At 42.5% G+C, this 144,179-nt stretch overlaps 1 protein-coding gene across 1 annotated transcript; it reads left to right on the top strand.

The window, feature by feature from the left end:
• Positions 1-1,249: 1,249 nt before the first annotated feature.
• On the top strand, positions 1,250-84,062 carry LOC132397631 (uncharacterized). Its single transcript, XM_059976405.1, has 2 exons — positions 1,250-3,932; positions 84,016-84,062. Exons 1-2 carry the CDS (start codon positions 1,295-1,297, stop codon positions 84,060-84,062), a joined length of 2,685 nt encoding a protein of 894 aa, XP_059832388.1. The 5' UTR covers positions 1,250-1,294.
• The last annotated feature ends 60,117 nt before the right edge of the window (positions 84,063-144,179 follow it).

Here is a 144,179-nt window from a genome sequence, read left to right on the forward strand (position 1 = left end):
CAATTTTATTGACTGGAAGTTTTAAAACATGGAACCCGTTTTGCGTCCGGACCGGTTGGATTTGGACCCTCAAGACCCTGACGCAGCTCTCGCTTTTGAACACTGGCTTGCATGCTTCCAATCGTACTTGGCGGAGCTTCGTGCGACTGAACCCGCCGTTATGCACAGAATCCTACTCTCGAGGGTCTCCTCCAAAGTTTACTCCTTTATCCGGGACCTGCCGACCTATGAAGGGGCACTGGACGCCCTCAAACGACAGTACCTGCGGCCGGTGAACACCGTCTACGCAAGACATCGCTTAGCTACCCGGCAACAGCGGCCTGGCGAATCGTGCGCTGAGTTTCTCCGAGCACTACAGACACTCGTCCGAGCTTGTGACTGCAAGACGCTCACGGCAGAACAGCATGCGGAGCTGCTGGTGCGAGACGCCTTTGTGACGGGACTGAGGTCAGTGTACATGCGCCAGCGGCTGCTGGAGAACTCGGATCTTACCTTAAGCTCGGCGATAGAGAAGGCCAACGCTCTAGAAGCTGCGCGGCATAACGCCGACGCTGTCCAGTCGCGCGATTCCCCGCCGGTTTCGTGGACGCCTCAGACCCCGCCACCGCCGGCTCCCGGGAGCGAATTCGCCAACGCCGCCGCCAGTCGCCATTCCACGAGCTCCCCGACCCAGACCACGGCTGTGGCCCGTAAGCAACTCGTGCTTTGTTATTTCTGTGGCCAAAAGAAACATCCTCGACGACGCTGTCCAGCGCGAGAAGCGACCTGCTCCAGCTGCGGAAAGCGGGGCCACTTCGCCAAGGTCTGTAAGTCTCAACCTCGAGCGGAGTGCAGCGCTGCGGGTGAAACGTGGGGGCCGCCATCTTGCATGCCGGGATGTGGGCGGCCATCTTTGTCGACGTCAGCACGCCCCGCCCCCGATCCTCGGATGCTGACCGGGTACCCCGGATGTGAGCGGCCATCTTTGTTGACGTCAGTACGCCCCGCCCCCGGCCCTCCGATGCTGACCGGGTCTCTGGCCACTGTAACTCTCGACCAAAGCGCCCCACACCAGCTTGCAAGATCCATGATGGACATCCAGGTAGAGGGCCACTGGACTGGATGCCTGTTTGACACGGGCAGCACTGGGAGTTTTATTCACCCGGACACAGTGCAACGCTGCGGACTTGCAACGCGGCCGGTCAGTCGGAGGTTCCATTTGGCCTCTGGGTCGCAGTCCGCAGACATCCGGGCGGGTTGTGTAGCGACTTTGGTGGTGCAAGGCACAGAATATCGGGACTTTGAACTGCTGGTCATGCCTAATCTGTGTGCACCTGTGCTATTGGGGCTGGACTTCCAGAGCCATCTCGAAAGTGTGACTATGGTATACGACGGGCCCCTCCCACCACTCACTGTCAAGAATCCTCAGTTTTGTGGGACTTCTTCACATACCCCGCTACTGACCACACACACACACGGACACACACATCCCATCCAGAACCAGGCCAACAGCTGCGCTACCGACACTTGCAGCCTCTCCACTCTCAAGATCCCTCCCCCACCGCTGTTCGCCAACCTGACCCCCGACTGTAAACCTGTGGCAACCAAAAGCAGGAGGTACAGCGCGGGGGACCGGGCCTTCATTCGGTCGGAGGTGCAGCGGCTGCTCAGGGAGGGGATCATTGAGCCGAGCACAAGCCCTTGGAGGGCCCAGGTGGTTGTTGTTCGGACTGGGCAGAAAAATAGGATGGTGGTGGACTATAGTCAAACCATCAATAGGTTTACGCAGCTTGACGCATACCCCCTACCCCGCATCGCGGATATGGTCAACCAGATTGCTCAGTATAAGGTGTACTCGACAATAGATCTGAAATCCGCTTATCACCAGCTCCCCATCTGCCCAGAGGACCGCCCCTACACCGCCTTCGAGGCGGGCGGCCGGCTCTATCACTTCCTGCGCGTCCCTTTCGGTGTCACGAATGGTGTCTCTGTCTTCCAGAGGGAAATGGACCGGATGGTGGACCAGTACCAACTGCAGGCCACATTTCCCTATCTGGATAACATCACCATCTGTGGTCATGACAGGCCAGATCACGACGCCAACCTCCAACGGTTTCTCCAAGTGGCCGCAGCTCTGAACCTTACTTATAACAGGGACAAGTGTGTTTTTGGTACCACCCGCCTTGCTATACTTGGGTATGTCGTGGAAAACGGGGTTATTGGGCCTGATCCCGAACGTATGCGCCCCCTGTTAGAGCTCCCTCTTCCCACCACTCTCAAGGCCCTCAGACGGTGCCTGGGTTTTTTTTCCTATTACGCCCAATGGGTCCCCCATTACGCAGACAAGGCTCGCCCCCTGGTCAAGTCTACCTTGTTTCCCCTCTCTGCTGAGGCCTGCGCGGCCTTCAACTGCATTAAAGCGGACATTGCCAAAGCTACGATGCATGCAGTGGACGAGACCGCTCCCTTCCAAGTGGAGTGTGATGCCTCCGATTTCGCTCTGGCTGCTACCCTTAATCAGGAAGGCAGACCAGTAGCATTCTTTTCTCGCACCCTCCAAGGCTCTGAAATTCGGCACTCCGCGGTGGAGAAAGAAGGCCAGGCCATAGTGGAGGCTGTTAGGCACTGGAGGCACTATCTTGCTGGCAAAAGATTCACTGTGCTGACCGACCAGCGCTCGGTTGCGTTCCTGTTCAGCAACCAACAGCGGGGCAAGATCAAAAATGATAAGATTTTGCGGTGGAGGATAGAACTCTCCACCTACACCTATGATATCCTGTACCGGCCTGGCAGACTCAATGAGCCCCCTGATGCCCTATCCCGGGGAACATGTGCTAGCACACAGCTCGACCAGCTGTACGCCCTTCATGCACAACTTTGCCATCCGGGGGTCACCCGATTTTACCATTTTGTGAAAGCTCGGAACCTGCCGTACTCCCTGGAGGACATCAGGACGATGACCAGGGACTGCCAAATTTGTGCCGAGTGCAAACCGCACTTCTACTGTCCTGACACGGCACAACTTGTCAAGGCCACCCGCCCTTTTGAACGCCTGAGTGTTGACTTTAAGGGCCCCCTTCCCTCCACTGACCGCAATGTCTATTTTCTCAGTGTTATTGACGAGTTCTCACGGTTCCCCTTTGCCATCCCCTGCCCCGACACCACTACCACGTCCGTCATCAAAGCCCTGCGCCAGCTCTTCACTCTGTTCGGGTATCCCTGCTATATCCACAGTGATAGAGGGTCCTCCTTTATGAGTGAGGAGCTGCGCCAGTACTTGCTAGCTAGGGGCATTGCTACCAGTCGGACCACGAGTTATAATCCCCGGGGTAATGGCCAGGTAGAGCGGGAGAATGCCACAGTGTGGAAGGCCACACTTTTAGCCCTCAAGTCCAAAGGGTTGCCGGTCTCTCGATGGCAGGAGGTCCTCCCTGAGGCACTGCACTCTATCCGCTCTCTGTTATGTACGTCCACCAATGCCACCCCTCACGAACGCCTATTCTCTTTTCCCAGGAAGTCTGTCACTGGGACCACCCTACCAGTTTGGCTGACGTCCCCGGGGCCAGTGCTGCTCCGGAAACATGTGAGGAGCAATAAATACTCCCCGCTGGTGGAGAGGGTTCACCTTCTCCATGCGAACCCCCAGTATGCTTACGTGGTCTTACCTGATGGGCGGGAGGACACGGTCTCCATCCGCGACCTGGCACCCGCAGGTGCAGCAGACCACTACCCTGAAGGCTCTCCGGTAACTGTGAACCCTGCACCAGAGGTGACACCGTACTCACCAGGCCCTACACAGACTCCTCACGACACTTGTATACCAGGCGTTTCGTACGCATTTATACCAGGCGCCTCGCACATGCATGAGGGATCACCGGCGCCTAGTGGGCAAGAACACGCGCAACCCCCGTCCCCTGTGCAATCGCCAATGTTGCCGGCACCTATGCGGTCACAGCCGGTGCTACGTAGATCGCAGCGACAGATTCGACCACCTGATCCGGGGTGAATGTGGTGAACTATGTGCCTGTCGGGACACGCCCCTGCTGACTGCTCCTGTGGCTCCTCCCACAGGCCCCTGTATAAAGGAGACCTGCGGCCTGAAGATCGGCCTCAGTCTCCAGGACCTTGTATGATAGACACTCACTCCTGGTTCCTTCTTCCAGTCAATAAAAGCCGATATCTCGCCTACGTCTCAGTGTGAGTTATTGATGGTGCATCAGCCTTTACTGATTCAAAATCGCGCACTTCAATCTCCCCTCCCATGGGCCTCTGCAACCCGCAGGGCTGACGTGACGACAGACTGTCCCTGGTAGGTCTGCCCCGAGCTGGTAGTTCCAAACACGTTACCGTGTGTCTGCCCACGGCTCCCAATGGCTGTTCGAGTCCCGAGAGTGTGAACCGCCACAAGGGAAGAATGACAAGAAAAAATAGTCTGTACATGCTCAAGTGTCGCGTGCTGGAGAGAGAACTTCTGGGTTTTCCCGATCCACGGTTGGTTGAATCGCACATGCGGAATCTACAGATAAGGAGGGCCGACTGTATATTTAAAAAAGCTTTTAGGACCTTCTTTGATATTAGCCACCAGCTTCCTCTCATAATTCATCTTTTCCTTCTGAATTATATTCTTAATTTCCTTCTGCAAGTTTTTAAAAGCTCCCCGATCCTCTACCTTCCCACTAGCTCTGGCTTCCTTCTGTGCCTTCACTTATGCTTTTGCTTTTACTTTGGTTCTGACTTCACTTTTCAGCCACGGTAGTATCCATCTTCCCTTTGAAAATTTCTTTTTATTTGGAATATATCTGTCTTGCACTTCCCTCATTTTTCGCAGAAACTCCAGCCATTGCTGCTCTGCTGTCTTTCCTGCAAATGTCCCTTTCCAGTAAACTTCGGCCAGTTCCCCTCTCATACCATTGTAATTTCCCTTATTTCACTGAAATACTGACACATTGGATTTTATTTTCTCCCCCTCAAATTTCAATGTGAATTCAATCATATTGTGATCACTGTTCTCTAAGGGTTCCTTAGCCTTAAGCTCTCTTATCACTTCCAGATTATTGCACAACACCCAATCCAGCACAGCCGATCCCCTAGTGGGCCCAGCAACAAGCTGTTCTGAAAAGCCATCCATTAGACATTCTATAACTTCTCTCTCTTGATGTCCAGTACTGACCTGGTTTTCCCAATCCACTTTCATGTTAAAATCCCCAACGATTATTATGACATTGCCTTTCCGATATGCCTTTTCTATCCCCGCTGTAATTTGTAATCCACATCCTTGCTGCTGTTTGGAGGCCTGTATACAACTGTCATTAGGGTTCTTTTACCCTTGCCATTTCTTAACTCAACCATAGAGATTCTACAACTTCCAATCCTATGTCATCTCTTTCAAATGATTTAGTATTATGTCTTACAAACAGAGCCACACCACCCCCTCTTGCCTCCTAACTTATCTTTCCCATAAGCAATATATCCTTGGACGTTCAGCTCCCAATGGTAGTCATCCTTTAGCGAAGTTTCAGAGATGGCCACCACGTCATAGTTGCCAATCTGTAGCTGAATTTCAAGATTGTCCATTTCTATAGACCTCCTTCTTTGTCACCATTAACCAGTCACAAAAGTCAACTAGCCGTCAATGCAGATGAGAAGCTGTCTCGGATTTCCTCTCTGTACAGCCAAAAGCCTTTTCCAACGTCAGTTAAGCAGAGATCAGGAACACTCAGATCTACTCTCTGGATGAATGCAGGGCTAAGAATGATCAAGAAAAATGACACCATTTTGCATGTTGGGAGGACAAGCAAGGGTAGGATTTACACAGTGAGCATGGATCTCTGAGGAATGTGGTGGAAAAGAGTTATCTGGGAATACAGATCACTGAGCAGGATTCATTAGAACGGGTAAATAAAAATGCCATGAGTGGAGTGGTCTTTGTTAAGAGTGGGTCAGTGTTCGGAGTGGATTTGGCTCATCAGGCTTAGGCGAGGAAAAGTAGCTAGTAAGTTTCTCTTTTAGTTTTTAGTTGTTCATTCCTCATGTGTTAGGGCATAGAATGGCTCCAGAGGTAGCATTTTGCGCTGTGTGTGAGATTTAGGAATTCTGGGAGATCTCCAGCCTCCCAGATAACTACATCCTCTGCACCAGGTGCACCAAGCTGCAGTTCCTCAGGGGATGCATTAAGAAATTGGATCTTCTGGCTCATACGGAAGAACAAGGAAGTGATAGATAGGAACTACAGCGAGGTAGTCACCCCTAGGTTACAGGTGATGGGTAACTGGATGACTTTCAGGAGAAGGAAAGGATATATACAGCCAGTGCAGAGTTGCCCTGTGGCCATTCCACTCAATAATAAGTATACCTCTTTAGATATTACTGAGGGGGACAACCTACTGGCGGAGCTGCAATGACCGGGTCTCTGACACTGAGTCTGGTGCTATGGCTCAGAAGAGGAGAGAGGTGAAGAGAATTGAAGAAGTGATAGGAGATTCCACAGTCAAAGAAAAAGGGATGAGATTCTGTGGCACAATAGACACACCCGGATGGTATGTTGGCCTCCCTGGTGCCAGGATCAGGGATAGAAACATAGAAAACCTACAGCACAATAAAGGCCCTTCGACCCACAATGCTGTGCCAAACATGAATTTACTTTAAAAATTACCTAGGGTTACCAATAGCCCTCTATTTTTCTAAGCTCCATGTACCTCTTCAGGACTCTCTTAAAAGACCCTATCATATCCACTTCCACTATCGTCGCCAGCAGCCCATTCTACACACTCACCACTCTCTGCATAAAAAAACGTACCCCTGACATCTTCTCCATACCTACGTACTTCCAAGCATCTTAAAACTGTGCCATCTCATGTTAGCCATCTCAGCCCTGGGAAAAAGCCATTGACTATCCACACAATCAATGCCTCTCATCACTTCATACACCTCTGTCAGGTTAACTCTCATCCTCCATTGCTCCAAGGAAAAAAGGCTGAATTCACTCAACCTACTCTCATAAGGCATGCTCCCCAATCCAGGCAACTTCCTTGTAAATCTCCTCTGCACCCTTTCTGTAGTTTCCACATCATTCCTGTAGTGAGGCGACCAGAACTAGGTGAACTCCACGTGGGGTCTGACCAGGGTCCGACAGAGCTGCAACATTACTTCTCAGCTGTTAAACTCAATCCCACGATTAATGAAGGCCAATGCACCATATGTCTTCTTAACCACAGAATAAACCTGTGCAGCAGCTTTGAGTGTCCTATGGACTCAGACCCCAAGATCACCCTAATCCTCCACACTGCCAACAGTTTTACCATTAATACAATATTTTGACATCATATTTGACCTACCAAAATGAACCACCTCACACTTATCTGGGTTGAACTCCATCTGCCACTATCAATGTCCCGTTGTAACTCTGACAGCCCTTCACTCTATCCACAACACCCTCCAACCTTTGTGTCATCAGCAAATTTACTAACCTCCACTTCCTCATCCAGGTCATTTATAAAAATCACAAAGAAGAAGTGGTCCCAGAATAGACCTCTGAGGCACTCCACTGGTCACAGACCTCCATGCAGGATATGACCCGTCTATAACCACTCTTTGCCTTCTGTGGGCAAGCCATTTCTGGATCCAAAAAGCAAGGTCTCCTTGGATCCCATGCCTCCTTACTTTCTCAATAAGTCTGGCATGGGGTACCTTATCAAATGCCTTGCAGAAATCCATATACACTACACCTACCGCTCTATCTTCATCAATATGTTTAGTCACATCCTCCAAAAATTCTTTCAGCCTCATAAGGCACAACCTGCCTTTGACAAAGCCATGCTGACTATTCTTAATCATATTATGCCTCTCCAAATGTTCATAAATCCTGCCTCTCTTTTCCATCAACTTACCAACCATTGAAGTAAGACTCACTGGTCTAAAATTTCCTGGGCTACCACTACTCCCTTTCTTGAATAAAGGAACAACATCCACAACCCTCCAGAACATCAACCGTCCCCATTGATGAATCAAAGATCATTGCCAGAGGCTCCATAAACTTATCCCTCGCATCGCACAGTAGCCTGTGGTACATCTTGTCCAGTCCCGGTTACTTATCCAACTTGATGCTTTCCAAAAGCTCCAGCACATACTCTTTTTTAATGTCCGTATGCTCAAGCTTTTCAGTCTGCTGTAAATCATCCCTACAATTGCTAAGATCCTTTTCCATAGTGAACACTGAAGCAAAAATTTCATCAAATATTTCGGCTATATCCTCTGGTTCCATATATACTTTTGCACTGTCACAATTGATTGATCATATTCTCTTAGGTCTTATCCTCTTGCTCTTCAGATACTTGTAGAATGCCTTGGGGTTTTCCTTAATCCTGCTCGCCAAGGCCTTCTCATGGCCCCTTCTGGCTCTCCTAATTTCATTCTTAAACTCCTTCCTGCTAGCCTTATAATCTTCTAGATCTCTATCATTACCTAGTTTTTTAAACCTTCTGTAAGTTTTTCTTTTCTTCTTGACTAGATTTTCAACAGCCTTTGTACACCACAGTCCCTATACCCTACCATCCTTTCCTTGTCTCATTGGAAGGTATCTATGCAGAATGCCACACAAACATCCCCTGAATGTTTGCCACATTTCTGCCATACATTTCCCTGAGAACATCTGTTCTCAATTTATGCTTCCAAGTTCCTGCATGATAGCTTCATATTTTCCTTTACTCCAATTAAACGCTGTACCTATCTCTCTCCAATGCTATGGTAAAGGAGATAGAATTGTGATCACTATCTCCAAAATGCTCTCCCACTGAGAGACCTGACACCTGACCAGGTTCATTTCCTGGTTTCCAGGATGTTTTGGGTCCACTGCATTCTAAAGGGGGAGGAAGCCTTGGTACATATTGGCACCAATGACATAGGTGAGGATGTCCTAAAGAGCATTTTTAGGGAGTTCGGTAGAAAGCTGAAATGCAGAAGCACCAGGGTAGTAATCCCTGGATTGCATGCCCGTGCCACCTGCCAGTGAGGATAAGAATAGGATCATTTGGCAGGTGAATGCATGGCCGAGAAACTAGTACAGGGGCAGGGGTTCAGATTCATGGATCATTGGAATCTTTTCTGGGGAAGGGACAAGCTGTACAAATGGGCTGGATTACACCCCAACCCCATGGGGACAAATATCCTTGTGGGCCATTTTTCTAGTGCTGTTTGGGAGTGTTTAAACTAATTTGGCAGAGGGATGGGAACCAGAGTAATAGTGCTGGGGATGAGATAGTTGGTTTACAAACAGAGGCAGCGTGCAGTGACACAGCTAGCAAGGAGACGTTGATAGGGCAAAACTGCAGTCAACAGGATGAGTTGCAATGTAAAATGCAGACAAAATTGAAAAAGGTGAATGGAGGACAGAAAGTGCTATATCTGAATGCGCACAGTGTATGGAATATGATAGATGAACTTGTAGCATAATTACAGATTGGCATGTACGATGTTGTGGGTGTCCCAATGTAGCTGAGAGTTTAAAGTCAAAGGATACACATTGTTTTGAAAGGACAGGCAGGTAGGCAGAAAGAGAGGCATGGCTCTGTCGGTAGAAAATGAAATCAAATCATTAGAAAGAGGTGAAATAGGGTTGGAGGGTGTTGAGTTGTTGTGGGTAGAGCTAAGGAACTACAAAGGTAAAAAGAACCCTGATAGGAATCATACACAGACCCCCAAGCAGTAGTAAAGATGTGGTCTGTAAATCATAATGGAAGACAGAAAACACTTGCCAAAAAGGCAGAATTATGATAGTCAGGCGGGATTTCAATATGCAGGTAGAATGTCCATCATTGCAGTGGCTGTCAGTGGAGAGGACAGAGTTAGAGTAGAGATTTTGAGACTTCAGTTCTTCGAGGCTTCAGTCAGAGAAGGCAAAAAGGAAAAGCTGCAGGTAGATTTTTTCCCCTTCTTTACACTTGCTCAGTTTGAACAGTAGAGATGCCAGGCAGGATAGTGGAGTGCTCCTCTTGTGGGACATGGGAAGGCAGATAGACCTCCAGTGTCCTTGAGGACTACAACTGCGAGAAGTGCATCCAGTTGCAGCTTCTAACAATCCACATTAAGGAGTTGGAACTGGAACTGGATGAACTCCGGTTCATTCGGGAGGCTGAAGAGGTGATAGGTAGGACATATAGAGAGGCAGTTTCATCCAGGGTGCAGGACACAGCAAACTGGGTAACAGTCAGGAAGGGGAAAGGTGTTAAGGAGCCAGTGCAGAGTACCCATGTAGCCATCCACTTCAAGAACAGGTATATCACTTTGGATACTGTTGTGGCGATGGCCTTGCAGAGGAAAGTTACAGTGGTACAGTCTCTTACACTATGTCTGGTTCTGTGACTCAGAAAGGAAGAGAGAAAGAGGCAAACTTGGTGATAGGGGATTTGTTAATTAGTGGAATGGATAGGAGGTTCTGTGGGTGAGAACGAGATTCCTTGATAGTATGTTGCCTCCTGGGTCCCAAGCTTCGGGACATCTTGGATCAAGTTCTCAGCATTCTTAAGTGGGAGTGTGAACCGCCAGGGTCGTAATCCATGTGGGTGCCAATGACATGGGTAGGACAGGTGATGAGGTTCTGCGTAGGGAGTTCAGGGATTTAGGTGCTAAGTTAAAGGGCAGGACTTCCAGGGTTGTGATCTCAGGATTGCTACCTGCGCCATGTGCAGTCGGACCAGAAATAGGAAGATTATACATTTTTATATGTGGTTAAGGGGTTGGTGTAGGAGGGAGGGCATAAGATTTTTTGAACTTTGGGATCATTGGGACCTGTCCAGAAGAGATGGTTTGCATGAGAACTGGAGGGGACTAATATCCTAGGGGAAGATTTGCTAATGCTGCCAAGTGGGGTTTAACCTGGAGTTGCAGGGATGTGGGAACCAGGGTGCTAGAACAGTTAGTAGAGAGGTTGTGGAGACAGATATTGGTAAGACCTCAGACAAAGTCAGGAATCAAAAGTTTGAGCATGCTGCGACTGGTGTCCTGAGCTGCATGTATTTCAATGTAAGAAGTATCATTGGAAAGGTGGATATGCTCAGGGCATGGATCAACAACTGGAATTATGACATTGTAGCCAATAGTGAGACTTGGTTGCAGGAAGGTCAGAACTGGCAATTCAGTATTCTGGGGTTCTGTTGTTTTAGACGTGACAGAGCAGGGAGGATTAAAGGAGGTGGGGTGGCGTTATTAGTCAGGGAAACTGTCCTGGCAGTACTCAGTCAGCACAGACTGGAGGACTTGTCTAGTGAGGAATTATGAGTGGAATTGAGGAATAAGAAAGGTATGATCATGTTAATGGGGCTACATTACAGATTACCCAACAGTCCTTGGGGTTTAGAGAGAGATCGTATACTGTTGCAAGAAACATAAGGTTGTTATAGTAGGTGACTTTAACTTACCACATAATGACTGAGAATCCTGCACTGTGAAAGGACTAGATGGGATAAAGTTTGTCAAATGTGTTCAGGAAAGTCAACCAATCTTATAGAGTTTTTTGAAGAAGTTAGCAGGAAAGTGGATGAAGGCAAAGCAGAGGATGCTGTCTACATGGACTTTAGCAAGACAGTTGACAAGGTCCTGCAAGGGAGGTTGGTGAAGAAGGTTCAGTCGCTTGGCATTCAATGATCTGGATGATAATGTAGTTAACTGGATCAGCAATAATGAGGGTGTAGGGGACAGGAAGGAAGGCTGTCATGGTTTGCAGTTAGATCTGCATTAGCTGGAAATATGGGCTGAACAATGGCAGATGGAAGTTACTACAGGCAAATGCAAAGTATTGTATTTCAGTAGGACCAACCAAGGTAGGTCTTGCACAGTGAACGGTAAGGCACTGAGGAGTGTGATAAAACAAAGGGATTTGGGAATACAGGTCCATAATTCTTTGTAAGTGACATTATAGGTAGACAGGGTTGTAAAGAAAGCTATTGGGACATTGACCTTCATAAATCAATGTACTGAGTACAGGAAATGTTATGTTGACGTTGTAGAAGATGTTGATGAAGCCTAATTTAGAGTATTGTGTGCAGTTTTGGTCACCTACCTACAGGAAAGATGGAAATAAGGATGAAAGAACACAGGGAAAATTTACAAGATGTTGCCAGGTCTGGGAGACCTGAGTTATAAGAGGATGTTGAATAGGTTAGGACTGTATTCCTTAGAATGTAGAAGATTGGTATAGATTTGATAGAGGTATACAAAACTATAAGGGGTGTAGATAGGGTAAATGCAAGCATGCTTTTGTCTACTGAGGATGGGTAAGACTTCAACTAGAGGTCAAGGGCGAAAGGTGAAAAGTTCAAGAGGAAATGAAGGGAAACTTCTTCACTCAGAGAGTCCTGAGAGTGTGGAATGAGCTGCCAGTGCAAGTGATGTATGCAAGCTCAATTTCAACCTTTAGGAGAAGTTTGGATAGATATGTGGACAGTAGGGCTATGGAAGTCTATGAGAGTAGGCAGTATAAATGGTTTAAGAATGGACTAGATGGACCAAAAGGCTTTTTTCATTGCTGTGCTTCTCTATGACTTGATGGCTTTTTAGATCAGTTCATGGTTAAGCCCATTAGGGGATGAGCTGCTCTCGACTGGATGTTGTGAAATGAACCGGAATTGATTAGAGAACTCAAGGTAAAGGAACCCTTGGGGGTAAATGATCATAGTATATTAGAATTCACCCTGCAATTTGAGAAGGAGAAGCTAAAGTCAGATGTATCAGTGTTACAGTAGAATAAAAGGGTTTACTAAAGGATGAGAGAGGAGTGGGCCAAAATTGATTGGAAAAGAACACCAGCAGGGATGATGGCAGAGCAGCAATGCCTGGAGATTCTGGAAGCAATTTGGAAGGTGCAGTATATATACATCCCAAAGAGGAAGAAGGATTCTAAAGGCAAGATAACACAACCTTGGCCAACAAGAGAAATCAAAGCTAAAATGCGAGCAAAAGAGAAGGTATATAATAGACACCAAAAATTAGTGGGAATTTAGATGTTTGGGAAGCTTTTAAAATCCAACAGAAAGCAACTAACAAAGTCATAAAGGAGGGAAAAAATGGAATACAAAGTTAAGCTAGCCTATAATATTAAAGAAGATAATAAAAGTTTCTTCAGATACATAAAGTATCTGGGAAACTGAAAGGTTTGAAGGTAGATGAGTCACCTGGATCAGATGGTGTACACCTCAGGGTTCTGAAAGAGATGGCCGAAGACATTGTGGCGGCATCAATAATAATTTAAAGAATCACTAGATTCTGACATGGAAAATTGCATTATCATTCCACTCTTCAAGAAGGGAGAGAGCCAGGACCTGTTAGTCTATCTCTGTGGCTGGGAAGATGCTGGAGTTGATTGTTAAGGATGTGGCTTCAGCATACTTGGAGACACATGATACAATAGGCCATAATCAACAAGGTTTTCAAAATGAAAAATCTTGCCTGACAGAAATGACAAGCAAGATAGGCAAGGAGTATGGTGGATGTTGTATACTAGGATTTTCCAAAGGCCTTTGACAAGATGTTACACATGAGGCTGCTTAACAAGTTAAGGGTACATGGCATTACAGGAAAGATACTAGCATGGATAGGAGCACTGGCTGATAGGCAAGAGGCAAAGAGTGGGAATAAAGGGAACCATTTCTGGTTGGTTGCTGGTGTCTAGGGCTCCACAAGGCTTTGCGTTGGGACAACCTTTTACAATATATTTCAGTGACTTGGGTGGCAGAATTGATAGCTTATTTTGTAAAGTCTGTGGATGAGACAAAAATAAGTGGAGGGCCATGCAGTTTTGTGAAAGTACGTAGGCTACAGAAGGACTTAAAAGATTAGGAGAATGAACAAAGAAGTGGCAGATGGAATACAGTGTTGGGGAGTGAATGATCATGCACTTTGGTAGAAAAATTAAAAGGTAAACTGTTTTCTGAATAGAGAAAAAAATACAAAAATCTGAAGTATAAAGGGATTTGGGTGTCCTTGTGCAGGATTCCCTTAAGGTTCACTTGCAGGTTGAGCTGGTGGTGAGACGGGCAAATCCAATGTTAGCACTCATTTAAAGACTACTAAAATATAAAAGCAAGCATGAAATGTTAAGGTTTTATAAAGCACTGGTGAGGCCTCACTTGGAGTATTGTGAGCAGTTTTGGACTACTTTTTTTAGGAAGGATGTACTGACTTTAGAGAGGGTTCAAATGAGGTTCACAAAAATGATTCTGAGATTGAAAGGCTTAACATATGAAGAGCATTTGATCGATCTGGGTCTGTACTCACCGGAGTTCAGAAGAAAGAAGGGCGTCCTCATTGAAACCTATCGAATATTGAAAGGCTTCGATAGAGTGGATATGGAGAGGATATTTCCTGTGGGGGGAGAGTCTACAATCAGAGGTCATAGCCTCAGATATAGAGATGTCCATTTAGAACAGAGATGAAGAGGAATTCCTTTAGCCAGAGAGGGGTGAATCTTTGGAATTCATTGCCACAATTAGCTATGGAGGCCAAGAGACTGGGTATATTTAAAGCAGAGTTTGGTAGAGTCTTGATTAGTTTGGATATGAAGGGATATGGAAAGAGAACAGTAGAATGGGCCTGAGAGGGAAAATGGATCAGCCATGGACTAATTCTGTTCCTATATCTTATAGTCTTATGGTCTTTTAATTCCTTGAAAGGGGCATCACAGGAAGGTGGGGGTCGTAAAGGAGCTTATGGCACATTGGCCTTCATAAATCAAAGTATTGAGTCAAGGAGATGAAGTAATTTAAGACATTGGTGAGGCCTAATTGGGAATATTGTGTGCAGTTTTGGTCACCTACCACAGGAAAGATGTCAATAAGATTGAAAGAGTGCAGAGAAAATTTAGAAATATGTTGCTAGGACTGAGGACCTGAGTTCGAGGGAAAGGTTGAATATGGTAGGACTTTACTTCCTGAAGCATGAGAGTTTGAGGGTAGATTTGATAGAGGTATACAAAATTATGAGAGGTATAAATAAGATTAACGAATGTAGGCTTTTCCCATCAATGCTGGATAAGACTAGAACACGGGGTCATAGGGTGAAAAATGAAATATTAAAGGGGAACATGAGGGGTAACATCTTCACTTTGAAGGTGGTGAAATGTTGGAATGAGTGGCCAGTTGAAATGGCAGATATAGGTTTGATTTCAACATTTAAGAGAAATTTGGATAAGTACTTAAATAGGAGAGCTTGTGGCGACCCACTTCCCAACGCACTTGAACCGGCTCACAAATCGGTGCACGCCGGCATTGAGGCCAGTCCCAAAAAGGGTGCCAAGTCTGCGTCACCAGCAAGGGGAAAAGCCCGCGCGCAGGACGGGACTGAGAATACGCGCCCCCTACAGCATTCCTGCCCAGGGAGGGCGGGATTAGGAAGGCTTTAAAGCGAGGCCGTGAAGTTTGAATAAATCTCTTTTGCAACTGCAGCTCATCGACTCCGTGTCGTTTATTGCAGCGCTGTGTGTAGCACATTGCTACAGGGTATGAATATTTATGTTTCAGATGCTGTTTGAGGGGGCTAGGTATAATAACAGTTCAGCATGGAATATATGGGTTGAAGAGCCTGCTTTTGTGCTGTAGTGCTCTATGACAATATGACCATCCAGGACAACGTAGTCCATTTGATTGGTATCCAATCTACCACTTTAACTATGCATTTCTTCTATCACAGGTGCCCTACATCTACAATGTGTGCCATTAATAGGTGTATAGCAGTTATCTTGATAGCTCTGCGAGCATTTCCCAAAACTACAACTTACCGTCAAAATGGTATCACCTGCATGTTTCCCTGCAAATCATACACCCTGCATTATTACATTGTTGCTAGGTCCAAATCATATTGAAAAAGGCCAAATTGAAATGGTTGGGGTGTTAGGGTCAGGGGCAAGAGACGAACCAATTCATCTTGATGCTTGACTGTGCTGGACTGAGGTCATCTCTACTGGCTTCTGTGGACTTCTGAATTGGCTGCAGTGATGCCTGGCATTATGAATATGGGTTCTGAATGCTGGTTGCTTGCTTTTATTGTCTGCACGATCTGATTTTTTTGCTCTCTCTCTGCACATTGGATGTTCACCAGCCTTCTTTTGTTTTTAAAGGATTTTATTAGCATTCTTTGTTTCATGGCCACCTGTAAGAAGACGAATGTCAAGGTGTATAAAATATACATACTTTAAAAATATGTACTTTGAACTTATCCATTGGCAATGTTCTATTACCTTCATTGGAAAACTCCACAATGGAACTTTATGCACACATTCTTAAGAAAATTTAATGAAAGGCAAAAAATGCAGACACCCAGTTTCCAATAAATGAAACAAAATTGCATTGCAATTTGACTGTAAAAGTTGCATATTTAAATACCAAAGTAAATGTAACTATCAATTCATATAACAAACAAAATTAAGAAAGGTGTATAAGCAAGAGTTTAAAGTGTTTCAATGTTTTCATCTTTTCAGTAAATAGAGTTCAGATAACATTGCAATTTTTACGTTTGGTTAATCCACAGTCATTGTCACTGCAATAATGAATACCTACTACCTGGCCCTATTACTATAAGAGATGCATTTATTAATAGATTTGATTAGTTAATTGGCTGATCTTATTTACAAAGTAATTACAATGTAATTACAAAGTAAATGTGAGTGACTTTTAACTTTAAGTATGCTTTTTGGTATAATTCCTAATCTTTTTTTTTAATTGAGATTTGTATGTTTAGAGAAATAGAAATTTTTGGGGGGAGGAAATGGGCAAAATATATAGTTTGGATTGATTGAGAATTAATTTAGAGTGAAACAATTAATTTTCTTTTTTTAGGTAATAGCTCTTGAGTTTTCTATTTTATAGTTTTTTTGTTTCCATGAAATATATACGTTTTGATGCCACAGTTTAAAATATTAACTTTTAAACATACACAAGAGAGTGTGTTCCTCCTCTTTCACTAAGGCATATTTTATGAAAACATTTCATACTTGAAGTGGGAGCTTTGAATAACTCCATTGATTTATTTGTTGGGATGTTCAACAAATCCTATCTCAATTTGATGAAAGAGTCTCAACGGAATTTGATGGATGTTGCAGAAAAAAAAATTGTAGTATTGATTCAATGTAAAATTGTGGAAGTTTGCTTAAGTTAGTACTTAAATTATAATCTAAAAACAATAAGTTGTAGTATTAAATCACAGAGTACAATTTTATGGCACTAACTGCCAACTGATTTGATTGATCTCAAAACAATTTGCTGTGTAATGTCATTAGTTTAGTTTACTTTTATGTCTACTAAAATCTGATATTGGGTCATTGTAACAAAATGCAGAAATCTGAACTGCACACATATAAACAGCAGATTAATGGTATTTCACCCACATTCCAATGTACTAATTCATGTAAACAAGACAATTTATTTCTTCATTATTCATGAACTACCTGATTTTAGAGTCCCACCATTAAATTCTTCAACCCTTTCACACCAAAAACACTTCAGGTGCCCTTGAACCCTTACTCAGAATAACAGAAATTTCTCAAAAATCTGTATGAGAAGGAGAAGCTCCTAAGTGGTGTGGTTGTTGCAAATGTAAAATCGCATTTTCTCTCCAGATTTCTTTCTGTACCATAGTATGTTTGTGTGGTAATTCCATTGCAGTAACACATCAGTGCCAAATGGGGACAAGTTGTTTGCTTCCTTCCATATCTCTGGAATAAAGTCTATATATTTTGGTCTGATAAATATTGAGCAATAGTTTTCATAGATCTTTATTCACAAAGATAATTCTTTCCACTATGTAACAGTTAAGTTGGGAAATTCCTTATCACTAAGCAATTTCCCTGACGGAAGCGAAAAAACAGACTGCTGGAGGGACTGAGTGAGTGAAGCAGCATTTGTGGTTACCTTTTCTGGTTGAAACACTGCTTCCAAGTTCTGATGCAGGGCCTCTAAAAATTTTGGCCAGCCCTCTGCCTCCACAGATACTGCTTGACCCACTGTGCAGTTTGATTTTTCCTCCAGGTTCCAGGATCTGTAATCACTTGTGTCCCCACTTTTAGTGGAAACATTTCCCAGGAACATTAGCAAGTAAAATTTGACATTGCAGCCTGTGGCCAAAGCACTAACTAGACATAAATTTCTCCCTTTGGGCTTGAAATTACAGAATCTAACCTCTTGAGACATTCATTTTCAAATACTGCGGAAATTCAGGAACATTCACCATTCAATGCACTCCAATGATAAGGAAGCCAGTCAGATTTTTTTTTTCATGAAGCTGAAAGTAGAAGTTACAAATTATGTTGCATTTTCTGGATTTTCATATCTCACTGAATATGCTACAAAATTGCTGCAGTATTTGTGATACATGAACTATTACTTTACCTTTATTCTACAGAAAAGTCGGCTTTGTTCATTCAAATATTTAAATGGAGGTGATCTTAGCAAAACAAAGTTTGTGACAAGTGACAGAATGTGAAGAAGTTCAGAGGTATGCGAGAGCTGGTTGCTGTCTGTTTTAATGTGGAAACTGTTATATTTTAAGATGATAACATTAACGAACAGTTCGTAACTGAGTAACTTGAGGGTGCCACGTATAGGGGATCTCCATTTCTTTTATTTTAACTGGTCTCGAGAAATGGATGATGTTTTTCACTTTACATAGCAATGCAGTAACAAACTGCCTCTTTGATAACATTGACGTTTCTACTTCCAGCTGTTCAATGAAGGACTAAAAGTCCAATTCTACATGTTTTACTTAACAATTTTAAAAATCTATGTGTTTGATTCTTCTATTGATATTCAATGTTGACTTCTATTGTAACAGGCTGTGAGATAGGGAGGTCAGGATGAGTGTGTTTCTCGCAATTTGTTTTCTAGTTTCAGCACGTGTTTTTTTATAAACAAATTACTCGTGTGCATCTCTGGCAGGAGTTGCACTTATTGTCCACCCTGACTGTTCTGATGTATATTACTTCTTCTCTCCCTACAGATGCTGACTGACCTGCTGGGTTTCCTCTGCACGCTTCTGTATTTCAGAGTCTCAGTATGTTTCTTCTTCACGTGGCTTTGATGTTTCCTTGATTGTTTCACTTTCCTCAGTTATTGTAAAGTGAGTAGAGCGGGGGTGAAGCACACGGCCTTGTGGTGCACCTGTGCTAATGTAGATCATGGAGGAGATGTTGTTGCCAATCTAAATTTACTGGGATCTGCAAGTGAGGAAATCGACGATCTGATTGCACAAGGAGATATTGAGGCCACAGACATGGACCTTAAGGATTTACCTTGAGGAGATAATGGCACTGAATGCTGAACAGTAGTCAATAACAAGCATCCTAATGTATGCATCTTTGCTGTCCAGACATTCTAAGTTTGAGTGAAGAGCCAATGAAATTCAGATTCAGAGTCAGATTCAGATTCAGTTTATTGTCATTTATAAACCACAAATACAATGCAGTTAAAAAATGAGACAATGTTATCACAAAAAAGCACAAAACAGACCACATAAGAAAAAACACATAATGTTTGGTAATCCCCAATCCAGAGTCCGGAGAGGCTGCTGCGTATCGATATCGCGCTACCGTCTTAGCACGTTCCCTGGAAAGGAACTACAAACCCATCAGACAAACCTAAAGCTACAAGACCTAGACAAAACCACATAGTTACATATAGTTATAGTTAACATATAGTTTCAACAGTGCAGACAATACCATAATTGATAAAAGACTAACTGACAAAGACCACATAATTATAACACATAATTTCAACAGTGCAAAGCAATACCGTAATCTGATAAAGAGCAGTCCATGGCACGGTTTAAAAGAAAGTCTCAAAGTCCCGACAGCCCGTCATCTCACGCAGATGGTAGAAGGAAGAAAAACTCTTCCTGCCATGAACCTCCAGCGCCACAGCTTACCGATACGGCACTTTGGGAGCTCCGACCACAGTCAACTCCGAGTCCGTCCGAAAACTTCGATCCTCCAACCAGCCCCCCGACACCGAGCACCATCTCTGCCGAGCCTACAACCACCTCCCTGTTTTCCTAATCTCTGGACCTACACTCTTTAGCTTCTGCCTGTACACAGGCAGGAAGAAGTCCAACCTGCAAGGAATAAAGACTTCTTTCTTTCTTTTTTTTTTTCAATCTTTTTATTAAATTTCATATATAAAAAAAACAACACAAAATAATGAATAGATTACAGATTCAATAGACTTGAGATTACATTAGTAATAGGATAATAATATCCTATTAAAACATCCATCAACAAAAGGTACATAAATCAATCAAGTCTATATAAATATATATGAAAAACAAAAATAATCGTCGAAAAAAGAAAAAAAAATTGAAATTATATATGAGAAAAAATATATAATGAACAAAAATACTAAACTAAAACTAACATGGGCAATAATAGCACTTTATAAATATATAAAGGTGTCAAGAAAAACTCCAGAACTCCATACCTGAACAAGTATAAGTAGAGAAAAGGATCTGAAATAAGCCAAATTAATTCAAATGAAAGTGTCGAATAAATGGTCCCCAGGTTTCTTCAAATTTAATTGAAGAATCAAAGATAGTGCTTCTGATTTTTTCCAAACTCAGATAAGAAATAGTTTGGGAGAACCACTGAAATGTAGTAGGAGGATTTACTTCTTTCCAGTTTTGTAATATAGACCTTCTGGCAATTAATGTTACAAAAGCAATCATTCGTCTGATTGAAGGGGAAAGCTGATTGCCATCTTCATTTGGTATACCGAAAATTGCAGTAATAAAATGGGGTTGTAAATCGATATTCCATACTGAGGAAATGACATCAAAAATGTCCTTCCAATAGTTATGTAAAGTGGGACATGTCCAAAACATGTGAGTCAATGAAGCCACTTCTAAGTGACATCTGTCACATTGAGGATTGATATGCGAATAAAATCGGGCAAGTTTATCTTTAGACATATAAGCTCTATGTACAATTTTAAATTGTATTAAAGCATGTTTAGCACAAATAGAGGAGGAATTAACCATTTGTAAAATTTTTTCCCATTTATCTGTTGATATATTACATCGAAGTTCTTTTTCCCATTCTTGTCTAATTCTATCCGATATTTCTGGCTGTATCTTCATAATCATGTTATAAATAAAAGCTACTAATCCCTTCTGACAAGGATTAAAAGTAAAAATCAAATCTGAAAAATCCGATGGAGTTGAATTAGGAAAAGATGGAAGAATTTTATGTAAGAAATTTCTAATTTGTAAGTATCTAAAAAAATTAGATTTAGGTAATTCAAATTTGTTGGATAGTTGATCAAAAGACATCAAAGTACCTTCAAAAAAAAGATCACGAAAACATTTTATACCTTTCCTTTTCCATATACTAAAAGCTTGATCTGTCAATGAAGGTTTAAAAAAAAAATTACATAAAATAGGGCTGTCCAAAGCAAAGTTTTTCAGATTAAAGAATTTGCGAAATTGAAACCAAATTCGTAGTGTATGTTTAACAACAGGGTTAGATATCTGTTTATTGAATTTGGCTAAATCAATAGGAAGAAAAGAACCAAGAACGGAAAATATAGAATATCCCTTAACCTCACTACATTCCAAATTTACCCACTGTGGGCACACAGGTGAATCCAAATCTAGTTTCCAGTACATTAGGTTACGAATATTATTCGCCCAATAATAAAATCTAAAGTTAGGTAAAGCTAGACCACCATCTTTTTTAGACTTTTGTAATTGCCTTTTGCTTAACCTAGGATTTTTATTTTGCCAAACAAATGAGGAAATCTTTGAATCAATATTATCAAAAAAAGATTTAGGAATAAAAATTGGTAAAGCTTGGAATAAATATAAAAATTTCGGTAAAATCATCATTTTAATAGCATTAATCCGACCAACTAATGATAAAAATAAGGGAGACCATCTAGTAGTAAGTTGCTGAATTTGATGAAGCATAGGTAAAAAATTCAGTCCAAATAAATCTTTATATTTCTTGGTGATTTTTATACCTAAATAGATAAAGTTATCAGTAACAACTTTAAATGGCATCCTATCACTCAATAAAGTTTGCGCGTTTAAAGGGAATAACTCACTCTTATCTAAGTTTAACTTATAACCAGAAAAACTACCAAATTGAGCCAACAAGGATAAAATAGCAGGAATAGACCTACTAGGATTAGAAATATATAACAACAAATCATCAGCATAAAGCGATAATTTGTATAACTTCTCATTACGGGTAATACCAAAAATATTAGGAGACTCACGAATAGCAATAGCTAAAGGTTCTAATGCAATATTAAATAATAAAGGACTTAAAGGACAACCTTGTCTCGTACCACGAGATAATTGAAAAAAAGAGGATCTATAATTATTTGTAAGAACAGAAGCAACAGGTTTATAATATATTAATTTAATCCATGATATAAAATTAGGACTAAAATTAAAGTTTCTCAATGCATTAAATAAATATGTCCATTCAACTCTATCAAAGGCTTTTTCAGCATCTAATGAGATAACACATTCTGGGGTTGTAGGTGATGAAGTATAAATTATGTTAATCAATTTTCTAATATTAAAAAAGGAATATCGATTCCTAATAAAACCAGTTTGATCTTCTGAAATAATCTGTGGTAATACCTTTTCTAATCTAATGGCTAAAATTTTTGTAAGAATCTTAGAGTCTACATTTAATAATGATATAGGGCGATAAGATGCACATAAGGTAGGATCTTTATCTTTTTTAAGAATTAAAGAGATAGTAGCTTCATAAAACGATTGAGGTAATCTCTTCTTAACAAACGCATCATTAAAGATTTCACATAGCCAAGGAGAAAGCAATAAAGAAAAAGTTTTAAAAAATTCTACAATAAAACCATCAGGACCAGGAGCTTTCCCTGAATTCATTGATGAGATAGCCTCTCTTATTTCATCCATAGAAATAGGAGCATCAAGCAAGCTACAATCTTCATCTATCAGTTTAGAAATATTCAAATTATTAAAAAAATTATCCATCGTAAACCGGTCACCGTCAAATTCTGATTGATATAAAGATTTATAAAAATCTTGAAAAGTGTTATTGATTTCTTTATAATCAGTAGTTAAATTACCGTCTTGTTTACGAATTTTAATAATTTGTCGCTTAGTCGAAATAGCTTTTAATTGATTAGCTAACAATTTACCAGTTCGATCACTATGAATATAAAATTGAGCCCTAGTCTTAATTAATTGATTCTCAATTGAAGAAGATAATAATAAACTATGTTCCATTTGAAGCTCAACTCTCTTCTTATAAAGTTCTTTGGTAGGAGTAACGGAATAAATCTTATCAATTTCTTTAATTTTATCCACCAATAAAGCTATATCTGAATATCTTTGTTTTCTTTTACCAGCGGAATATGAAATAATTTGTCCACGAATAAAAGCCTTGAAAGAGTCCCAAAGTATTCCTTTATCAATCTCTTCATTATAGTTTGTTGAAAAAAATAAGTCAATTTGTTGTTTTATGAAGGTAATAAATTCTGGATCTTGAAGTAAAGTAGCATTAAGTCTCCAAGATCTAGTATTGATAGAAGAATCCGAAATCTTGATAGATAACTTCAAAGGCGCATGATCCGAAATAGCAATAGAATCGTATTTACAATCAATAACATCTGTTAATAAACGATGATCAATAAGAAAGTAATCAATTCTAGAATAACTATGATATACATGTGAAAAAAATGAAAATTCTTTACCTTTAGGATTCAAAAACCGCCATATTTCAGTAATTCCAGAATCAACCATAAAAGAATTAATAAGTAAAGCTGATCTATTCGGAAGAGTTCGAATAGGTTTAGATCTATCCATCGAAGGATTCAAACAACAATTAAAGTCTCCACCCATAATCAACATATATTCATTCAAATTAGGAAGAGAAGTAAATAAACGTTTAAAAAATTCAGGACAATCAAAGTTTGGAGCATAAATATTAACTAAAACAACTTTCCGATTAAAAAGTGAACCAGTTATCAACAAAAATCTACCCTGTGGATCAGAAATAATTTCATAATGTGTAAACGAAATTGAGGCGTCTATAAAAATAGACACACCCCTAATTTTAGCGGTACAATTTGAGTGAAATTGTTGACCTTTCCAGAACCTAAAAAAACGTTGATTATCCTCCCTCCTAATGTGGGTCTCCTGTGCAAAAATAATATTAGCGTTCAATCTATGGAATACTTTAAATATTTTTTTACGTTTAATCGGATGATTTAAACCATTAGTATTCCACGAGATAAAGTTAATAGATTTATCCATCATACCAATATTAATTGTGTGTAACATAAAAGGTTAAAAAGACACATAACCCACAATTTAGGAAGAAGGAAAATTGATTCAGGAGCAACCGGAGATCCTGACACCTCAACAATATTAACAATTTAAAGTCAGCCCATAAACTAAAAGCAAAAAAATAAAAAGCAAAAGCATGAAAAAAGATCCCTCCCCCCTCCCCCCACCCTTTGAAAGAAAGCCAAGCGGCAGGCGCATAAACTAATACTAATATTACCCCCATTTCAAGATGGCAGCTCCATAAGAAAATTTTTTAAGAAAAAACTATATAACACCCCAATTAAAATATAGAGTTGCAAAAAAAAATATATATATATATATATATACCTACATATATATATATATATATATATACACATACACATACACACCCATATCAGACAAATCAAAAAAAAAACTAAAATAGTAAAACCAGAAAGATCATTAATAAAAAAAAAATGCACATTAAAGTTTAAAAATGTGATACACCTTTAAAAAAGAAATTCCATATTCAGATACAAAGATGACGTTTCACAAGCCAAGACTTATGGGAAGAAGAAACGACATTTTGAGAAAGCCATATTACAAAATATGAATATAAATTCAGCAATCTAATAAGAAAATATAGTAAAAAAGTTATCAAAATAGAATATTTTTATAAAAAAAAAGATTTAATAGACACTACAACATATTTTAAAAAAAAAACTAAAGAAAAAGAATTCAAAACCTTTGTTCCATTTCTAAATACAGGCAAGCAAATAAACGCTTATAAAAAGTAAAGACTTATGGGAAGAAGAAACGACATTTTGAAAAAAAATAATTCATTATTACAAAATACAAACGTATATAAAAAAAGGATATTATAAAAATTAAAACAGCATCTATAAGCAATAATAATAGTAGTAAAAAAAAAAGACCCAGACCCATAGTTCAAAATAAGAAGTTATAACCCAACTTCCAGGGTTAAAACTTAAAATGAAATAACATCCTCTCTCCAAAAAAAAATCTTCAATGTAACTCATAGTTCAAGTTGCACTAGAGGATCGATATTCTTCAACAAATTTCTTCGCTTCTTCAGGAGTGATAAAAAAGTGTAGACTGTTGTCGGGCAGCACCATTCTAAGCTTCGCTGGATACATTAAAGCTTGTTTAAAACCAAACGAATGAATCTCTGCCATCACTGGTTTAAAAGCGATCCTGGCTTTCATAACTTCATACGAATAGTCTTCAACTATTCGAAATGAATAATTTCTGTAGGAGATCATACCTTTTTTACGAGCTAATCGAATTAGAAGCTCTTTCTCACGAGGATAATGAAGGCGAACAATCACCGCTCGTGGTTTATCAGACACAGACGAAAGCCTCGCAACTCTATGAGCGCGGTCAATAACAGGTTCATTTTTCAAACCTTCACCACCGAAAATTTCCCACAGTAATTTAGAGAAAAATTCAGTTAAATCACCGGACTCAACTTTTTCGGGAATTCCGATGATGCGCAAATTCTGTCTGCGAGAACGATTTTCAAGATCAGTAATTTTAAACTTGTACTGATCTAAAGTTTTAGCAGTCGACTCTATCTTCTTCTCTAACACTTCAATTGTACGTGCTTTTTCACAAATTGATTGTTCAAGAGTCGTGATCTTATTTCCATGCTGTTGAACCTCTAACGCCTGCGACTGAAACTTAGTTTCAAGCGATTTAACAACTCCTTCAAGATCGGATATTTTCGAAGTAATTCTCCTTTCAAAACTTAACAGTTTACTGTCCAATTTACCTTCTAGTCTGCCTTCCAGAGCCGCAAATTTAGCATCCAGTTTATTGTCCAATTTACTTTCCATAGCCGCAAATTTAACATCCAGTTTAGTGTCCAAAAGACCAACAATTGCGTCGATGGATACAGGATCCTTAGCCGATTTCTTACTTGTAGCCATTTTAGGTTTGACAAGATTAGATCAACTATTATTTTAGGAAAAAAGGGTCAATCAAAGGTAGCAACTCATATGATTAAGTTCGAAAAGGTCTAATTAAAGGGTGATTATAGTTAAAAAAAATAAAGAGCGCCTAAAAGGCAGATGCTTACGCCGCCATCTTGAAACTCCACCCCCCAGGAATAAAGACTTCGAATGCATTTTTAATCGATTTCTCTTAATTCAGAATTGTGTTTTAGCAGCCATCCAAAATTGCATTCAGACATAAAAGTATAAGAAGGTTTGCAAATAAAAAATATATAGATTGTGTTCTCTCAGTTGTGTACCCTTTATTTTATTAGTTTTTTTGATATTTACTTATGCGCAAGGATGCTGCTGATGATACAATATTATGCAAATTATTTCTGTTTGCATTTCATTGATACACAATAGAGTGATAACTCAATTACATGTTTCATTCAAATGTCTTCCAAAAGTGTAACTGATGACTGATTCGGAGCACAATATGTTCAACAGTATTTGAATCTGACATCCATTAAAAGAGAAAAAAAAATCCATGTTTCTGCCATTAGTAGAGAACAAAATAAGCTAGGCCAAAAAATTCATTGGGGAACTAAAATGATTCAGCTGGCTAAAATGTTAACCTAATTCATTGTTTTACCTCTGGGACCCGGGGTTTGCAAATGGTTCAGTGGAATAGGGTTACAAGTGAGTAGACTGCAGGGAATTTTAGCCTGAGTCTCCAGTGAGACTGAGGCCACAGAATGAACTGCCTCTAAATTCCTAGACTAATTTTCAGCGTGTTAAGAGGATTGAGATATAAAATTGAATCATCATCCTGTCATTCCAGAAAGGAATAGTGCCTTACCAGGCGAGAGTTGTGGTATGTTATAATCCCTTAGGCATTTTGACAAGACATTTGGAATTGTAAGTATAGTGGGTACGTTGTCAGTAAAGTGATACAAGTGAAGTAAAGTCAAGGAGGAACTAACCATGTGACTGACACCTCAACAGATATTAAGAAGGGAAAAAACACGATGCATTTTGCTATATTCATTGTTGAGGTTAAATAAAACATACTGAATAATTGACTTTTCACTGGATACATATTTGAAGTCCCAAAATCTGAGGGCTCAAGTAGGTATCCTAGCAACATCCTTGAACAGACAGGCTTTGACACTTTTGTGCAAAGATCTGTACCAATAGGACGGTGTAAATGGGAACTCCGCATTTAATGTTTGGATGTTTGCTTTGTTAGAACCGCTATAAATCAGCACCATAGACTAATGCTCAAGGTAGAGGTGATCTGAAGACATTTCATAAGGCGAATGATGAGATCCAGGGAGAAAATATAGAGAAGTGTAAGAATTTGGCTAGATCTTTAAAGAAACATGAAATACAGATAGTAGGAGCCAAAACTGGATTCCTCTGGATTTCACAGTACCACAAGCAGCAAAATTATTCTAATTTACAGGGAAATTTCAACAGAATATTCTTAGTGCAATTTGGGAGTTCTGGCAAATTGCGACATGGTTATTTGTACAATGAACATGCACTTTGAAATACGCCCATACCATACTGTGAAAACTGAAGCTGAACAAAGATTTTGACATAAATCTTCTTGGAATGGCGATTTGATGTCAACCCTGCCAGATTAGGCCAAGTACACCATGAGTTAAATGGGTTCCTTTTTTTCCTGGAACACTACATGGGCTTATCCATTGATTAAGTCACAATCCAGATGAAAACACAGAATGACGAGATCTGTGAGTCCTTCACAGCAAGGCAGCAGCACCTGAAAGTGACAATGCTGACAAAATTTGGCATTCAGATTCACCTGCTGCAACGCATTCTCCCTCGCCACCATACAGTGCTTCCAGCTGAGGCGAACACTTCAACTGTGAGTCTGTTGGAATAATCTACTGTATCCGGTGCTCCTGGTGTGACCTCCTCTACACTGGTCAGACCTGACTTAGATTGGGGACCACTTTGTCAAGCACCTTTGCTCCATCCATCACAAAAAGCCAAATCTCTCGGTGGCTGCCCATTTCAATTTGACTTCCCATTTGTATTCTGACATGTCAGTCCATGGCCTCCTCTGCTGTCACAATGAGGTCACTCTCAGGTTGGAGGACCAACACCTCATATTCTTCCTGGGTAGCCCCCAACGTGGTGCATGAATTTTGTTTTCTCTAACTTCTGGTAACTTTTCTCTTCTTCCATTCCACATTCTGGCTGTCCTCTTACATCTTTTCCTCACCATCCCATCGCCTCCTTCTAGTGCCCCTCCTCCTCCCTTTCTTCCATAGTCCACAGTCCTCGCCTACCTGGATCATTCTTCAACATTTTATCTCTTATTGCTATCATCTCCCACCTTCTCTCTTCATTTCCCTGCCCACACCCATCCACCTTCCCCTTCACCTGTCGCAATATCACGTGCCAGCTTCACCTCCCCACATTCTTAATCTGACTTCTTTCACCTTCCTTTCCAGTGCTGTTGAAAGGTTTTGGCCTGCTGAGTTCCTCCGGCAGTTTGTGTGTGATGATTGAACCTAAGTTGGCAGAGTTGTGAGGTAAGTGCTCTATTAGCTTCGCTACTGAGCAACTGTCTGCTCAGCCCTAGTTCTGACCTCCATCTCCGTCATCAAAGCTCCCCATCTATAGCCTTGTGGCACTGATTTAAATCCCAGCAGCTAGCTAGGACATCAATTTGGAATAGTGCCTGGAAGAAGAAAAGGGTGATATGAATGTCCTATTGTTAATTTTATTTGGCCATCTGTATTATCAGGCTTGACATATTCCCCATAGCCTTCCCACTTTTCACTCAGTATCAGGCTCAGAATACTCAGGAAATAATAGAAAGTGGCTAAAATCTGAAGTCCATGTTAAAACAAGACATATACTATAAATTGTGCTTTTTCATAAGGTTGTCAATAGCTGAGGTCAGAATGAACTGGGATGGAGAATTAAAGTAGCAAATGACCAGATGTTCAGGGCTATGCTTATGAACAGAACAGGAATGTTCAGCCAAGCAGGCTGTCTCTGCAGAGCAGATGAGATTGTGCTGTGGGCTGGGATTTCTATGTAGCATATGTAAAGATGACCAAGCAAATAGGTATTTCCCTGGGAGCAAGTGTTTGAGACATTTGATGATGAATTGGAAGGAGGTGAAAGAGCAGATGTTATTCATCTTACCCGCTTATTTGAAGCTGACTATGTTGGAGGAATGGACTGAGATTTCATGGCGATAAAAGCAATGTCTGTGAAATGTTGAAAAGAGATTGATTAAGATTGTGGTTATTTAAGAACGGGAAGTGAAAAAGGAGATCTACGTTCTTTGGACTGCCATCTTCAGTTTGGCCTGTGCTTTACTAAACCTGAGAGAATAACAAGACACAGAAAACTGTTGAATTCTCTGTAATACACTGACATCGTGCTGCTTGATAAGTGTGAAAATTCACTGCACATATTTAAAATTTTATAATTCCTGCGACAGCCAAGTAGATTTTGCTAAAGGCAATGTAAACTGACTAATGCAGCACTGATAGATCTGTGATATTTTAAAAAATGTATCAAATCAACTTTTGATTACACATTTACGTGAAAAGGAAAAAAAAATATTGCATCATTCTTGCTTCAGACCTGGAGTGTAAATGTTGCATTCTGCACAGAATGAACACTCAAGTCCCACATTTCTGCAGAGGGAGGAATTGTTGAGATTTGTTCTGCCCTCCATTCAGTGTTCACTGATCTGAGAAGTAATACTAGATTGCTTCAGTTAATTGGACTTGCTCATTTTTCTTGATCTCAAGCATTTTGGTGTCCTTGTTTGTCACTAGGTACAGTTTCTAGGTAATATTTTACCTCTCTCCAGGCTGTGCAGAATTAATGAATGACATCTTTGCTGACTTAGATTTAAAGCTTGATATCAGGCTTCTTTGACAAGTTGTTCTAAAATAAACAAAAATGATATATTTCAATTAAGTTTTTATTATTTGTCTGGCAGTCCAACATATAATATAGAAGAATATAATGACCCACGAATTATTTTTTCAATGCAAATTTCTTCTGCAGTCTGCAGAATCTTACAAGAGGTCATTTATTGAGGTGAGCCTGCTTTCCAATCATTAATTTGTATATTTTCTTTGGCTTCATAAACTGTAACAATATCCTTTATTGAGGGTAGCATTCAAACTAATGATATGAACATCAATCACTTGAATTTCTGGTCATTGTCTTCACTCCCTTCTTCACCATTCTCCATTCCTGCTTCCCCTCTCTCTTCTTATCTCCTTACCCTTCCATCACTTCTCCTGCACCTACAACTTTCCTTTCTTCCATAGTCTTCTATACTTGCTGATCAGATTCCCCCTCCACCAGCCCTTTATCTCTTTCACCAAGAAACTTCCCAGGTCTTTACTTCACCACCAGCCCCCAACTTCACTTAATACCCAGCACTTTGTACTTCTTCCTCCTCTCTCCCACCTTCTTATACTAACTTCTCATCTTTCTTTTCAGTCCTGATGAAGGGTCTTGGTACAAAAAGTCGACTGTTTACTCTTTTCTGTAGATGCTACCAGGCCTGCTGAGTTCTTCCAGCATTTTGCAGGTGTTGCTTTAGATTTCCAGCATCTGCAGATTTTGTGTTTGTAATTCCTTTATTGATGATTTATTAGAAATTCATAGGATGCTTTGAACTTGCCTATTGAAATTACTTTGCACTGTTTCTATTACTATGTTTAGTTGATAAGACTAGGCAATTTGAGGGCAAAATTAATACTACATAAGCCAAACCATATGGGACCAGATATTCCACCTGCCCACCAGTAGATACAACCCAAATGACAGCACTTAATTTCCTGTGAGAAGCTGCTGGAATAGTGGGGTCACTCAGTAATAGCCTACCTTGTGAAATTCTGTGCTCACATTCGTTGGACCTTCATCAAGCTGAAGGAACACAAGTGTCCTGGCCCTTGTGTCAGCAAGCAACTTCTTCTGAAAGCAATCCAGACTTCCTTGAGAATTTCCGTGAATGAATGGATTGTTCTGTGCTGAAAGAACAGCTTGACCTGGTCCCCAGCTGCGAATGGGTCTCAGGCTCAGTTTGGGACCTGGTGAGGGTGGGACAATGCCTAGAGGATGGGGGACTGAAATGGAAGGGTGGTTGAGAGGATGGTCTTTGGGATTGGTCAAAGAAGGACCATAATGCTGAGCTTTGGCAGTGGTGGCAGGAGAAATATTTTTGCATTTTGTGAAAGGCTAAAACCAACAGCAAAGCTAAATCTTCAAAAAAGTGTTAAGTGCACCCTTCCTCCATGGGTTTTCACACAGACCTCCTGACTTTCTCAGATTTGATCTTAATCAGGGTAGGGATTGGTTTTGAGGCCACTCCCCATACGAAAACGAGATGCAGCTTAATAGTTTCCTTGACACCACCTGGAATAACTAAGCAGCGCATGTGATTAGTGCAAGTGGACGTCAGTTACATGACCTGCCCTATTTGAGGGCCCAGAAAGTCAAAATCCCCTTGTTATACAGTGATGCTGATGCACTGAAAACTCTTTTTTGGATCCTTGACTGCTAAAAGAAGGGACCACTGATACAGCAATGATTTGGCAACTTGTCACTTGTCAATGTAACAGTGGATTGGGATGTCTGAGGTTCCATAAGTGGCGGATTCCTATCAGAAACAAAGATCAATCAAAAATGTTGAATGACAAACAACACTGAGTTTGTTGGAGCCCCAGCCTGTTGGGCTTTAGCAAGCTCATCAATAAACAGCCAGCAGCCCAACTTTTGGCTGCAAGTCATCCGTGAGTCATAGGTGGACGTTCAGTCTGATGATCTGGGCCATGACAACATTTTGGCTTCAAGCAGCAATGCTCTGTGTATGAGCTCCTGAACTTCTCCATTAATAAAAGGAAGGAAATTTTCAAAAACTCCAATATAAATCTTTCAATTCATTTCACATTTTCTATTTATTCACATAACCTTAAGAACAAAGGAAATGTCATGAATTGTTTCTCAAAATGCATTTCCAAACCTGGAATGAGACTGCTATGTGTTTAATACATGGTGCTGTTATGATGTGATCACAGACACAAACATCTAATGGACTCTTTGAACTTCATGAACCTTTTGCAGTAAACACATAACCCCAGTTTTCGAGTTTTCTGATACTTACAGTTTGCAGCTTATGAACAGGTTTCTTCATACATCTCAAAATCTAGATGTCAAAGTAAACTCAGAAAGTGTAACAGAAAGTAACTACAGTGAAATTTTACCGAAATTCTGAACACTGAGAAATATCAAAAAAAATATTTTTGCTTTTGAAATTTGTAGATATTAAGCCATTAAAGCAGCAGGTCAATTTACATCCACATATCAAGGGAATGGTAAATAATGCATTTTTGATTTAGTGCACACTTCAATATCTTTGTCTTTATCTAGTGTACTCTTTTACTTTGAGTAATTCTCCCGTTATCTGCTACTTAATGTTAATAAATCAAATTTAGGATGGCGTGCTGCCTTGTGAGGCCTGAGCTGCGTGCTAAATACCAAAATCAGAAGCATAAATTGAGAGTTTAATTTATCAGTGGTGCAGTGAGTTTCATAAGAAATTTCCAGCTGTATCACATATTGCTGCACTTACAATGTAACAATTAAAGCTGCACTTAAGCAATAAAATGATCCAAAACCTAAGCAGATCTAATCTAAAATCATATTGAAAATGTGTATTTAAAAAAAGGTTTAATTGAGCCCAGAGGAAAGGTGTGACAAATGAGTTTCAATATGCTAAGCAGTACTCAATTATAGTGTGAGTCACACTGTTATGCGATTTGGTAAATGCATTAGTGCATGCACAATTAACACACAAATAGCTGGCAGTGGGTATAAGCTATGAGATATGGGTATGGTGCCTGTGGCCATGATAAACATGCGAGCCTGTAATGGAGTAAATGAATTGTAGGTGCATTTTCTGATTGACATAGATTACTGGTGGATGAGTAATGGCAATATGGTATGTTGAGTGAAATATATGACAAATATGTTATTGGAGGATTGAGCATTTGAAGAAGTATTCACTGATCATAAATATATATGCATGGTTACTACATTTTCTGCATCCACTGCTCAAGGTTTAACTTCTGCTATTGACTTTAACTGCTGCCTGATTGTTAATATAATCTACTTTATCCTGCAATATACAAATCTTGAAGGTTACCCACCTTAGCATATGGTATGGAGTGTCTCCCATCCCTGTCGCAGCCTGAAACTGTCTCTAGTTTAATAGCTTCAGATCATGCTAGTTTCTTACAGCATTGAGACTTGCCAAGATTATGTCAATGAGCTGTTGATATTACTGACTGTATAAATGATCTGGCAGCCTATAGAGCAAATAAGGATGGCAACCGGGTTTTAGTGTGGAAACTACCATGCATGCATATAGTTGAAGTGTGAATCACCATATTGGTAAATTTATGGGCTCTTGCATAGTTAGAGCATGAATAGTTGGTAGTGCAGTTAAACTGTAAATGTGCTGAGCATGTAATAGAGCACATGTACGACAGGTAAGAATTCTGAAGTGGATGTAAGAGTGGATTGATCAAACATTGTGATTCTTGCACTTGCTTTTATTGGCTATTTATTTTAGCCCCTTGTGCTTCTGAAGACAAGCATTTGTGGTGTATTAGATTTTGTAAAGTAATGAGTGAATGTCTGTCAGGTTGAATGTCAATTTAACACTTTCTGAACTTTTAGCTTGTGGGATTTATAGGTCTGGAGAGTAAACAACAAGTAACCATTAAAATGTGAATGTCTGTTAGTGAGGAATCACTGAGAATGCCTGTCAAGTGGTTTGTCTGACTAGATTCGGGCTTCTCACTTATATATGTGAATGTAAAAGTGCTTTTGAAAGGCCAAGGAATGCAAGAAGGGACCCTTAAAGTCTGTAATGATCTTGTGTAACTTCTTATGCTTTCCCAGTATTCTAAGGTCCCTTATTAAAGTTCCAGTTTTTACTTGTGCAGACTTTGAGCAATGGAATTCCCTCTGTAAAATTCTCTGCCTTTCTCTCTACCTCTTAAGGATACTTCTTAAAATCTATGTCTTCTACTAAGCTTTTGCCATATCCTGAGATACAATTGAGTATAAAAACTTTCATGAACAATGCCTCTTGCAATGATTTGCCATGATACAGATGCTACATTAATTCAAGCTCATGTGTTTGATAGTGTTTTGCTTTCTCAAATCTTTGGGAAAGGAAAATGAAAATCTGTTATGAGACAAAGCATGGAAGGTTTTGTAGTGTGTTAAAGAGGAGCAAGTGCAATGAAATGCTGATATTGTTGCTAAAATTGGCTCCTTGCTATTGGACATTATTAAGTGCACTCTGGTTGATGTTCCCAATCATGATTGATATTTAAGATAGGAGGATATTATAGCATTGAAGGACATCATTTAACCTATGTCAATTTTGAAAGTGTTCTCCATTTAGCTTCAGGTGTCTGTCCACTGTCTTTTGAAAATATTTGGGATTATTTAAAGAAGTTCAATTCTCATATCCAAGCTAATCTATGATCTTTGTAGTGGCAGAAAACATTTTAAAATACCCTCATTTTATAAATCCTTTGTGGTAGCCAATAAAGTCAAAAAAGTATTGTATGACATTTATAAAAGTAATTAATAAACAACTGGTCACATTCAAGGACTGCTATAACAGAAGTTCACTGCCACATCCAGTTTCTGCAATTTTTCAGCTGACTACTGAATATGTTAATCTATCTTCATGGTAGTATTCAAAAGAAAAACAAAAGATGTTTCACCTAGTGATAAATTAATTCTGACAAGTTCTATTCACTGTTAATTTACCTCCCTCATTTGTCACTTACCCATAAGTAAGTAATTTGAGTTTCCTATTTGTTACTGATTGTACTTTCTAATTAAAACACATTCATTTTCAATCACATGGAGGTGCTCATCAAAGTTTTTCAACATTAGTAACAAGTTTAATTACATGTAATTATGGAAAGTCATTGCATGCAATGAATTTTAAGCAGTCAGTTCACAATACCTGTAGAATTGCTTCTATTATTTGAGAGATCATTAATAAATATCGCCAACCACATTCCATTCCCACAGGGCCTATAAGTTTCATGTGAGAAATTCAGGCCATTAACATTCAACCCTGGAAAAGATTTTTTAGAAGCCTACTGAGCAATAACGCTTCCTCATTTTGCTCTTATATAAAAAAAATTCTCATACATAAATTGGACGATGGATAACTGCCATTAAAAAAAACATAGCAGCTGTAACCTTTTCTTAACAAACCTACCATCAGACTCCTGCAGCTGAATGAAGACAATGAATTCAGTCACCACACGCTATAACCACTATTCCCTGGACATGGTACCAGTCCTGTGAAATATAACCCACTAGCCAGTTCTTTTTTGTCTTTGCAGTTCATTGTCTTCTCATCTCCTGCTATGAAAATCATATTAACTCTGTCTCTTAAACAACAGGTGCATTACTTTCTTCCTTTCTTTCCTCAGTGACATTGAAGCAAAATAAGATAAGCCCAAGATAATTTTTGAAATCATAATTAAAGGAATATTGTCAGCAGCTCTACTAACAGTGCAGTACTTGTAAAGATCAGAGCAACCTATGAACACCATTTTCTTCTTAAGCAGCCTCTCGTTATAAACAATGACGAGCTCCCACTCCTCAGTTCTGAAAAGTGGAAGATGTTCATGGGGGGGTGAGGTTAGTGAAGAGGGAAACAGCTGGATGGGAGGGGCAGGGAAATGAAGAAGGAGGGAAATTATGACGGGATGAGTGCTTGAAGGAGCGTTGTGAAGGTATGGCTGTGCTCAGCAGCTTTCACATAGACATGAAAGGAAGTGGTATTGGTCAGATGAGAGGGATATGCAAGAGAATCAGATGTCAAGCACTGCTGTGTGTGGAAAACAAACACAGATACACACATACACACACATTCACATGCATACACACACCTTCACGCACTCTGTCTCTTTCACACACACACACACAAAATGACATAAGCACACACATTCCTGTTCTTTATCTTTTTACTTGGTCTCATGCTTTCAACTACTCACCCTGCCCTATTTCCCTGTCATCCTTATTTTGTTTCTAAGTCCTCTCCCTCTTATCTTTCTTCCTCTTCTCTAACCTCCTATCTTCTTTGTTCCTCAGTCTCAATTCCCACACTTTCCAGTAACCCCCCCCCCCACTCTATCCCAGCATCCTCCTGCCACTCACTGACCATTTCTCAAGGCCTATAGCCTAGACTGCAAACCTCTGCACCTGATTTCCCTTTCTTTCTTCCTTCCTGATGCTATCTGATAGTGAAGGAATATGACCTCCAAGTGATCTGTGGACAGGCCAGTGTGTCCCTCACTGACTGAGGTGTATTTATCCTACTGGAGTGGAAGAACATCATATAGCCAGCACATGAATGAACCCTAAATCTGCAAGCCCATTCCTCACCTGTCTCTGACACCGTTTTTATCTCATGCAGACTCTGTTCCTACAGTTGTCCCCAAACTCACTGGGCTGTCCCCTGCACTGACTTTAAGTTTGCCATTTGTGCCTACTTTTAGATTACACAATTACACATCCAGATGCAGACAGAGGATAAAAACTGGTAGAAAAGCATTTGCATTGCATGAGTTCCAGGCAAAGAGTTAGATTGTACTTATCAATACTTCACATTTAGCAGTATTAAGATCGCTCAGACATCACTGCCAACATCTTGAAAGATATCATTCACCAGAAGGTGAACTTGATCCAGCATTCTGCAATAGAAGGCAAAAGGCTGGATATGCTACAGAAATTACTCACCGTCTGATACCCAAAGGACTTTCCACCATCTGCAAGGCAAGCCAGGAGTATTCATCACTAACTGGATGAGCTCATCTTCAGTAACAATCAAGAATCTTGGGATTATCCAGCACAAAATAGCCTATTTTATATTATACATGACCTACCAACATAAACATTTAGTTCTTCAATCTCAACTTTAACCTTAGTACCCAAACAAGAGAAAATCTGCAGGTGCTGGAAATCCAAGCAACACACATAAAATGCTGGAGGAATGCAGCAGGTCAGACAGCATCAATGGAAAAAGAGTACAGTAGACGTTTTGGGCGGAGAACCTCCGGCAGGACTAGGAAGAGACTTTGCAGAGTAGTAATCCAATCACAAATTAGAGGAAATCTCCAGATGTTGGAAATCCAAGCAACACACACAAAATGCTGGAGGAACTCAGCAGGCCAGGCAGTATGTATGAGAAAAAGTCCAGTCGATGATTTGGTCGAGACCCTTCTGTAGAGTCCTGATGAATTTTGTGAGTGTTGTTTAACCTTAATACATTATTACCTTAACTTCATCTATTTACATAATTTCCATTGCATCTGTTCTGACAATGCCACTTTCCTTACCAGTGCTTCTAATAATTATAATGGTATAATTAATTATAATGTTAAATTCCACAATGTTTCAAATAGTAAACTATCTCCATTTTAAATATCTTTAATGATCTGGCTTCCACCATTTAGGTCAAAGAATTCCAAAGATTCACTACCCCCTCTATGAGAAAGAATCTCTATGCACTTTGGTTGTAACTAACTACTGTAACCACTTTACTTGTAGCTATGTCTCCTTGTTTGAGATTCCCCCACTTAAAAACATCTCAACTTCTAAGCTACAATTAGCACCTCAAGTCACAAAAAGCTCCAAGCTATCTGACCCAGAGAGAATCTTCTTCATCACATGAGCTGCTCTCCACTACCCTCTCCAAGTTTATGTTCAGTGGGGTAATACACACAAGCAGTGCCTGTCAGAAGCTGTAGAGGAGGCTTGACACAAAGCAGGACAGCAGACAAGATTCAGCAATGAACAGTTGTTATTTTTGCCGTCTCTTATAGTAATCATTCATCACCAAATATTTTCTGATGCTCTGCTTTTGTGTAGTTTTGCAGCCTCGCAACTGCTTTTGAGTTAGAAGTGGAAAAGTTGATTGCCCTCCATAGAACTGAGATGAAAAATTAAGGTGACCTTCCATTGGAGTGGCCTAAGCAGGGTACGTAATTGGAAGTGCCTTTTCAGATAATCTGAGAAATAATATTAGTATAGAACGCAGGTGTTGTGCCCTTTTATTGTTTAAATTGTACATATAATTATTCTGAAATTGGAACTGAGATTTTCAAGAAAAACCTCTTTTTCCAGCTCCCAGTAGGAGAAATTCATCTGAATATGTATTGTTAATTTTTGCTACATATTGTCACATATGCCAAGATACAGTGGACAGTTTGACGCATACTATTCACACAGAACATGGATTACATTAATGACCTGAATGTGTAAGGTTTCCGAGTCTGCTGGTGACACAAAAATGGTAGAAGTGCATGTCAAGATGGGGTCTTTGTGATTCTGCAAGAAGGTTGAGAGACTGGGTGGAAACCAGGCAAACAGAGTTCATTGTAGGGAAGTGTGAGCTTATGCACTTTAAGAAGAGAAATCTAAAGCTGAATCATTATGACTGGAGAAAGCTTACAAATGAGTGGAGTTTAGAGTGAGGCACAAGAGAGTCTGCAGTTGCTAGAAATTTGGAGCAAAATGCTCAAAATGCTGAAGGAACGCAATGGGTCAGGAGACAGAAATGAACAGTTGATGTTTCAGACTGAAGCCCTTCAAAGGGGCCTAGTTACTCTAGTACATGAATCAGAAATAAATAAGCAGTGAGGTTCAACAAGAGGTTAAGAAGGCAAACAACATGATGACCTTTCTTACGAAGGAGTTGGAGTAAGAATGCAACAGTTTTGTTATTGTTGTTTAGGCTGTTGATGATGCCATACCTGAAACATTGGCACAATTTTGGTCTGCTTATCAAAAATAGGATATTGTATGCAAGATCCTAAGGTGGTGGAGGTGTGGGAGGGGAATGGTGAAGGTGCAGTGGTGGGGGCGGGGGGTGGGTGGGGAGTGTTGCTTGGCAATGTGAATGTTGGGGTGTTTTTAACTTAAACAAGAGGACATAGCTGCAGGTTAGTTAGTTAAAACTAAAGGGCATAGGAATTCCTTCTCTCAAAGGGTAGTGGACCTTAGGAATTCTTTGCTCTGAGAATGGTGGAAGTCAGATCATTAGCTATATTTTAAATGGCGATAGTTTACTATTTGGAAGATTGTTGAATTTAACATTCTGGGGAACTGGTATAGAAGAATCCTGATGAAGAATCTCGATCCGAACCGTCAACTGTTTATTACTCTCCTAACTTGCTGACTTCTACCAACAGTTTAAGTGTCGCTGAGGCCAGCATAGATCAGCCACAATCTTACTGAATGGTGGGGCAAGCTTGGGGGGTCCTCGTGGCCTACTACTACTCCTATTTCTTTGTGTTAGTATGTTCTTATTGGAATTACAGGTTCTGTTAACAATATATAATTATCACAGCTTCTCGTTACACAGAAATGCTGTAGGTTAACTAATTTGTTTACACAAATACATATGCACACCCACTAACAAAATGTTAAATTAAGCTCAAGCCAGATAATGGAAAGTGCCGAATGAATGATGGATGATTAGCAAATTGTAGCTACAATTGCAAGTTACAAATTCTAGTGATGTACTGACCAAGCTTGAAAGCTGCCTACCCCCTCAGTCGTGGAAATTAACACATCAGGCTTTTTTTTTGTTCAAGCCAACAGTGTTGCTAAGCAAGTATTGGCAGAGGCACAGATGCTTTGCTACAGCGAGCTCTTATTTTTATACAGGAGAGAATATGATAGAAATCTGTGTCCTCTGCATGCCGCACCATCTGTGTTTGTGCATGTATGCGTAGAGGCAAGGAGCTGAAGAGGGGCAGCTGTGCTGGGGAGCCCATGGGGGAGATAAGAGCGTTTTAGCTACCATTTGTTGTCCTCCTGTCAACGCAGGAGGGGCAGCACACACACACATGTCATTATCATTGCACAAGTAATTAAACACAGCAAGGATCAGGGGATCATAGGCTCTAGGACACCACTGACAGAAATTCAATTAAGAAGGAAATTCTTGCTCCGTTTCTGATTTCCAGGTATAACACAGGGACTGAAAAATACAGATTTGCCATTATTTATTTCATTGTAAGTAAAGAGGATATACTTACTTTAAAATTACAATAATTTTAATTTAATTCTTAATCTAAATATATTTACCCATTATTTAGTGTTTACTGGTCAATTAAAGTGTTTTAATTTTATTGCTTCTAGCACATTTTTGGAATTTAAAAATATAATTGAACATTTAATTTTTAACAGACTTTTGAGTATATTTAACACATTCAATAACATTCAATTGCTTTAACGACTTTGACAGCTGATAAATTGTGAGGGGGAGTGGGTGGAGCAACCAGCTGTAAAAGTAATTCTGTGGGTGGGGAACTTGTCACTTATGATCAGAGGACCTGAAGTTCAGATTAAAACTTTGTCGAGGGACCAGCTCCAGACCAGATCACCAGAAAGCATAGATGGGATGCAGTCCATGGCAGGCTATGAACAATAATTTTGAAAGAGATATACAATTAGGCCTACTGCCAAGCTTACCCCCAATAGCACTTCAAATATTTTCCTTCCAATAAGTGCATAATTTCCCTTTTAACACCGTGTTTGAATCTGCTATGGCATGTTTTTCAGGTAGTGCATTCCAGATGACAAGAGTACAAAGAGTACAGCAAGGGAGGATTTAAACTAATTCAGCAGGAGGATAGGGCTGATGATGCGACAGTAGGTATGCAAGTAGATGCTGTGCATAGTGAGGCTCCGAGGAAGGACAAGCAGATGATAGGGCAAAATTGCAGTCAGTCAGGTGAGTGAAAGGGTAACAGGGGGCCAAAATCAGAAAAGGTGATGAATACAGGATTGAAAGTTCTATACTTGATTGCACACAGTATATGGAATAAAGTAGATGATCTTTTAGCACATTTAGAGATTGGCAGATATGATGTGCGCATCAGTGATTCGTGACTGAAAGCAGTTGCGAGCTTAACATCCAAACATCCAAGGAAACACGTATTTAAATGCATGCTGTCTACAGAATAAGGTAGATGATCTTGTAGCGCAGTTAGAGATTGGGAAGTATAATGTTGTAGGTATTTTCTTAGTCATGGCTGAAATGAGGTCATAGTTGGGAGCTTAACATCCTGGGATACACATTGGGTGTTATGTAATAATTCAGATTTGATTAGGAAGCCTAAGGTAAAGGAAACATTAGGAGGTAGTGATCATAATATGATAGAATTCATCCTCCATTTTGAGATGGAGAAGCTAAAATCAGATGCATCAGTTTTACCATGGTGTAAGAAAATCACACAGGCATGAGAGAGCATCTGGTCAAAGTTGATTGGAAGGGGTCACTAGCAGGGATGACAGCAGAACAGCAATGGCTGGTATTTCTGGGGGAAATCTAGAAGACGCAAAGAGGAAGAAGTCTTCTAAAGTGAAGATGAGACAAGGAAAGTCAAAGAAAGCATAAAAGCAAAAGAGAGGACATATAACATAGCAAAAATTAATGGAAAGGTAGAGGATTGAGAAGCTCTTGAAAAACCAACAAAGGCCACTAAAAAGCCATAAAGAGAGAAAATATGAAATATGAAGGTAAGTTAGCCAATAATATAGAAGATACAAAATATTTTTCCAGATATATGAATAAAGGAAAAATGAGAGTGAACATCAGACCACTGGAAAATGATGCTGGAGAAGTAGTAATGGGGCATAAAGAAATAGTGAACGCAGTTTGCGTCAATATTCACAGTGGAAGACACTAGCAGAATGACGGAAATGTGAGAGTGTCAGGGGGCAGATGTGAGTGTCATTGCCATTACTAAAGAGAGGTACTTGGGAAGATTAAAAGTCTGAAGGCAGATAAGTTACCTAGACCAAATGGACTACATCCCAGTGTTCTGTAAGTAGGAGCTGATGAGATTGTGGGGGCATTACAAGTGATTTTTCAAGAATCACTAGATTCTAGAATGGTTCCTGAGGATGGAAAAGTTGCAGATGTCTCGTTGCTCTTGAAGAAGGGAGAGAGGCAGTAGAAAGGAAATTAGAGGCCAGCTAGCCTGACTTCAGTGGTTGGAAAGATGTTGGAGTCTATTATTAAGGATCAAGTTTCAGGGTACTTGGAGGCACTTGATAAAATAGGCCAAAGTCCTAAAGGGCAAATCTTGACTGAAAAATCTGTTGGATTTCCTTGAACAAAATAACAGGCAGGATAGACAAAGGAAATTCAGTGGATATTGTTTATTAGGATTTTCAGAAGGCCTTGACAATGTGCCACACATGAGGCTGCTTAACAACATAAAAGCCCATAGTATTACAAGAAAGGTATGAAAATAGATTTAAAAAATTGGTGGCCTGGCAGGTGGCAAAGGGTGGGAATAAAGTCGGCCTTTTCCGGTTGGCTGCTGGTGACTGGTGGTGTACCACAAGTACATACAGACAGACAGACATACTTTATTGATCCCGAGGGAAACTGGGTTTCATTACAGTCACACCAACCAAGAATAGTGAAGAAATATAGCAATATAAAACCATAAATAATTAAATAATAATAAGTTAATCGTGCCAAGTGGAAATAAGTCAAGGACTAGCTTATTGGCTCAGGGTGTCTGACACTCTGAGGGAGGGGTTGTAAAGTTTGATGGCGACGGGCAGGAATGACTTCCTATGATGCTCAGTGTTACATCTCGGTGGAATGAGTCTCTGGTTGAATGTACTCCTGTGCCTAATCAGTACATTATGGAGTGGATGGACCACTTCCTTTCATGCTGTATGTCAATGATCTGGAGGAAGAAATTGATGGCTTTGTGGCTACGTTTGCAGACAATATGCAGATAAGTATAAGCACAGGTAGTGTTGTGGAAGCAGGATGTCTGCAGAAGGACTTGGACAGATTGGGGGAATGGGCAAAGAAATGGCAGATGAAATGTAACATAGGGAAGTGTACGATCATGCACTTTGGTAGAAGAAGTGAAAACATAAATTATTTTTGAATTGAAGAGAAAACTCAAAAATCCGAGATGTAAAAGGACTTGGGAGTCCTCCTGCAGGATTTCCTAAAGGTTGATTTGTAGGTTGAGTCGGTTGGAAGGGAAGGAAATGTGAGATTGACGTTCATTGTGAGTGGGCTAGAATACAAAATCAAGGATGTATTGCAGAGGTTTTGTAAGGCATTGGTCAGACTGCACTTGGAAAATTGTGAGCAGTTTTGGGTTCCTTATCTAAGAAGGGATATACTGGCATTGGAAGGTTCACAAGAATGATCCAGAAATGAATGGGTTAACTGTCGGAGGTTGATAGGTGCTTGATTAACCAGGGCACCCAAGGTTACAGAGAAAAGACAAAAGAATGAGGTTGTGAGGGATAATAAATCAGCCACGATGGAATGGAAGAACAGACTAGAGGGGCCAAGTGGCCTAATTCTGCTTCTAGGTCTTACAGTCTCAAAGATTCATGAGACTGGAAAGCTTGCTATATAAGGAAATTCTGAGACATTTTTCCCTGGAGGTGGATGGCCAGAATCTTTTTTCTGGGGAAGCTGAGTTGAAACTAAAGGCCGGGGAAACTTTTTCACACAGAGGCTGGTTGGTATATTGAATGAGCTGCCAGAGGACGCTGTAAAGGCAGATATAACTATAATGTTTAAAACATACTTGGACCAGTACCTGGATAGAAAAGTTTTAGAGGGATATGGCCCTAAACGAACCAAATGGGACTTGTTTGTATCCATATCTTGGCAGGGATGAGCTGGGCTGAAGGGCCTGCTTCTGAAGGGCTGTATAACTCTATGATTCTCTAATTCTAAAATTTCAGTACTCAGAGATAATTTCCCTTATCTCACCTTGAAATATTCTACTGATCTTCTTAAGAAGAATAGATATTAGTCACTTCCCACAGACTTTCTCAAATATTGGAAGAAAAGTATAGCATTGTGTAAAAGCTTAATAGAAGGCAGTCTTTAATACTCCATTGACAGGGAAACCTATGGAACATAATGACAAGGAACTGAGTTTTCATTAACCTCCCTACACTGAAATGAACAGGCTTCCTGCATTTCAACAATGTTCTATTTCTCAGAACTGTTTGTAACCTGAAAAGTTCTGAAGTTGGAAATGAACAATAGCAGTGTGTGGGAAAGGATCACAGAAGCAGCTGAGACAGGAGGGTTTGCAAGCGTGGGATTTTACTGATGCAGTAAGTGCGTAAGCCTGCTCAGTGCTCCCATTTATCTAACTGTCTCGATTCTGTGCAGTCTGGACTCAAGTCAGGGGTTTGGAATCAGGCAGAAACCTGGAAGCTGGCTTAAGAATGGAGTAAAGACATCCCAGACAGAGGTACAGAGATTCAGATTAAGTTTAGGATACTAGGAGTGTGGATGCAAAAGTCTGGGAATGAATGAGAGACCAGGAAAGGGCGCAGGAGTCTAGAGAGGGAACAGAAGTCATGGGCGAATGTAAGCACATTGGAAAGGTAGCAAAGTTCAGGTGTCAGGATCTGAAAAGCCTGGGAGTGGTTGAAAGTGTCTAGGAGTAAGAGCTGAGGTGTTGGAGTGGGAGTCTGGGTGGACAACAGAATTGAGTAGACTGGGAGTGGTAGAGATTGAGAGTGGGTACAGGAGCCTGGGGGAAGTTGTGGGAGTCTGGGAATGGGAGCAAAGGTTTGGAAGTGAGATCTGTCTCAAGATGTGAGCACAGAGTTTTGGGTGTAAGGGCAGTAGTAGGTTAATAGAAGGGATGGAATGGAGGAAGGAGATTGGGAATGGGTGAAGGAGTCTAGGAGTGAGATAATGTGTCTGAGAGTATGAACAAGAGTTTGTGAGGAATGGGTGTTGGATCTGACAATAATTATAGGTGCCTGAGCATTGTGCAGGAGCCTGGAATGTTAAAAGGCATGGAGCATGAGTCTGGGATTTGATACAGGAATCTGGGATTAGGTGCAGAATTTTGTTGAGGGTTTGGTTACTGTTGTCTGAGTTCAAATGGGAAAAGGAATTTGGGAGTAAGACCATAATTCTGAAAATAAGGATGAATATCTAAAGATAGAGATTAGCTTTACTTTTCACAGGAATGTTGAAACACCCAGTCAAATGTGTCATTTGTGTCAAATCAAATCAGTGAGGATTGAGCTGGGCAGCCTGCAACAGTTGCCAAGCTTCCAGCACAATTGTAGTGTCTGGGAATGGGAGTAAAGACTAATGGCTGAGAGTAAGTGCAGGGATCAATGGCACAGAGCAGAAGTCAGGGATTTGATACAGGAATCCGGCATTAGGAGCAAAATTTTATTGGGGATTTGTTTACAGGGATCTGGGAGTGGTTACTGTTGTCTGAGTCAGAGCTGGAGAAGGGCACAGGAGAATGGAGGTGAGACCAGCAGATGAGAAGTACTGGCTAGAGTCTTGAAAATAGAGTGGAGCCTGGGTGTTGATCTGAGTATTTGCATGGTTGCAGATTGTAGAAGTGGGTTCAGGTATCTGGGAGTGGGTGGAGGCATTTGAGACAAATGGCATGAATCCAGGAGTAAGCGCAAAACACTGGGAATAAGAATACTTGGAATGAATGAAGTAGGAGAATGATTCTGGCAGTATCGTCAAGAATCTGAAAGTGGTGCAAGCGTGAATATGGGAATGGAGGTCATAGAATGAGAGTAACGGTAAGAAGCTGTTATGCCAGGCAATTTTGTGTTGAAGGGTCTAGATTCACAAACAAATTGCTTGAATCAGAAGCAGGGCGAAAGGCATGGAGATGTGCATATAAACAGAATAATGGTAAGAGAAGCTTTCCTTTCACAAGAAAAGTTGGTGCAGATTCAGTGTAAGTTGGATAAGTTCCCAGACAGGGCTGATAGTCAGTATGCTGTTAGTTGATGCTATGTATTCAAGTGCAGTTTTCATCAGTGAGGTGGGTCAGAGACTTGCCAGAATATATGCTTGTAAGTCAGCCTAGGTATTATTTTAAATCATACTTTTTGTGTTGCACTGGAGGTTATGTGGCAGTTTGATGGTGTAGAGTTATGTGCATGAGGGTGGAATATTAGGGATTGGCATTGAGTGACTGAACTGTGGATTGCTCTGCCCCAGAAGGCAGTGGAGGCCAAGTCTCTGGATGCATTCAAGAGAGAGTTAAATAGAGCTCTTATAGATAACGGAGTCAAGGGATATGGGGAGAGGGCAGGAACGGGATACTGATTGTGTATGATCAGCCATGATGGCGGTGCTGGCTAGCAGGGCCAAATGGCCTACTCCTGCACCTACTGTCTATTGTCTATTGATGGACTAGCTTGGGTACCTTAGTGAAGGCATAGTTTGTGTGCTTCAATAACATTATCATTCCTCTATTTATGGTTCCACATTTGTCTAAATATTAATATCAGGAAATATCAGACCTTCCATGCCCCAAAGGATCTTCAACTAGCACATGGCATTTCTGTCTGCCAAAAATCCAAATAACCCTGCAGTCTTCAGATAATTGGCCATTCTCAACATATAACTTCCCTTTTGAAATCCAGGTCCAGATACTAACTGGCAGATCCTCATAGTCCCTTTATAATGTAATCTCTACCCCTGGTTTGTTCTGAATGTTTTTCAATTTTGAACAAATAGAAGTTGTATTTTTTTTAAATCATGTTGTCAAAGTATTAAAGTGATGTTCTTGGAATGAAAAATGATCATTTTGTTTGACACAAATACAAAAATTTTGATTTAAATTGCACAGAAGCAAATGTAGATTTAGTTTTAGCTCCTGAGTAGTTGTTTAGAGGATCTAATGAACAAAAATCGTCAAGAGTAAGTACAAATCCAAGTGGTAATTAAAAAGGGCTGGGACCAATCACATTCATAAGAAAGTTCCATTTTTCACTGTCAATTCTATGCTTCCACATATTCCACAGGGAAAAATTTACTACAGCTTTCTTAAGTCAAAAGAGATAGGAAGTAAATGTGTAATAAGTAGGAAATAAATTGGGAATAACACTTATAATTGCTTTTGTTTGTAGCTAATTACATGGCAATAATTCTATGTTTATTGCCCCTTATCCTCTTACTAATTTGATATGAACAATAACTATTAAATGCATTGGTTCAACTGTTCAAGTTTCCTCAGTCCAATCAAGTGCTAATTTTTCCACATTCTAATATGTGAATCATAGGACCAAGAGTAGGCTATATGTCCCCTGGAGATCTCCGCTGGTCTATGATCATAAGAACATAAAAGAAACAAGAACAGCATCTCTTGAAATATACTTCACCATATGTGATTCCATTCCAGATTGTCTCCATATCCCATTATACCTCTTATTAATAAACTTTATCAACATCAAATTTAAAATTAGCTATTAACCTGTAATAAACTGCCTTTTAAAGAAAAGATTTTCAAGTTTTTATCATCATCTGTGTGCAAATATTTTTATTATCAATGATTTGGCATTACATTTTCTTTTTATCCCTGTATTTCTAACAAGTTTAACTATATTTTTACACCTGAAACCTTCAACTAAATAACCAGGAGAAAAGAATACTATTTTTGCCTCATTATTTAACCCTTGGAAACCTAGTTATCACTCTGGTCAATCTATGCTACATTCCTTCCAATATAGCCTTCTAAGGTGTGATGTTAAATTTTTCCTTGCGGGATATTGGTCACGGGACCTCATATTTAGTTTTACAAAGGCTTTATATACTGTAGAATGGCATAATTTCTATCCATCTATATTCAACAGTATTTCATTTTAAAAAAATTCTTGAATCCATCCATATTGCTTGATTAATTCTTATATGGACCACCAAAGCTTATCTAACTCTACCATTTCTAGCTTTTCTCTATTGAGGAAGTAGGTCTGTCTACTCATTTTTTTTATTGGAGTTCATCATCAAACAAACATTTCCATAAGATGTATTTCAGACATTGTACATATATATCATATTATCATATATGTCACAAATCTCCACATAGTATTTATCTGAGGTATACACTTAAAGAAAAGAGTGGAAAGAAAAAAACAAGCAAAAGGAAAAAACTATGTACAAGTAGGGAGTGATCTTTTTTTTTACAACATATTCATTGATTTGTAAGAATGAAATCAGGCCTATGAGGCATTATGTAGTTAAACCATTTTCCCCAGTATGAATCAAATTGTTCCAGCTTATGATTAACAGATGCTGTTATCTTCTCCATTTTGTAAATGTCCATTGTAATTTCCATCCATGCATTTGAAATTGGGCTCTCCTGTGATAACCATTTCCTAGTAAGAGTATTTTTACCAGCCACCAACAGTATATTCATTAAATATTTATCTCTTTTCAACCATTCTTGAGGTATATATCCAAAATATATGGTCTTACTCTCTCAGGGGATTTCACATTTAAAGATGTCTTGTAGGGCATTATGTATCCCCCTCCAATAGTCTTTGATAACAGGGCAGTCCCAAAAAATATGATAATGATTTGCATTTTGATTTCCACAATGTCTCCAGCAAACAGGGTTACTAGCATAATGGGCATTTCCCATTCACTTAATCTATCAATATCACTCAGTAATTTAATGTTTCCATCTACAACACTTATATTATCTCCTGGTTTAAAGACATTCACAGAATTTACTGCATGGCTTTCTATCCTATCATTGTTGTAGGTAAACATTTTGAATTTTTCCAGATCCTTTCTGCTCTGTGTAGGATTTCACAGCCTTAACCTATATATCTACAGAAAATTCTACTTCCCATTCCCATTCTGACAAGTCAGGCCATGGCCTCCTCTACCTCCGTGATGAGGCCATGTTCAAGTTGGAGGAGCAACACATTATATTCTGCCTGGATAGCCTCCAAACTGATGACACGAACATCAATTTCTCAAATTTCCAATAATTGCTCACATCCTTCACCATTCCCCCATTCCTGCTTTCCACTTTCACCTTCACCTCCCTCTGGTGCTCATCCCCTTCCTTTTCTTCCATGGTTTTCTACCCTCTCCTGTCAGATTCCCCTTTTCCAGCCTTTCACCTCTTTCACCAATCAATTTCCCAGCTCTTTACTTCATACCTCCCTTCCCCCCCCTCCCCCGGTTTCTCCTATCACCTAACTTCTTCCTCCCCTCCCACCTCTTTACCTCCTTCTTGCTTTGACTTCTCATATTTTTTTCCAGTCCTGGTGAAGGATCTCGATCTGGAACATCACTGTACTCTTTTCCATGGATGCTGCCTGGCCTGCTGAGTTTCTTCAGCATTTTGTGTGTTGCTTGGATTTCCAGCACTGCAGATTTTCTCATGTTCGTAGATCAATAGACTTGGATGTTTTCCCCGTTGGCTATCTCCTGCCGGCTAATTTCTTAGCCAGATTAGTAATGCAATCCATTTGATAAAATTCAATCTCAGTTAACAGTTTCCTATGACTGACTTTATTAAATGATTTTATCAAATCCAGTATTATCTATAGATATTCTACATTTAAGAGATTAGTCACAGTTCAAAACATTTTTCATTGGGTGCCATGTAGTCTAGCGGTTAGTGCGATGCCATTACAACCGGGGCTGTTCTGGAATTTGGAGTTCAATTCCGGTGGCATTCTGTAAGGGTCTCTGTATGTCTTCCTCGTGAAATGCTTGGGTTTTCCTTCTCATTCCCAAGATGCACTGTACCGGGTAAGTCACTATAAATTGTCCTGAGTTTTAGGTTAGGGTAAAATCAGTTGTAGGGGTCACTGGGGTGACATTACTTGTAGGGCCTATTGCATGCTGTATCACTAAATAAATAAAAATCAAGTTTGTTAGTGATTTCCTGGATCTCTCCAATAAACTGTAAATATTTAAAAATTAAAACAGAGAAAAGAGCTTCAATCATTAATTATGGACTCTAGCATTTGCTTCAGAACATATGTTAGACTAATTAATTATAATATCCCTTTTTTTGTTAACCTTTCTTAAATAGCAAAGGCATGAGGTTTTCCAATGGTGACTTGATAAGATTAGAGTGAGCCGCATGTAATACTCATGTTTCCTTTTCACTCTTTCAGAGTAACCATCTGGCCCTGAGTCATTATATTCTTCACTATGAATATTTTCCATCAATGTTGAGGAAGAACTGTCCTTGATTCAATAATATTTCCTTGAAATGTTGAGGATGTTCTCTTTATCTGTACTAATTAGATGCCAATAATTATTTAACATTTGCTGCTTTTTGTCTCCATTTTCAATATTATTTTTATTTTATTTAGCGGTACAGTGCGGTAATGGGCTCTTCTGGCCCAGTGACCCCACCCTGTCCAATTAGAACAATCTGACCAAATAACCCACTAACCTGTACATCTCTGGAAGTGGGAGGAGACTGGAGCAAATGGACCAGTTTCTACCTTCGCCCTGCGACCACGTGGGTTTCCTCTGGGTGCTCGGGTTTCCCCCTGTAGCCTAAAGAAATACTGGTTGGTAGGTTAATTGGTCATTGTAAGTTGTCCCATGAATAGGCTCAGGTTTAATCAGTGGATTGTGGGGAAGCACAGCTCGGAGCCTCTTCTACACTGTATCTCAATAAATAAATAGATAAATAAAAACCCACAGGGTCGTGGGGAGAATGTACAAACTCCTTACAGACAGGGCAGAATTGCACCCTTTGTCTCTGGTACTCCAATAGTGTTGCGCTAGCCACTGTGGGATTGTGCAGAGTTATTATTCTACATTTGAAATGGCAGTATTGCTTTCAATTTGCTCCAATACATTGGAAAAGCTTATTCTATTGATTTTATAATTTTTTTCACAGTTCCTTTTGTACATAATTCTTACTTGCTGTTTTATCATTATTTAAAAGTTCTTTCTATACTTCCTAGCAAGCAGGATGGGTGGTAGATTTTGCCCCTCATGTGTAGCAAGCCAAATTAATCTTCAGCTAGTCCAGTTTTGTTGATTAAATGCTGAAGCCTGGAATGTTTCATTGCATAATGTCTTCCATTCTTGTTAAATGTAAACTTAATAAATAGAGCTCTTACCAAAAAATCAGCTAAAAGGAAATAGAACGTAGAAACAAATGCAGCTTTTACAAGGAGGTAAACGGCAACTACAATCAGGTATAATTAGATATGTTGATTAATTCAATATCAGAAAGCTTGAGTGTTGGGCTGATTTCACTCGCTTTTCGGTGATGTCCTTTCCTCTTTCTGCACCGCCAGGGCTGTGAACTTTTCCGGCGGCTTTTGTCTCTGTGAGTTTTGTGACATTTTTACCCCACTAATACGATGAACTGAGATTCAGGCTTGGGCCTACTAGATCTAAGGACTCAATCTGGTTCGGATTGCTGGTGTGTGTGTGTGTGCGTGTGCGTGTGCGTGTGTGTGTGTGTGTGTGTGTGTGTGTGTGTGTGTGTGTGTGTGTGTGTCTGTGTCTGTGTTTCCCTCTTTCTCAGCACAATGGTTATGATCTCTTTTTTCCAATGGGCTCTTCAGGTTTCTTGCTTTGTAGCTGCCTGTAGCTAAACAAATCCCAAGGTTATATAACTTACATTGTTTGATAATAAATGTACTTTGAACCTTTGAATGTAACAATTTGCAGTTTGGTGAGAACATTGCTCTGGGTGGGTGAGAATGTAAACTGTGTGGAGGATATAAAGAGTCCTCAAAGCTTTAGAGCAATTGAGTGAACAGTCTCATGGTCACAGATAAGTAGGAAGTAAACCTTTGTTAAAAAAAGACATATCGTTTACATTGTGTTGAATGGAAAATGTTGACCTGAAAAGAGATCAGATTTAAAAGTGTGATGCACCATCAATAACTCTCTCTGAGATGTGAAGGCAAGATATCGGCTTTCATTGACTGGAAGAAAGAACAAGCAGTGGTTGACCACCATACTACATCCTGGAGACTGAGGGCAGGGCTCAGGCCTCAATCGCCTTTATACCGGGGTCTGTGGGCGGAGCCACAGGAGCAGTCAGCAGGGGACGTGTCCAGACAGGTATATGTAGTTCACCACATTCACCCCCCCTTTGTTTTAAAAGAGAGTCCCCATGTGACGAAGTTTCTTACAAGTATATTTACAGGTTAAGTCTATCAGGTGGTCAAATTCTCGCTGCGATCTACGTAGCACCGGCTGTGATTGCACAGGTGCCGGTGGTGATTGCACCGGAGACGGTGGTTGTGCTGGTTCCAGCCTGACTGGAGGTGTCAGCCCACTAGGCGTCAGTGATCCCTCATGCATGTGCGAGACGTCTGGTATAGGAGTGTCGTGAGGAGTCTGTGTAGGGCCTGGTGTGCGCAGTGCCACCTCGGGTACAGGGTTCATAGTTACCGTGGAGTGTTCGGGGTAGTGGTCTGCTGCTCCTGTGGGTGCTAGGTTGCGGACGGAGACCGTGTCCTCCCGCCTATCAGGTAAGACCACGTAGGCATACTGGGGGTTCGCATTTAGAAGGTGAACCCTCTCGACCAGCGGGGAGTATTTATTGCTCCTCACATGTTTCCGGAGCAGCACTGGCCCTGGGGACGTCAGCCAAACTGGTAGGATGGTCCCAGTGGCAGACTTCCTGGGAAAAGAGAATAGGCGTTCATGAGGTGTGGGATTGGTGGACGTGCATAACAGGGAGTGGATAGAGTGGAGTGCCTCGGGGAGGACCTCCTGCCATCGAGAGACCGGCAACCTTTTTGACAAAAGTGTGGCCTTCCACACTATAGCATTCTCCCTCTCCACCTGTCCATTTCCCCGGGGATTATAACTCGTGGTGCGACTAGTACCAATGCCCCTAGCCAGCAGGTACTGGCGCAGCTCGTCACTCATAAAGGAGGACCCCCTATCACTGTGGATATAGCAGGGGTATCCGACCAGAGTGAAGAGCTGGCGCAGGGCTTTTATGACAGACGTGGTAGTGGTGTCGGGGCAGGGGATGGCAAAGGGGAACCGCGAGTACTCGTCGATAATATTGAGAAAGTAGACATTGCAGTCGGTGGAGGGAAGGGGGCCCTTAAAGTCAACACTCAGTTGCTCAAAGGGGCGGGTGGCCTTGATAAGTTGTGCCTTTTCAGGACGGTAGAAGTGCGGTTTGCACTCAGCGCAGACTTGGCAGTCCCTGGTCATCGTCCTGATGTCCTCAAGGGAGTCTGGTGCAATCACCACTGGCACCTGTGCAATCACAGCCAGTGCTACATAGATCGCAGCGACAGATTTGACCACCTGATAGACTTAACCTGTAAATATATTTGTAAGAAACTTCGTCACATGGGGACTCTCTTTTAAAACAAAGGGGGGGGGGGTGAATGTGGTGAACTACATATACCTGTCTGGACACACCCCCTGCTGACTGCTCCTGTGGCTCCTCCCACAGACCCCGGTATAAAGGCGATTAAGGCCTGAGCCCAGCCTCTCAGTCTCCAGGATGTAGAATGGTGGTCAACCACTGCTTGTTCTTTCTTCCAGTCAATAAAATTGATGCACCATCAATAACTCTCTCTGAGACGTGAAGGCGAGATATCGGCTTTTATACCGGGGTCTGTGGGAGGAGCCACAGGAGCAGTCAGCAGGGGGTGTGTCCAGACAGGTATGTGTAGTTCACCACAAAGTGGATGTAAAGTAAATAAGAAGGCAACTAAAACATTGACCTTAGAAGAGAATTAGAGTATAGATTCAAAGATTTAGGACTGAAATCAGGAGAAATTACTTCACTCTGAGGGTGGTATGCTTGTGCATCTCACTTATACTGAGGCCAGTTCACTGTTGTTTTTAAGAAGGGGGTGGATATGTTGCTAGAATTTATTGAAATAATGGATCATCCAAAGATTGTATTGATCAGCTAGCAGAAATAAAAGGCTGAATGACCTGGTGTAACACACACACACACACACCCACCCACCCACCCCTCAGCAGGTCAGAGGCTAATGGAGGGTCATGGCCTGAAACATCAACAGTTTAGTCCTCTCCATAGATTCTTCCTGACCGGCTGAGTTCCTCCAGCATATTGTGTATGTTACTTTGGACTCCCAGCATCTGCAGAATCTTTTGTGCTTATGATTTGCTGAATGGCATATGTCTGCTTCTGCATTCTATAATGTGAAAAGTTTGGACAATGGAGGTGAAATGTATATATTTAGTCAGGAGAAAGTGCAGATATTCTATGAATCTTCTTTGACTGCAGTGCTTTCACTGTTGGTGCTCTATAATACTTGCTTTTCACTTCTCCTTCAATTTAGTCTTGTGTACTTCAGTGATTCTTTAGCCCCTTCCCTTAATGCATTTTTTCTCATAACCTGTTCTCTCAGAATATGTTCCTTTCTCTCGAATGAATATTCCCCGGGAGTTTTATTTCGTATAGACGTCGTTTTAATTTCTTCAGAATGGGTCTGCTAGCCGCCCTTTTCCTTCACCCTCTTCCTTTCTCATTTGCCTGCTTGAATCTGTTACCTGAAATGTTCAAATGCATTGCCAGGCAGCTGATGCACAGTTTGAAGTGCAGAAAGAGAAAAAAATGTGTAAGAGAGTGATGAGATCAATCAAGTACATCACCCTGAATAAATCGGAATAGAATACAGCAAAAAAAAAACTGTGAAAGAAACTAGGCACTGAAGAGTGGAGCTGAATATTAAGGAGTATTGAAATCTCCAACAAAATAAATTACAAATCAATAAATGCATTCACTGCTTTACTTGGAAAGCATTGTTGACATGAAAATCACTGTAAATTTTAAGCTACATAAAATAACCAGTTGGCAGTTTTTAACATCATTGAATCATTAACATGAAAGGAGACCATTCAACTCACCATGCCAGCATTGCATTGTCATAGTATGCAACTAGTTCTTGCTGCTGCTTAGGTCTGCTTATGCCTTATCAAGCCTCCTCTTATCTTTCTCTCATGTAAATACAAGCAGGCTTTTCCAACTGAGGTTAGGTGGGGCTACAACTAGAGGTCATGTGTTAAGGGTGAAAGGAGAAAAGTTTAAGAGGAACTTGAGAGGACATTCCTTTGCTCAGAGCGTCATGAGAGTGTGGAACGAGCTGCGAGCTCAAGTGGTGCGAGGAAGCTTGATTTCAACATTTAAGAGAAGTTTGGAGAGGTGCATGGATCGCAGGGGTATGGAGGGCTATGGTCCTGGTGTAGGTTGATAGGAGTAGGCTGTTTAAATTGCTTGGCATGGAGGGCTTGTTTCTATGCTGTACTTTTCTAAGACTCTGTGACTCTAAATGTATCATCCTAACCCTCTATTCCCTTCTCCCTTACATGCTTGTCTAATCTCCCTTTAAATTTATATTATTTTTACTTACTTCAGGCAAATTTCTTCTGCCACTCCCGATGTCAGCAAGTTTCATGTTCTCACCAACCTTTAGATAAAGAATACATTATATCAGATTTGATTCCATAATGATTATCTGATATTAGTGGGATATGGACTATAATAGTCAAAGGACCCATCTTCAGTGCTGAAATTACATAAGTAATTTGAACCTATCTATTAGATCATTCCTCAGTCTATTGTCAAATGAAAAGAGATCTCTGAGAAATTTCAAGGCCCTCTTCTTTCACATTTGTTTTTTGAAAGCTTCTGTGGAATTTATTTCCAACACAATACACAATTAAGCTAACAACTAGTGCATCATTGGGATGTGAAATAAAGCCAGAACACACTGAAACCCATAGGGAGAATGTCAGAAGTTTATGCAAAAAAATCTGAGGTCAGGATTGAACTTGGGAGATTGGTGCTGTGAGCAGCAACCTGTTGAGTATCTCCAGCATTTCTTGCTTTCATTACAAATCTGCCTCCTCTGGAAACATTTTCTCCATAGCAGGGATTTATAGAGGTTTAGCTTACCTTACTCTCTTTTACTTAAATTTTAGCTTCTCTGTGAGAAACCAATTCTGCCCTACGCTAAAGAGGAGGATCCTGAAGACCCACGTTCAGCAATTTAGAACCAGCTTCTTCCCTCAGCCATCCGATTTCTTAATGATTCATGAGCATTCCTTCTGTTACTCCTTTCTCATGCACCTTTTTACGTTTGTAATTTTATTGTTACAAAAACAACAAATTTTACACGTATAATTCAGTGGTAATAATTCTGATTCCGATTTGTATATTCATTAATTTAATGATACAGTGTGGGGTGGACTCTTCTGGCCCTTTGAACCATGTTGCCCAAGCAACTCCACTGACAGATCTGATTAACACTAATCTGATCAGGGGATAATTTACCATGACCAATTAACCTACCAAGTAGGTCGGAACTACTGGAGGAAACCAAGGCTCCTGGGGAAAACCCACCCACTTCACAAGGAAGACATACACACCCCTTACAGAATGACACTGGTATTGAACTCCGAACTCTGGCCTTGAGTTATAATAGTGTTGCACTAACCACTATGCTACCAGACGGCCCATGTGTAAAGCAAGTTTTATCTGTACATTGTGCCGCCTTAGATTTTGCTCAGGTTTTCCTAATACCTATATCTAAAGTTGGCCAAGATCCAGGACAAGAACTAATGTTCGTGTTTTACTGAGGCAGGTGGGGAAACTCCTGCTTCAGCCTTAGTAGTTGTAAGTTCTGTTCTGGCCCCTATAATTGGGTAGCCTTGTCATATTCTCAATCTAGTTTGTTGATGTCAGACAATTATTTGCTCCAAAATATTCCCAGGCACAGGAAAAAGAGAGGAAAATAATGTGCAATATTCTACCTCTTATTCATATTGGTGCTTCTTCATGATGGTTCATCTGAAGTATTTTTCTGCTTTACAAATGCAGGGCATTCTGATTGGCTGCATCAACATCTAGTATGGGGGTCTACTGCGCAGGATCAAAGTAAACCTCAAAGTTCCATCAGGAGTACTAGCCTCCATAGTATCCAAGACATCTTCAAGGAGTGGTGCCTCGGAAAGGCAGCATCCATCATTGAGGACCCCCATCGCCCCAGGACATGTCCTCTTCTCATTGTTACCATCAGGAAGGAGGTACAGAATCCTGAAGGCACACATTCAGTGGTTCAGGAACAGCTTCTTCCCCTCTGCCATCTGACTTCGAAATGGACACTGAACCCACGAACACTACCTCACTATTTTTTAACATTTATTTCTGTTTTTTTTTGCATGATTTATTTTAACATAACTATTTAATATACAAGTATATAGTAATTACCGTAATTTGCTTGTTTCTATATTTATCATGTATTCAATTGCACTGCTGTTGCAAAGTTAACAAATTTCACTACATATGTCAGTGATATTAAACCTGATTCTGATTCTTTAATAAAGGATAGTTATCTGAGGTCACTGAGGTATTGAGTACCAGTAAGTACATCCAACAATTTCTGATTTTAATTCAGGGGCTGCTATTAGTGTTTTTTTGTAGGCAATTGTTTTCTAGTCACTTGTGACTTATTTCAGAAACTCGAGGGAAAGAGGACTCCAGGCCATCCCATGATCCCTTCGGTGTAGCTGTGGGTTTGCCATGGGATGCTGAATGTAATGGAGGTATCAGATGGGATTGGGTAGGATGGAGATGTAGGATCAAGCAGGATCCCACCATTAAACCTCACAAAGTAGTCTACGGCAGAGGTTCTCAACTATTTTTATGCCATGAACCACTGCCAGTAAACAAGGGGTCCTTGGACCCCCTGGACTATGGGCACACAGCTAAAGCAGCTGCCTCGTAGCAGCAGCAGTTGGGTTTTATCCTGAAGTCAGGAGCTTTTCAAGGGGAGTTTGTACATTCTCTCCATGAGCGTGTGTGATTCTCCATGTGGGCTCTTGTTTCCCTCCACTTCCTGATAGCTTAATTGGCTACTTAAGTTACCCCTCATGTAGCCAAGTGGCAAAAAATGAAAGAGGAGTTGGTGGGCATGTGAGAGGAAAACAAAACAGCTTGCACAGTTGCAGGGAACTAAGAGGAGCAATAGTACCAATGGAATTGGTCTGCTGGGGATTGGCATAGATCTGAGAGTCCAAATAGCTTCCTTCTGTGTTGTAAAATGCATAATAGTAAGTTAGTCGATGTGTGAAAATTACAGTATCCTTGGCCAATAGCTTCACCAACCAAGCCAGCTGAAAGTGCAAACCAGTCCTGGCACCTTTTTCTTCTATGCTGGCTGTTGCCTTTCCCCGGAGGCTGCTGGAGCAGTTGAAAGCAGATGATCAGGACTGCAATGGCAAGATCATGTATCCATGCTCTGTGGAGGCAGTCATTTCATTGATCAGGAACGTGACTTTGACAGATTTGTTCCGGGGATGGAGCTCTCCATTAGCACCACAACAGAAACCAGATTAACAACATGAGTCAAGAGAATGATGTAGATACACAAACTATGCCAGCAATCCAGTAAGAAGTAATCAGATCCTTTCTTAATTACGGTTTGCTTCCTTTACTCATGAGTTCTTTCTTATCATGTGTTTCTCAGTGAGTCACAATTACATTAATAGAGTTTGTTTTGTGTAGATACACTGGGAATAGAAAATGGGGGAAATTAACTAACATTCAAATCTTGCTAGATTTGGGTTCTGATACATTCTGATTTTTGCTTTGTTTGAAATAGAGAAAGGGAAACTTGGAACTGAGTCAATTTTTTTCTTTGCCACTGAGCTAGAGGAGGAAATGTCAATTTTTGCAGTTTGGCTTTCAATTAAATTCAATTTGTATTGACAGAGCACCATTTACTCAAATAAAAGCATAATCATTTATGCCCACATTCGAGAAGACAAGAATCTGTTACTATTGTCACCTGATTTCAGTGCCATAATTTGTCTTTTGAGGTTTTAAAAGTAGCAGTTAGGTACAATGTAATTTATAGTGGAAATGAAATCATTCCAATGTAATTAACTTGTCTTTATAACTGGCCTGTTAAAGCCATTGGCCAGTGACAGTACTGCAGTGCCTGAGTGAGGAATTGTATTTCTCAAACATTGTCTGTACTCTACAAATAAACAATACACAATCTTTACTACCCACACTTAAAGGTTCTCTGTATTTCCTGCCTTCTCGAGATCATTGTTCTTTTTTTTGTAATTTATTTTTTATTGAAGTTTATCATCAAACAAACATTTCCATAAGATGTATTTCAGATACTGTACATATTCAGATTCAGATTCAGTTTATTGTCATTTAGAAACCACAAATGCAATGCAGTTTAAAAATGAGACAACATTCCCCCAGAATGATATCACAAAAGCATATGACAAAACAGACTACACCAGAAAATCCAAGTAACGTTTGGCAATCCCCAATCCAGAGTCCGGAGAGGCTCCTGCGTATTAATATCGTGCTACTGTCTTAGTGCGTTCCCTGGAAAGGAGTTCCAATCCCACCAGACAAAAACAAGATCAAAAACTAAAGCTACAAGACCTGCACAAAGCCACATTGTTACAACATATAGTTACAACAGTGCAAACAATAGTATAATTGATAAAAAACAGACTATGGGCACAGTAAAAATAGTCCAAGATGTTAAAGGACTGTAAGTTCAAAAGAAATCACCACAGTTTCCACAAGTCCTCAGGGTCCCGACAGACTCGCCATCCCACGCCGGCGGCAGAAGGGAGTACCCCCGCTATGGACATCCAAGGCGCCGCCCGACTCAGCCTCGCAGACGCAGCACACAATGGAAGCTCTGTCAAAACCAGCCTCGCAGATGCAGCACACACCGAAAGCGACCTTACTATCATATAATCATATTTGTCACAAATCTCCACAAAATAATTATCTTGTGGCGACCCACTTTCTGTGCAGGCGAACTGGCTCACAAATAGCCAGTGCGTGGGGAGAGACTTGATGTCATTTCCACCCGGAGAGGGTGGGCACTAGGGATTTAAATACCAGCACCAGGAAGTTTGAATAAACTAGTCTCGAAACGATTTACCCACTGCGTGTCGTTATTTCAGCGCTGTGTGTAGCACATCGCTACACTGGTGACCCCAACAGCCCAAATGGGATTTGGACCAAAGATAACCGACTCTTCATCTGTACACGCAGTTTCGCTAAAACTGCTGACTTTCTGGACGCTGCGACCACGCGTGTGGTTTAGCCAAGCAGAAATCCAGTTCCAGATTCGGCAGATATCCTCTGATTTCATGCGTTACTATCACATGGTGAGCGCCCTTGACCAGGGGACGGCCGCCCAGGTAGCGGATTTCATACAGTCGCCCCCGGAAGACCGCAAATATGAAGCATTCAAGGCGCTTCTCATTGGGACCTTTGGCCTCTCACGGCGTGAGCGGGGTGCCCGCCTCCTTCACCTGGATGGTTTGGGAGGCAGACTGCCATCAGCATTGATGAACGAGATGCTGTCCCTGGCTGACGGACACAAGCCCTGCCTCATCTTCGAGCAAGCGTTCCTGGAGCAACTGCCCGAGGACATACATCTGCTGCTGGCCAACGCAGTTTTCAGCGACTCCCGGAAAGTGGCAGCCCGGGCAGATGTGCTGTGGAAAGCCAAGAGGGAGAGCGTGGTGTCTGTTGGTCAGATTACCAAGCCAAGCGCCCAACAGCAGACCAGACCAGGCCCAGCAGGGGGGCACACACATCACAGAGGCAGGAGTGAGGAGGCTAGTGAACAGTGGTGTTTCTACCACCAGCGGTGGGGCACAGAAGCCCAGCGTTGTCACCCGCCCTGCCAGGGCCAGCTGCCGCCGATGACTATGGCGGCTGGCCACCAGGACAGCCTCTTGTACGTCTGGGACAAACAGTCGGGACGCTGCTTCCTGGTCGACACCGGAGCGGAGATCAGCGTCTTGCCCCCGATGGGGTACGACACCCGCAACAGGAAGCCAGGACCCACCCTGAGGGCCGCAAACAGCAGCACGATACGGACCTATGGCACCCGCACAGTGCAGCTGCAGTTCGGCTCCAGCCGGTTCACATGGGACTTCACACTGGCCGCGGTGGCCCAACCACTCCTGGGGGCGGACTTCTTGTGAGCTCACAGCCTGCTGGTCGACTTGCAAGGGAAAAGACTGGTACATGCCTAGACTTTCCAGACGTTCTCTCTGGGTGAAGCCAAGTTGCCGGCACCACAACAGGACTCCATCACGCTGTCAGACAACAAATTCACCAGACTCCTGGCGGGCTTCCCATCGATTCTGACACCGCAGTTCACGGCAGCCATGCCCAGACACGGGGTACAGCATCACATTCCGACCCAGGGACCACCCCTCCACGCCCGCGCACAAAGGCTTCCCCCGGACAAGCTCCGACTGGCGAAGGAGGAGTTCAAGCAGATGGAAGAATTGGGGATCATATGGCGGTCCGAGAGCCCATGGGCCTCCCCCCTGCACATGGTGCCCAAAGCGACAGGAGGCCGGAGACCGTGCGTCGACTACCGCAGGCTGAACGAGGCTCCCACACCGGACCACTACCCTGTACCGCACATTCAGGACCTTGCAGCAAACCTGCACGGCGCACAGATCTTCTCCAAGGTAGACCTCGTCCGAGGGTACCATCAAATCCCGATGCATCCGGACGACTTCCCCAAAACGGCACTCATCACCCCTTTCAGCCTTTTCGAGTTCCTCCGCATGCCGTTCGGCCTAAAGGATGCCGCACAGACGTTCCAGCGGTTAATGGATGCGGTGGGACGGGACCTGGACTTCGCGTTCATCTATTTGGATGACATCCTCATAGCCCAGCAGTCGTCAGGAGCATCTGTCCCACCTCCATCAACTCTGCGCCCGACTGAGTGAGTACGGTTTTACAATCAACCCCGCCAAATGCCAGTTCGGACTCGATACCATTGACTTCCTGGGCCACAGGATTACTAAAGATGGGGCAACCCCTCTGCCTGCTAAGGGGTCCGCCATTTCCCTCGACCCAACACAATCAAAGGCCTTCAGGAATTCATGGGTATGGTGAATTTCTACCACCGCTTCCTCCCTTCAGCTGCCCGAATCATGCGCCCCCTGTTTGCCCTGATGTCGGGTAAGGGCAAGGACATTACCTGGGACGAGGAGTCCGCCGCCGCTTTCATTCAGTGCAGTCAGTGGGGTGCTGGAACAACTCATCGAGGGTCGCTGGTAACCCCTGGCATTTTTCAGCAAGCACCTATGATCTCCCGAACTCAAGTACAGTGCTTTCTACCGGGAGCTGTTGACACTGTATTTGGCAATCCGGCATTTCAGGTACTTCTTAGAAGGCAGGCCGTTTGCCGCGTTCACGGACTACAACCCGTTGACCTTCGCGTTCATGAAGGTGTCCGATCCCTGGTCGGCTCGCCAGCAGCGACATCTGTCCTACATCTCAGAGTACACAACAGACATCCAGCATGTCTCGGGAAAGGTCAATGTCGTGGCAGACGCACCCTCCAGACCAGCTGTCCAGGCCCTGTCCCTGGGCGTGGACTATGCAGCACTGGCGGAGGCGCAGCAGGCAGACGATGAGATGCTCAGCTACAGGACCGCAGTCTCGGGTTTGCAGCTGCAGGACTTTCTCTTAGGCCCAGGTGAGAGGACCCTCCTGTGCGACGTGGCTACCGGCCAACCCCGCCCCATCGTCCCGGCAGCCTGGAGGCGGCGGATTTTCAACTCCATACATGGTTTGGCACATCCATCTATCAGGACAACCGTCCGGCTGGTCTCCAGCAAGTTTGCGTGGCACGGACTTCGCAAGCAGGTCAGTGAATGGGCCAGAAAGTGCACGCAGTGCCAAACAGCCAAGGTACAACGGCACACTAATGCCCCACCATAGCAGTTTGAACCCACCCACCAGAGGTTCGACCACATTCATGTGGATATCGTGGGCCCCCTACCAGTGTCCCGAGGAGCGCGGTACCTCCTAACGGTGGTAGACCGGTTCACGAGGTGGCCAGAGGCAGTCCCACTCACCGACACATCTGCTGATTCCTGCGCCCAAGCACTGATCGCAACCTGGGTAGCACGCTTCGGGGTACTGGCCCACATTACGTCCGACAGAGGCGCCCAGTTCACCTCCAGCCTGTGGCCAGCTGTGGCCAGCCTGTTGGGAACGCAGCTGCACCACACAACTGCCTACCACCCACAGTCAAACGGACTGGTGGAACGCTTCCACTGTCACTTGAGGTCGGCTCACATGGCCTGGGAAAGGTCCAACTGGGTGGACAAGCTTCCCTGGGTCTGCTTGGAATTCGTACAGCGCCCAAAGAGGATCTACACGCCTCATCGGCCGAGTTGGTGTATGGCGCGCCCCTGGCCATCCCGGGAGAGTTCATACCAGCCCCAAGGGGGCAAGAGGAAGAACCTGCAGCAGTCCTGGACAGACTACGCGAAAGGCTCAGCAACCTGGCCCCCATACCGACTTCACAGCACAGACAGACCCCGACCCATGTACCCAAAGACCTGCAGAACTGTAAGTTTGTGTTTGTACGAAGGGGCGGACACTGGGCACCGCTACAGCAGCCGTACGAGGAACCATTCAGGGTGATCAACAACAACTGGTCCACGTACATTCTGGACATTGGGGGGAAAGAGGAGGTTTTCATGGTGGACCGACTCAAACCAGCCCACGTGGAATTGGCGCAGCCGGTCGAGGCTCTGGCATCGTGGCGCAGAGACAGACCTCTCAAACAGAGTCCGACCCAGACTGAGGACATTGGGGGGGGGGGGGGTGTATCGCCAGTTCTGGGGGGGGGGGGGAGTTATGTGGCGACCCACTTTCTGTGCAGGCGAACCGGCTCACAAATAGCCAGCACGTGGGGAGAGACTTTGATAATGCACCTTTGATGTAATTTCTGCCCGGAGAGGGCGGGCGCTAGGGATTTAAATACCAGCACCAGGAAGTTTGAATTAACTAGTCTTGAAACGATTTACCGACTGTGTGTCGTTATTTCAGCGCTGTGTGTAGCACATCGCTACAATCTGAGGAGAGAAAGGAGAGGAGAGAAAGAACAATTAAAATAAGAAAACTATGTATAAAGTCGGGAGTGATCTTTTTTTACAACTTACTCATTGACTTGTGAGAATAATGTAGTTAAACCATTTTTCCCAGTATGAATCAAATTGTTCCAACTTATGATTAACAGATGCTGTTATCTTCTCCATTTTGTAAATGTCCATTGTTCTTAACTGTCACGTGAATATATCCATAATTGTGGCTAGTGTTTTTGTGCCTCATAGGCATCATTGGTCAAAAAGTACAGAATGGCAATAAAATACAGTAACTAGTATGATGGGAAATAGTATGGAATTCCTTTTGCCAAAAATATAGTGTTATATAGTGAAGCCGACATTGCTGGTGAAAGCAGTTTGAGATAATGTTGTAGTAACAGTGAGGGATGTGAATTATACTGTCAAGGAGACCAATCTTTATTTAGAAAGAATCTTTCACAATTTCATTGTATCTCAACACTTGGCAACCATTGAAATGTAATGACTGTTGCAATGCAGGGAACATAGTAACCAATTTAAGAACACCATGAACAAGATGTGTCCAGGTGTAGGCAAAGCTGTGTACTTATTGAAGTGGGACCTCTTCAATGTTCGAAGTAAATTTATTGTGGAAGTACCTACAGTACATGTCACCTTACACAGCCCTAAAATTCATTCTTTTGCAGGCATACTCAATAACCACAACAGAATCAATGAGAGACTGCATCCAATAGGGCAGACGACCAGTATGCAAAAGTCAACAAACTGTGCAAATAAAAAAGAAATACTAAAAATAGATAAACAAACAATAAATATTGAGAACATGAGATGAAGAATCCTTGAAAGTGAGTCCATAGATTGTGGGAACCCATGGAATCTTGAGCCTACAAGGGAGGACAAATAAAATTTCTTCTGAAAGATAACATCTTGACAATCATCATGTTCTCAGCCCTAGAGTGAATCATCAGCCTAGATTAAGGGGAGGATGACAGAACATTGAATATAAAAAGTAGAAATCTGGGCAGTGTTAAGTTTGCACCCTGCTTCTAAAAACTGACAACATATGAAGCCATCATATGTAAAAGGGGAAGATGGCAACTTTGGAGTAACTTTATTTCCTTTCTTCAAAGCTGACGAGTGGCTACTTTGGATTAAGTAATATTTCATCAAAAGTGTGCTCTAGGCAACTGTGTAAAGCATGATTTTTCTTCACCTTTGTTTAAATTGTTCTCCATGAGCCCTTTTGTTCACAGAACATGTATTAATGAATTTAAAAAGCATTGAAACCAAGCACCGAGAAAGTTCATTTAGTTTCTCATCATGCTGGCTTTGGTGTAAATAATGAAAAAAGCCTGGAAGAAAATTAATGCATTTGAAATAGACTGAAAAGAAAGAGGTGATCATTCTGGAGATCATTGGTGTTAATGCTATACAGTGTAAGCTCTGCTGAAAGATAAATAAATTTAATATTCCATGTTGTGTTATCACAGCACCAGTTGGAGTCCCAGAAGGCTCTGTGACTGTCCCTTTGGCAATGAATATGTTCCCACATTCAGTGTACAAAAATGAACAGAAGGAGACGCCACTCCAGTGAATTGTTTTAATTTCGTTCCTTTGCCGCTCCGATGCATCAGGTTACTTTAAACATGACGCTCAATTCGAGGTGATTACAGCCCCAAAACAATGGCAGATTACTCATGCATTGGACCCCTTATCCTCAGGGGCAATGACCTATTCTGATCACTTCAATGCAACAATGCTATCAACAGCGTCGGGAACAAGCTAACTCCTCTTGACCCCAGTCAACGCTCGTTACCACAACGAATGTAAAATGGAATTTTTCACAAGGGAACATGAGTAAATTCAACTCTAGTTATAAATTACGCTCAGTGCCTAAGTACTTAAATGTTTATTTATCTCTGGGGAATAACATTAAATATTTGGATTAAAGCAAGACTATCGAAGTTTGCCAGTCTTTCAGTTTTATGTATGCTTTTAAAATCTAAAGTACAGATTCACAGTTTGAGCGATCAAATACATTTCAGGAAGCTTCCCTGAACATCAGAGAAAATAAGTTTTTGCGGATTTGAAAAGGTAATGTGAAATTGTGATCATCAATAATCATCATACAAGGACATTTATGAATTGGCTTCTACATTATTAGAATTTTATTTCTCAAATCACCACCATCATAAGAAAAATTAAGCCAGTTGAAACACAAAGTATTGTTCACTGCTTGGGGGAACCTGTTGTTTACAATTGCTGCTACAAAGTCAATCAGAAATTTTACCATTCTAGTTGCAGCAATGTTTTTTCTATGAAGCCAGTATTTATTAATAGAAATATTTTCACTCAAAAAAAACAACTTTGTAATTTTAAGATCAGCTGCATATATGAAGCTGCTGTAGGACTGCTTTTGAATCATTAGGCATTCGGCTTAAGTCCCCCATTTAACACAAAGGAAAATTGACTTTCTCCACGTGGCTCCCTTTTCCTTCAGTTTGCTATAGAGTCTTGTTCTGTTAAGGCAGCAGGACAGTCTAGTCCTCAAGCAGCAGTCCATGTAACAACACAGTGGGCACGTCAATGCACTATTGCCACAAACTCATTTTTCCTGTCATTTGAATTGAAATGATCAGCATCAAACGCTGTACTTACAGTTGTACCCCAGTGTGATTCTCTCTGTGCATATTCAAATTCTGTTTGCTGAGTTTTTAATGTAATCCACAAGTAGCCAAAGCAAGCAGTTGTGGATAGATTTTGAATTGGCACCCTGCTATTTTCTGTTAGTAGATCATACAGATAAATGAAGACTTCTACTATTGCTTCAGGGTTATATTACCATCTGGTATTATTTCCTTGACTGTCATTCTTTGTCTTTTGAATTGTTATCAGTTGGGAAAGTTTACTTGCTGAGTGCAGTGCTCTTCTGGAAATGAATCTGTCCCAAATTCTCCATGGAGTGCTCCAACAGTTTAAAAGTTGACAAAAAATGAGATCAATCCATTTGCCAGAAAGTTGTTTTAAAATTGTCGCTCTCTTCTAAACCAAGGATTTAAATGGCATTGAGTTTAGCACCACCAAACATGAATAACGATTGGTGGATAGTAGTGAGGCTTTGTTGTGCTACAGAAAAACCATAATAGTCTAGATGATCCTGGATATTCAATAAGATTTATGAAGCATTATGAAGGACCCCTCATACAATCTCTTCTCCCTTCTGCCATCTGGGAAAAGGCTCCGAAGCATTCAGGCTCTCACAACCAGACTATAACAGTTTCTTCCCCCAAGCTATCAGATTCCTCAATACCCGAAGCCTGGACTGACACCTTGCCCTACTGTCTTGTTTATTATTTATTGTAACATCTGCACTGTTTTTGTGCACTTTATGCAGTCCAGTGTAGGTCTGTAGTATAGCTTTCTCTGTGTTTTTTTTATTACCTAGTTCAGTCTAGTTTTTTGTACTATGTCCTGTAAAACCATGGTCCTGAAAAACGTCTCATTTTTACTATGCACTGTACCAACAGTTATGGTTGAAATGATAATAAAAGTTGACTTGACTTGACTTGATTTAGCCAGTCTGGCAGGTTTGGGTTTAAGTTCAATATGGGCTTCTTCCTGATCTCTGTAACCCCTGAGTTAGAGTGAATTTTGCCCTTTTTTGATCATTGCTCAGAAATGTTCCATGTTAATCGCTAAGTGAGCTTCACTGACAATGATGCAGGAGCCAAACAGCTGTTGTGTAATAGGAAAGATCCACAGAAGTTGCTCATTTTAGCCCTTAATGTGTGTTGTTATTTCTGAAGGAGCATTTTTGCTAGGGGTGACATTTGCTGTTCTTTGAACAGCACCATGGAATATTTCAACATCTGCCTAAAGCACCAAAATAGGCAAAAGAAGCATTAATTTAACAGCTCAAATGTCAGTATCTCTGACTGTGAACTCCCACAGGATTGCTTTGTGGTTTCAGCTGAGACTATATGGAAAGGACTGAAACAGCTTTACGATAGAGCATAAATTGAAAAGTTAAAGGAAGAAATTCTATCATCTGAACTGAACTAGTGAGATACTGCGTCTCCAATTATCTCTATACTCTGCTCTTTTTTTTATTATGTGGAGAAATTGAATTGATAAAGGACATGGAAGGTTCACCTGTAGTGAGGGCAAGGAATGAGGAAAAGAAAATAAATAAACCCATGGCACATCCTTACCTGAAGAAATGATTAGTCTCTATTTCATCCCATTATGTTTTGAAACTGCAAACCATTAAATTAATTCAAATAAACTCTTTGGAGACTGTAAACGTGAGTATGCTCAAGTTTACTTTAGGCGAGGCACACACATGTCATGTGGTAGTGTGATGACGTCTGCAGTTAACATATTTTTACGCATAACTTGTAATTAATTATTTAAATGAACAAGAATGCTTAATCAACCTACATATATATATTGCTTAGTTATAAACTCCAACTCAATAGAGCATGTATCTGAATGAAACACACAATATATTATGTAATACGACTACTATATACAGACATCCACAGCATAGTAAATTTTTAATTGCCCCATTCAGGCTTAAAGATTTAATTGCTGCGGTGGATTTCTTACTCTTGTGGGTAACATATTTCCTGACAGGGAGGATCACTCTGCTTGGCAGGTGAGACTTGCAGCTGTGAAACAATCTCAGATTCTGGGGCCTCCTCCATGATGGTTGTAGGAGTTGACTCTGAGCCTGCAGGAAGTGGTTCTAACAGCTCTGGACACCTTCCTTCTCCTTTGCCCTCTCTGGATCTACATCGATCCCTTTCCTTTTCTTTCTCACATTCCTTCCCTCCTTCACGCCATCTCTTTGGGTTCTTCAGAGGTGATTTAGTTCACTGGAGTATTCTCTTATTAATCCTTCTTTTGCTTCCTTTATGATTTGATCTCTCCTTTTGGTTTTCGCACCCACAAAATTATCTGACGAATTCTCTGTGTTCGTATCTCCAGTGACTCCTTTCTTTTTTATCTTCCGTTCATCCAGCTGGACTTTCGTCTTTGCATCTCCTTTTAAAAGTAACATTTTGTCTCCCACTTGAACTTCATGCAATAATTTTAATGCACACAGATTAGATTCTGGTCCTTTATACTTACAAAAGCCTAATGTTTGCAACATCCTTGAAGGTCCTCAAAATCTTTTCCAGCTTAAAACCAAACCACATTTGCAATTAACAGCCTGATTAACAAATCAGAAGCTTTCTCTAATACATTGCCTATAAAAACTATTGTTGTAGTTGGACTACTGCACTCGTCACATTCACACTTCCTCTAAGCAGCATGGTCCTTCCTTGGTCCAATAGGATTTCCAACCAGAGCCACAATGGTTGGCACCAATGCCTGTTTGTCCATTGTTGGGCAACAATTCACAGGTGTTCAGCATGAAGGAAGTTGTGGCATCATCCAGTACCACAGTTGACTTCAATGCAGGGGTCGTGGCATGTAAATGTGGATGGATCTCCAATCAAGTTGTACTTGTCTCAGCCAATCACACCCCCACAATGCTGGTCTTTCTGTTTTTACCACATATAAGTAGAGTGTGGCTTGTTGGTAGTTGCATTTCACTGTTACGGATGTCAATCGCACAGGAGTTACCTTTTCTCTAGTAAAAGTTCTTAATCGAACATCTGCAGGCTTCAGTTTAGTATCTTTTAAACGCCTTTCAAACTCATTTTTGTGGAATGATCGAAACAGCAGAGCCAGTGTCCAATTAATTTCAAATTGATTTGCCATTTATTTTTGGTGCAATCCATTTTGCTTATCTATTCTTAATTTTCACACTGTTAATCTCAAGGCCACACAATCCTGTGTCACTCACATCATCATTTTTCATCAGATTAATGTTGGTTATGTTGGTTGTCTGTCATTTCCGACGATGACATAACCAGTGTGGGAAGAGTTTTATTGTGAAAAGGTCATTGCACTGGGGTAATTCCACTCCCTCAGCCTCAAAAATCTTGGTCCAATGGTGCAAGTCATCACAACTGGAGATTTTCCTCAGCTGCAGTGGTAGCCATGATGGCCTCTGTGCCTTGTCATGTTGTTCGCTTTCCATGAAACATTGCAGCACAGCCTTCTTGGCTGTTGGATCTTGTAGTTGATCGCATCAGCCCAATCTGCTGGATTGGGCTACGTATGCTGGAGAAGGCATACCCCTATCTCACCGGAGTTGGAGGTGCCTGGCTACCCTCACCTGGTTTACCTGCCTGTCGAAGCAGTGTACCGGGATGTGGCCACTGCCACATGCAGACAATTACTTGGAGCCACAGGTGAGAGCTGAGCATCCAATGGGGTCCTAAGGTAGATCAGCTGCCGCTGGGTGGAGCATGACAAGCCCACCACCAGAGGAGCTACCACTCTCTAGACATCCCATGCAGATTAGTGCTCTTTTTGAAAATGCAACTAGACTTCTTAGCTTTTTCTCTTTTCTGTGTAGTTGCCCAACGTGCTCTTTGTATGTGACCAGCTTTGTTGTAAATTCTGCACGTTTCACCTTTAAACCTGCATTAGTTTGGTGTATGTGAGCAACTTCCCCAGTGGTAACACAGATTGTTTGGCCTGGCCGGTTTCTGTTTCGATGCTGCAATTTTTTTCTCACACTCACTTTTATTCCTGACTGCAACTCTGTCTACGATTTCCATTGAAACAGTGATTTCCATGGCTCACTTGAATTTAAACTCTGCTTCAGTTAGCAGATTTTTTTTTAAAATATATTTTTAAATTCAATTTTTAAGAGAATTACATACAATAGAATAATAGAGTAATGAAAATTAAAATTAGCCCTCCCCCCTCCCCTTAACCCTTCCCCCCTTAACATCCCTGTCTAAAAAAAAGAAAAAAGGAAAAAAAAAGAAAGAAAGAAAGAAAGAAAGAAAGAAAGAAGGATTGCCTGGATATCGGAGGGTCCCCACATGCTCCATGGAGTTCAAAATAACTTTAGTATATATCTTTATTTTTTCCCCAAATAACTAATAATTTTATCTTCAAAGGACCTATATATTCAATCCTATCTTTTGTAGATAGGGGTGCCAAATTTTCAAAAATATCATATCCATTTCTTAAATTATGTAATTTTTTCAAGTGGAATGCAGCTATATATTTCATTATTCCAATGGTCCATAGTTAAGTATGAATCTGATTTCTAAGTAACTGCAATAGGTTTTTTGGCTACTGCCAATGTAATTTTTATAATTTTTTTTCATATTTATTCAATTTAGGTTTTGGTATTATCCCTTCAACATCGCCTAATAAAAATAATGTTGGGCTATGTGGAAGTTCTATTCCAATAATTTGTTCCAGTAAAAGTCTTAGATTTATCCAAAAAGGTTGAATTTTAAAACAAGACTGTAAAAAATAGATTTATTGCATCTTTTTTTGATGAAGAAAAACTGGCATGGATTACAATAGAGTTAGATAAGATAGGACAAAATATTCCAGATTTTGTATATAAATAGGAATCCAAATGGATACGGGAAAAGAAAGAATCTCTTATATTAAAACATTTGATCGATTTATGGAATAAGGTAAATGTGGATGATGAGATAAAGAAATCTTTATTAGCAAAGAGAACCCTAATTCAAAATAGACTTATTCCTTTTACAATGGATAATCAACTTTTATATAACTGGTTTCAAAAAGGGATCAGATATATAGGTGACTGTTTTGAAGGAGGTATATTGATGTCATTTGATCAATTAAAGAATAAATATAAAATATCAAACTGTAGCGGTGTGCTACACACAGCGCTAAAATTATGACACGGAGTCAGTAACTGCAGTTGAAGGAAAAAACTTTATTCGAAAACTTCAGCCTCATTTTTAAGCCTCCCTCAACCGGCCCCCCATGGCGCAGAGGCTCCAAAGCTCTGTGCTCGCAAACCCCCGTAGGCTATCTAATTGTGAGTCGGTTCGGATGCGCCAGGAAATGGGTCGCCACATAACACCCCCCCCCCCCCAGAACCGGCGATACACCCCCCATTGTCCACAGTCTGGGCCAGAACCTGCTTGGGAGGTCGGCCTCTGCGCCGAGGCGCCGGAAACTCGGCCGGTTGCGCTAGGTCCACATGGGCCGGTTTGAGGCGGTCCACCTTGAAAACCTCCTCTTTCCCCCCAACGTCCAGCACGAACGTGGACCCGTTGTTCCGGAGCACCATAAACGGCCCCTCGTATGGCCGCTGCAGCGGTGGCCGATGCCCACCCCTTCGTACAAACACAAATTTACAGTTCTGTAGGTCTTTGGGTACGCAGGTCGGGTGCCGCCCGTGCTGTGAAGTGGGTATGGGGGCCAGGTTACCGAGCTTCTCGCGTAGTCTGCCCAGGACTGCTGCGGGTTCTTCCTCTTGCCCCCTTGGGGCTGGTAGGAACTCCCCGGGGACGACCAGGGGCGCGCCGTATACCAACTCGGCCGACGAGGCGTGCAGGTCGTCCTTGGGCGCTGTGCGGATGCCGAGCAGGACCCAGGGAAGCTCGTCCGCCCAGTTGGCTCCTCGCAGGCGGGCCATGAGGGCCGACTTCAGGTGACGGTGGAAACACTCCACTAGCCCGTTCGACTGTGGGTGGTAGGCAGTTGTGTGGTGCAGCTGAGTCCCCAAAAGGCTGGCCATAGCTGACCACAGGCTGGAGGTGAACTGGGCGCCTCTGTCGGAGGTAATGTGGGCTGGTACACCAAAGCGAGATATCCAGGTGGCGATCAGGGCTCGGGCGCAAGATTTGGAGGTGGTGTCGGTGAGCGGGACCGCCTCTGGCCATCTCGTGAACCGGTCCACGATAGTCAGGAGGTGCCGTGCTCCGCGTGACACTGGCAGGGGGCCCAGGATATCCACATGAATGTGGTCGAAACACCAGTGGGCGGGATGGAACTGCTGCGGTGGGGCTTTGTTGTGCCGCTGCACCTTGGCCGTCTGGCAGTGCATGCACGTTTTGGCCCATTCACTGACCTGTTTGTGGAGTCCGTGCCAAACGAACCTGCTGGAAACCATCTGGACAGTTGTCCGGATGGAGGGATGCGCCAAGTTATGAATGGAGTCGAAAACGCGGCGCCGCCATGCTGTCGGGACGACTGGACGGGGCTGGCCGGTGGCGACGTCACAGAGTGGGGTCCTCTCACCTGGGCCTACGGGGAGGTCCTGGAGCTGCAAACCGGAGACTGCGGTTCTGTAACTCGGAATCTCCTCATCCGCCTGCTGCGCCTCTGCCAGTGCCTCAAAGTCTACCCCTTGGGAAAGGGCATGAACGGTAGGGCGAGAGAGCGCATCCGCCACGACATTGTCCTTACCCGAGACGTGCCGGACATCCGTCGTGCATTCAGAGATGTAGGACAGGTGGCGTTGCTGGCGGGACGACCAGGGGTCGGACGCTTTCGTAAATGCAAAGGTAAGCGGTTTGTGGTCTGTGAACGCGGTGAAGGGCCGACCTTCTAGGAAGTACCTGAAATGCCGGATTGCCAGGTAGAGCGCCAACAGTTCCCGGTCGAAAGCACTGTACTTGAGCTCGGGTGGTCACAGGTGTTTGCTGAAAAACGCCAGGGGTTGCCAGCGACCTGCGATGAGTTGCTCCAGCACCCCACCGACTGCCGTGTTTGATGCGTCCACTGTGAGGGCGGTAGGGGCGTCCATTCTGGGATGTACTAGCATTGCGGCGTCCGCCAAAGCTTCCTTCATTTGAACGAAAGCGGCGGCGGACTCCTCGTCCCAGTTAATGTCCTTGCTCGGACTCGACATCAGGGCAAACAGGGGGTGCATGATCCGGGCAGCTGAAGGGAGGAAGCGGCGGTAGAAATTGACCATACCTACGAATTCCTGAAGGCCTTTGATCGTGGTGGGTCAGGGAAAGAGGCGGACCACATCTACCTTAGCGGGCAGAGGGGTTGCCCCGTCTTTAGTAATCCTGTGGCCCAGGAAGTCAATGGTATCGAGTCCGAACTGGCATTTGGCGGGGTTGATTGTAAGACCGTACTCACTCAGTCGGGCGCAGAGTTGACGGAGGTGGGACAGATGTTCCTGACGACTGCCGCTGGCTATGAGGATGTCATCCAAATAGATGAACGCGAAGTCCAGGTCCCGTCCCACCGCGTCCATTAACCGCTGGAACGTCTGTGCGGCATTCTTCAGGCCGAACGGCATGCGGAGGAACTCAAAAAGGCTGAAAGGGATGATGAGAGCCGTTTTGGGGACGTCGTCAGGATGCATCGGGATTTGATGGTACCCTCGGACGAGGTCTACCTTGGAGAAGATCCGTGCGCCGTGCAGGTTTGCTGCAAAGTCCTGAATGTGCGGCACAGGGTAGCGGTCCGGTGTGGTAGCCTCGTTCAGCCTGCGGTAGTCGCCGCACGGTCTCCAGCCCCCTGTCGCTTTGGGCACCATGTGCAGGGGGGAGGCCCATGGGCTGTCGGACCGCCGGATGATCCCCAATTCCTCCATCCTCTGGAACTCCTCCTTCGCCAGTCGGAGCTTGTCCGGGGGAAGCCGCCGAGCGCGGGCGTGGAGGGGTGGTCCCTGGGTCGGGATGTGGTGCTGTACGCTGTGCCTGGGCATGGCCGCTGTGAACTGCGGTGCCAGAACCGATGGGAACTCCGCCAGGACCCTGGTGAAGTCGTTGTCGGACAGCGTGATGGAGCCGAGGTGAGGGGCTGGCAACTGGGCTGCACCCAGGGAGAACGTCTGAAAGGTCTCGGCGTGTACCAGTCTCTTCCTGGGCAGGTCGACCAGTAGGCTGTGAGCCCGCAAAAAATCCGCTCCCAGAAGCGGTTGGGCTACGGCGGCCAGTGTGAAGTCCCACGTGAACTGGCTGGAGCCGAACTGTAGCTGCACCTGATGGGTGCCATAGGTCCTTACTGTGCTGCCATTCATGGCCCTCGGGGGGGACCCGGTGCCCTGCTGCGGGTGTCGTAACTCGTCGGAGGTAAAACGCTGATCTCAGCCCCAGTATCGACCAAAAACTGGCGTCCCGACCTTCTATCCCACACATACAGGAGGCTATCCCGATGGCCAGCCGCCGTAGCCATCAGCGGCGGCTGGCCCTGGCGTTTCCCGGGAACTTGCAGGGCGGGCAACAACGGCGGGCTTCTGCGCCCCACCGCTGGTGGTAGAAGCACCAGTGTTCATTGGGCCAGGGGTTGACGGGCTCTGCGGCCGGGCCTGGACTGGTTTGCTGCCGGGAGCGTGGCTGGGAGATCTGTGCGATGGACGCCCCGCTCACCTTTTTGGCGTTCTACAGCAAGTCCGCCCGGGCTGCCACTTTCCGGGGGTCACTGAAATCCACGTCGGATAGCAGCAGGCGTATGTCCTCGGGCAGCTGCTCCAGGAATGCCTGCTCAAACATGAGGCATGTGTGTCCGTCAGCCAGAGACAACATCTCATTCATTAAAGCCGATGGAGGTCTGTCGCCCAAGCCATCCAGGTGCAGTAAACGGGCAGCCCGCTCGCGCCGTGAGAGTCCGAAAGTCCTGAGGAGCAGGGCTTTGAATTCCGTGTACTTGCCGTCTGCCGGGGGCGACTGTACGAACTCCGCGACCTGGGCCGCTGTGTCCTGGTCGAGGGAGCTCACCACGTAGTAGTAGCGGGTGTCTTCTGAGGTGATCTGGCGAACGTGGAATTGGGCTTCGGCTTGCTGGAACCATAGGTCCGGGCGCTGTGTCCAGAAACCCGGCAGTTTCAACGAAACCGCATGAACAGAGGCGGCGTCAGTCATTTCTGGTCCAAAAATCATTTGGACCGTCGGGGTCACCAATTGTAGCGGTGTGCTACACGCAGCGCTAAAATTACGACATGGAGTCGGTAACTGCAGTCGAAGGAAAAAACTTTATTCGAAAACTTCAGCCTCACTTTTAAGCCTCCCTCAACCGGCCCCCCATGGTGCAGAGGCTCCAAAGCTCTGTGCTCGCAAACCCCCATGGGCTATCTAATTGTGAGTCGGTTCGGATGCGCCAGGAAATGGGTCGCCACAAAACAATCTTTTCTGTTATTTTCAATTAAAGGCCTACTTAAGAGATAAACTGGGTCAAACAATGTTAATGCCAAAACCTAATGAGATAGAAACTTTAATTCAAAAAGGAAAAATTTAAAAAAATTACGTCTTGCATGTATAATTTGATTCAAAAACAGAGAATTGAACCAGGAATTCATACCGCAAGACAAAAATGGGAAACTGATTTGAATATTAAAATTGATGAAAAAAATTGGTCAAGACTATGTCTTGATAGTATGACAAATACAATAAATGTCTGACTTAGATTAGTACAATACAATTTTTTACATCAGTTATATATTGCACCACAAAAAATAAATAGGTTCAACCCAAATTTATCTGACTAATGTTTCCGATGTAATCAAGAAGTCGGTACTTTTTTACATTCTACTTGGTCTTGTTTTAAAGTTAGGAGACATTTTTGAATGTTTTCTTTGAAGATTCCACAAGCTAAATGATCTCTTGATGTATCATTAAGCCCATTACCAAACTGACAATGCTCAGATAATCTTTTCAATTTAGCTACATACACTGAAATAGTCTTACCTTCTTTTTGATTACACTTTCGAACCCTAAAGCACTCTGAAATCAACAATAGCTTTAGTTCTCAATGTTCCTGCATCACTCTTACAAAAGCAGTGCAGGTAACTTCTGATGGTTTGGTTGGAGCAATCAAGCTTCAAAGCAAACTGTCAGCCTTTAACCCCAAGGCAAAATTGGCATCTGCTTCTCATTGGTTATTTCAGTTGCTTTAAAATAGCTCTGTACATATCAGCCAATTATCCATTGCATAATCAAACTCATCAATCTTTCCAATATACAACAATTTCTGACTTTTTTTCAATGATTATTATCACCCAGTACTCACTCTTTATGAAGATTGTATTCTTCCATTTTATGACTTGAAAAAAACTGAATCACTTCTTCCCTTCTGTAGACCATCTCTCCACATGCTGGGCCGTGCTAAGCTGTCTTTTTTATTTCAAATTTCTCGCTCCGCTTTAGCAGGTCGACAGACACCTTGGGTTCATTTTAAAATACCTCATTGTCAATGATGTGTTTTGTAACTTCAAAGCATTAAATTAATGGAAGGAATCACGGGAAATACAGGTGTAACTCTGTCTTTTACTTTAAGCGAGGTGCGGACACATGTGGCTTCCGTCGGTCGTGGTCGACCATGGGTGCTGCGCCTCTGGTAGTCACCGGGAGTGGCTTCTCCAGGGTGCAAGCCGGGGCAGAGTTAATATGGAGATCCGTCTGTTGCCCATGCAGTGCGACCCCCCTCTCCATGCTGATGACAGATCCAAAGGAACGATGGAAGTCAATACGGTTTGGTGACAGCAGCATCGCAGGAGTTGCCGTGCCGGTGCTGGGGACAGCAGTCAGCCGCCTTCGGGACTCCGACTCCGGATTTTTCCTGGGGGTTTGCTCCCAAAACCTTTCCCGTGAAGGCAGAGGAAGTTTGAAATCAGAGTTTTCCCTCTCCTAGATGAGCTACCATCCATGGTTAATGAGCCCCATGTGCCCAGAGCAACTGGCCCACCTTTGCCCCTTCTGTCGGTGAGAACAGTTCCGCCGGGCATAAGAACTATGCCACACGTGAAGGCCAGGAGTTGGACTTGGTTGTCAGAGGCTGCTTGAGACACACGCCATGAAGAGCATTTGTTTAGCAGTGGGAGCTCGTCCCCACTACCACCCTTCAGCTTTGACTACCTTTGGAGCCACATACTGTATGTCACAGGCAATTAACGTATTGTTACATATAACCTGAAATTACTTATTTAAACAGACAATAATACTTAATCAACATATTTATATATATATATGTGTGTGCAAGATTACTTAAAGATTCCACGTACCACTCAGCCACAGATACATCAGAAGGCTGGGTCAAACGGATGGACCAGCGACACATTCCCAAGAACATGCTGCATGGCAAGCTGAGGAAGACCTTGCCTCCATTACAGGGATGTCTGAAAATGTGACATGGCACTGACAGGCATCGACCTCAACACATGGGAGGAATCATTTGAAGACCAGACAGCATGGAGGGCCAAAGTCAAAAGTGATGTACAACATGCTGAGAAAGCAGGGACCAACATGTTCATCAACAAGACAGCCAGAAGAAAAAGCCAGAGCTTCATCACCCAGAGCACGTTCCTCCTTCACCTGCAGCCGCTCTGAAAGAGACTGTCACTCTAGAAGGTGCAAATCGTCTACAACCCCAAAAAGCAACAGAAAAAATGTCACACGATTGTCTCTCGAGACATATGGATTGCCACAAAAATGCAAATTCTCTTAAGTCAGTAAAATGACTCAAATATTACTGAAATATTAAATACACAACACATCCTATCAGTTCTTATAAAAATAGGAGAACTGAGTAGCCTAGCATCTTGCTTGCAACCAAAGGGAGGGAAAGTGGAGGGAGAAAAAGAGAGAGGAAGAAGAATCTACAAATGTTGGGAGTTATGAAAGCCCAGTGGAGATGGGCTCTGATCTCACAAAGTCTGCAAATGTGACAATCATAAAAGAATTTTTATAATTTATGCCTAGAGAAGAAACTGCAATGAAGCTAAACAAGATGACCCTGTTTTCACCATTAGTTTCGTCCAAGGCATAAATATTTTCATTTATTTGACTATATAGGTCTGAACAGAAATGTTCAGACAGGGAAATGTTCCATATTAAGTCTATAGGATGAAATATGATGAAAAACATATTTATTTTGCCTCACAAAGGACCAAGAGAGGTTGAGGTTTGGATCAATATTGCCATGATGAGATAGAGTAACACTTGAAGATTTCATGAGTCTTGGGACTAATTATAGTAGAAGTTGCTGAGTGGCAAAGGTATAGACTTCGGTCAGCTTTACCTTTTAATTCAGAATTCTACTGAATTTAATGGATCACAAAATCAGATGGGTGTAAAAGAGTCTTCCCAGATAAATCTATTCATTTCCCATTTAGGTTAATTCATTGTTAACTACTATTACCAGTTGGAGAGTATGTGAAACTTGTAATGTTGTTTCATTCCTAAAAATAATTTTAGCTTAACAGCAAGCCAATAAATATGAAGTATTGATAGACTATGATTACAGTTGGAAAGGCAAGGGGAATTTCTAACTTGAAGAAACATACTGGGGATGTAGAATGAGCAAAAGCAAAATAAGTGACAATACAATCTGGACCTGTGAACCTATTGAATGCCATGTGACCATCATAAATGGCAATAGCATACCTTTGTCTTGGAGCAAAAACACTTCATTGGTTAATGTCCAGTTAAAAAAAAACACTTGCTAACACAACTCAAGCCTTTTCATAGCCACAAATAAGACCCGCGGAGCTAGCCATCTTGTATCAATACAGAAGAGTGTTCAAATGTTTTTTTCTAGGACCAGGATGCCTTGGGGGAAAATATCAGCAGTATCACAATCCTTAGAGGAAACCAGTGATTTATCCATCTAGAAAACAACCAGTTGTAATAAAATGTCAGGTCAAGAATTTGAATGACTGACTTAATTAACTAACAATGAGAGCTTTCGTAATCAATTGGTTTTAAGTCTGGTGTTCATTAACATGACTATCAAAAATAAAGTCTGTACCAAAATGGCTATGACATGTCTATTATTAGGTAATAATTGCCAGTCTTGTGTTTCAGAATTCTGGTGCAGAGTATGTTCCCGTGCTACTATTCCATTTGACAGCCACAGAAGATTGTGTATGCCCTTAGGATTATTAATTTTATATTCACATCTTGTCAAACCACTTCTGAGGATTTTGCAGGGAGAGTTTTGTTGATGTCACTGTATTCACATATTCAGTGTGATTGTCCCATTTCTTTACTCTGGAGTTATTCAATCCTCCTTAAGTTTCTCTCTACCAAGAGCAATTGCAATGGTCCAGGAACCATGATGTTGACAAAATACAGGGATAGACAATAGACAACAGGTGCAGAAGTAGACCATTTGGCCCTTCGAGCCTGCACCACCATTTTGAGATCATGGCTGATCAACTACTATCAATACCCGGTTCCTGCCTTGTCCCCATATCCCTTGATTCCCCTATCCATAAGATACCAATCTAGCTCCTTCTTGAAAGCATCCAGAGAATTGGCCTCCACTACCTTCCTAGGCAGTGCATTCCAGACCCCCACAACTCTCTGGGAGAAGAAGTTTTTCCTTAACTCTGTCCTAAATGACCTACCCCTTATTCTCAAACCATGCCCTCTGGTACTGGACTCTCCCAGCATCTGGAACATATTTCCTGTCTCTATCTTGTCCAATCCCTTAATACTCTTATATGTTTCAATCATATCCCCTCTCAATCTCCTTCATTCCAGCATGTACAAGCCCAGTCTCTCTAACCTCTCTGCGTAAGACAGTCCAGACATCTCAGGAATTAATCTCGTGAATCTACGCTGCACTTCCTCTGCAGCCAGGATGTCCTTCCTTAACCCTGGAGACCAAAACCGTACACAATACTCCAGGTGTGGTCTCACCAGGGCTCTGTACAAATGCAAGAGGATTTCCTTGCTCTTGTACTCAATTCCCTTTGTAATAAAGGCCAACATTCCATTAGCATTCTTCACTGCCTGCTGCACTTGCTCATTCACCTTCAGTGACTGATGAACAAGGACTCCAAGATCTCTTTGTATTTCTCCCTTACCTAACTGTACACCGTTCAGATAATAATCTACCTCCCTGTTCTTACTCCCAAAGCGGATAACCTCACACTTATTCACATTAAACGTCATCTGCCAAGTATCTGCCCACTCACCCAGCCTATCCAAGTCACCCTGAATTCTCCTAACATCCTCATCACATGTCACACTGCCACCCTGTTTAGTATCATCAGCAAATTTGCTGATATTATTCTCAATGCCGTCATCTAAACTGTTGACGTAAATTGTAAACAGCTGTGGTCCAAATACAGAACCCTGTGGAACCCCACTAGTCCGAGAAACGTCCATTCACCGCTACCCTTTGCTTTCTATATGCCAACCAGTTTTCTATCCATGTCAATGTCTTCCCCCCGATGCCCTGAGCTTTGATTTTACCCACCAATCTCCTATGTGGGACCTTATCAAATGCCTTCTGAAAATCGAAGTACATTACATCCACTGGATCTCCCTTGTCTAACTTCCTGGTTACATCCTCGAAAAACTTCAATAGATTAGTCAAGCATGATTTACCCTTGGTAAATCCATGCTGGCTCGGCCCAATCTTATCACTGCTATCTAGATATGCCACTATTTCATCCTTAATAATGGACTCTAGCATTTTCCTCACCACCGATGTCAGGCTGACAGGTCGATAGTTCTCTGTTTTCTCCCTCCCTCCTTTCTTAAAAAGTGGGATAACGTTAGCCATTCTCCAATCCTCAGGAACTGATCAAGGATCTAAAGAACGTTGGAAAATGATTACCAATGCATCCGCAATTTCCAGGGCCACCTCCTTTAGTACCTTAGGATGCAGAGCATCTGGACCTGGGGATTTGTCAGCCTTCAGTCCCATCGGTCTACTCATCACCATTTCCTTCCTAATGTCAATCTGTTTCATTTCCTCTGCTACCCTATGTCCTTGGCCCATCCATACATCTGGGAGATTGCTTGTGTCTTCCTAAGTGAAAACAGATCTAAAGTACTCATTAAATTCTTCTGCCATTTCTCTGTTTCCCATAACAATTTCACCCAATTCATTCTTCAAGGGCCCAACATTGTTCTTAACTATCTTCTTTCTCTTCACATACCTAAAAAAGCTTTTGCTATCTTCCTTTATATTCCTGGCTAGCTTGCATTCGTACCTCATTTTTTCTACCCGTATTGCCTTTTTAGTTAAGTTCTGTTGTTCCTTAAAAACTTCCCAATCATCTGTCCTTCCACTCACCTTAGCTCTGTCATACTTCCTTTTTTTTTAATGCTATGCAATCTCTGACTTCCTTTGTCAACCACTGTGGCCCCTTTCCCCCCTTTGAATCCTTCCTTCTCTGGAGATTGAACTGACTTTGCACCTTGTGCATTATTCCCAAGAATACCTGCCATTTGCTGTTCCACTGTCTTTTCTGCTAGGATATCCGTCCAGCTAACATTGGCCAGCTCCTCCCTAATGGCTCCATAGTTTCCCCTGTTCAACTGCAACACTGACACCTCCAAGCTGCCCTTATCCTTCTCAAATTGCAGATAAAAGCTTATCATATTATGATCACTACCTCCTAATGGCTCCTTTACTGCGATCGCTTATCAAATCCTGTTCATTACATAACACTAAATCCAGAATAGTCTTGTCCCTGGTCGGCTCTCGTACAAGCTGTTCCAAGAATGCATCCCGTAGGCACTCTACAAACTCCCTATCCTGGGGTCCAGCACCAACCTGATTCTCCCAGTTCACCTGCATGTTGAAATCCCCCATAACTACTGCGACATTACCTTTGCCACATGCCAATGTTAACTCCCTATTCAACTTGCACCCAATATCCATGCAACTGTTTGGTGGCCTGTAGACAACACCCATTTGGGTCCTTTTGCCCTTACTGTTCCTCAGTTCTATCCACACAGACTATTTCTCCTGACCCTATGTCCCCCTTGCAAAAGACTGAATCTCATTCCTCACCAACAGGGCCACCCCACCCCCTCTGCCCACATTTCTGTCCCTACGATAGCACATATTTAGAAGTACGTAAAAAGATTGTTTTCCGTCAAGGTATTTATTGTTAGTGCTTTTGAATTAGTGGTTGAAAATGTTTCTTTTCTGAGGAAGATCAGCAGATTAGACTTTTCTTTAAAGTAGCAATGGGAGATACATTGTGAGAGCCAAGCAAGAGCTAAACCACATTGCAGTGCCTGTAAAGAAGTTTCTACATCTACACTTCTGCGGTTTGTCATTCTGATCATGAAATTTGATCAAGTTATTCATTTTTATTCATTTGTAGGATGTAAGAGTCAGTGGTAAGGTTAGAATTCATTGTCTATCACTAATTGTCCTTGGGAAGGTGTTGTAAGCCATTTTCACAATATTCTGCAGACAGTATGTTTGATAGTAGTCAGTGCTGTTAAACGAAGGAGTTCCAATGATAAAGAATCATGACATATCTTTCAAAGTCAGGATGGCCAAAGAATTTGGAGGGACTGGGATTCCCAAGTACCTATTGCTCATGCTATTTTATGTGTTAGAGATTGCATGTTCACAAGAAGCCCTAGCAAGAACTGGGTGCAGGACAAACTATCTGCATTTCACCAAGATGGTGCTTGACCTTTTGTTACTTTCCTGCAGTATGTTCATATCCTTTGAGCTCTAACATCCAGAAATCTATTGAACTTTGTATCGAATGAACTTTATGACTGGGCCTCTACAGCCTTTTGAAATACTACAATTCACCATTATCTGAGTGAAGCAAGTAATCCTGATCTTAGTCGTGAATGGCTTGTAACTCTGGTTCTGGATCCCCTGCATCCACACCAGCAAATCCTGTAAGAGTTCGTGGAATCTCTCCTTAGCTACAATCCAACATATTCAAAGCCAAAGTCAAGTTTATTGTCATATGCACATGTATATGTTCGGTATGCACAGTTGTAGTGAAATACTTTCTTGCAGCAGTATCAAAGGCACATGGCATCATTTAGCTCCTGTGTTGTCCTGTTCTGTGTTCTATAAACAGCATTCATAAGAAAAACATAAAATAAACAAATTTAATGATATTTACAAAAATAAAACAAAAGCAAAAAAAAATTCATTTTAAGCTGCAGTTAGTATTTACTGGTTGGTTCAAGAACTGAATAAATAAAGGGAAGAAGGCGTTCTTAAATCTGGTGGTGTGGGACTTCAGGCTCCTATCCAATGGTTGGCAATGTTGTTAAAATTAACTGGCCTCACACAGGCTGCAGTCCAGAGGGCCACATATTAACATAGTTAATGTGGTTTCTCGTGTGTTTTAAGTACTAAAAGGATTCTCTCCACCTCCTCTGTACTTGATAACTAGTTTTATTCATTGTTAATTGTATCTTGCAGATTGGATCATGGAATTTTACTATGCCCAGCTCATCGTGTCTAAATAGTCTTGCTGAGAGCAATGTATTTTGACTCACTGCCTCTTAATCCCATGCCTTTCCCTTACAAACTAGGTTATAACTACAATCTATAAACTAAATTTGTGATGAAGAATACTGACTGTGGAACACTGTATAATCAATGGCTGCAGCTCTTTCATTGCCATCTTGGGCATGCTCAGAACTATACATATTCCTAAAGAATGTGCACATTGCTCCTAAAAGGGATGTTACTAATATAGCTCAACGATAATATAATGCGATATCACAGCAACGTCATTTGCCTACAGGTAAAAAGTCTTCTTGTCCTGTTGCTGATATTTATTACTGGTTATCTTAAAAATGTGTCCTCTGGCTAACAATCCTTCAGTCATTGGAAGCAGCTTCTTATTATGGAAAATACTTCATAATTTTGATTGCTACGGTTGAATTTCTCTTTTTATTTCCTCTTCCTTTAAGAAATATCATTGCAGTTTCTCATGTTCTCCCATTCAAACAAAGCATATAATTCCCATATAACTTGCTATTTCAAATCTTGCAGACTGCATTAGTTATACTGTTCAGCAAAATATAACCATTGCAGGTTCAAAAAGAAAGCACACAAGAATGTGCAAGGGTAGGACAGTGAAGTTCCATTTCAACGATTTGTTAGTATCTGATTAACAGTTGCATTGACAACATGTTTTAATAAAGCATAATTTCAGCTCCTCTCTCCCACTTAGTTCCTGGCCTCATCTTTCATTTAGGCTCACAACTGCTGCCTCACAACAGAGAGAATAGTAATCCCTTAGGAATGCTATCATGTGCATTGTCCAAAGGAACACCTGTAAAATTTTAAAGTCTACGACCATTTTCAGCTATAAGAGATGTCAGGCACCAAAGTGGTGGTGAGGATCAGGAAAGGGGTAGAGAGAACACGAAAAAGAAGCTTGGGACATTAAAATAGAATTCAGGAAAGGTTAAATGAGTAGAATCCCTTGGGGGTGGTTACGTCCAAGATCAGAATCCTGACAAAGGGAGATTGGAAGCAATTGGATGATTTAAATCCATCAGACAAAAAATAAAATTAAAATTGGCAGCTCAAAAATGATTAGTCTACGAGTACAGAAATAGCAATCTCACTCTACCATGATGGATGAGTTTTGACTGAGCAAAGTAATCACACTTAACATTTTAAAAGGTGCAATCACTGATTATTAATTGTTGTGCTGAATTATTCTCCCAAAACATAGTTGTTTCGATATTTCATTAAATATTTTAATGTATTTTTATTGGAGTAATTCTCCACAGCTCCCTCATCTGAAGATAAGGCTTGTAAGGTTCACTCCAAAGAAACGCATATCCTGTGATCCCAAATGTCAAGTGCATATTAAGTAAAAGATCAGTAAACATATAGTCTTCTTCAATAAACAAAAAGGCCCAATAACACAGACTTTGATCTTATGTTCCCAGGTTAATCAGCAGATAACCACATGCAATAAATTACCTGAAGAGGAGAATGTCCAAATATGGAGTGAGAAATGGTTTATGGTGAAAACTATGAAGGCAGATGTCAAATTTACAGTTAAAGCAAGGTTGTACTAACAACTGACTACTATTCTAAATTCTCCTACAAGTCAGAACATAGATTAACTGTCATTTGTCTACTTAGTCTAAATCTATGTCCAACTTATTGTCAGCAAATGTCAAGAAACTCCAGATAAACTGATAGGGAAGGATATAGCCTCCTCCTCTATCTTCTTCCTGTGGCAGCAGCTGCTACATCAATCATAATATATTCCTACATTGTCACGCTGTGTTTCATTGCTGAAATTTCCTGGACTATTTAAATGGATTTGGTATTATTGAAGAGCTGCACTGTTTAAATGAGGCCTAAAACTGATTTTGATTTAAAAAGCTTACCTGCAGGCAATCCACTTATTCTGTGAACCATGATGAGCATTTAACATTTTTAATAATTGAAAGTGATTTGTCTTGGCAAAGTGCACCTTCAATAGCACCGAAATCTCATTCTAGAGTGCCGAGCATACATGACATAGCCCTTTTTGTAGAAAGCTTGAGTACAAGTTATGCATTTTAACTCTGATAACCATTGTGTTTGATATCATTTCATGTGATTTATAATATAGTTTTATACTCTTCTACACTTGTAAGGGCAATCCACTTTAGAACAATAGAATGATGTTAATGTAGAATTCACAGAACCTGAAGATTAAGTATTCTACTTCTTTGGGCTCAAAGGTAGCACTCATTTTGAAGAAATCACCCACAGATAATAAAATAGAATAATGAAATTCTTCAAATAAATGTTACACCTACTGTATATCTTAAAAAAGTTAATATGGATCACATGTGTGTATTGCAAAAAACAGCATGCCACATGGAGTGCTTGGCATGAATACCTTCATTATCAGTAGTTCTGTCATCAATAAAACATTGGCTGACTGGCAGGAGGCAAAGAGTGGGAATAAAAGGGGCCTTTTCACAGGCGGCTGCGGAGGCCAAGTCTTTATGTATATTTAAGACTGAGGTTGATGGATTCTTGATTAGTCGGAGCATGAGGGGATACAGGGAGAAAGCAGGAGATTGGAGCTGAGAAGGAAAATAGATCAGTCATGATGAAATGGTGGAGCAGACTCGATGGGCCGATTGGCCTAATTCTACTCCTATGTCTTATGGTCTTCTCTGGTTGCCTACCAGTGACTAGTTGGTGTTCTGCAAGGGTCAGTATTGGGAATGATTCTTATCACGTTATATATGAATGATTTAGATGATGGAATTGGTGGCTTTCTGGCCAGGTTTGCAGACAATATGAAGATAAGTGGAGGGGCTAGTAGTGCTGAGGAAGCAAAGAATCTGCAGATTGACTGAGACAGATTAGGAGAATGGGCAAAGAAACGTCAGAGATAATATAGCATGGATCATTTTCTAAACAGAAAGAAAATTCAGAAATCAGTGGTGCAATGAGACTTAGCGTTCGCTGTGCAGGACCCTTTAAGGTTGAATTGCAGGTTCGGTCAATGGCAAGTTGGCAAATGTAATGTTAGCATTCACATTGAGAGGACTAGAACTTAAAAGCAAGGATGAAATGCTGAGGCCTTATAAAGGCATTGGTCAAACAGCACTTAAACAGAAAATGCTGGAAACTCTCAGCAGGTCTGGCTGTATCTGCGGAAAGAAAGGCAGAATTAACATTTCAGGCCTGGTTCACTTCGTCAGAACTGTCTGCTCTGACAGAGGTTCTCTAAACTAAAAAAAACTCAGTTTCTTTTTCCATAGGTGAGTATTTCAAGTCTCTCGAAAGTTTTGTGATCACATCCAGGTGAGCACATGGGGAGATAGATCACTGCTACTCTCCCTTCCACAATGCTTTTAAAGCACTCCTCTGCCAGCCATTTGGAAAGTCGGATCACTCCTCCATCTTGCTGATGCCAAGCTGCAGGCAGAAGCTGAAACAAGAGGTGGCCATAGTTAAAACCATCCACTGTTGGTCCAACCAATCAAACTCCATGCTACAGGACTGCTTTGATGATGTCAACTGGAACGTCTTCCATGCTGAGGATGTTTCCGAGTTCATGGATAGGGGTCACAAGTTTCATTTGGAAGTGCATCGAGGATGTTGTCCCTCAGAAATCGGTCAGGGTCTATCCAAACCAGAAACCCTGGATCAACAGTTGCATGCGAGCAGCACTTTCTGTATAACACAGACCTCACACTGCCAGTGACCAACAGGAACTCAAGAGATGCAGCTACGAAGTGTGCAAAGTCATCAAGGCGGTGAAACAATACAGGGACGAGATCCAGACACAACTCTCCACCAACAACACCTGCAGCTTATGGCTGCACACCATCGCAGACTTTAAAACTAAACAGTGGAGTTTCCAACATCACTGCCTCTCTCCCAGATGGGCTAAATCTTTTTTATTCTTCATTTGGTGTTACCAACACTGAGCCCCTGAGGAGAGCCGCCAAAGAGACCTGCTGCTTGGTCATTGCCGAGCCTGAAGTACGCACGTGTTTTCAATGAGTGGACAGTCAAACGGCTGCAAGACCAGACGGCATCCCAGGACGAGTACTCAGGATGTGTGCGGCACAACTGGCAGGTGTGTTTACAGACATTTTTAATCTCTCCCTCTCCCAGTGTAACATACCCTACTGCTTCAAAACATCCACCATTGTTTCTGTACCTAAAAAGACCAAAGTAATATGTCTGAACGACTGGTGTCCTGTCGCACTCACCTCAATAGTAAGCAAATGCTTTGAGAGGCTGGTCAAGGATTACATCTGCAGCTTGCTGCCACCCAAACTGGACCCCCTACAATTCACCTACCGGCATAACCAATCAACAGATGATGCAATAGCCACAGCTCTACTCACCATCCTTACACATCTGGAGAAGAAGGATGCTTATGTGGGAATGCTGTTCTTGGACTACAGTTTTGCATTCAACACCATAATTCCCTCTATGCTCAACAAGAAGCTCAGAGACCTCAGCCTTCATGCTGCCTTGTGTAGCTGGAACCTGGACTTCACGTCAGATCTCCAGCAGGTGGTAAGATTGGGCTCCCTCCCCTCTGCCCCTCTAACCCTCAACACAGGTACCTCTCAGGGTGGTGTCCTAAGCCCCCTCCTTTATTCTCTGTATACCCATGACTGTCACCACTCACAGCTCCAATCTGCTAATTAAATTTGTTGACAATACTACACTGATAGGCCTAATCTCAAATAATGAGTCAGCCTGCAGAGAAGATGACATCACGCTGACATAGTGGTGTTGAGAAAACAACCTCTCCCTCAATGTCACAAAAACAAAGGAGCTGGTTGTGGACTACAGGAGGAATGGAGACCGGTTAACCCTTGACGTCAATGGATCTGGGGTTGAGAGGGTGAACTGCTTTAAGTTCCTCGGCATAAACATCACCGAGGATCTCACAACACACACAAAATGCTGGTGGAACACAGAAGGCCAGGCAGCATCTATAAGGAGAAGCACTGTCAACGTTTTGGGCCGAGACGAGGACCTCATGTGGTTTGTACATACCAGGCGTGTGGTGAAAAATGCACAACAACACCTCTTTCACCACAGACATTTGAAGTTTGGTTTGAAGGCTGCATCATTGCCTGGTATGGAAACTACTTCCCTCAATCTCAGGACCCTGCAGAGAGTGGTGTGGACAACCCAGCATATCTGTAGATATGAACCTCCCACTATTCAGGACACTTACAAAGGCAGGTGTGGATAAAGAGCCTGAAGGATCATTGGGGATCATTGTACAGTGTAGTTTTGTCAACAAATTTAAGACCCAAGTCACTCCAACCACAAACTGTTCCACCTGCTACCATCTGGGAAATGGTACTTCAAAAAAGCCAGGACCAACAGGATCCAGGACAGCTTCTTCCACCAGGCCATCAGATTGATTAATTCATACTGACACAACTGTATTTCTATATTATATAGACTTTCCTGTTGTACATACTATTATAAATTACTATAAATTGCACATTGTACATTGAGACATAGACATAACGTAAAGATTTTTACTCCCCATGTATTTGAAGGATGCAAGAATAAAGTCTATTCAATTCGTTTTCATACTGTGGCGAGAATTTGGTCCCTGAGGAACGACAAGAAAAGCTTGTTTAATGCAACAGCCATTTTTACTGCTACAAACACAAAAACAGGCTCTGCGCAATGATCCAGGCAGAGCACCCACAGACGGGGAGATGATTGTCAGACACACTGCATACAATCAGGGTAACCCACAAACACACATGCAAAGAACTGTAAATTGTAACGATAAATGAACTTGAACATTCCACCATATTCCTACAAAAGCCTTTTTAAAAGAGAGCAACAAATAGCGCAGGCAACGCTGCCCCCATCCGAGGAGCCAGCCATCCCGGGCAAACCCAGAGTCCGCAACAAAGTCCAGAAATCCCGGTACTGGTGAACGCCGCCAGCTGGGCCACCGCAAAGTGTCTGAAGCCCCCTATGGGAGGCATTGTTTGGTGAAGTAAGAGGCAGGGCATCCAGTGTGTCGCATCCTTCCTTCAGCCTCGCTGTGTCAGTCAGTGGCAGCTGAGGGCCGATACAGTGCCAGCACGGCTACCTTCCGCCACTCAGGCAACCGGACCCAGTAGACCACGTTGGAGATGCAGTTCAACACCTCTCCTGGCTCCATCTGACGGTTTCCAAGCTTGGGGAATAGTCCCTTCTTCTGGGTGGGGCAGTAGACCCATACTGGGGCCCCCAGTGATGCCCGAGTCTAATGATCTGGCCCCTTCTGAGACATGCAAGCATCAGATCCTGCCTGCAGCCAGGCCAGTAGAAGCATTGGTGCAGCTTTCACAATGTCTTTGGGACCAGCCTTCAATCACAGCACCAGGGACACCACCAGTTGCACAAGGTGTCTGCCATTGTTGGAAAGCGGCCACTGCTGGACCAGCCACTTGCCCCGCAACTGCAGTGTTCCCTGCTACAAGTATAAGGTTTTGATCTCTGGATCCAAGGAGGACACCTCTGTCCACTCCAGCTGCCGTCCCCTTTCCCAGGGCCAGCACGGGATCACTCAGTTGCTCGCTGAGCCGCTGATGGTCTAACTCATTGCTGACTGCCACCTGAAGCGCCACCATTGCCGCTTGTCCCTGGTTCCACTGTGTTGTGCTGGGCTGCTGTGGGGTGTGCTGCACTCCGCCGGGCCGCTGTGAAACCGGTGGTGGTTGTTGCTTCCCTCCCCGGTCCACTTTCTGGAGCTGCCCTGCCAGAGAGCCACAGCTTCAGTGCCGAGGTGGAGTAATGCCCCGACAGATCCACTCAGGCCCCCCCAGCAGGTCCAGGCCCAAATGTTGGCTAGCTCCACTGTGATGTGCAGCCACCTCGTCCCTCTCATCGCCACACACTCGCCGGTGACCGGAGTCGTCATTGTTCACCTTTGGCTGGTCCGTGTTGGGGAGGACAATGCTGGGGGCTGACCCCGTGTCCACCAATGCACAGCTTATGATGCCCTCCAACACACCGTCCAGATATGAGCCTTGCTGTTTACCCAAACAGCCCATCCGGAGAGGAGACAATGGAATGATTCTGCTGGAGGTTTCGAGCGGAGCCGCCCTGCTCAGCGTTTCCCGGTGGCTGTGCTGTGCAGTGGCATGGCACCAGTGATTATTACACACCCCAGTTACAGTGAGGCTGACCCACAAACACGCATGTGAATAACTATAACCCAAGCTAAAATATAACAATAAATGAACTTGAACATCCCACCATAACCTCACAAAAACATTTTAACACAAGAACAATAAATAGTGCTGGTCATTAGGAACGCTGGGCTGGGTTGTTGAGCCCCACCACCCAGGGTGCCACAATACTTTAGTTCAGATTTTCAGCACCTCCTGTTCTTAGTGGGTTTGAATTATTATTTTACAGCATTTTAAAGAAAGAGAGATATATACAGTACACTTTCTAACATTCACTGATTTTTTTTCTTTCAGTTAACCTAATGCCTTTTCTGTCATTTCACTTCGTCCATTTTAATTCAACTTCTGTCCATCCTCTGTTAAGGTTTATCAAATTTAATTTTATAAGGAGGCGTAATATTAGTCCCACAATTCAAAATTCTTCGTTACCAACATTATGCTATTATTAGCTCTCAGATCCTGCAAATTAGAGGGAAAAATCTTTTGCAACCACTGATTACTGCATTATATATTTACTAAAGTTGCATACATGACTAGTTCAACTGTATTCATGATTCCATGAGAAGTTCAGGTTCTAGCTCTTGATGTCATTATTCACTTCCCCAATTAAAAAAAAGTAGCCTTATAGTGCATCACCTTGACAGCTTATGTGCTGACTGTCAAAGTTTAGTGTAGCTCATATACACAAAAGTGAAACTCCTTATTTAGTGACTTTGCTGACTTATCTATATTTTTAAACTGAACACAGAGTATTTACTCAGTTCCTGGCAGGGAAGATCAGAAGGAAGATTACCATAGATCAAAACCACATCCATTAATCTCTTAGCAGGTGCTTCCAAAACTATGTGCAGGCAGGTGTTTGTACCAGTACAACGCTGAATATTTACAAACAGCTTCTGTTGCAATGTTAAAGAATTTTCCTTCCATCGTTTAGTCAGGATCAGAGACATTCACTGTTAACTGCAAAATGTTTCCTTTTATTTGTTGCTCCACAGAGATGCAACAAGGCCAGGACATTGTTTAAATGTGGCATGATAAATGGCAAGTCACACAGAACTGCCAGGCAGTGACCATTTCTTGTATGGAGACTGAACACCTCCGCTTGACAGTACAAAAGTCAAGGCCTCACCAGCGGTGTACTGAGGGCAAGGATTATCATTGACCCTAGATGTAACTAGTCCAGACATACATGTACTCTGGCCGCTAGAGCAGATAAGAAGCTACTATCCTCTGTTGAATGACTTACCTGCTTATAATGCAAAGCCTTTGCACTGTTTTTATGGTAATTGTTGAAAGGAAATTGGAATGATTCCCTTATGAAGCTCACCAAAAACTAGGAAAAAGCTGGCCATGAAAATATGATTTGGACACCACAACTACAACATTCTACAAAATGTAGAACAATAATTGACCAAAATGTCTTCAGGATCACCTCTGAAATCTATGAAAGGTTAGAAAACAACACATAGTACTGCACTGTAGTGTAAGGGATGGCCCAGTGGGATAGCGGTTAGCATAATGCTATTACCACACCAGCAATGCATGTTCAGTTCTGCCATTGTCTGAAAGGGGTCTGCTTGTTCTCCATGTGACCACCTTGCTTTCCTCCGAATGCTCCAGTTGCCTCACATTCCAAAGGCACACGGTTAGGGTTAGAGTTGTGCACATGCTATGTTGGCACTGGAAGTATAGCGACACTTGAGGGCTGCCCAGCAGAATCCTCACTGATTTGATTTGATGCAAATGAAGTCTTTCACTGTATGTCTCCATGTACATGTGACAAATAAAGCTTGTCTAATCTAATGTGTTAGGACGGATGATGAGGAACCAATCAAGTAGGCTGCTTTGACCTGGATGATGTTGAGCATTCTGAGAGCTGTTAGCACCTCAATCAACCAGGAAAGTGAAAAGTATTGCATCTGAAAGTTCCCCTCAAGTCAAACACTGTCGTAAATTGGACGTACAGTATATTGTTATCCCATCACTATCATTGGGTGAAATCCTTGGAATTTCTCATCCAATGTGTGTTCATTTTTGACATCCATGCATCACACAGTGTTTATTGCTTGCCCCTCAGTGCCCTTGAGAAAGTGCCAAAAACCCCATTCTTGAACAAATGGAGTTCTTAAAGTGGATGTAATCGTGCTGTAAACACACACACACACAAAATACGGATGGAACTCATCTATGGAAATGAATAAATGGTCAACATTTCAGTCTGAGACCCCTCATCGGGAGGAGAAAGGAAGGGAGAAGATGACAGAATAAGAAGGTGGAGGAAGGGAGGAGGACAAGCTAGAAGGTAATAGGTAAAGCCAGGTGGTGGGGGAGGGGAGATGAAGTAAGAAGCTGGGAGAAGATTGGTGGAGAAGGAGGAAACTGATATGAGAGGAGTGGATCATGGGAGAAAGAAGGAGGGGGGCACTGGAGGGAGGTGGTAGGAAGGTGAGGAAAAGAGGTAAGAGGCCAGAGAGGGGAAATGAAGAAGAGGAAAAACAAAGAACGATAGAAAACCAACAGCACAATACAGGCCCTGCGGCCCACAAAGTTGTGCCGAACATGTCTGTACCTTAGAAATTACTAGGGTTACCCATAGCCCTCTATTTTTCTAAGCTCCAAGTACCTATCCAAAAGACTCTTAAAAGACCCTATTGTATCTGCCTCCACCACCATTGCCGGCAGCGCATACCATGCACTCACCAATCTCTGAGTAAAAAACTTAGCCCGACATCTCCTCTGTATCCACTCCCCAGCACCTTAAACCTGTTACCTCTTGTGGCAGCCATTTCAGCCCTGGGAAAAAGCCTCTGACTATCCACACGATCAATGCCTCTCATCATCTTATACATCTCTAATCCTCCTTTGCTCCAAGGAGAAAAGGCTGAGTTCACTCAACCTGTCTTCAGAAGGCATGCTCCCCAATCCAGGCAAGATCCTTGTAAATCTCCTCTGCATACTTTCTATAGCTTCCACATCCTTCCTGTAGTGAGGGGACCAAAACTGAGCACAATGCTCCAAGTGGGGTCTGACCAGGGTCCTATATATCTGCAACATTACCTCTCAGCTCTTAAACTCAATTCCATGGTTGATAAAGGCCAATTTACCGTATGCCTTCTTAATCACAGAGTTAACCTGCGCAGCTGCTTTGAGCGTCCTATGGACTCGGACCCCAAGATCCCTCTGATCCTCCACACTGCCAAGAGTCTTACCATTAATACTATATTCTGCCATCATATTAGGCCTACCAAAATGAACCACTTCACACTTAACTGGGTTGAATTCCATCTGCCACTTCTCAACCCATTTTTGCATCCTATCTGTAACTTCTGACAACCCTCCACACTATCCACAACACTCCCCAATCTTTGTGTCATCAGCAAACTTACTAACCCATCCCTCCACTTCCTCATCCATTTATAAAAATCACGAAGAGTAAGGGTCCCAGAACATATCCCTGAGGCACCCCACTGGTCACTGACCTCCATGCAGAATATAACCCATCTACAACCTCTCTTTGCCTTCTGTGGGTAAGCCAGTTCTGAATCCACAAAGCAATGTCCCCTTGGATCCCATGCCCCCTTACTTTCTCAATGAGCCTTGCATGTGGTCCCCTATCAAATGCCTTGCTGAAATCCATATATACTACATCTACTGCTCTTCCTTCATCAATGTGTTTAATCACATCCTCAAAAAATTCAATCAGGCTCGTAAGGCACAACCTGCCCTTGACAAAGACATGCTGTCTATTCCTAATCATATTATACCTCTCTAAATGTTCATAAATCCTGCCTCTCAGGATCTTGTCCATCAACTTACCATCCACTGAAGTAAGACTCACTGGCCTATAACTTCCTGGGCTATCTCTACTCTCTTTCTTGAACTCCACACAAATAATCACCTGAACATTCACCACATTTCTTCCATACATTTCCCTGAGAACATCTGTTCCCAATTTAAGCTTCCATGTTCCTTCCTGATAGCTTCGTAATTCCCCTTACTCCAATTAAACACTTTTCTAACTTGTCTGTTCCTATCTCTCTCCAATGCTATTGTAAAGGAGATAGAATTATGACCACTATCTCCAAAATGCTCTCCCACCGAGAGATCTGACACCTGACCAGGTTCATTTCCCAGTGCTAAATCCCCTTGTAGACTTATCTACATATTGTGTCAAGAAAACTTCCTGAGCACACCTAATAAACTCCATCCCATCTAAATCCCTTGCTCCAGGGATATGGCAGTCGATATTTGGGAAATTAAAATCTCCCACCACGACAACTCTGTTATTAATACAACTTTCCAGGATCTGTTTTACTATCTGCTCCTCAATATCCCTATCACTATTGAGCGGACTATAAAAAACACTCAGAGTTATTGAACCCTTCCTGTTCCTAAACTCCATCTGCAGAGAATCCGTAGACAATCCCTCCATGACGTCCATGACCTTTTCTGCAGCCATGACACTCCTGTCCCTGAGCCATCCAAGTCTCTGTAATGGCCACCATATCATAGCTCCAAGTACTGATCCACGCTCTATGCTCATCCACTTTGATCACAATACTCCTTGTGTTAAAATAGACACATCTCAAACCGTTGGTCTGAGTGTGTCCCTTCTCTATCACTGCCTATCCTCCCTCTCGCACTGTCTACAAGCTTTCTCTATTTGTGAGCCAACTGCTTCTTCCCCAGTCTCTTCAGTTTCATTCCCACCTCCCAACAATTCTAGTTTAAACTCTCCCCAGTAGCATTAGCAAACCTCCTCACCAGGATATTGGTCCCCCTGGTATTCAAGCACAATCTATCCTTTTTGTATATGTCTCACCTGCCCCAAAAGGGGTCCCAATGATCCAGAAAATTGAATCTCTGCCTCCTGCTCCAACTCCTCAGCCACACATTTATCCTCCATCTCATTCTATTCATATACTCAGTCACATGTCACAGGCAGTAACCCTGAGATTACTACCTTTGTGGTCCTGCTTCTCAACTTCCTTCCTAACTCCCTGTAGTCTGTTTTCAGGACCTCATCCCTTTTCCTACCTATGTCATTGGTACCAATATGTACCATGACCTCAGGCTGTTCTCCCTCCTACTGCAGGAAATCATCGACACGATCTGAAACATCCTGGACCCCGGTACATGGGAGGCAAATTACCATCTGAGTTTCTTTCCTGTTTCCACAGAATCGCCTGACTGACCCCCTAACCCTAGAGTCTCCTATCACTACTGCCTTCCTCCCTACTCTTCTGAGCCACAGGGCCAGACTGTGTGCCAGAGGCATGGCCACTGTCACTTCCCCCAGATAGGCTGCCCCCCCCCCAACAGTACTCAAACAGGAGTAATTGTTCAGTGGGGCAGCCACAGGGGTACTAATTGTCAGGAGGGGCCAGTTGCAGTAGGACTCAGGTGCAGACCAATGAATGTTCTTTTACCAGTATTTTATTAGCGGCCACAGGGGCAACAGTCTTTCAACACTAGGAGGCAGGCAGAGGTCTTACCCGGGAAAGGCTGCCTGGAGAGGGCAGAATCTGGAAACACAGAATTCAACAATTTCCATTGGCAGTAGTCACTATAGCAGGCTGGAATGACTCAGTTAAGGACTGGGACGAACAGGCAGAGAGTGTGAGTCGAGGCAGGGTTTAAATAGACCGGGTAATGAGTGAAAACAGAAACAGGTGGGTGCTATTGAGGAGATAAGTGGGTAATTGGTAAGAGTCCAATTAGGGAAGGGGCTGGTTCAAAGCCCACATGGCCAGGTGAAAGAAAATAGAATTTAAGGACTGTCGTGGTGCAGAGCTATCAGCAGAGCCCCTTTGACCCAGTGTTCAGGCCAGATCCTTAACACTAATTCCTGACTCTTCCCCTTCCCTCTCCTGACTATTACTGATTGGTCTGTCTCCCGCGGCCCCAGTGTGACCACCTGCCTCTAACTCCTTTCTATCACCTTCCTGCTCTCCCTGACCAGACGAAATTCATCGAGCTGCAACTCCAGTTCCCTAATGTGGTCCCTTTGGAGCTGCAGCTCGACACACCGGGTGCACGTACAGCCATCCGGGAGGCTGGGAGACTCCAGGACTTCCCATATCTGACACCAAGCACAGAACACTGGCCCCACATGCATACTTCCTTTCTGCAATTAAGACAGGTAAACCTACCTCGCCTGGTCCCGTTATTGCCTAAGCCTGTTGAGCCAAGGCCCTGCCACTCTGCTGCCTCTGAATCCGCTGCCCACTGGATACGGCGACCTTCTTTTTAAACTTTTCCCGCTCTACTGGCTGACGTCATATGCCTGAGCAGTCTTGCCTCTCTTTACTCCAAGTAAGTAAAATGCCTTTGCTAAGTAATTAAAATGCTAGTAAATAAAAGGAAGAATGGGAAAAATAACTGGAAGTTGTTGAGATCAATTTTCATATCAGGTTGGAAGTTATCTAGACTTGCCCTTGCCCTTCCTCCTTCTTCATTTCCCCACTGCGGCTTCTTACCGCTTCTCCTCACCAGCCTATCACCTCCCATGGTGCCCCTCCTTCTTATCTTTCTTCTATGATCCACTCTCCTCTCCTGTCAGGTTCCTTCTTGTCCAGCCCTTTGTCTTTTCGTCTTATCACCTCCCAGCTTCTTAAGTCATCCCACCTCCGCCACCCACCTAGCTGGCTTCACCTGTTACCTTCCAGCTTGTCCTTCTCCCCTTCCCTCCACCTTTCAATTCTGTCTTCTTCTCCCTTCCTTGCCAGGCCTGATGAATGGCCTTACATGCTACTGTGGGCTACAGTGTCTGGATTAAAATGTAGTTGAGCTGAAGTCAGTCTGTAAATAAAATAGTTCCAGCATGCAAGTTTGCCTTTGTTAAAAAAACGAACATAACATGGTGACAGAAGTCGGCCTGAGGTCTAAATATGAAGCATAACTGAATACCGTGAGCGATTAAGAAAGCGACGTTAGGCCCCGATGTTGAGAAGCTGCTGGCAAGAGAACACACTGTCTCAAAGTTCATTAAGAAATTGAGGTCAGAGCTTAAAAATCCCCTCAGTGGATAGCCTAAGTCCTCACACAGGTATGCACTTTACCAGGAATTGAGCTGATAACTGGAAACACTTCAAACAGTGATTCAATATATATTTTTAGCAGTGAGCAGAGCCAGAGGGGCAGAGGACATATTGAAAGTGTCTATCTTTCCACATGTAATGGGCAATGATGCTTTGGACATCTACAACAGCTTTCAAATTGATGAGGTAGCTTTGCCATCGGACACTCTGAAGACAGAATTTGAGAAGTATTTTGTCCCAAGTAAAAACATCACATTTGTAAGATAGAAATTATTTCCCTGAGAACAGGAACAAGGTGTTAGCCTTGACCAATAGTTAGCTGAGCTTCACACACTGTGCAAGTCCTATGACTCTGGAGATTTGAGAGAGTCACTACTCAGAGACAAAATGGTTTGTGGAATCCCAGATAAGGGACTCAAAGAAAGATTGCCCTGGGAAAAAGATTTGATGCTAGAAGGGTCTGGATAAGTGTAGGGCAGTGGAGACCACATAAGCACAAGCTAAAGAGCTGCACAGGGCAGAAACAATAATGCATGCTGTGAAAACAGAGGGACAGGGCACAAGGTGTTTCCCAAAGCAATAGCAAAGCAAAGACGATCACAAACAAGAGAAAATCTGCACATGCTGGAAATCCAATTAACACACAAACAATGCTGGAGGACTCAGCAGGCCAGGCAGCATCTATGGAAAAGAGTGTAGTTGACATTTCAGGCTGAGTTCCTTCAGCAGGACTCACTGAAGAGTCTTGGCTCGAAACATCAACTGCACTCTTTTCTATAGATGCTGCCCCACCTGCTGAGTTCCTCCAGTACTTTGTGTGTGTAGCAAAACAAAGAGCTAGGCTCAAGCAGCAAATATGGGGGTGACACATCCCAAAGATGTGTCCTGCTTAAGGAAAATCTTGCTATGATGTTAGGAAGAAGAATATTTTTTCAAAGTGTTGCAAACTTGGGACTACCAAGAGAAAGGTGCACATGGTTACTAAGGAAATGAAGGGTTTTTTTGTAGATTCTCTGCAGACTGCTGGCACTGGTATGTTCCAATGACTGTGAATGAGACAGTAATTCCGTTCAAGTTTGACACTGTAGACAGTTACTAGAGTCTCAAAGTAAACAGCAAGATTTATCTGGTGAAATTTAAAGTGACAGGCTAAACTGGAGAGAACATTCCAGTAAAAGGGGGCTGTATAGTGACCTTCTGACACTTGAGACAGCATGTAAAGGCACAGCTACCAGTTGTTAAAAAGTGAGTACAGCCAATATTAGGTCTGACTGCATGTGAAAATCTCAACCAGCTGGAAAGTTTTCGTAGTGGCGTCACAGACCAAAGGTGACCAGCAAACACTCAAAGACTATGCAGACATCTTTGAGGGGCTCGGATGCTTATCAGGTGTAACTCAAGAAACTCATAACACACATGAGAGCTCCAGAGGGGTTATGCAAGAGAAGCACACAAACTCCACCTTCCAGAGACATCCATACCAGCCACACCAACATGACAGTCAGGATGACAGAGCCGAGCAGAAGTCAGGTTCAGATTTAACTTTATTATCACCGGCATGTGACATGAAATTTGTTACCTTAGCAGCAACATATCAATGCAATACATAATACAGAAGAAAAAAAAAATAATAATAAATAACTAAATCAATTATGGTATATGTATATTGAATAGTTTAAAAATTGTGCAAAAACCAGAAATACTATATATTAAAAAAGTGAGGTAGTGTCCAAGGGTTCAATGTGCATTTAGGAATTGGATGGTGAAGGAGCAGAAGCTGTTCCTGAATCACTAAGTGTGTGCCTTCAGGCTTCTGTATCTCTTACCTGACAGTAACAGCCAGTAAAGGGCATGCCCTGGGTGCTGGAGGTCCTTAATAAAGGATACTGCCTTTCTGAGACAAGTCGTCGGTCTTGCTTCCATATCATGCAGCTCTGGTTCAAAATCTGTCTCTCCTCCACTTCCAGTTAATAACTGGAAATCAAACATATCTCCATGATCCTCTCTGAAGTTGAAATGGAAAAATAAAAAGGAAGGTGGGAAGATCAGAATGTTCCTTAGGTCAGAACAATAGCAACAGCTTAATACAAACCAGCAGAAGGAGTTGCTATCTATGATACACAGCCAACAGAAGGAGCTCATGAACTGAGACGGAATCAGTTGGAACTTGTGCAAAGACTCACTGATGATGTGGATGTAGTCCAGGATTCCATTATGAGGCACGTGAGTGAATTACGGTTCCAATAGCAAGAACAAGAATAGACTTGAACAGATAAGATCTTGGCAGAAGGATGTGAAAGAAATAAACATGTGAATCAGAGTTCTCAAAAGGACACTGGTATTAATGGAACAAGTGAAAGCAAGACGTCTCTGGAAACAAGAAACAGTCCAAAAGGAATCGTTAAACCATCTCAGACACTGATTGAGAGTTGTTGAATGAATAAGGGACTGAACTTGCTCATTACAATTGAAGTTAATGTATATATCTTTGTTGGAAAGCATTATTGTTATGATGATGGAGCATTGTGTTTTCTTTAAAGGGAAAAGATGTGTTCTTATGTGTGTGCGTAATAAAGAACTTCAGTTCCCATTGTACAATACGGATGGTTCACCCAGAACTGGAAGTGACATTGGTGAATAGGCAGCACACATGGTTTTGGCAGGTTATAGTGTCTATAGTAAAATGTGGTTGAGCTGAAACTATTCTGTAAATCTGAAAATAAAATATTTCTAGCATTTTTACCCATGCAAGCTTGTCTTTTTTAAAGAACCAACAGAACACCAATCACTGGAACTATTCTATCCGGGATGGTGTTGACCACCCTGAAATTTCTTGATTTTGCCTTCATCTAGGTAAGTAGAAAGCAGTCCATTACACTGCTGTTTGTTCCTTATGCAAAGAGTTAATATTTAGGGATATCAGTGATATTCAGTCTCTCAACTATTGTAACCACAGTATTTATAAAGCTGGTCCAGGTGAGGCTTTGGTCAAAGTTTATCCCCAGAATATTGATGGTGGAGCACTCAATGATGACAAAACAATTGTTGGATATTGCCATTACCTATCACTTTTGTAGCTCAGATGTTAATTGCTGCAAATTAACTCATGCTTGAATGCCTTGTTGCATGCAGGCATGGGCGACTTCATTTGCTAAGGAATTGGGAATGGAGGAGAACACTATGCAATCATTTGTGAACAGTGGCACTTCTGCCTTCATGATGGAAGGAAGGTCCGTTATGAAATGGCTAAACATATTCAAGCATAAGAAACCATCTTCAGAAACTATAACTGGATATTTGCAGGCTGTGGTGATTGGTTTTCAACAACTGCAAGCAGCTGCCTGATTTGGAAATAAATTTTCATTCTTTCTCTGTCTCTGGGTAAAAACCCAAAAACATATTTTTAAAATTCTTTTTTAAACCTGGGTAAAGTAGTCCAGGTCAGCATTAATTTGCTATCTCCAATTGTCCTTGAGAAATATAGTGATCAGACAGCAGGAATGACTCAAACTACTGGAATATTTTCTCTTTGATAATCATTGGCTTCATCTTTGCCAGTGCATTTTGAGACACATCTCAAGCATACATATTTAACCCACTGCTCCACTCATTTTGCACTCATGACCCTGGGCCTAAGTATAGTTCAATGCCATTTATAAGTTTGCAGGTCACTGTTATTGGTAAAATCTCTGATGGCAATGAAGAGGCATTTGGGAGTGAAAAGGATTGAGCGTGTCATTACACACCTCATACTCAGAGTCAGAAAACCTATGAATTGATTGAGGACTTCAAGAAGGAGGAAGTTGAGAGAACATACTCTAATCTTTATTGAGAAGTCAATATTGGTATGAGTGAGCAGTTTCAGGTTACTGGGTGTTAAAATCTCCGAGGACCTGTCATTGAGTCATGGAGTATTCCAGCACAGGAACAGTCCCTTTCGCCCATCTAGTCCAATCTGTCCTGGTCTTCTGCCTACTCCCATCTATCTGCACCCAGAAAATACCCCTCCATAAGCCCTCCCATCCATATACCTATTGAATTTTCTCTTAAAAGTTAAATTGAACCCTTACCTACCACTTCCGCTGATAGCTCTTCCACACTCACACTAACCACTGAGTAAAGACGCTCCCCACATAATCCCCTTAAATATTTCACCTTTAACTCTAAGTATTTGATCCTCTAGTCTATTCTTTCCCAATCTGAGGGGAAAAAGACTTCATTATTCAACCTACCTATACCCCTCGGAGGTTATCGGTTGCAAACACTGGTCCATGATTTCTCACCCTATCCTGAGCCCAACACATGGACGCAATCATGAGGAAGGAATGCCTTTTTCTCTAATTTGTTAGGTGTTTGAGCACATTTAATATTCCACCAAAGGAATACTCTAATACCAACATAGAGAAGGTGGTTACGGGTGAATATGTGCCACTTAATAGTACTGTTAACAACTGCTTTCATCACTTTGCCAATGGTTAAGAGTAGAATGAGTTGGGTACATTGTTAGACCGATGTCAGTGTTGTAACTTTACTGAATGGTGTGTCCAGAGGTGCAATAAATCCTGGAAGCTTTTGTACTACACATAGATATTACCTACTTGATACCCTTTTCTGTATCCACTGCTTTCAATTGTTTCTTAATATCACAAGGAATAAATAATAGACTTTTTCCCAGGGTGGAAATAGGTAATATCCGGGGGCTTAATTTTAATGTGATTGGAAGGAAGTATAAGGGGATGGCAGAGGAAAGTTCTTTTCACACAGAGAGGTGGGTGCATGGAACGCCCTGCCAGAGTTAATTGTAGCCTCCGTGCCTCCAGTTCACCCCTGTTCGCCAAGGGTAAACCGCCATCAATACTTCTGTGTAAATACGGTGTAATGCCCCCCCAGTACACGCTCACAAGACAAATACCAGACAATACCCAAAAGCGAGTAAGTAATTGCAACTTCATAGCGATTTCTTAGTGATGGGTTAGTAGAAACAGATAACCTAAAGGCACCAAAGTAATAATCAGTTTGTCAGTTTGTGCACATATTTTAATACGTTGGAGCTCACGGCTCCGGTTCCCTTCCACAGCAACCTTCTGAGCCTTTGGCCACCATCCGAACCACCAATGTCCAGTATCTGTTGCTCTGGAACCGCTGCCTGCTCCACACACGTTTGTCCTCCTCGCTTTCCTCCCGAAAAAGACCGCAAACTCCCGCTCAGCTTACACAGACAAGATAGCATAACAATTCTCCATTGGTTAATTTTCCCTATATCAATACCCATAACCCAAACATATGAGACACAGGATCCCACTAGAGCATTACAGAGAAGCCATTTTGTTAGCCTGAACAGTTAACACCACTGCTACTGGGACTGAGAATCCTACATAATGGTAGAGGCAGATACATTGGGTCATTTAAGAAACTCTTAGATAAGCACTTGGATGATAGAAAAATGGAGGGTTATGTCAGAGGGAATGGTTAGATTGATCTCAGAGAAGGCTAAAAATCAGTACAAAAATGTCAGCTGAAGGGCCTGTACGCTGCTGTGATGTACTATGTTCTGTGTTTAATGAATTTAATTGGAAGAACATTTCTGTGATATTGAAGAAGGAGGAAGCCAAGGTAGATCATCTATTAGAAATTCTGACTGAATATGTAGTAACCAGGACACCTTCACAGAGTGATACCTCAAAAAGATGGCATCCAACATTAAGGAACCCCATCACCCTGGTCATGCCGTGTTCTCATTGCTACTGTTAGAAAGGAGGTACAGGAACCTGAAGATACACACCCAGTAATTCAGGAACAGCTTCTTCCCCTCTGCCATCAGATTTCAGAATGAAAATTGAACCCATGACCAGTACATCACTTTTTTTCTTTCTATTTTTGCACTACTTCTGTCCTGAGGAAGGCTCTTTCCCAAAACATTGACTGTTTACTCTTTTCCACAGATGCTGCCTGACCTGCTGAGTTCTTCCAGCATTTTGTGTGTGTTGGTCTGGATTTCCAACTTCTTCAGATTTTCGCATGTTTGTGATTCGCTACTTATTTAACTATTTATTGTCTTTTGTCAATTTGTTGTCTTTGCAGCAGCAGTATGATGTAATACACAACAAAAGAAAAAAATTGAGATTTACTATATACAGACACACACATATATAGTTAACTTAAATTAGTAAATATATATGTGTGTGTGTGTATAGTAATTCATAATTTTTTTCTATTATTGTGTATTACACCATACTGCTGCTGCAAAGACAACAAATTTCACAACAAATGCCGGGGATAATAAACCTGATTCTGATTCTGAATGTGACTGAATCTTGTATTTATTTTATATGTTGACGATCGAGATGTTAGCTGTTTAACAATTAGATGTGGCAGGACTACAGAGCTTTGGTCTGACCTGACAATAATGAGATTGTTTAACTCTGTCTATGGCATCCTGTGTTTTCTGTTTAACACATGCACTATAGTCCTCTATTGCAGCCTCCGTGATCTGGAATCTTATCATTTTCAGATATCTCAGATACTGCATGCCCCATTGCACATCTGACTGAATAAGTGTTAATCCCTGACTTGATAGAAATGGTAGAATGGGAAATTGGTTCAGGAGGTTTAAGATTGCAATGGTATCAGTTTCTGCTGCTGTTGCTGGTCCATCATATCTAATGGATCTCTCGTCTTGAACTACCAGATTTTGTCTGAATTGATTCCATTTTGCATACTTGTAGCACCATGCAATAAGATGGCACCCTCACTGTGAAGATGGGAATTTATCACCATCAAGACAGTGTGTTTGTCACATCTAGCAATGCAGGAATGGGCAGATGCATCTGCCACAGGTTGCCAGGTGAGGACCAAGTCAGGCAGATTTTATTCCTCTGTGAGTTCACTGACTGCCCAGCACTGTGGGAATATCTTCACCAGAAGGATGCAGGGGTTGAAGAGCTAGCTTGCCATGACCACGGCTGTCAGTGGTGAAAAATGACTGCTGAAGGTAAATAAATAAACAAATTAATGTGAAATGCTGGCAGAACTCAGCAGACCAGACAGCATCTATGGGAGGAGGTAATAACGACGTTTTGGGCCAAGACCCTTCATCAGGAGCGTGATGAAGGGTTTCGGCCCGAAACGTCGTTATTACCTCCTCCCATAGATGCTGTCTGGCCTGCTGAGTTCTGCCAGCATTTTGTGTTTTTTTTATTTACTTCCAGCATCTGCAGATTCACTCATGTTGCCAAATAAATGAATGAATGGTTCAGATCACAGCCTAAAAAAAGAGGACACAGATATTGCATTGTTTATGAAAAATCTATACTCCTAGGCTCAAGAACCTCAGTCAAAGACACAAAAAACCTAGTACATGTATCTGAAATTGTTAAAATATAGTCTTATTGACAATTAGAAATTAACATACAGTAAAAAAATCAAAATCATATTGTAGCCTTTTTGAGCACTTGTCAATTAGAAGAGAAGATCCTGAGCGGTCCTAAGGAATGGGTGTGGACAGGAAGTTTCCTTCAGTGGGAGAATCTGGAAAATGAGGTCACTGTTCCCAAATAAGCATTCTTATTTAGGACAGAGGTGAGGTAAGTCATCTTTTTTCTCAGGGAGTAAGCCATAAGCATCCTTCTCAAAGGATAACAGGAACAGAATCTTATTTGATGCAGGTTGTTGATGAGCAAGAGAATGCAGTGTTGAGGTGCACTCAGATTAACCAAGATCTAATTACCTGACAGAACAATCTTCAGGACTGACAGTTAAATTCTGTTCCTAATTTGTAACATCATATACAATTGGTAGTGCCAGGTTTGCAAGCTGAGCAGACAGCAGAAAATGTGAGAAGCATAGTCACTGATGTTCTGATACTATTGGTGTTGATACAAATTTCAGCTTGATGGATTGTTAAAGATTATTTGTATTATCAAAATGACACAACTTAACAAACTGTCAGTGCCCAGCAAATGCTCTCCTTTTTCACTTCTATTAATTACATCGAGCTGAGTTCAAAAATATGATCATTCATAAATTAAGAGATGCCTGCAATAGCATTGAGGGAAGAACCAATGAGTGGAAGACTTTGTACTTCATTTTTGATGCCTGGAAAGATAATGAAGTCAGTTGGTAACTGGGGACTTTATATTTGAGATTATCCCTTTTGAACTGATGGGAAATTAACGTAATAATGTAGTTAATTGGCTATAAATGAGTAGCATGTGCAGACAAGATGCCATAGACTCTAAAACTTCAAGATTGACTAGAAATCAGATACAGAGAAGCAAAATTCCTAGCAATGCAAGTCAACATTATTTCTCACTTTAGATAAGACTCTAAAACAAAGGCCGTTTGGACCATTGAGTCTGCTCCGTTATTTCAGCATGGCTGATTCTACTGCAACCCCATTCGGTTGCCCTCGCCCTGTAACCTTTGACACCCTGATTAATCGAGAACCTATCAACCTCCATCTTAAATATATCCCAAGACTTAGCCTCCACAGCCTTCTATGGCAAAGAATTCCACAGATTTGTCTCCCTCCGGCTGAAGACATTTTTCCGCATTTTCTGTTCTAAATGGACGACCTTCGGTTCTGAGGCTGTGCCCTCCGGTCCTAGATTCACCCATGATAGGAAGCATCTTCTCCACTTTCGCTCAATACAGAACTTTCAATATTTGATAGGTTTCAATGAGATTCCACTCGTTCTTCTAAACTCCAGGGAGTGCAGGCCAAGAGCCATCAAACACTCCTCATATATTAATCTTGTCATTCTTGGGACCATTCTCATGAATCTCTTCTGGATCCTTTCCAAAACCAGCATATCCTTTCTTAGATAAGGGGCCCAGAACTGCTCACAATACTCCAGTCTGACCAATGTCTTCTAGCCCCTTTATTCTCACTTTTTGCCTCCTGTCTGTCAGTCAATCATTATCTATTGTAACACCTTTCCCATTATACCATGAGCTCTGATCTTGTTAAGCAGCCTCATGTGTGGCACTTTGTCAAAGGCCATCTGGAAATCCAAATAAACAACATCCACTAACTTTGCTTTGTCTACCTGCCTGTTGGTTCCTTAAAGAATTCTAACAGATTTATCAGGCAAGATTTCCCCTTTAGAAAACTATGCTGTCTTTGCCCCATTTTATCATGTGCCTCTAAGCACCACAAAAATCATTCTTAATACTACAGTCCAACATCTTGCCAACCACTCAGCTCAGGCTAATTGGTTTATAATTTACTTTCTTCAGCCTCCCCCCCCGCCCCCTTCTTAATTAGCAGAGTGACATTTGCAAATGTCCAGTCCTCAGGAAGAATGCCAGAATCTAGTGATTCTTCAAAGATGTTTCCTAATGCCTTCACAATGTCTTCAGCTACTGTTATGGTCGGGTCTGAAGTCCACATTCCAGTTCTTGATCCAGTCCGTGGACTCCTGACTCCAGGTCCTTTGACTGCCCCTCGTTTCACCTTTAACTCAAATAGTCAAACCTGAGGATCATCTTAACTTGGTTAGGCTCAAGGAGGTGCACCTGATGCCTATCAGTTGGCTGTGAATATAAAGGGCTCTGGGATGTGGTGGTGGTGGGGTCTCAGCTTGGAGTACCATGGTTAATGACAAGTTCTGTGAGTGAGTTATGCAGTTTCTGGCCACAGTGAGTCTTGAAGTCACCCTGGACCGAACTCCCTTCCTACCCCCTGCCTCCGTTGGGTAAGCCAAGCCAGATTGCTGTTGCCTGGGTGGAGGGCTCTGCCCCTCCCTATCCCTTGTCTCTGTTGGGTAAGCCAGGCTGGATTGCCGTTGCCCAGTGGAGGACTCTGCCCCTTCCTATCCCTCACCTCTGATGGGTTGTGCCCTGTGACCTGCCCAGGCCCCTGTGTCCTGCCTGGGAGGTCTGGGCCCTACCCAGGGGTTCTGCAGCCTGCCCAGGGGGCTATCCTCCCAGCATTCCTAGTCCCAGGAACCCATCCTCGAGCCAAGACTCAAGACCTCATCCTCAAGGCAAGCCTCAAGACTCCAGCCTCAAGAACCCATCCTCAAGCCAAGACAAGACCTCATCCTCAAGGCAAGCCTCAAAACTCCAGCCTCAAGAACCCATCCTCAAGCCAAGCCTCGAGGCCCCAGCCTGAAGCCAAGCCTTGAGACCACCTTGGACCCCAAGATCATCCCTGAGCTCCAAGATCATCTCTGAATGCCACAGTCTCCACGCATGCCATGGTTTCCACAAATGCCATGGTCTCCAGTCCTGCCCCCAGTACTTCAGTGCCTGTGCCCTGCATTTCAAGTCGTCAACTTTTATTGTCATTTCAACCATAACTGCTGGTACAGTGCATAGTAAAAATGAGACAATGTTTTTCAGGACCATGGTGTTGCATGACACAGTACAAAAACTAGACTGAACTACATAATGAAAAAAAGCACAGAGAAAGCTATACTAGACTACAGACCTACACTGAACTGCATAAAGTGCACAAAAACAGTACTGGCATTACAATAACTAATAAACAGGACAGTAAGGCAAGGTGTCAGTCCAGTCTTTGGGTATTGAGGAGTCTGATAGCTTGGGGGAAGAAACTGTTATACAGTCTAGTCGGGAAAGCCCGAATGCTTCAGAGCCTTTTCCCAGACAGCAGGAGGGAGAAGAGATTGTATGATGGGTGCATGGGGTCCTTCATAATGCTGTTTCCTTTGCGGATGCAGCATGTAGTGTAAATGTCTGTGATGGCAGGAAGAGAGACCCCGATGATCTTCTCAGCTGACCTCACTATCCACTGCAGGGTCTTGTGATCTGAGATGGCACAATTTCTGAACCAGGCAGTGATGCAGTTGCTCAGGACGCTCTCAATAGAATCCCTGTAGAATGTGATGAGGATGTAGGGTGGGAGATGGATTTTCCTCAGCCTTCGCAAAAAGTAGAGATGCTGCTGGGCTTTCTTTGCTATGGAGCTGGTGTTGAGGGACCAGGTGAGATTCTCCGTCAGGTGAACACCAAGAAATTTGGTGCTCTTTACAATCTCTACAGAGGAGCCATCGATGTTCAGCGAGGAGTGGTCGCTCCGTGCCCTCCTGAAGTCAACAATCATCTCTTTGTTTTGTTCACATTAAGAGACAGGTTGTTGTCTCTGCACCAGTCCATTAGCCGCTGCACCTCCTCTCTGTAAGCTGACTTGTCATTCTTGCTGATGAGACCCACCACAGTCGTGTCACCGGCGAACTTGATGATATGGTTCGAGCTGTGTGTTGCAGCACAGTCGTGGGTCAGCAGAGTGAACAACAGTGGACTGAGCACACAGCCCTGGGGAGCCCCCATGCTCAGTGTGTTGGTGTTGGAGATGCTGCTCCCGATCCGGACTGACTGAGATCTCCCAGTCAGAAGGTCTAGGATCCAGTTGCAGAGGGAGATGTTCAGGCCCAGTAGGCTCAGCTTTCCAATCAGTTCCTGAGGGATGATTGTGTTGAATGCTGAACCGAAGTCTATGAACAGCATCCGAACGTATGTGTCTTTTTCTTCCAGGTGGGTTAGGGCCAGGTGGAGGGTGGTGGCAATGGCGTCATCTGTTGAGCGGTTGGGACGGTACACAAACTGCAGGGGGCCGGTGACGGGGGCAGCAGGGTCTTGATATGCCTCATGGCGAGCCTCTCGAAACACTTCATGATGATTGATGTGAGTACAATGGGATGGTAGTTATTTAGGCAGGACACTGAAGACTTCTTCGGCACGGGGACGATGGTGGCGGCCTTGAAGCACGTTGGAACAGTGGAGCTGCTCAGGGAGATGTTGAAGGTGTCAATGAGAACATCTGCTAGCTGGTCTGTACATCCTCTGAGCACTCTACCAGGGATGTTATCTGGTCCAGCAGCCTTCCGTGGGTTGACCCTGCACAGGGTTCTTCTCACGTCGGCCACGGAGAGCCACAGCACCTGGTCATTCGCAGGAGGGGTGGACTTCCTCGCCGCCATGTCATTTTCCACCTCAAACCAGGCGTAGAAGTTATTCAGCGCATTTGGGAGGGAGGCATCACCTGGTCAGCCAAGTGATGTTGTCCTGTAATTGGTGATGTCCTGGATGCCCTTCCACATGCGCCGCATGTCACCGCTGTCCTGAAAGTTGCTGTAGATTAGCTGGGCATGTGCACGCTTTGCCCCTCTGATGGCTCGGGACAGTTTGGCCCTTGCTGTTGTTAAAGCTGCCTTGTCATCTGCTCTGAAGGCGGAGTTGCGGGACCTCAGCAGCGCACGCACCTCTGCGGTCATCCATGGCTTCTGGTTGGCACGTATAGTGAAGGTTTTGGACAGAGTAACATCATCAATGCACTTACTGATGTAGCTGGTCACTGATGTCGTGTACTCCTCTAAGTTGGTAGAGTCGCCATCGGTTGCAGCCTCCCTGAACATGTGCCAGTCAGTGTGCTCAAAGCAGTCTTGAAGAGCAGAGATGGCTCCTGCTGGCCAGGTTTTCACCTGTTTCTGAACTGGTCTGGAGCGCCGGATGAGCAGTCTGTATGCTGGGATTAGCATAACAGAGATGTGGTCTGAGTATCCGAGGTGGGGGCGGGGCTCTGCCTAGTACGCGTCGGGATTGTTTGTGTAAACCAGGTCCAACACGTTCTCCCCCCTCATTGCAAAGTCCACATACTGATGGAATTTGGGGAGCACTGACTTAAGGTTCGCATGGTTAAAATCACCGGCGACAATAAACAGACCATCAGGGTGTGTGTTCTGCAGTTTGCTAATAGCCCCGTACAGTTCACAGAGCACCTCCTTAGCATTAGCGCTGGGGGGAATGTAGACACCGAATATAAGGACAGAGGTGAATTCCCGCGGCAAATAAAATGGTCTGCATCTAACTGCCACAAACTCCACTAACGATGAGCAGTGTCTGGAAACCAGCACAGAGTTCTTACACCATTCCATGTCGATATAAACACAGACACCGCCACCGCAAGTCTTACCGGAGAGAGCTGCATCTCTGTCCGAACGAAACAAGGCTAGCCCATCTAGCTGGATGGCAGCGTCCAAAATCCCATCAGTGAACCATGTCTCTGTGAAGACAAACGCGGAGCAAACTCTGTACTCCCACCGAGCATTACGCTGGAGTCGGATGTAGTCCATTTTATTGTCCAGGGAGCGGACATTGGAGAGCAGAATGGATGGGAGAGCCGGCTGGCTAGGGTTTGCTTTTAGCCTGGTATGGACCCCTGCCCGTTTGCCTCGCTTCTGCTTCCTCGCACATCGCTTTCGACGTCTCCATCTCCGGCTCCCAACATCAGGCAAGTCCGAGGATTATAGGCCTGTTCCCCTCAGCAAGCCGATGTTGTGTAATTCAGCCAGCATATCTTTGTGAAGGTTTGTTTTTGGGCGATCTCTGTATTTTAATAGTATCTGGCGATGGTAGATAGCCGCTCTGTTATCCATGTGCCCTAATCGAAAATTGTGTATCAAACTTAAAATAGAAAATTAAAGTAACACCAGGTCTGAAAGGCCACTGCTGTCGTGCCGTGCCACCTCGTGGGTCCAGCCTTACGTCCCTTATGACAGCTACCTCCTTTAGAACCCTGGGGTGTAGTCCATCTAGTCCAGTTGACTCATCTACTGTCAGACCTTTCAGCTTCCCAAGCACCTTCTCGGTAGCAACAGTAACAACATTAACTTCTGCCCCTGACACTCATACTGTATTTCTGGCATTCTGCTAGTGTCTTTAACAGTGAAGACTGGCACAAAATACTTATTCAGTTTGTCCACCATTTTTTGTCCCCCATTACTACCTCTCCATTTATTTCCAGTGGTATGATATCCACTCTTGTCTCTCTTTTAACCTTTATACATCTGAAAAACTTTTGTAACATCTTTCATATTATTGGACTGCTTGCCTTCATATTTCATCTTTTCTCTCCTCATAGATCTATAGATACATTTCTGATACCTCCTCTTATTTACCCCTTGATCATGACCCCACTAAGGAGCACCAGGCCATTGTCTCCTATACCATCACCAACCTTATCAGCTCTGGGGATCTCCCATGCCACCAACCTCATAGTTCCCACACCCCACACTTCCCGTCTCTACTTCCTACCCAAGATCCACAAACCTGCCTGTCTAGGTAGACCCATTGTCTCAGCTTGCTCCTGCCCCACCGGCCTCATTTCTGCATACCTCAACACTGTTTTATCCCCCCTTGTTCAATCCCTTCCCACCTATGTTCGTGACCTTTCTCACGCTTTGAATTTTTTCAATGATTTTAAGTTCCCTGGCCCCCACCGCTGTATTTTTACCATGGACGTCCAGTCCCTATATACCTCCATCCCCCACCAGGAAGGTCTCAAAGCTCTCCGCTTCCTTTTGGATTCCAGATCTAACCAATTCCCCTTACCACCACTCTCCTCTGTCTAGCCGAATCAGTTCTTACTCTCAATAATTTCTCTTTTGGGTCCTCCCACTTCCTCCAAACCAAGGGTGTAGCCATGGGCACCCGCATGGGTCCCAGTTATGCCTGCCTTTTTGTTGGCTTTGTGGAACAGTCCATGTTCCAAGGCTATACCGGTATCCATCCCACTCTTTTCCTTCGCTACATCGACGACTGCATTGGCGCTGCCTCTTGCACGCATGCTGAGCTCATTGACTTCATTAACTTTGCCTCCAACTTTCACCCTGCCCTCAAATTTACCTGGTCTATTTCTGACACCTCCCTCCCCTTTCTTGATCTTTCTGTCTCCATCTCTGGAGACGGCCTATCTACTGATATCTACTATAAGCCTACAGACTCTCACAGCTACCTGGACTATTCCTCTTCCCACCCTGTCTCTTGCAAAAATGCTATCCCCTTCTCACAATTCCTCTGTCTCTGCCGCATCTGCTCTCTGGATGAGGCTTTTCATTCCAGGATGAAGGAGATGTCTTCCTTTTTTAAACAAAGGGCCTTCCCGTCTTCCACCATCAATTCTACTCTCAAACGCAATTCTCCCATTTCCTGCACATCTGCCCTCACCCCATCCGCCCACCACCCCACCCGGGATAGGGTTCCCCTTGTCCTCACCTACCACCCCACCAGCCACCAGATCCAATGTATAATTCTCCGTAACTTCCGTCACCTCCAACGGGATCCCACTACCAAGCACATCCTTCCCTCCTCCCTTTCTGCTTTCTGCAGGGATTGCTACCTACACGACTCCCTTGTCTGTTCATCCCCCCCCCACCCTCGTCCCTTCTCACCAATCTTCCTCCCGTCATTTATCCTTGCAAGCGGAACAAGTGCTACACCTGCCCTTACACTTCCTCCCTCACCACCATTCAGGGCCCCAGACAGTCCTTCCAGGTGAGGCGACACTTCACCTGTGAGTCGGCTGGTGTGGTATACTGCGTCTGGTGCTCCCGGTGTGGCCTTTTATATATTGGTGAGACCCGACGCAGACTGGGAGACTGTTTCGCTGAACACCTACGCTCTGTCCGTCAGAGAAAGCAGGATCTCCCAGTGGCCACACATTTTAATTCCACGTCCCATTCCCATTCTAATATGTCTATCCATGGCCTCCTCTACTGTCAAGATGAATCCACACTCAGGTTGGAGGAACAACACCTTATATACCGACTGGGTAACCTCCAACCTGATGGCATGAACATTGACTTCTCTAACTCCTGTTAATGCCCCTCCCCTTCTTACCCCATTCCTGATATACTTAGTTTTTTTTCTCTGTCTCTGCCATCACTCTGCCTGTTCTCCATCTCCCTCTGATGTTCCCCTCCCCCTTTCTTTCTCCGTAGGCCTCCCATCCCATGATCCTTTCCCTTCTCTAGCTCTGTATCCCTTTTGCCAATCACCTGTCCAGCTCTCAGCTTCACCCCACCCACTCCGTTCTTCTCCTATCATTTCACATTTTCTCCTCCCCCACCTACTTTCAAATCTCTTACTATCTTTCCTTTCAGTACTCCCAACAAAGGGCCTTAGCCCAAAATGTTGACCCTATACATGCTGCCTGGCCTGCTGTGTTCCATGTGCATTTTGTGTGTGTTGCTTGAATTTCCAGCATCTGCAGATTTCCTTGTGTTAGATATTTTAGTTGCCTCCTATTATTTTTAAATGCTTCTCAGCCCACTAACTTTCCACTAATTTTTACTATATCATACACTTTCGCTTTTGCTTGTATGCTGTCTTTGTCTTCCCTTGTCAGCCATGGTTGTCTCATTCTTCCTTTGCAATATTTCTTCAATCTTTGAGATGTACATATCTTTCCTGCACCTTCCAAATGTCCCCTGAAAAACCAGACATGACTATTCTGCTGTCTCTCCTTCTAGCGTCCCCTTCCAATCAACGTTGGCCAGCTGCTCTCTCAAGCCTCTGTAATTCCTTTTACTCCTCCGTAAAACTCAAACTTACAACTTTAGCTTCTTATTTTTAATGCACAGAATAAATTCTATCATATTATGATCACTGTCTCCTTAGGATTCCTTTACGTTAAGCTCACTAATTAAATACAGTTCATTATGTACTGTTACACCCAGTCCAAAAGTACCATTGCCCTAGTGAATCAATCCTCAAGATGCTCTAAAATGTCATCTGATAGGTATCCTGCAAATTCTCTCTCTTGGGGTTCAGTATCAACCTGACTTTCCCAATCTACCTGCATACCGAAATCCACCATGATTATTGTAACATTGCCCTTTTAGCATACATTTTCTATTTCCTGTTGAAATTTTTAGGCCACATCATTACTACTGTTTGGAGTCTATATACAACTCCCATCAGGATATTTTTACCCTTGTAGTTCCTTAACTCTATCTACAACGATTCAACACCTTCCGACTATGTCACTTCTTTCAACATAGAGTCATTCCTGCCTGTCCTTTCGATGCAATGTGTATGTCGAGGTTCTCAGATATGGCCCGTGTGGAGAGACACTGATGCAAGTTGACTGTTCACAGACTTTAATGTGAACTTTGTTGAACTTTAAGAGAAAGGAAAACAATAAATACCAGGCCAACAGAACCCTTAACTAAACTCTTGAACTGAAAATAGATGCCAACACCATGGATGAAAGCAATGTTGCTGTGCTTTGCTCATGTCTCAGCAAGACACAGAATAAAAAGAAGGGAGTTAAATAACACCACAATGAAACAGTGATAACTCATATTCATGAGCACAATTGCTGAAGCTGCTGTACAGCCTATTGCGAGGAGTGGCCCTGCAGCCGAGACCATGGTTTTTACAGGACACCCCTCTCTAGGCACAGCTCCTGAGGCACCGCAGACCTGTGCGCACTGGAAGTCCTGGATGAGAGACCAGTCCAAGATTTCATTCACCAGGATCCAAGAGCATTCCTCAGGAATTTGCACTTCCCAATTCACTTTGCCCGTCCCCAGAGAGATGGCCAGGAGGTGCTGTATAGTAAAGACCAGAGAACCACTAAGCAGGACGGAGGGGGAGGTGGGTGGCTGGATCTAGTGGAGAGCTAGTAACAAGCTTGAGCTGGGAAACACGGAACATCTTCATTGATGCTGTTAGGTGCAACCTATACGATACCTTGTTGATAGACCTTTCCACTACAAATGGTCCCATGTGGCACGGGGCCAATTTGTGGCTCTCAGCTTTCAGGGGAAGCCAGCCAAACCTCCTCTCCTGGCTTGAAAGGCCTCCCCTGTCGCCGGAGCAGATCAGCCTACTGAGCACGTTGTTTCTGAGCTCATAGCAGAGAAGCCCAAAGAAGTACTCAAATGGCGAAATAGTGCAACTGGGATTAATAAGGGAAGTCAAAGCTAATGTAAACTCAAAAGAGAAGGCATACAACAAAGCAAAAATTAGTGGGAAGAAAGTGGATTGGGAACCTTTTAAAAACCTACAGAAAGCAACTAAAAGAATCATTAGGAAGGAAAAGATTAAGTATGAAAGCAAGCTAGCAAACAATATCAAAATGGATAGTAAAAGCTTTTTTAAGTACATAAAAAATAAAAGAGAGATGAGAGTGGATATAGGACCACCAGAAAATGAGGCTGGAGAAATAATAATGGGGGCCAAGGAGATGACAGATGAACTAAATGAGTATTTTGCATCAGTCTCAGCTGTGGAAGACACTAGCGGTGAGTGCAGTTACTATTGCAAGGGAGAAGATATTCAAAAAGCTGAAAGGGTGGCATGGTGTCAGAGGACTGGAACATTGCAAATTTCACTCCACTCTTTAAGAAAGCAAGAAGGCAGCAGAAAGGAAATTATTGACCACTTAGCCTGACTTCAGTGGTTGGGAAGACGTTGGAGTCAATTGTTAAGGATGTGTATGGAACACGTGAAGTCCTCGGTGCCCAGCTCCTTTGTTTTCGCAACATTGAGGGAGAGGTTGTTCTCTTGACACCGAAGAAAAGATGTGCTGGCATTGGTAAGAGTTCAGAGGAGGTTCACAAGGATGATTCTGGGAATGAAAGGGTTATCATATGAGGCACATTTGATGGTTCTGGGTCTGTATTCACTGAAATTTAGAAGGATGAAAGGGAGGAGGATCTCATCGAAACCTTTCAAAAGTTGAAAAGCCTAGACACGGTAGATGTAGAAAGGATGTTTCCCATGGTGTGGGAGTCTAGGACAAGAGGGTACAGTCTCAGGAAAAAGGGGCATCCAATTAAAACAGAGAGGCAGAGAAATTTCTTTTGTCAGAGGGTGGTGAATTTGTGGAAACTTTTGCCCTGGACAGCTGTGGAGGCCAGGTTGTTGGGTGTATTTAAGGCAGAGCTCAATAGGTTCCTGATTGCACATGGCATCAAACATTACGGGCAGAAGGCCAGAAGTCGGGCCATGATTGAATGATGAAGCAGACACAATGGGCCAAATGGCCTAATTCTGCTCCTATGTCTTATCGTTGTATGGTCTTACTGCTCGTCTCCAGGAGAGCTTGTAGTGCTGGAACAGCTGTTCAGCAACAGGAATTCCTACACCCATATCCTGGTCGGAGAAGAGTGGTGGCAGGAATCCCTCTGGCATTCAAAGGGGGACATACCAATGGAGAATGACTGGAGGTTACAGTGGATAATCTCTACCCAAATCAATTGGGAACTCCAGGATGTGTTTTGGGAGAGACAAGGCAAGGCAGGGTTGGCTCCAACTCCTGATTCCCTCTCTCTGTTTGGCCATTAAATTTGGTGGTGGAAACCCAATGAGAGGCTGTCTGTGGCTCCTACAAGGGAACAGAAGGCCTTCCGAAAGTGGAAAGTGAACAGTGGTCCACAATCAGACACTCTGCCTTGAGGGAAGCCACATAGCCTGAACACATGTTGAACCGTGAAGGCGGCCATCTCACGAGCTGATGGAAGTTTAGGGAGGGGAATGAAGTGGGCTGCCTTGGAGAACTGATCTGCAATGACCAGAATAGTAGTATTTCCATCAGACAGGGGCAGCCCAGTGATGAAATCCACTGAGGGCAGGGACCAGGGGTGCTGGGACACAGGCAGTGGGCATAGCAGTCCTGCAAGACTCTGGTGTGATATCTTGTTCTGAGAACAAGTGGGACAGGCAGATGTGAAGTTGTGGATATCTGGGATGTAGATGGCCACCATAATTGGCTATTGATAAAGTCTTGGGTCCCTTGAACTCCTGGACGGCCAGCCAGATGGGAGGAGTGACCCCATTCCAATACTTTGGAGAGCACCGCAGCCGGGACAAACAGTCGGTTGGCAGGTTCCTCACTTGAGCCTGAGTCTGACTTTGGGGCAGCCCTCACCTCCATCTCTATTCCCCAGATTACTGGCAGCAATGCATGAGCAAGGAAGGATAGGCTTTGGATCAGCATTGTCCTTAGCTCCATTGAACTGCTGTGAGAGAGTGTTAACCTCAGTATTCTTGCTGGACGTGTGTTAATTCTCTTTGCATCCTGAATATAAGGGAGGTCCTTGTGATCTGTCCAAACTGAAAATGGACACTCTCTCCAGTCCAGCCAGTGTTGCCATTCCTCCAAGGCTTCCTTGACAACCAGAAGTTCCCAGTTCACAACATTGTAATTGCGCTCAGCCTGAGTCAAGCAAGGGAAAGAAAGGCCAGGGTGAAGCCATCTACCTGCAGAAGAGCGCTGAGAGAGGACAGTTCCAATGCCAGCATCTTATGAATTCCCCTTGGCTATGAATGGCTGTGATGGGTCTGGGTGTTGCAACAATGTGACATAGGAGAAATGTTGCTTTAGTTCTGAACATGCTTGGTCAGCATCATCGGTCCAATGGAGTCTTGCCAGGGTCTTCCAGGTGAGTGGATTTATGGGATCTACGATAGAGCTAAAATTCTGGATGAAGTGGCGATTAAGGTTCAGAAACCCCATGAAGCGCTATACCTGTTTGCCTGTGGACAGTTTGGGCAATTCTTTAACCACCTGAACTTTACTTGAGTCCATTTGAGCACTGGATGGTATAAACACATAGCCCAAAAATGATGCCTGCTCTTTCTTTATCGTACTCATACTTCTCAGGCTTGGCGTACAGATTATTCTCAAGAAGCCATTGGAGAACACTCTGGACATGCTGTATATATGGCTGATGAGAGTAAGTATAGATACGAATGCCATCCAAATACACAAAAACAAACCGATTCAATGTGTCCCTGACCACATCGAGAACAAATGTCTGAAAAAAACAGCAAGAGTATTGGCCAGACAAGGCCAGTGGAGGTGTTTAAACCTGTCTTCCACTCATCTACTTCTCTGATACAAACTAGATTATAAGCTTTACGCAGATCAATCTTGGAAAATATGATTGCTCCCTGGAGATGTTTGAATACAGAGGCAAGCAGGAAAAGAGGGTAGCGGTTCTTCATAGTGGTATTGATTAAAGGCCGATAATCAATGCAGGGATGGAACTTGCCATCCTTCATGCTCACAATAAAGAAGCCTGCTCCTGTTGGCGAGGTTAACTGATGGATAAACCCAAGGCCAATGCTGCTTTAATGTATTTCTCCATGGCAACCATTTCCGATTGAGAGAGGGACAAGAGCTGGCCTCGGTGAAGATTAGTACCAGGTAGGAGGTCCACAGTACAGTCGTATGGCCAGGAAAGTGGCCTTGTTACCAAACACCTCAAGAATATCAGTATATTCAGTTGGAATCCCAGACATGTCCACATCCTTAGCTGACACAAGGGAGGATTCATGGAGTGGAGCTTGAGCTAGACCCAGACAGGTAGACAGATAAGCCGGTCCCAATCAATCGATGGGTTTTGCTGAGATAACCAGGGGAGACCAAGCACCAGTGCAGTTCAGGTGAATCAACCAGATAGGAAGAGAGTTCTTCACTATGGTTGCCCTCGAGCACAATTTGGAGGGGTTCGGTGAAAGGTGGACCTGGCCGGTGCCCAGAGATCAACCATCCAGGGTCGTGATGTTGATCTTTCCTCATAATTCTTGAGTTTGAACTCCCCATCTTTGAGCCAGAGATATGTCCATTAGATTCCCGGCTTCACCTGAGTCAATAAATTCCTTAAGTTCATGGGACCAAGACCTCCACGACAACGAAGCTGTGAGCATTTTGAAATTAGAGGAAGCTAATTGCAGAGACAGTTGACCCATCAGAACTCCTCTTCCTGCTGATTGGTATCCTCTTGGGACAATATCCCTAGAAAGGTCCTGGATCACCACAATAGAGCAAGGAACCTGTTCTCCTGTGCCAGTCTCATTCCTTCTGAGATAGGCGCATGCACCCCACTTATTGGCTCCTCCATGGACGAGTTACCATGTGATGAGGGAGATAGTGAGGAAAGATGGTGATCAGGCAGTCAGTAGGAAGCTTGAGACATGTCTTCCCTGTGCTGCTCAGTTACCCAGTCATCAATTCGAAAAGCCAGATTAATCAGGCCATCCGGATTGTCCTGCTCATCACAGACAGTGATCTAGCGGTGGACCCCTCTGTTCAGTCCACCCTGTTTGAGAGCTCTCTCATTCCATCCCATCTCTACTGCAAATGTGTGGAAATTAAGTGCATCTCTGCTGGGTCCATCTTGTTGGTGGAGACTCACTGTCAAGCTGCTTGGATATGGCCTAATTGTGGAGGGAGAGAGAAGAAGACAGTTCACAGACCTTAATACTAACTTGGCAGGATTTTAAGGGAAAGGAGAACAATAAATTCCAGGCCAAAAGGGCTGTTAACTAAAACTCTCAAACAGGAAGTAGATGCCAACACCATGGATGAAAGCAATAACTAAATACTAAATGAATGCTACTCGTCTCCAGCATAAGTCAAACAATAGTCCCCTTTCTCAGACAAGAACGAAGGTAAGAAGGGAGAGCAATGTTGCTGTGCTTTGCTCAAGTATTGACAAGCCGACAATGCGAAAAAGGGAGTAAAGTACCACCGCAGTGATTCGCTGGAATGTGCATATTCATTGGCACAGTTGCCAAATCTGCTCTTCAGCCCACCGGTACATGAGAGACCGTAGACTCTGCAGTAGGGTCCATGGCTGTGACAGTGGATGTTAAGCTCCCAGCTAAGCTCTTGTCTCAGCCATAAGTCAGAGATGCCCACATTATATCTGCCACGCCATATCTCTATCTGCTCTACAAGATCATCTACCTTATTCCATATACTATGTGCATTCAAATATAACAACTTACAACCTGTATTCATCACACTATATGATCTTGGCCCCCGTTACTATTTAATTCATCCCAGTGACTGAAATATTACCCTATTGTCTGCCTGTGTTTCCTCATATTCTCATACACATGAAGATGAAGAATAATTTAAGATGAAATCTTAAGATTTGTTAAGAACTCATCAAACGAAATGGCTTAAGTAGAGAATAAGCTGGTCTCCTGACACCAGACCATTAGCTTCTTAACAGCAGTTGTATTGAAAACTAAATTTCTATCTGCCTCCCTTAAGCTTAAGGCAAAACAGAAGTTTCAAAATGCTTGCACACAGATTCTGTTTCCTATACACCAACTGCACATAAAATCAATGTCATGCAAGTTTTTAAGTGACAACACTAATTACCAGTGGATTATCAGCCTAATCGGAGATTGTATTGGGCTCTTTTGGGTCATTTTCACTTTAGAGAGATGATATTTCTGTGACTCACATGCAGTATTATAAAACCAATGAGTTTTATTTTTAATTCCTGGTAAAACAAATCCCATGGCAGATGAGCGGAGTTGTTTGAATTAAAGAACCCCACCTGAATACGGATGCATTGTGGTCTGCATGTATCTGCCCGAATTTTCAGTACAATGGTTACGTGGTGCATTTTCCCTGGCTTTCACGTGCTTCTTGCAGACGTTCAAATCTTGCACACTGTGGACATGCTGCAACGTCTGCCTGAATAATGAGCTAATTCATTGGACCATTAGACAGAGGAGCAGAATTAGACTGTTAGGCCCATCTAGTTTGCTCCACCATTTCATCATGGCTGATCCATTTCACTCTCAAGCCCCATTTTCCTGCCTTCTCCCTATAACCTTCCATGCCCTGACAAATCAAGAACCTATCAACCTCCACCTTAAATACACCCAATGACCTGGCCCCTACAGCTGTCTGTGGCAACAAATTTCACAGATTTACCATCCTCTAGCTAAAGAAATTCTTCCTCATCTCCATTCTAAATGGACATCCCTCTATTCTGAGGCTGTATTGCCTGGTCCTAGACTCCCCCACCATAGGAAACCACCTTTTCACATCCACTCCATCTATGACTTTCAACATCCATTAAGTTTCAATGAGATCCCCCAATTCTTCTAAATTACAATAAGCACAGGCCCACAACCATCAATTGGCCCTCTTGCAATAAGTCCTTCATTCCCAGAATAATTCTTCTGAACTTCCTCTGAAGTTTCTCCAATGTCAGCATATTCTTTCTTAAATAGGGGGCCAAAAATGGCTCACAATACTTCAAGAGGGGCTTCACCAGTGCCTTATAAAGCATCAGCATTACATATATATGTATTTATATTCTCATCCTATCAAAACAAATGCTAACATTGCATCTGCTCCTCACCACCGACGCAACCTGCACATTAACCTTTGGCGAATCCTGCACAATGATTCACAAGTTCCTCTGCACCTCGGTTTTTAAAAATTTTTCTCCCCATTTAGAAAATAGTCTACACTTTTACCCCTTCTACCAAAATGAATGACCATGCACTTCTCTGCACTATATTCCAACTACCACTTATTTGGCCATTCTCTAAGTCCTTCTGCAGACTTCCCACTTCCTCAACACTACCTGTTCCTCCACCTATCTTAATATTGCCCATAAACTTGGCCACAAAGCCATCAATTTCACCGACCAAATTATTGACAGGCAATATAAAAAGAAACAGTCCCAACACTGATCCCTGCAGAACACCACTGGTCACTGGTAGCCAATCAGAAAAAGCTCTTTTAAGACCCATTCTTTTCCCTCTGCCAGCCAATCAGCCAATGCTCTAACCATGCTAGTATCTTTCTTGTACTACCATGAGCCTTTATCTTCTTAAGCAGCCTCATGTGTGGCATCTTTTCAAAAGTCTTCTGAAAATCCAAGTACACAACATCCACTGATTATTCTTTGCCTGTCCTGCTTGCTATTCCCTCCAAGGATTCCAACAGGCAAGATTTTCCCTTAAGGAAACCATACTGACTTTGATCTTTTCTATCATGTGCCTCTAAGTATTCTGAAGCCACATTTTAATAATCAAATCCAACATCTTCCCAACCACTGAGGTTGTTATGTTTTGTTACTTCAAAACATTAAACTAATTCAAAGGAAGACATGGGAGTCCAAAATATGGGCTTAACTTCTTTTTTTTACTTAAAGCGAGGCATGCACATATCACAGGGTAGCATGATGATGTATGCAATTAATATATTACAATACATTTGCAATATGATATATTTACAATATTACTCAAATATTAAATACACAACACTCCTCCTTGATTGTTATACACTCCAACACAATAGATAATGCGACATAATTAATATAACTACTACATACAGACATCCACAGCTAAGTAAATTTACAGTGCCCCCTTAGAAGTTTTCATATTTTACTGTTTTACACCATTGAATCACAGTGAATTTAATTTGGCATTTTTTACCACTAATCAACAGAAAAAGACTCTTGAGTATCTTAGTGAAATCAGATCTCTACGAAGTGATCTAAATCACAAATATTAAACACAAAGCAATTAACTGCATAAGTATTCACTTCCTTCAAATAAGTATTTAGTAGGTACACCTTTGTCAGCAATTACAGTCTTGAGTCTGTGTGGATAGATCTCTAACAGCTTTTCACATCAGGACACTGCAATATTTCTCCATTCTGTTTTACAAAACTACTCTCGCTCTGTCAGATTGCATGGGGATTGTGAGTAAACAGCCCTTTTTAAGTCCAGTCATGAATTCTCAGTTGGATTGAGGTTTGGACTCTGACTTTGCCACTCCAGGACATTAACTTTAAGTTGTCTTTAAGTCATTCCTGTGTTACTTTGGCTTTCTGCATGGTGTCATTGTCTTGCTGAAAAATAAAACTTCTCCCAAGACACAGTGCTCTTGCTGATAGCATTAGGTTTTCCTCTAAGATGTCTCTGTATTTTGCTGCATTCTTTTTACGCACTACCTACACAAGCCTACCAGGGCCTAATGCAGTGAAGCATTCCCACAGCATGATTCAGCTACACCATTTTTCACCATAGGAATGGTGTGTTTTTCATGATGTGTGGTGTTTGGCTTACACCACACATAGCGCCAAAAAGCTCGATTTTGTTTCATTAGACCATTGAAACTTCTTTCAGCCAGCTTCAGAGTCTTTCATATGCCTTCTGGGAAACTCTAGCCAAGATTTCATGTGAGTCTTTTTCAATAGTGGCTTTCTCTTTGTCACTCTCATGTAAAGCTGTAACTGGTGAAGCACCTGGGCAACAGTTGTTGTATGCACAGTCTCTCCAATCTCAGTCACTAAAGCTTGTAACTCTTCCAGAGTTGTCATAGGTCTAACGTGGTGGTCTCCCTCACTAGTCCCCTTCTTGCATAGTCATTCAGTTTTTAAGGATTACAACTGTACCATATTTTTTCCATTGTTGACAACTGGCTTAATTGTTCTCCAAGGGACATTCAGTGACTTGGAAATTTTCTTGTATCCATCTGCTAACTTGTGCTTTTCAGTAACCTTTTCACAGAGTTGCTTGGAGCATTCTTTTGTCTTCATGGCGCAGTTTTTGACAGGATACTGACTCACCAGCAGTTGGACCTTGCAAATACATATGTATTTTTACTACAATCAATTGAAGCACCTTGACTGCACACAATTCTCCAAAAACAGAACTCACAGAAACATAGAAACATAGAAAACCTACAGCACAATACAGGTCCTTCGGCCCACAAAGCTGAGCTGAACATGTCCTTACCTTAGAATTTCCTAGGCCTCTAGGAATTAGCCCTCTAATTTTCTAAGCTCCATGTATCTATCCAGGAGTCTCTTAAAAGACCCTATCATTTCTGCCTCCACCACCACCACTGGCAGCCCATTCCACTCACTCACCACTCTCTGCGTAAAAATCTTGCCTCTGATGTCTCCTCTGTACCTGTTAAAACTATTTTACTAGCCACTTTGTACTAGCCACTATAGTGTACATATGTGCGTTTATATTCTATTCCTATCAAAATGAATGCTAACATTGCATCAACACACACAAAGTGCTGGTGGAACACAGCAGGCCAGGCAGCATCTATAAGGAGAAGCACTGTCGACGTTTTGGGTCGAGACCCTTCGTCAGGACTAACTGAAAGGAAAGATACTAAGAGATTTGAAAGTAGTGGGTGGAGGGGGAAATGCGAAATGATAGGAGAAGACCGGAAGGGGTGGGATGAAGCTGAGAGCTAGAAAGATGAATTGCGAAAGCGATACAGAGCTGGAGAAGGGAAAGGATCATGGTACGGGAAGCCTCGGGAGAAAGAAAGGGGGACGGGGGCACCGGCAGAAAATGAGAACAGGCAGAGTGATGGGCAGAGAGAGAGAAAAAAACAAACAACTAAATCTGTCAGGGATGGGGTAAGAAGGGGAGGAGGGGCATTAATGGAAGTTAGAGAAGTCAATGTTCATGCCATCAGGTTGGAGGCTACCCAGCCAGTATATAAGGTGTTGTTTCTCCAACCTGAGTGTGGCTTCATCTTGACAGTTGAGAAGGCCATGGATAGACATATCAAAATGAGAATGGGACGTGGAATTAAAATGTGTGGCCACTGGAAGATCCTGTTTTCTCTGGTGGACTGAGCATAGGTGTTCAGTGAAACGGTCTCCAAGTCTGCGTCGGGTCTCACCAATATATCAAAGGCCACACCGGGAGCACTGGACGCAGTATACCACACCAGCCGACTCACAGGTGAAGTGTCGCCTCACCTGGAAGGACTGTCTGGGGCCCTGAATGGTGGTGAGGGAGGAAGTGTAAGGGCAGGTGTAGCACTTGTTCCACTTACAAGGATAAGTGCCAGGAGGAGATCGGTGGGAAGGGATGGGGGGGATGAGTGGACAAGGGAGTCGCGTAGGGAGCGATCCCTGCGGAAAGCAGAAGGGGGGGGGAGGGAAAGATGTGCTTGGTAGTGGGATCCAGTTGGAGGTGGCGGAAGTTACGGAGAATTATACATTGGACCTGGAGGTTGGTGGGGTGGTAGGTGAGGACAAGTGGAACCCTATCCCAAGTGGGGGTGGTGGGCAGATGGGGTGAGGGCAGATGTGCGGGAAATAGGAGAGATGTGTTTGAGAGCAGAGTTGATAGTGGAAGAAGGGAAGGCTCTTTGTTTAAAAAAGGAAGACATCTCCTTTGTCCTAGAATGAAAAGCCTCATCCTGAGAGCAGATGTAGCGGAGATGGAGGATAGCATTTTTGCACAAGACAGGGTGGGAAGAGGAATAGTCCAGGTAGCTGTGAGAGTCTGTAGGTTTATAGTAGATATCAGTAGATAAGCTGTCTCCAGAGATGGAGACAGAAAGATCAAGAAAGGGGAGGGAGGTGTTGGAAATGGACCAGGTAAATTTGAGGGCAGGGTGAAAGTTGGAGGCAAAGTTAATGAAGTCGACGAGCTCAGCATGCGTGCAGGAGGCAGCGCCAATGCAGTCATCGATGTAGCGAAGGAAAAGTGGGGGATGGATACCCATATAGACTTGGAACATGGACTGTTCCACAAATCCAACAAAAAGGCAGGCATGACTGGGACCCATGCAGGTGCCCATGGCTACACCCTTGGTCTGGAGGAAGTGGGAGGAGTCAAAGGAGAAATTATTGAGAGTAAAAACTAATTCGCTAGACGGAGGAGAGTGCTGGTAGAGGGGAATTGGTTAGGACTGGAATCCAAAAAACAGCGAGGAACTTTGAGACCGTCCTGGTGGGAGGTATATAGGGACTGGACGTCCATGGTGAAAATAATGCGGTGGGGGCCAGGGAACTTAAAATCATTGAAAAATTTCAAAGCATGAGAAGTGTCTTGAACATAGGTGGGAAGAGATTGAACAAGGGGGGATAAAACAGTGTCAAGCATGAACGTAAGTGGGAAGAGATTGCATTTCCATTTAACTAATTATGTGACTTCTAAAACCAATTGTCTGCACCAGTGATGATTAGATGTGTCATATTAAAGAGGGGGGGGGGTGAATATTTATGCAATCAAATATTTTGTGTTTTATATTTGTAACTTTCTTTAGATCACTTTGTAGTGGTCTGTTTTCACTTTGACCAGAAAGAGACTTCTTCCATTGATCAGTGTCAAAATAATCCACTGTGATTCAATGTTGTAAAACAATAAAACATAAAAACTTCCAAGGGGGTGAATACTTTTTATAGGCACTGTAAATTGTCCCAGCCAGGCCTAATGTTTTAATCAATGCAGAGGAATTCTTACTCTTGTGGGATGTCTCTGAGGTTGCAAAAAGTGGTTATGACAGCTCTGGGCACCTTTCTTCTTCTTCCTTTCCTTTCCTTTTCCTTCTTCTAGTCTGTGCATCTTGCACTTGGGAAGGTGCATTTAGCTCACCCGAGTAGTCTGTTATTAATCCTTCTATTGCTCCCTTTACTCTCTCTTGGTCTCATCCACAACATCATCTGACGAATCCTCTGTTTTCGTACCTCCATTAACCCCTTTCATTTTTGCTTTCCATTTATCCAGCTGGGCTTTGGTCCTCCATCTACTTTTACAAGCAGCTTTTTGTCTCCCACACAACCTTTCTGCAATAACCTTAATGCACACAAAATAGATTCTGGTTCTTTATATTCACAAAAGCTGAATGCTTGCAACTATCCTGAAGCTCCTTGAACTTCTTTCCAGTTTAAAACTAAGCCACAGTTCACAAGTAACAGCCTCATTAACATACCAGAAGCTTTCATAGATATATTACCTACAAAAACTGCTGTAGTCAGACCAGTGTTTTTGGCACATTCACACTTCCTCTGAGCAACAGGGTCCCTCTTTGGTCCAAAATGCTTTCTAGCCAGGGGCACAGAGGTTGGCTCCAACATTTGTTTGTCTCCTGTTGGGCAAAGTTTTATGGTATTTGGCCTTGAGACAGTTGTGACATCATCTAGTAGCTTCCTTAATTTTCTTTCAGATGACCTTATTGTAGGGGATGTAGCATGCAAATGATAAATGGATCTCCAATCAAGTTGTAGTTGTCTCAGCCAATCATGCCCCCACAATGCTGGACCTGCTTTTACCACATACAAGCTCAATGTAGCTTTTTGTTTGTTATATTTCACTGTCCTGAATGTCATTCCCCAAGGAGTTATCTTTTCTCCTGTTTAAATTCATCGTTGCATTTCTGCAGGTTTCTGGTTAGTATCTTTGAAATGCTCTTCACACTCATTTTGTGGAATGACTGAAACAGATGGACCAGTGTCCAATTACACTTTAATGAATTTGCCATTCACTTCTGATGTTAGCTATATTGCTTGCTTATCATTAGTTTTCATATTGAAAATCTCAAGGGTGCTCAGTCCTATGTCACTCTCATCATTATCAGATTTTTCATCAATGGCATCCAGATTAGTGTTCTTTTGGAGACAGCAACTTGACTTCTTATCTTTTTTTTCTCCTGAACAGTCCATCTATCTTTGTTTGCCTGATGTGCTCTTTTGTTTGGCCAGGCTGTTTTCTGTTTAGACATTGCAATTTTGTTCACACTCACTTTCGCTCCTGACCGCAACTCGATTGTGTCTCTGTCTGCAGTTTCCATTGAAACAATGACTTCAAATGTACTTTTAAATATGAGTTGGATTTCAGTTAGGAGCAGTTTTTGAATGCTGTCCTGTAAGATTCCACAAACTAAGCAATCTTTCAGTAGATTATTAAGGCCACTGACAATGTTTGGATAACTTCTTCAATTCAGCCATGTACTCTGAAATGCACTCCCCTTCTTTTCTAATATCTTTATGAAACCTAAAGCATTCTGCAATCAACAATGACTTTGGTTCTGAATGTTTCTGCATTACTTTGACAAATTCAGGAAATCTCTTCTCTGCTGGTGTGGTTGAAGCAGTTAAACTTCAAAGCAAACTGCCTTTAAAAGCAGTGTACATAGCAAAATTGGTACTCGTTTCTCATTGGTTATTTAATTTGCTTCAAAATACTGTTCAATTTGTTCAGTATATAAAATCCATTTATCTATTGTGTAATCAAATGAGTCAATCTTTCCAATGTAGCTAGCCATTTATGCTTTTTTAAAATAATTATTATCACCCAGTACTCATCCTTTATGAACCTATATATACTTGCCTTTTCTTACTTTTTAAAAATTCAGTTGTGTCTTCCCTTCCAGAGAACACATCTGTGCAGCTTTTAAAAAAAAATCTTGACTGCCTGTGGTGGGACCAGTAAGAGTAAGAATAAAATAATTTGACAGTCGAATGCCTGGCTCAGGAACTGGTGCAGGGTGCAGGGGTTCAGATCTATAAATCATTGGGATCTCTTAGAACCATAGAACATTACAGCACAGTACAGGCCCTTCAGCCCTCCATGTTGTGCTGACCCATATGATCCTTTTTTTAAAAAAAGTACTAAACCCACACTACCCCATAACCCTTTATTTTTCTTCCAACCATGTGCCTGTCCAAGAGGCACTTAAATACCCCTAATGTTTTAGCCTTCACCACCATCCCAGGCAAGCCATTCCAGGCACTCACAACCCTCTGTGTAAAAAACCTACCCCTGATGTTTCCCCTAAACTTCCCTCACTTAATTTTGTACATATGCCCTCTGGTGTTTGCTATTGATGCCCTGGGAAACAGGTACTGACTATCCACCCTATCTATGTCTCTCATAATCTTGTAGACCTCTATCAAGTCCCCTTTCATTCTTCTACGCTCCAAAGAGAAAAGTCCCAGCTCTGCTAACCTTGCTTCATATGACTTATTCTTCAAACCAGGCAACATCCTGGTAAATCTCCTCTGCACCCTGTCCATAGCTTCCACATTCTTCCTATAATGAGGTGACCAGAATTGAACACAATACTCTAAGTGCTGTCTCACCAGAGATTTGTAGAGTTGCAACATGATCTCTCTACTCTTGAACTCAATCCCCCTGTTAATGAAGCCTAGCATCCCATAGGCCTTCCTAACTACCCTATCAACCTGACCTTGAAGGATGTATGAATTTGAACCCAAAGGTCCCTTTGTTCATCCACACTCTTAAGTAACTGACCATTAATCCTGTACTCAGTCTTCTGGTTTGTCCTTCCAAAATGCATCACCTCACACTTCTCCGGATTGAACTCCATCTGCCATTTTTCTGCCCAACTCTGCAGCCTGTCTATATCCTCTTGTAACCTTCAACAACCTGCAGCTCCATCCACAAATCCTCCAATCTTCACGTCATTTGCAAACTTACTCACCCATCCTTCCGCCTCTACATCCAGGTCATTTATAAAAATCACAAATAGCAGGGGTCCCAGTACAGGTCCCTGTGACACTCCACTAGTCACCGACCTCCGGGCAGAATACTTTCCTTTCAAAACTACCCTCTGCCTTCTTCCTTTAAGCCAATTTTTTATCCAAACAGCCAAGGTTCCACTTATCCCATGCCTCATGACTTTCTGGATGAGTCTTTTGTGGGGGACCTTGTCAAATGCCTTGCTAAAGTCCAAGTAGATCACATCCACTGCCCTACGCTCATCGATTTCTTGTGTGACCTCTTCAAAAAACTCAATCAGGCTCGTGAGGCATGATCTTCCCTTCACAAAGCCATGTTGACTATTCATGAGCAGACTGCACTTCTCCAAATGCTCGTAGATCCTATCCTTAAGAATCCTTTCCAGTAGTTTGCAGACCACTGACGTGAGACTAACTGGTCTATAGTTCCCAGGTTTCTCCCTATTACCTTTTTAAAACAAGGGAACTACATTTGCCATTCTCCAGTCCTCCGGCACTTCCCCTGTAGCCAAAGAGGATTCAAAGATCATAGTTAATTCTCCAGCGATCTCTTCTCTCAATTCCCACAACAACCTGGGGTGTATCATAACCGGCCCTGGGGATTTATCAATGTTGATGTTTTTAAGAAGATCCAGCACTCCTTCTTCCGTAATCTCCACATTGTCCAGCACACAGGCCTGCTCTATTTCAACCTCACCCTGATCAAGATCCTTTTCACTTGTGAATACTGAAGCAAAGTATTCATTTAGGACCTCTCCAACCTCCTCTGCCTCCAAGCACATGTTGCCCTCTTTATCCTTTAGCAGTCCCACCTTCATTCTCGACATCCTCCTGTTCTTCACATACACATAGAATGCCTTGGGGTTCTCCTTAATCCTACATACCAAGGCCTTCTCATGCCCCCTTCGAGCTCTCCTAAGTCCTTTCTTTAGCTGCTTCCTGGCTATCCTATATTTATCATGAGCCCCTCCTACTTCCTCCTTCATATATCTAACATATGCTTCCTTTTTCCTCTTGACGAGTTGCCTCACATGTTTCGTCAGCCACAGTTCCCTCTTCCTACCATTTTTTCCTTGCCTCAGTGGGACAAACCTATCCTGAACCCAGTTCAAGTAGACCCTAAACTTCTCCCACATTACTTCTGTGCTTTCCTCTTTGAAAATCTGTTTCCAATTTACTCTTGCTAGTTCCTGCCTCATCCCTTCAAAGTTAGCCCTTCCCCAGTTAAGCACTTTACCATTTTGTCTGATTTTATCCCTTTCCATAGTTATGCTGAAGCTAAGGGAGTTGTGGGTCACTCTCACCAAAATGCTCCCCCCACCAAGAGGTTTGTCACCTGACTAGGTTCATTACCCAGAATTAGATCCAGTATAGCCTCTCTTCTCATCGGCCGGTCCACATACTGTGTCAGGAATCCTTCTTGAACACACCTGACAAATTCAGCCCCATCTATCCCCCTTGCCAGTCAATATGAGGGAAGTTGAAATCACCCATAACTACTACCCTGTATTTTGTGCACCATTCTAAAATCTGCCTATTTATCTGCTCCTCGGAGTCCCGAGGGCTATTTGGGGGGCCTATAGATTACTCCCAGCACAGTGATTGATCCCTTCCTATTTCTGACTTCCACCCAGACCGACTCAGTGGACACTCCCTCTGCAGCATCCTCCCTTTCTATAGCCGTGATACTATCCCTGACCAGCAATGCCACTCCCCTCCACCCCTTTTCTACCTCCCATCTTATTCCTTTTAAAACACCTGAACCCTGGGACCTGCATCATTCAATCCTGCCCTTCCCCCAACCAAGTTTCAGTAATGGCCACAACATTATAGTTCCACGTACTAATCCATGCTCTAAGTTCATCCTCCTTGTTCCTAATACTCCTAGCATTGAAATAGACACATTTCAACGCCTTTAACTGTATCTTCTGGGGAAGATACAACCTGTATGAAAGGGATGGGTTACATCTAAACCCAAGGTGGTCCAATATCCTTGTGGACAGATGTGCAAGAGTTATTCGGGAAGGTTTAAACTAATTTGGCAGATGGATGTGAACCAGTGTAATAATGCTCAGAATGAGAGAGTTAGTTTGCAAGCAAAGGCTTGTAGTGAGACTCCTAGCAAGGAGAGACTGATGATAGGGCAAAATTGTAGTTAACAGATGAATTACAATGTAAAAGGCAGACAAAACATAAAAAGGGTGAATACAGGACTGAAGGTGTTATATTTGAGTGTGCACAGAGTACTGAATAAGGTAGATGAGCTTGTAGCAAAGGTACATATTGGCATTTATGATGTTGTAGGCATCACTGAATCATGGCTGAAAGAAGATTATAGCTAGGAGCTTAATGTCCGAGGATACACATTATGCAAAAAGGAGAGACAGGTAGCCAGAAGGGATGGCATAGATCTGTTGGTAAAAAATGAAATCAAATCATTAGAATGAGATATCATAGGGTCAGAAGCTGTTGAGTCATTGTGGGTAGAGCTAAGGAACTGCAAGAATAAAAAAAAACCCTGAATGGAGTTAAACACAGACACCCAAAGCAGTAATAAGAATGTGGTCTACAGTTTAAAATGGGAGATAGAAAATGCATGCCAAAAGGGCAATGTCACAATAACTATGGGGGATTTCAATATGCAAGTCGATCGGGAAAACTAAGCTAGCACTGGATCCCAAGAAGGGGAGTTTCTAGAATTTCTGTGAAATGGCTTTTTTAGAGCAGCTTGTGGTTGAGCCCACTAGGGGGTCAGGTATTCTGGATTGGGTGTTGTGCACTGCACCAGAATTGATTAGAGAACTTAAAGTAAAAGAAACCTGAAGGGAAAGTGATTATGATATGATCAAATTCACCCTGAAAATTGAGAAGGAGAAGCAAAAGTCAGATGTATTAATATTACAGTGGAGTAAGGGAAATTACAGAGGCTTGAGAGAGGAGTTGGCCAGAATTGATTGGAAAAGAACACTGGCAAGGATGTTGGCAGAGTAGTAACAGCTGAAATTTTTGGATGCAATTCGGAAGGCACAGGATACATACGTCTCAAAGAGGAAGAAGTATTCTAAAGGCAAGATGACTCAGCAGTGGCTAATAAGAAAAGTAAAAGCCAACATAAAACCCAAAGACAGGGCATATAATAGAGTAAATATTAGTGGGAACTTAGAGGATTGGGAAGCTTTTAAAAATTAAAGCAACTAAGAAAGTAATAAAGGAAAAGATGGAATACAAAAGTAAGCTAGTCAATAGTATTAAAGGTAATACCAAAAGTTTTTTTCAGATACTTAACGTGTAAAACCGAGGTGAGAGTGGATATTGAACAACTGGAAAATAGTGCTGGAGAAATAGTGATGGAAGACAAGGAAATGGCAGATGAACTGAATAAGTGTTTTGCATCAGTCTTCATTATGGAATTTACTAGCAGTATGGCGGAAACTCCAGAGCGTCAAGGGTCAGAAGGGTGTAACGTTGCCATTACTAGGGACAAAGTTCTTAGGAAACTGAAAGGTCTGAAGGTAGATAAATCAACAGAACTAGATAATGTACATCATAGACTTATGAAAGAGGTGATTGAAGAGATTATGGAGGCATTAGTATTAGTCTTTCAAGAATAACTAGAATCTGGAATGGTTCCAGAAGACTGTCACTCCACTCTTCAAGGAGGGACAGAGGCAGAAGAAAGGAAGATATAGACCAGTTTGTCTGACCTCAGTGATTGGAAAGATGTTGGAATTGATTGTTTAGGATAGAATTTCTGGGTTCTTGAAGGCATATGATAAAATAGGCCACAGTCAGCATGGTTTCCTCAAGAGAAGGTCTAGCCTGATGAATCTGTTGGAATTCTTTGAAGAATAACAAGGAAGTTAAACAAAGGAGAATTGGTTGATGTTGAATATTTTGATTTTCAAAAGGGCTTTGACAAGGTGCCAGACATGAGGCTGCTTAACATGTTAAGAGCCCATGGTATTACCGGAAAGATACTAGCATGGATAAAGCAGGGCTCATTGGCAAGAGGCAAAGTGTGGGAATATAGGGAACCTATTTTGATTGGCTGTCAGTGACTAATGGTGTTCCACAGGAGTTTGTGTTGGGACTGCTTCTTTTCACAATATATGTTAATGGCTTAGATGATGGAATCGATGGCTTTTTTGCAAAGTTTTGCTGATAAGATTAAGAGAGGTGGTTGGAGATGTATTTTTGAGTAAGTAGAGAGGCTACTGAAGGACTTAGACAGATTAGGAGAATGGGCAAAGAGGTAGGAGATGGAACAATGTAAGTGTATGGCCACGCACTTTGAGAGAAGAAGTAAAAAAGGTAGACTATTTTCTAAATGGAGAGAAAATTCAAAAACCTGAGACACAAAGGGACTTGGGACTCCTTGAGAAGGATTCCCAAAAGGTTAATTTGCAGCTTGAGTCTGTGGTGAGAAATGCAAACGCAATGTGAGCATTAATTTCAAGAGGACTGGAATATAAAAGCAAGGACATAGTGCTGGGACTTTATGAAGCACTGGCGAGGCCCTGCTTGGAGCATTGTGAGCAGTTTTGCGTCCCTTATCTTCAGAAGGATGTGTTGAAACTTGAGAGGGTTCAGAGAAAGTTCATGAAAATGATTCCAGGATTGAATGGCTTGTCATACAAAGAGTGTTTGATGGCTCAGGGCCTGTATTTACTAGAATTCAGAAGAGTGAGGGGTGACTTAATTAAAAACTATCGGATGTTGAAGGGTCTTGGTAGAGCGGATGTGGAGAAGATATTTCCTACGTGGGAGAATCTAAGACCAGAGGACATGGACTCAAGATAGAGGGGCATCTTTTTAGAATAGAGATGAGAAGCGATTTCTTTAGCTAGGTAGTGATGAATCTGCGGAATTCATTACCACAAACAGCTGTGGAGGCCAAATCTTTATGAACATTTAAGACAGAGATTGATAGATTCTTGATTGGTCAAGGCATGAAGGGATACGGGAAGAAAGCAGGAGATTCCGGCTGAGTTGAATAATGGATCGGGCATGATGAAAAGACAGAGCAGTCTCAATGGGCCAAATGGCCTATTCTGCACCTATATCTTATGGTCTCTGCATGTGCTTGGCTGAAATTTCCTTAGTTCAAATATCTTGCTGTGTTTCAACAGGTCAGTAGCCATTTGGGGTTCATCTTAAAAAATGCTGCTGCCAATGTTCTGCTTTGTAACTCCAAAATATTAAAGTAATTCAAAGAAGGACTCAGGAATCTGAAAAGTAAGTCTAACTTCTTGTTTTACTTTAAGAGAGGCAAGCACATATCACATAACATGATAACATATGCAACGAGTGTATTTTTACATTTAACCCATAATGAATTATTTAAACAAACAAGAATACTTCATCAAGCAATCTATATACACTATTTACTCAAGTATTACTGAAATATTATATACTCAGCAGCGGTCAGGCTAACTGGCTTATAATTTCCTTTCTTCTGCATCCCACCCTCTTGAAGAGTGGTGTGGCATTTTCAATTTTCCAGTTTTCTGGGACCATGCCAGAATCTATTGATTCTTGAAAGATCATTACTAATGGCTCCACAGTCTCCTCAGTTACCTCCTTCGGAACAATGGGGTATAATCCAACTCGTCCAGGTGACTTATCTATCTTTAGACCTTTCAGTTTCCCAACTATCTTCTCCCAAGTAATAGCAACTGCACTCACTTCTGCCCTCTGACACTGTCAAATTTCCGGCATTCTGCTAGTATCTTCCACAGTGAAGACTGATGCAAAATACTTATTCAGTTCATCTGCCACTTCCTTGTCCCCCATTACTACCTCTCCAGCATCATTGTCCAGCTGCCCAATATCTACACTCACCTCTCATTTACTCTTTATATACCCTGTATCTGAAAATACTTCTGCTATCCTCTTTGATATCATTGCCTAGCTTATCTTCATATTTCATTTTGTCCTCTTATGGCTTTCTAATTGCCTTCTGTTGGTTTTTTCATGTTCTGCAATCCTCTGACTTCCCACTAAACTTTGCTCTATTATATGCCTTCTCATTTGCTTTTCTGTTGGCTTTGACTTCCTTTGTCAGCCATAGTTGTGTCATCCTGCCTTTAGAGTACTTTTTCTTTGGGATGCATCTACTCTTTGCCTTCTGAATTGCTGCCAGAATCTCCAGCCATTGCTACCCTGCTGTCATTCCTGCTAGTTTCCCCTTCCAGGCATCTTCAGCGAGCTCCTCTCTCATGCCTCTGTAATTCCCTTTACTCCACTACAATACTAATATATCTGACCTTAGCTTCTCCCTCTCAAATTGCAGCATGAATTCTATCATATTATCATCTATTATATATATGATCTTTAGGAATCATGTCAGCGTAGGTGTTGAGACATTCACATATGTGGGAGAACCGAAAAAGAAGAGAAATTATTACATGTTATCTGGATTAGATAGTATTAGGTTTAAGGGGAGGTTAGACAAACTTGAATATTTTTTGGAGCTTTGGGGGCTGAGGAATTATCTGATAGAAGTTTATCAAATTATGAGAGTCAGAACAGGGAAGATAGCCAGGGACTTTTCCCTGATGTCAAATCTGAGCCGGCATAGGTATACTGTAGGCGAAAGAGGGAAAGATTAAAGAAAACACCAAGGATTTTGTAAATGCTGGAAGTCTTGAGAAACACACACAATGTGGTGGAACAACTTGGCATATTTAAGGAGCACCTACGCAGAGAAGTAAGCAGTTGAAGTTTGATTTTGGTCCGAAACTGAGGGGTCAAATAGACAATACCTTTTCACATAGTAGTGTATTGCTAATGCAGGATTCAGTCAGAGGAAATGATCATGTAGGATGGTTGTGTAATCACACTAGCTGAAGATTTGTCATCCCTCACCTCCTTTTATGTTGTTTTAATACAACGGCCAAAATAAAGATTATTTAAGGCTGTAATCACACCCCATGCTTCTGAGTGCTCTGGGTGTGACAGATCTTATTTAACTCACTCAGCAGCATGAAAAAAGCCACCTTAATTAATTTTCCAAATTTTGCATTTTTTTGTAAGCCCCTGATTGGAGTCTGTCTCTACAGCAGCACACACTCAGTGCACCAAGTAAGAGTGAAATTTAATTTCTAGGCAAAACTGCCCTTTATAATCTAATTTCTAAATTAGAACAGCTAGGTCTATAAACATCAGTAGGTTCACAAGTGAATTGTTGTTCTGCATTCAACCTACTCAACAGTTTCCTGAATCCATCACAGTCACTCCTCAAGCATTTAGATTCTGTATAATTGACTTATCTCCCCCTAATGTGACTCTAAGGAGTATGAAAAAACATATTTTAAAAATTGATAACAAACAATACTTGGCCCCATGTGTGACATTACACATAAAAATAGTTTTCTCATTCATTTTTTCCCCCACTGGCTAAAAGCCACAGTCGTATTTCTGCAAGGGAGCACGAAATGAAACAGTCTTTTTTCCTGCAATTCAAGGAAGAAAACTATAATCACTTGTGTTCTTTTTCTAATGTTGCATAATGAAGGAATGAATCAAGGGGACTTATAAAGTTATTGAGCAAGAAAACAGGTCCTTTGACTCACAGAACCTGCACTGATCTACTAATTCTATTATAATTTCCGTGACTTCCAAAGTTTGCAGTAAATTTATCAGCAAGGTATATATATATCACCATATACAGCCCTAAAATTCTTTTTTTGCAGGCAATCATAGTAAATACAAGAAACATGACTGATCCAATGAAAGACAACGCCTGACAGGACAGATGACAACCAATGTGCAAAACAAATCAACAAGCTGTGCAAATACAGTAAGAAAGAGAAACAAAGAATTAATATTAATAATTTTAATCATTAGGGAGGAAAAAGAAAGCACACACACAGTTGAAGACATGCAAACACCTGAAGTTACAATTGATATGCTAAAAGCGGTTATAAAAATACCCACATCGTGAAAAGTACTGGCAGTAATAACATTCATAGTTATTGGTATAAAAATTACTAGCCTTAATCTGTACCTATTAATACATATCAACAATTTTCTTAAAAATCTGAAAAAAGTGCCTGAGTTTTTACAGAAGGTAAAACATATCACTTACCCAAAGTAGAAATCACAAATGACCCAACATAATATCGTTCTATTACTTGTTTACAAATTACATATAAAATTGTAACGTCATACATTTCTCAGCTAATCACCACTCATTTAGATAATCACAATACAGTCGGCCCTCCTTATCCACGGATTTAACCAACCGCAGATCAGGAAAACCCGGAAGTTCTCTCTCCAGCACTCGTTGTTTGAGCATGTACAGACTATTTTTTCTTGTCATTATTCCCTAAACAATACAGTATAAGAACTATTTACATAGCATTACATTGTATTAGGTATTATAAGTAACATTGAAATGACTTAAAAGTAGAGGCAGTCCCTGGGTTAAGAATGAGTTTCGTTCCTGAGTCCGTCTTTAAATTAGATTTGAAGTTGGAACAGGTACATCTGGTATTATTTAGCGCCAGTTAGTCAAACGTTTTTCTTAGTATGTAGTACGTATTTTACCTTTTTATGCATATAAAACACTTAAGAAACATACGTATTTCAATAATTAAACCACTGCGTTGCTTAGTAATAATTGTAGCTTTCATCAGGGCAGGGCCTTTCAAATGCTCCATTAAAATTGTTCCGATCATTGACTGACCGTAGCCTAATGCTTTTCCAGTGACTGATGGCATTTTACCTCTTTCCGATTGCTTTATTACTTCCACCTTATTTTCAATCTGATTGTGATTATTTTCACCGCACTGAGACAGGTTAAATAAGAGACTTGAGCATCCACATTTTTTGGTATCCGTGGGGGGTCTTGGAACCAATCCCCTGCAGATAAGGAGGGCCGACTGTATACTTACGTGTAACATGCTGGGTAAGATTTTTACTGCTGTGCTGTAGGTATTTCATTATAGCAGTTCTGTAAGAGCAGTCTGTTCCGCTTTCAGCTTGTTTGGGGTTGAGCTGAGATAAGACGTTTGTTGTTTTGCTTAGGAATATGGTGTCAGCCAATCAGGATGGTGGAATTGGGGGAATGTTCTAGAGAACGCTGGGTGGAGAAGGATTGGTTGGCAGGAGCTGGGAGAAGACAGGAGGGAAGATGGTCGAGGATTCCGTCCTTGTTGTAGAAGGTGCATTGTGCAGATTAAAGGCTTTGAGGAGGAAGCACCAATACTCCCGTGGGAGAGCCATTTGCCCAAGATGGATTTTGAGTGACCTTTGGAAGGTGGCGTGTGCTTTCATGCAGACTGAGGGTCCAGCGCGTGGTTTACAGACAAGTTCAAAATGTGAGCTCCACCACGCATAATTGACTGTTTAAGTATAATGGGCCCTTTTTACTTGTTTTTTTTTCTTTCCTTTAATAACTGCTTAAGTTAACATTCGTAAGTATACTTCTGATTAATTGTATGCAGTGTATGATCTGGTATTTCTTGGCATCAGGCGATTGCCAGGGGCCGTAAATTACACAACATTCATACAATGCGGGGTTGGGTGGGCGAGACATCCCAAACTCACGGATTTGCAGGACCAAAGTAGGTTTCTTGCCGCGGAATCCAGTAGTTCTTAGCGGGGGGGGGGCTAATGAGCCACATTTCCAGAGACGCCCTCTTCAGATTCTTTTCCACACTTGTGGTTAATAGTGCTTAATAAAGATCAACTACAGCCAATACTTGTGAAATTCTTGCACCTGATGAAGCAAGAGCATGCTATAATCACCCTATCTATTAACAACCCCTATTATCAAAATTCACCGTGGCTTTATCTAGCTTTAAACCCACTTTTTAATTTAATGAATTGGCCGAATATACGGTATCAAAACAGAAACAACAAAGTGAATAACAGCTTGACATACCTACCATACATCAGCAACATGCTCCTTCATCAGAAAAGCAGAAGCAATTCATTCAAATAGCAGAACTACATTCTAAAGATACAAACATGAACAGGGGACTAGATAAGTTCAGAACATTAAACATAAAGAAAGGTGCAATTGAGCTGGCAGAGTATAAAACAGAGCAACAGGATACAATGCAACTGATGGATGAGTAGGAAACATATAAGTATTTGGGTATCAAAACACAAAAAAATAGTTCATAGTGTGATAAAGGGAAAGCTTTCAACAGAACTTACTTAAAGGGGGCAAGAAAATCTGCCGAACAGAGTTCAATAGTGATGAATGAGTGATGAACAGACCTGATGGTCAATGGTGTGCAGAATTAACCATTCCCAACCCCCCCCCCCTCCTGAGAACTACGAACTATTGCTGTTGCTATGCTGCTCATGAGAGAGAGATAAAGCCCAGGCAAGAACATTTGCTACAGATAAGAGGGGGAGAGAGACTGTTGATTTACTGTATTATGACTCTTCCTGGATTATTTACCTTCCACTACAAGTACTTTACTTTGCTCATTAACATTCCTCAGGAGATAGCAGGAGTGGCCTGATTTGATGGACACGGTCATTCAGAGTTGATGGATAGCTGAGACCCCGTGAGTTGGGATAAAAGACAGGTCTGGAGAGACACCCTTCAGACACACCAATGGACACTGATTGAGTGTTGGGAACCCACAGAAAGGTGGGGGCTTCGGAGACCGAACCAGGAGATCGGTCAGTAAAGCTCTGTGTTACATCAGGGCTGGTGGGGACTTGTGTGTGTGTGTGTCCACTCATGCCAGAGTGATGAGTCCACCACAGAAGAACGGTCTAGCTGAAGAACAGAGGGGTCAACTGAATGACCACAACAATACGATGGATTAAGAAAGCCATAAAAAGTTTGCCTGCCGCAACTGTTGCTGTTACATCTTGCTCGCTCTCTCTCCCTCTCTCTCTCTCTCGCTCTCTCCGATTTCAATACAACAACCATAACTACTTCAGCATTTATGAACTGAACTCTATATTTTCCTATGACAACTCATTTACCCCTAGACATCGATAGAGCTCCTTTATTATTGATTATTATTATTCCTACACTTTTAGGTTTATTACTGCTAACTTGTTTTATATGTATATTTGCATTTTTGATATTGTATTGTGTAGTTTACTAATAAACACCTTTAATTTTGGTACCACCAGACTCCAATGGATTCTTCTTTCTCTGCTGGTGAGACACCCAGTTACGGGGTACGTAACAATAGCAAAAATATAACAAAGGCAATAAACAGTTTCACTATACCTATATTAAGATATTCTTTTGGCATAATATCTTGATCAAAAACCAATTGGGAAAATTTACAAAGAAAAATAACTGAAATGACAATTTTTTGAAAAATCTGTGCACACTTGAACACACTTAAATTAATGTTACCTAGGAGAGAAGGAGGAAGAGAAATAACAGACATAAAAAAATTTTACTTAACAGTCAGATAAAAATCCTAAGGATATATTTTCATCAATGAAAACAAGATTCAGCACTTCATGTGAACATATGCAATGCTGCTTAGAAGTACATACTACTAAACTTAAATGAAAGCACAACCAGGAAGAATGATGAAATTATACTATAGAAGAAAACGTTAACCAATGGGAGAGCATGACCCTCCATGGAAGACATTGCCACGATCTGTGCAGATTAGATGTCAACAAGGAAGCAGGAAAAGCCTACCTCAGATTTGGAAACATCTTCGCAGAAAGAGATGGGTTCATTGTGGCAATACAGGAACAGATAATTAACACAATAATGATTAAAAATACAAAATAAAAGACCAACAAATTTAAGACGCTAAATGCAAAAAATGCTAAAAGAAACTAGAAACAATCCAACAGGTTAAAGGATCCTGCAGCATTTTAACTCAATCTTATTGCTTATACAGACACAATCAAGTGGCAAATATCATTCACAAAATTTTGTTTTAAAATACAAATGCATAAAAGACCATACCTTACTATAAATACGCTTGTTCCAGTTTTAGAGTCAGTTTCCTACAAGTTATATTATGACCTATCCATTATTACAGATAGGACAATCCATAATAAACATCCAGATATAATAACACAGGGTAAACAAGCAAAAATAACTTACTTAGTAGATATAGCCATTGCAAACACGCATAACTTACAGAAACAAATGTGAAAAACAGTAGAAATGTGCTGAATTAAAAGAGGAAATTGAAAGACTTTGGGACATGAACAGGGTATACATTGTCCTGATAATAATATCTACAACTGTTATCATCCCAATGTCACTACACAGTAGCGTTAAGCAATTAGGACTACACAGCAGCATCTATGTAAATCTTCAGAAAGGCACAATACAAAACACCACCAGAATAGTCCAAAAGTTCCCAGCAATTGAAAAATGTGTGCACTTGGCCATGCCTGTGTCTCAGGTTTTACTAGCTTGAGCTGAGAAAAATTAAATTTCTACAATAACAATAATAACCAGTGAGGGGTTTTCTGTCTCCCATCAGACATGACCACAGATGGTGGATTGAGGAAAGCTCACCAGGTGAGCAGGGCAGGTGAGAAATAAAATACAACCCATGGACCAAAACAGAAACTAATTCAGGCACATCTGTACACAGATTGGGTGGTGCTCTGGTCAGCATCTGTTCTGCACGTTAGGGGTGGCTGAAATCAAAACCTGGTGTAGGTATAAAAAGCAATACCCTTTCACTTTAGTAATGGAGAGATGTCTATGGAATAAGGTGATAGGACTGCTGCCTGGGGATCACTAGGAATGCAGGGAGCTAGCGCTGGGCATGAGAGTAAGTGAGCTGCTTGTGTTGCATTGTTGAATAGGCAGGCAGGCATCAGGTAACCTGAAAAGGATACTGCCAGCATTCAAAGTCATCTACCAACCCCAGAGGTTGTTACTGCTGTCAGTGTTTCTCAGGGGAGAACATCACCTTCTTACAACATCTGATGAAGCAATCGGCATACTATAATCACCAAAGTGTTCATAACCACCATTATCAAAATAAATCAAGGCATTTTCCAGGATGACTCTTTATGCCCACTCTGGTTTAGTCTAGCTTTAAACCCATCTCTAATTTACTAATTTAAAATGCAAGCTCGTAAGAGACACCATATCTTTTATAAATACAAGCCTGATCTAGTTTTAGAATCAGTCTGACAAATTGTATTACAACCAATCCATTATTACAAACAGGACAATCTATAATAACCATCCGGATATAACATTTCAGGATAAGCAACCAAGAAAAACTTACTTAAATCATTTAGCCGGATTGGATGAAATGAAAAGTCTGAGTGTCGATTTCGAGGGCAAAGGTCAAACTGGTTCTACTCACTGCCCCGTGAAGTTTACTCCTCTCTCCGCGGTACTGAGGCAGAGGCTGAAGCTGTAGCCTGCTCTGGCTGCTCCTGGGTTGCTGTCCGCAAGTTCGGTTTTGTTCCACTGTGTCAAGAACTGAGGTTGAGGCTGTGGGTTCCGGGCTTCATGTCTATGGACTCAGCTCAGTTCTGAGTGCTGTTGCTTGCTTTTATTATTTACACAATTTGTGATTTTTTTCTTTCTCTGTTTATTGGGTGTTTGTTGGTCTGTTTTTAATGGGTTCTTTCGGGTTTCTTGTTTTGTGGCTGCCTATAACAAGATGGATCTCAAGGCTGCATAATTTAAACAAACTTTGATAATAAATGCACTTTGAACTTTGAATTTTGATAGTTGTTCCAAGCACGCATAATAAACAGAAATCAGTAAGTGAAAACCACCAGAAATACACTGAATTAAAGAGGAAATTGGAAGACTACAGAACATGAACAAGGTATACATTGTCCCAATAGTATACATTGTCAAGGTATACATTGTCCCACAGCTGGAATCATCCCAAAGTCACTACATAGTATCACTAAACAACTAGGCCTACACAGTAATATTTATGTAAATCTCCAGAAAGCCACAATACTGAACACCACTAGAAAAGTCCAGAAATTTCTAGCAATTGGAAATGAGCATGCTTGGCTCTGTCTGTACCTTAGGTATTAGCAGCTAAGAAAAAATAAATTGCAATAATGAAAAATAAACAAACAAGCAAATAAATAAATAAACACACAAACAAACAAGCAAGCAAGCA

This window comes from Hypanus sabinus, chromosome 8 (assembly GCF_030144855.1).
Source record: "Hypanus sabinus isolate sHypSab1 chromosome 8, sHypSab1.hap1, whole genome shotgun sequence".
Lineage (NCBI taxonomy): Eukaryota > Metazoa > Chordata > Chondrichthyes > Myliobatiformes > Dasyatidae > Hypanus > Hypanus sabinus.

Bases quoted from the DNA above. Each gene is read 5' to 3' on its own strand.
- LOC132397631 (XM_059976405.1), top strand. From the start codon at position 1,295: ATGCCTAATCTGTGTGCACCTGTGCTATTGGGGCTGGACTTCCAGAGC. The intron at 3,933-84,015 runs AGCCGGTGCTAC...TGTATCTTGCAG, and splicing joins GCCGGCACCTATGCGGTCAC to ATTGGATCATGGAATTTTAC.